A 144,179-nucleotide genomic window follows, 5' to 3' on the forward strand; every position below is an offset into this window, starting at 1 on the left:
CGTTGACATTTGCAATTACAAGCATGTCTTTCTTTTCTGGATATATTGCCATTATTTTCAGAGCTAAAAGGGACTCTGCAGATGATTGGATTCCTTCATTTTTCAGATAAAGAAACCTGAAACACAACCACAAATTCAGAACAAGGACTCACCTTGATCCCTAGATTTCTTGCCCTTCTTATCACAACACACAGCCTCTTTCTATTAATACTCTGTAGTCAAACAAAATTTTCTGAGGTAGTAAATAATTTATATTAAGTACTACCAGACATTCACTATTTATATGAGCCCAGTAATCAACTGACTTGTGAAAGGTTTTTAAAAACAGGCACACCAGACAGTGAGTGTGTGCTCAGTTGTGTCTGATTCTTTGTGGCCCCAGAGGACTGTAGCCCACCAGCCTCCACTGTCCGTGGAATTTTCCAGGCAAGAATACTGGAGGAGCATTGCCATTTCCTACTCCAGGGGATCTTTTTGACTCAGGGGTTGAACTGGAGTCTCTCATATCTCCTGCATTGGCAGGCAGATTCTTTACCACTGTGCCACCTGGGAAGCCCTGACACCAGATGGTGCTCACCACAACTTTCTAAGTGTCCCATAACTTCATCTGGGAGGAAGAACATTCTTTCTCATTGACAGAAAGTAATTCATCATGGGTCTTGATTTTCTCATGTTCTTAATGCTATATAACCATTTAATCATTTTTTAAATTGCTATAATAATTCTGTCTCCTCTGTTACTCTCTCTAAAAATAGTCATTTCCTTCATCTACTCATTTCAATAGCTTTAAAATACTGCTGTCTGCTCTCTGTTTCAGGAGTGACTTCCAGCTGCATCAGTTACACAGACCCCACCCGCAGTACCCTGCTTGACTTAACTCACTCAGATGCCTCCAGATCTGAGTAACTGGAGAGCTGAGCGTTTTCAGGGTCTGCATGTTAGCTTTGTGGTATAATGACTGATGTCAGCCCAAACTTTGCCAAACATCTCTCATCACTACCAGTGATGTCCCATTCCAAACTCTTGGGCTTGCTCTCTCTTTCTGCAGCACGCCTCCACCACCACCGCCGCTCCCACCCTCTTCACATATTTGCAGTATGGATTCAACAATATGACAATCATTTTCTTTCCTTAAAGTGCCACTGCTGCAAGGGACAAAAATAACTTGTTACTGTTGTCACTGCCTGGTGGGGGAAGTAAAGAAAGGAGAGATGAGAAGTTGCAGTAACTAGTCTGGATGTGTTTAACCCTCTATCTTTGTCCAAAACTCTTCTGTCCTCATGGTCTGACTCAAACTCCTGGTTATCTAAACTCCCTGGAACTTTAATGTTTTCTGGAGAAAAACAGACAGCAAGCAAAAGTTGACTTCTAGGCTAAGCCTATGGCTTTTAACTTGTTTTAGGCTTGGGCCCTAGAATCCATCAGCAGCCACATGCTTTTGTGAACATCGTTTCCTTGATTAAAAAAAAAAAAAAGGACTATGTTGCACAAAATAGGCCATGGCAAGCTTTCCATAAGCTGCAAGGACAGTGGAGGGGACATAAGACTCAGCCAGGAAAGAAAATACGCATTTAATAGTATGATAACATGGATCAGGAAAAAGTTATTCTAACACATAGTGTCAAGAGAGAAAGAATACACTAGCCATTTATTTAATGTTTTCCTTATGTTTCCTCAGAGCAGCTCCTTGACAAGCTTTTCCTGCCCACTGCATCTTTTCTGGGATGGCTCAGGAACCGTAGCTTCTCACTGTGTTTGTTTATTTATTGACAGGGCCATTCCTGCCCTCATCCAAATGAACGTATGTCTGCACAACACACAGTGAAAAGTAAATGTCTTTCTTCGTGTTTATTTCCCTGAACTTGTTCACCAAATTGCTTTTTTACATCCCCTTTTGCAACCTCACCCCATCCGGCTCAAGTATCTAGGATTAGAAAAGCCCTCTCTGGAGTCCTTTTCAAAGGGAGCCTCCCACAGCCTTTAAATCCCCACGTTTTATGGTGCAGATATTCAGGATCTGAGGCATTAAGGAAGAAGGAAAGCAAGGCTGGTCCAGAGGGGCACAGAAAACTAGAGTAGCTTCTTCCTTGGACAATCAGTATTGGAATTGTCCTGTTATCTGCAATTTTTCTGGTTCAAAGTAATAGACTCAGTCATTTGGAACAGGACATTATGCAACAGATTAAGGAAGGGAGTGTGTGTGTGTGATGTATAGAAAATACAGCTCCACCATAGAAAGAGAAATGTTGCAAATGACAATCTTTAAAATAAGCCCCAAAGGATAATCTTGATGGGTTGTTTTCTGCAGAATAAAGAAGCTAAAGAAAACTATTTCTACCTTCAAAATCCCCATACAGGTATGCAAAGTAATAGATGATATTTAATTAAGGAATTCACAAGGAAAGGCAAGTCTCTCAGATTCTAATTTTTAGCACTTTCACAGCAGTGTTCATTTCATGTTCCCTTCCTATTGCTTCCAGGCCATTTCATCTCCTCACTTTGGGGATGAATAACAGCTACATCTTCATAGACATATAACAATTTGAATGAAGCATTGCAAGCTTGTAAAATGTGATGGATAGAAGCACTTTTTTTTCCTCCTCTCATTCATCAACATATAAATTAAGGCAATCCAGTAAGAAGGATTACAAATGGATAAAAGAAGGGAAAAGACAGATCTTACTGTTTTTCTGCAAGGCTTTAGCTATTTTCTAAACCTAAATTTTTGAGCATAAGCATTAGCAAGCTGCTATGAATCAGGAGTTTTTCAAAGCCACCTCTAAGAAGCCTGGGGCTGTGTAAAGTTGTAAGGCCACAGAGCAGAACCCTGGAGACAGACTGAGTAATACAGCACAGAGGACAAATTTACATTAAAATCACTTTGGGGGCTTGCGACTTTCAGTTTCTTCAGTAAGTACTGGAAGCTCTTCCGACTTGTGGTACTGGAGAAAAGAGATGGGAAGCTACCACTGAGTAATAAGAGCCTGGGTGTACCCTGCTCTGAAGGGCCAGCCCTCAACTTTCCCACCTCGGACGGAGGTGGGGCGTGGGAGGGGGGCGAAGGCGCGGGAGAACAACGAACCTTATTTTCCACTGCCAAGGACCCCCTACTTGCATTGGGAACAGGAATAGCGGACCTTCTCCTCCTCCCCCAGCCCAAACCGGGAAAAATCTTTCCCAAGATCATTCCCAATCCCCCAGATGAGAAACCAAATTGCACACGAGATCTTCTCGAGAAGATTGAGAGAGAGAGAGAGAGAGAGAGAGAGAACGGCTCAGAGCGAGGGCGAGCTGACTGCGGAGGGAACTGCCCGAGGGGAGGAGGAATCTTCCAGAGCCCCGGCAGAGACTCCCTTCGGGAGAAAGTCGCAGCACAGTTGAACTTCCAAACGGTGTGTGAGAGCACACACCTCTGAGTCCGACCCGCGTCGGGCAGGTAACGGGCGGTCCGGCTGACCGCGAGTGTCCACCGAAATTCCTCCGGACCACCCGCCCTGCGCCGGACCAACTGCAGCGACTTTTATTGAAAAGAAAGAAAGGAAAGGAGAGAAGCAACAGAGGAAAGGCTCGAGAAGACGGGGAAGGAGTTCGTAGCCAGAAACCCTCCAGCGATCTGCCCCGGAGGGCGAGGAGCGAGCTGCCGTGGGGCCGGGGTTGCGCGCGGGCTTCGGGAGCCGAGGCGCGAGGGAGCCGGGACGCTCGGCCCCCGGGAGGAGCGGAGCGCGCCCGGCCTCTGGCGGCGGAGACCCGCCCAATTCGGGAGTCGGCCCCGGGGGGCGGGGGGGGGGTGGTTCGGGGAAGGGGGACGAGGGGCGGGGTGGTCTCGCGGCCGCGGGACCTTCCACCTCCACACTCGCAGCCGGAGCGCGCCCACCTCTCCCCGCGAGAGCCGCCCTTCAGAGGGGTTCCACTGCGCTCGCAGTGCCTCCTCGGCTCCCCCCGCCCCGGGCTCTCGTTCTCCCGCCTTCTTCGCCGCGTCCAGAGATGCTCCGCCGCAGACCCGAGACCCCTTAGGCGCCTCTTCCCGTGCCTCTGCCAAATCGCGACGCCTGTACTTTTCCAGCTCCCTCTTTCACTCTTGAAATTGAAAGTTATTGAGGTCGCTCGGGGTTGTTGCTCCAGCAGTTTCCTTCCCCGCCCCCAAGCTCCCCCCGCCCCCCGCAGCCGTCCCCCTCCCCCTCCCTCGCCCTGTCCCTCCCTCGCGGCCTCCCTTCTTCCCTCCCTCCACCAGTGGAGCCGCTCCTGCTTGCGAACTGCAGAAGCAGCTCGGGGTCTCTCCGCCGCCCCTTGGCCATGGCCGCGGTGCCCACGGCTCCCGCTCCCCTCCGCTCCCGGGACCCCCGCCGCTGCCTCCGCCACCTCTAAAGCCCGAGGGGCCGCCACCGTCGCCACCGCCCGCCCGGATCCCGCGCAGCCGCGGCGCACCATGCTACCTGCGGCCACCCTGGCGAGGCCGCTCGCTGCTTCTGGAACCCTCACTCGCGGCATTGACAGCCACCGCACGGGAGCCCCCGCAGCTCAGGGCTCGGACAGTTTGAAAGTACAATAGTTGGTTTCCCTGACCACCCGACCCCGCTGCGTTTGCCATCCCGGCTCGCCTGTCGGATCTGAGTGGAGAAGTTGTCCGCAGCTGGGGTTAGCGCTTGCTATCTCCATACGCCTAACACCTACGTGTATTTCTGAAACAGTCAATCTTAATTAACAATCAAAAGAAAAAAAAAAAAGGAGCAGAGGAAGGGAAACATTATTGGGTTACTATGCACTTGCGACTGATTTCTTGGTTTTTTATCATTTTGAACTTTATGGAATACATCGGCAGCCAAAACGCCTCCCGGGGAAGGCGCCAGCGAAGAAGTAAGTGCAGGCTTTTTTACGCATTTGCTCCCTCCCGCCGCGTTCACCTGTCGGGTCGCTTTTCCTTAACTTGAGTCGGCTCACAGCGGCGGCAGTCCTCCCACCCAACACCCCACGCCTGGAGAGGAGGTAACAGTTGAGGCTCCGGTGTTTCACGCCTTCTTTTCGGCCGCTCCTCTCTTGCCCCGCATCTTCCTGGGTGCCATAGTCCGGCGGACCCGGCGCTCCTGTGCCTCCCGCGCCCCCCATAACCGCAGGTTAGCGGAAAAGTTCGCTCCTTCGTTAAGACCAGCTCAGGGGATGTGTGCTTTCCCCCCAAGACTGGGACAGGAGCCTCCAGCCCCCAGGCGTCGCGGACGCCCGGCTAGCGGGATGCCCCTGACCCACTGAGTGCCCGCCAGGGGAGGCGCGGCCGCGGCGCCCGCTCACCTTGCGTCGCCACCTCGCGTGGGGAGACCTCGTGGGGTCCTCCCTCGGCGCAGGGGTCGCGAAGAGCTCTGCCGCCCCTCGGGAAACCGAGAGCCAGCGCCTGCGCGGCCGCTACTTTCAACCACGCGCGAGTGGAACGGTAGGGCGCGCCGGGCGCTCTGGGTTCGCTTGCCTACGCGCTGGCGGAGCCGCTCGGCGTACCCCTCCGGGGATCGCGAGAGATGCAGAGCCAGCCGCTGGGAGCCAAGGGTGCCAGGTTTCCAGTGACAATCTTGCCTGTCACCCGGGAGGGTTTTTACCGTCTCCGGCCCTTTCAAGTGGGTCCCCTGGGGGCAGACACATACCGAGGGTGGGGTTCCCCTAAAGACTCTGGCTCGCCTCCTCGCTTCCCCTTATCCTGACTCTAGTTACTCGGAAGGTTGGCTGGTGTAGCCTTCCTAGGACTGTGCCGTAGCTGGGATGAAACGGGTATCCCGAAGGGCACCCCCCATCGCGGCTTGGTCTGTTTCAAGGTGGAGTCTTCCATAGATGAGGAGACAAACCCGAGAAAGGCACCTCTCCTTGCTGCCGGGAAGGCTGGCGCGCTGGGCGCTCTGGCTTCTGTGCAGAAGTGGGGAGTCCCTTCTTCGCAGATAGAGCCGGAGCGACCCGGGCTCCAGTGTAGGGAGCGCTGTCGGGGACCCGGAGGGGAAAAGGTTCCCGGGGCGCAGAGAACGATGCTATTGCCTTGACCAACTCAGTCCGCCGCCGCCCGGGAGTCAATGACGCTTGGCGGCGCCTGCTCCGGCGCGCAGAGCCAGCTCCCAGCGCTGGCCCGCGAAGCCCCTCGGGGTAAGCGTGGGTAACAGCGCAGAAGACACAGCATGGGCTTGTGTGAGATGGAGATTTAGTAATCGCTTCTCCGCCGCTATTTGTGCCCTGTCCCTGGACGTGAGGGTCCCCTGAAAGCCCCCTTTGTGCCGCTTGCCTAAAGCAGACAAGGTCTGATTCACCTGAAAATTGTCTTTAAAAAACATAGCTGAGCCAAAGCGCCAGGGGCTCCTGCCCAGCCTCACTGCCTCTAGGATCGTGTAGCAAGGGGCAGGAGGGCCTAATCTAAACATGTCAGGGCATCCGATTTATTTTTCTTGGCCTCTGAATGGTTGTAGTCTTCAAAACTCTTCTACCTACCCTTCCACTCGAGCCTTGCGGCTGCCTCATGCGGCTGCCTCACAAAACAAATGGCTTGGGACTCGAGGCTTGCCCTGGTTCCTGGCAGTCCCCAGGTCCTCTTTTTGCAGAGTCCGGCTCGAGGGCACCGAGTCTCTCCCGCAGGTCGATGGCGAGAAAGAGATGCTAGGCACAAGTGCAGCCTCCTGCCTTCCCATCCCATCTTCCAGCCAGTACCCCACCCGGCGCCCATGGCTCACACCCTCTTTCACCCTACCGAGAATCCCAGGGCCAGGAGCCCCACAATTGCAGGGGAAGGACAGGGTCTTGCGTGTCAGTTAGAGTTGTCTCCGATTCCGGGGTGGGAGTTGGGGGAGGGCTGTTTGCGATGAAAGACACCGGCAAGAAAGCTGACCACCCATTGGTTCTCACTTCCCTAGTGAGGACAGCGGTGAAGGAAGCTGCCCAGTGGTGCTGCCCCAAGTCTTCTGGGAGCAGAGGGGGATGATGCACCTCTGGGCTTGGACTGGAGAGGATTTACAGAGTCTAAAGACGAGCTGCTTTTTGATCTGCCTTCATCGTCTCAAGGCCAAGTCAAAGGCGCCCTCTTGTTGTGCAGCGGGGATGAGAGACGGAGTGGGTGGAACTGTGTTGAAATTCCGATTGTAATGTGGGTGTGAGGCCGGGAGAGAATTCCCCTAGCAGGGGATGCTCCTTGCTCCTTCACGTTTGAGTCTTGCCTTTGCTACTGGGGTTTGCTGGTGCAATTATGGGAGAGGGGCGACCCCTTGCGTTCTCTGAAGAGACAGATTCTCTTGGCAGGTGTAACACGGGGCTTGTTCGTTTATTTTGAGAATGGGGAAGGGGTAAGAGGGTAAAGAGAGAGATTTGTTCAAAATTCCAGAAATTCTAGGTCAGATTGCATGTTCACATACTCATTGTTTGGGAAATCTCTGGGGGAAAAAGTTTTCTCAAATAGGGAATGCGAAAAAGTTGTTTAAATGAAAAATAAGGTAGTAGAGGTATTCTAGAAAGAAACAGTCTGTCCTCTTTATTCTTCAAGAGACAATTAAAGTATTTAAGGGTATCCATTTTGTCCTTAGAGTTAAATATCTTCACTATCCTAAACTTTAAAATCTTAACTAATGATAGACGATTGAGGTGCAAGAACTATTTTTCAAAAATTTTAAAGCCGTCTCTTGAATGTTTTGGTGGAAAAGTTTCTTGCAAAAAAAAATTCATTTGCAGTGTTAAATATTATCAAGTATAAGGAGCCATGACTAATCCTCAGATAAAGGAGATAAAGCTATATCAGTAATCCTGGTTTCCCTCAGGCAACTGGTATACCGTTTATCTCTACTTTGTTGCAAACTAGTTTCTTGTTTCCTTTTATAAAAGAAACAGCATTTTAAACAGGAGTTTGATACTTTAAAAAATACTTATTGGGTTATGGATAAGGATCTGCCTGCAATGCAGAAGGTGTGGGTTCCAGCAGGGGTCAGGAAGGTCCCCTGAAAAAGGAAATGGCAACCCCATTCCAGTATTCTTGCCTAGAAAATCCCATAGACAGAGGAGTCTGGTGGGCTACAGTCCATAACGTGACACAACTTAGCAACTGAACCACCACCACCATGGCGTTATGGATGAAAAAATACCCAATAACTGTATTATCTACTTGGATTCATATACAGCTCCTAGAGTTGACTTAAGTTGATTTTACTTAAGATAAACATGGAATGCAATCCTCATTCAACAGTCCTCAACCAGAAATGTTTTCAGAGGATGTTACATAAAGAATCCTCAATCCAGTTTTAAAATCATTTCCCACTCAGCCTTTGCTACTTGATAGAGTTAGCTTCTGAATTCTAGATTATCTGCTAATAAAAGTAAAGGTTGTGTTTGCCATAATAACCACAGTATCTTACAATTGCACCACACTTTGACTTGAGTTATTTGCTAGGGACCCTGTATAGCCACTTGAGGTATAGAGGCCAGTATTAATATACCCATTTTACAGGGAAAGAATCCAAGAAACAGAGGCTAAGTAATATATACAAAGCTGTAAAATACTGGATGGAACTTGCCTCCTGCTATTTATGCTATATGCTAATCCATGTCTGTGAGTAGATGTCAGGAGTATTAGATAATAAATCTGATTGTCTCCAAACCATCATTTATCCTGTGTTTGGAGAATAAGCTCTTATGGTTGACTGGATGTTTTTGAACTGTTCTTTCTAATGTATTATATATTAATGATTGGTGTCAAAAAGTTACATACCTGATAGTTTGCTAAGTATAATATATTATTTGGTTATTAGGAAGACATTGTAGGTTCATATTATGCCGGAATGCTATTGTGAGAAACATCAGATGCCATTACGGTATCCTTTTTATTTGATGCCATCTATTAATTCATGTTTAATTGCTTAGGTTACAGACAGATCCAGGTTTTGACAAGCCATTGTATGCATCATAATTACCAAGCTCCCATTGCACAATCTATAAAATTTTTAAAACTATTTCCTAAAGATGTTTGAAATAAAGGAGTAAGAACACAAGAGAAATTATTTTAATGGTGACAAACTGAAAAATGATGAATACAGTGGCTGTTGCTCACGATATCTTGGTTGTTGAGCCATTCTCTGAAATTATGATACACTCTTGATGATTATATAACTACCTGGGAAAATAACAGGTTAACTGTAAGACAGAAAAATCGTTCATTCTGCTATACATTTTGTAATATTAACTTTGAATGAAAGTGTGTCTGGTTTGGATACTGACTACAGTGCATTTTTTTCACGTGTCTACTTCTGTCACCAGTCTACCTTGTTTTTGAGAGAAACACTGTTTAATGGATGGAGATAGGAGTAAAATTTGCTAGAGAAAATATATTCTGCAACATATCATATGATATCTTCATGAATCAAAGCCCCAAATTCAGACTCTTAAGTAAGCAGTGATGGCAACATCTAAATATAAGCAAAGATCTATTTTTGTGAATTCTAATTTAATCATTATTACACTATCAAGATTGTTTCTTAAAATATCTCTTTGTCATACTATTTTAATCCTTTATCACTTCAATAGAATGATTTTACTAAGAGCATTAAGAATGATAGTTTTGTCTTTTTAGTCCCAAGTTATTCTATGTAAAGTCATTGACAATATAATAGGCATAAAATTGATCAATGTCATTAATTCAGCATTTTTTAAGCATGAAATATGAACGGCCTTTTAGCTTGTAAGTAAGTAAATAAGTTTCATTCAATCGTTTCTCCATTAAATATTTCCTGAAATTTAATATTTTACAAATTAGGTCCCCAGAAAGTGATGAATGGGGAATTACAACATGTAGTTAATTTTGATTTTCAAATTATGGAGAAACTCTCGCCACACTACTGCAAAACAAGTTTATTAGTCATCTGATCACTTGAGGCTATTTTGATCTGAACAGAGATCTCCAGATTGCTACTATTTCAAATATTTCTAGTTAAATGGTTAATCTTTTTTTTAAAAAATGCAATCGTTCTTTAAATTCTATATATTATTGATAGAACACTGTATGCTGTCAGATCCCTACGTAGAGTTAAGACAACATGATCCCTCTGCAATTACAAGAATAAACTATCAAAAAATAAAACTATTCCACATACAACAGTTTGCTAAATCATCTTCCCCCTGCTTTATCTCTATGCAAATGTTTCATTTTGGACATTGTCCTAACCTCTCTTCCCACTTCCTCACTATTCACTCTCCCCAGCCCCCAAAACATTTTTTTCCAAGTAGTGAATTCTTGAAATGCCATCAGAGTGGGTATTATGTTTCATGAAATGTAAGAATCAACTTTGGTTACCATTAGGAAAACATCATTCAGTTTTGAGAGCATGGTAAGGATCATGTAAGACAGTGTGTTGAAATTATATGTTTTACTTAGTTAGGACTTTTTCTTCTCTGAACAGTGCATTGTACACTGGCATTCTTTTGAGAATGATCATTTGTAAAAATGTTGCATCATAAATTATATAGATTTTTTTTTTGCCTTGCTTTTGATTTTGAGGAAAGATGTGGGTTGCTTTCTTGATTGTGAATTTTTTCATAAGGTTTAAAATGATTGGATTATCTTAAATTTACCATATGTTGGCCAACCTAGTAAGTTTGAAATGCTTTGTAACTATATCTTAGCAAACATATAGCATATAAACATATAAAGTATAAAATACATATCTGTAAAAGATGCTGTCCATTTTTTCTATTTATTTAGTTCTGTCCATCAGATCTTTCCCATTCAGGATTATTACTAGTATTCTGATTAGTTATCCAACACTGCTGAAAAGAATGGAATGTTCCATTCTCAAGGATTGTAGGGGTGCTGAAGATGCCATTGAGTATTAAGAAATCCCAGTTTTCTGCTCTGAGGGTATTTCAGCAACATGAAACTTTTAAGCAAAAGAGCTGAATTCTTTTTACCTAACTTCTCTTCCCACTTCCTCACTATTCACAATTATTCAAACCATAAAAAGTTTGAATAACTTAAAAAATTCATTTTAAAAAAGATGTTTGCAGGTGCCTCTTATCTGATAAGAATGTTTCTGCCTTATTTGTAATCTTGGCAAAGGAGCTAGTTACCATCTGCTGTCACTACAATTCTTCTGAAAGTTTTTAAAGAAAATTTAATGGTACTAAAGGATATGATTGCCCAATTAAATACATATTTAATAGGCTTTAACTATCTTTATGCTCTATGCCTTATGTAAGTATCCAACCCAGTCTTCAAATTACTACTTTATTAGGCTTCCCTCTGACCTTAATAATTTGATGGATAACAGCAAACATACATAAATCCATGGTAGTGCCTGAGACCTAAGACATCACTGAGGGAGAATTCCAAGTGTGTTTTGGGAAAAGAAGACTGAGAAGTAGAAGTCCTGGGTGCTAGGTCCAGCGCTGCTTGTAATATCTGAATAACCCAGACGAGCCCTTATACCACACAAAGCTTCAGTTCCTCATCTGTGAAGTGAGGTGGTTGGTTAAAATTTTAGAGCTAAATGATTCTTATAGTCTCTTCAACCTTTAATCTTTTGGTATAAGAGCATGAAGCATGAGCAGAAGTGGGGAGTTATTTCTTCTAAACTTAGCTATCTTATTTAACTAAGTTTAGTAGATGAATATAAATGAATATAAGAAGTATCCATTTATTGTAAGTAAAATGTAAATTCATCATATAAAGATTAATAAGTAACTTATCAACATAGAGACTGAATTAATTATGATATCCCACACACCCCCCGCCCCCATCACAATTTCTAGTGCCAGAAGACCATAACTGTAGCATCAGTCCACACACTCCATCTTCAGCCAGTTCATTTTGTCCTTAGACATAAGAGTCACAGGGAACTGGTTTGGAATCCCAACCAGAGAGATGCTTCAGAACTCCCTTACATGTCAGGCTTTTAGAAGTGGCCTGTGCTGGGGGTGGAAGTGGCAATTACAGTGGCCCAGGTTTAAGTTATAAGAGCCTGTGTTATGACAGTGACTGAGCAGGAGAGTGCATATGAAGGAAAAGAGGAAGACAGCCATATTTGTCACCACACTTTGGAGTATAAGGACTCAGGTCTGGTGAAAAGCAAGGCAGTTCATCTGGGCTTCCCTCGTGGCTCAGCTGGTAAAGAATCTGCCTGCAATGTGGGAGACCTGGGTTCGATTCATGGGTTGGGAAGATTCCCCTGGATAAGGGAACACTACCCACTTCAGTATTCTGGCCTGGAGAATTCCATGGACTATATAGTCCATGGGGTTGCAAAGAGTCAGACACGACTGAGCCACTTTCACTTCACTTCACTTCATCTGTTTTAAGGAGCCTAGTATATCATTCTCAACTGTGGTTTCTCATTTTTATAGCCCTTTTTGTGCACATAAGAGAGCAGTCACTGGTATCAGGAGCTTTAATTTTACATTGCCAAGACTTCCAACTAAAAATCATACTTGAAAGTCTCATCAACTGTGGAACTGTATTAGTTTGCCACAGATCTTAGGAGACCTAAAAAAGTTTATAGTAAGGAAAGATGTTTCCTTAAAGTATAAAAGTGATTTTTTTGTATCATTCCACTTGGATCTAGCATCTACTCATAGCATTCTACCTTCAAGCAGATTTTTCAAAGTACCCTCTCTTAAAATAAGAAATTCTCCAGTGGGCAAGAATGGAGGGAAGGATAGTTAGGGGCTTTGGGATGGTAATGTACACACTGTTATATTTAAGATGGATAACCAACAAGGACCTACTGTATAGCACATGGAATTCTGCTCAATGTTACCTGGCAGCCTAGATGGGAGGGGAGTCTGGGGGAAAATGGATACATGTATATGTAAGGCTGAATTCCTTCATTGTTCACATGAAACTATCACAGCAGTGTTAATTGATTATATCCCAATAAAGAGTTTAAAAATAAAATAAAAAAACACAAATTCTCAGAATGTATTGAAACGAAGGAATTCAGTCCATCTATATAGAACATGAACTACTTCTGCAACATGCCCACCGAGTAATTGTCTAGCCTCAGTTACAACCAGTTAGGGCTTCTTTGGTAGCTCAGAGGGTAAAGAATCTGCCTGCAATGCAGGAGACCTGGATTCGATCCTTGGATTGGGAAGATCCCCTAGAGAAGGGAATGGCAACCCACTCCAGTGTTCTTGCCTGGAGAATCCCAAGGACAGAGGAGCTTGGTTGGCTACAGTCCATGGGGTCGCAGAGTCGGACACGACTGAGTGACTAGCACGACTACTCAATAACAACCAGATCCCATGCCTTTGCTTGCTTCTCCTAGTCAAGTTGGGTCTTCTGTATCAGGAAGCAGGGTATATTTTCTAGCATGCCTGTTCTCCTTCTTCTGAGCAACTGACAGGGGCATGAGATTGAGATTTAGTTACCTTAAAACTTCTTTATAAAATGAATACACAATAATTCAGTGCACCATATTCACTCCCAAAAATTGCCCTTCGAAAACTAGCTGGTAAGCACATTTATAATTATACCCCAATACAAAGCACATTCCTGAGAGTAAGTGGTAAAGCAGCCCCCATTTTTTAACCACATAATACAAGCCACCACCACACAATATAAAATCACATAATTTGTGAAATGCTTATTTTAGAACACCATTTTCTTAACATATGCTTGATTATAAGAAAAGGAGCAGCTATTTTCCCATTGTTATGTACCCTCATACAATGGGACCTCACATATGTGAACACAGTCATCTCGTCAAAGGCTGTCCTGTAAGAAGAGGCAGAGTCAGTCACATTTAGATGATAGGAAAGAGGTGAAATGTTATGACAAAGTGTGTATAGATACCTCGTGGCAGCTGTAGTTTTATAGTTCTCAGAACCACCGTTATATTCACATGCATTCTATCTGAATGTGCATTTGTATTCATTTATTAAAGTGAGTAATGTGATGATGATGATTTAAATAGGTGCTGTGTTTTAATCACCCATGGGTGCCAGACTCTGTCCTTGATGTTTTTGCAAATATTATCTCACTGAGTGCTCACACTTAACCTGTAAGACAGGTGCCAGTAGTCTCATATCAGTTGCCTGAGGTCACTTGAGTAAGATGTGGTACCTGGGATTCCAGCCCAGGACTGACTTCAAAACTCATGGCCTTCCTTGATTTTTTTATGTCACTTCAACTGTTGGGGTTGGAGTACTTGAAGCAATCATGGCGGGGGATGGGACGGGGGCTCTCAAACCCTACCCTATTTTTCTCTTTCCCTTACTCTCATTGCTTAGCATCTCTTCCTCCTCATTTAACAAACCACAAGCCTTCTTCAGACTTTTACTCCTGAGGTTGCTTCTGGTATTCTAATACTCTTTCCCACATCTCTTTCCTTTCTTGGTTGTTTTTCCTCTCCTTTCTTAAACCTGCCCTACTGATAGTTTTTAAACATAGAAAGTTGCTTAGAAGCAATAGAATAGCACAGTTTATATGAAGTACTTGAAGATTATTCTTCCCATCTATGGTGTGTAATTCAAGAGAAGACTGACTAAGGCATGAGAATGTGGGCAAAGTCTGTAATTTTGCAGTTAAATATCAAAATCCTTCTATGTAATTTATAACCACAATAGATATTTCACTGGCTAGTGTTTGTTATCCAGAAGAGTTATCTTTATGGTGCTTCATAAAATCTCTTATTTATATTCCTTTTACCATGAGCATTAACAGTAACCTCCACCCTGAATTCTTGCTTTATGGGCCTTGGTACAGTGCTTTTGAACCCTAATTTCAAATTAGAATCACCTGGGGATCTTTAAAAAAAAGTCAGGCTCCACCCTAGACCAGATACAACCATCTCTGGGGATGGGGACCTGGACATCTGCACTTTCAAAAGCAATCCTGGTGATGCTAAGATGCAGTTAAAACTGAGAAGTTCTATTGAAACCTTCATCTGAAGATAACACTGACAACTGAACAATTTGAAAACAATGCCAGTTACATGAGAGCTAGACAAACAAAGTAGACTTGTGGGGATTATGATAAGAGATGAGATCTGTGTCACTGAACAGATAGTAGTTTTAAAATGTAAAGCATGTGTTTATCTGATAGCCCCAGATTGTTAATCAGGTGAGTCCTGTTTAAACTTGTGGCACTGACTGGTGCAGCCAAGATCATGTGATTTAGAATCGTCTTGTTCAGAGAGTCGGAGGAGAGATAGCCAAGTGCACGCACGCAGTAGGACATGTGGAGAGTGTAACAGACACTGCTGTTGGTTTCCCTGACGGGAACCTTGCTGCCAAGAGAAGTGGATTCAGGAGTCAGGGTGCTTGCTGCTGAACTACAGCAGGGCTGAGGGAGGCAGTAAATAGGATGGAAGATGAGGTATCAGCTGCACCAAAGATGTTTTTTCAGAGCTACAGAATCATAAACAACTGTTTTCATGTATTACAAGATGATTGTGCCCTAGAGTCCTCTTTGTTTTCAGGAAAAGCAAAATGGTTAGGAAATAGCCTCTAATAAGAAATAAACATCTTTTTCTTTTATGATTTCTACAATTCCTGACTAACTCTAGATTGACTACTGGTGATCAATGAAACTACTATAAACCACATAGTTTTAACTGCATCTTAATGGGTGACGTTTTGCAGTAAGTTGTTTATTCTTGAACTTGCTGTTCTTACTTCCCCCCTAATGTGCTCTTCTTCAAGTGGTTATCTTCATTAAATCTTGTTTATTATTCTCTTCTAGCCCACGAACGATGTTCAGACCTTGCCATAAACCAGGGAAAACTCCATGTAAAAGTGAAGTGGAAGTTTGGGCTTCCTGTCAAACTTAATTCTGCTTGTTAAGGGGGCTCCTTGGGAGAATTTGGGTTCCAGGGAGTCACTAGGCCAAATCCCAATAGCCACAATTGCCAAAAGCAATTAGACTGAGGAAAGCCAGGCTTTGGGGGCAGAGGGTCATCACAGCACGCTTGAGCCATTGCTCCGTGGTCAGACCTAGTTACTTGTCCCTGGGGATTGGGAGCAATCATGAGTTACAGGCAGCAGGAAACCCACCAGAAAACAATGCTTTTCCACCAATTTTTTTCCTCAATAGGTTATTCACCCTACGCATGCACGAGATGGAAACATGCCGCCAGTATACGTGCCCAGGGCAAATCACGGTCATCTTATAAACCACCTTGTCTGCCTGCACGAGGGCAAACCACACATACAGAGCTGCAGCTGCCACCACTGCGAGCTCTCCTCCTCCCTTCCTGAGTAGATAAAAAGAACTCGAGGAATGCAGCCAGAGTCTTTGTACAAGAGGTGTCCGATTAGGATGGGGAGGGAAGGGAAAGGATCTTTGTAAACATCCTAAGGTCAATTTAGATATAATATTACTGAAGTAATATTTGGAAATAAGAAAATAGAAGTACATTACACAGGATAGGAGGTCTAAAACCTCTAGAGCTAGGAAAAGACCAAGAGCAAACTTAGGGATTCTTTTACTGAAAACAATACCGTTTTGAGGTGTGTCGTCGTCAGTAGCTCAGTCAAAATTATTAAGAGCTAAGTGGTGCTCTAATTTTAAGCTCTCAACATGTTAGAAAGTAGAAGCTCTAGTGGTAGAGAACCCTCCTGCCAGTGCAGAAGATGTAAGAGAAGTTGGTTTGATCCCTGGGTCTGAAAGATCCCCTGGAGGAGGGCATGGAAACCCACTCCAGTACTCCTGCCTGGAGAATCCCATGAACAAAGGAGCCTGGAGGACTAGAGTCCACAGGGTCACAAAGAGTCAGGCGTGCCTGAAGCAACTTAGCATGGGAGAAGATTGTTAAACCTTTCTATAGGAAAACATTCAAGTAGCACATATACATCTATCCTCAATAATCTCAGTGAAAGTTCACCTTTGAAACTATTGGCATTGCCTCAAATACCCAGAAAGGTTACTCTGTCACCTCAAGTGTTGGATCTTTAGTTGAACAAAGACACAGAGTCCCCACTGATCAGTGTCCTAAATGTGGTAAGTCTGACATTCTTTTATGATTCAGAATGATGTCAGTATATTTCAGTACTCCTATGATCTTAAACCTTAGACTCCTGTGACCTGAGTCTCTCTTTGTTTAAACACGTGGATGGGTGATATTGCTTTTTTTAAACCCACAGAAAGGCAGGAAGTCAGATTCTTATTCTTGCCAGCCTTCTGTGGAAACTGGCAATCTCCAGGTAGCACTGGGCAAGTAAACTCTGACCTCATGCCCTTTGCCAGAGTTAGCATGATCTGCTATCAATATGATAGCAGTTTAGTGAAATCGTGTATTTGATTTTCTTTGGTCTTAAATTTGGCCATGAGCTGATTTAAGAATGGAAGAATCTTAACTTTTGGAAATTTAGCAGCAAAATGTGCTTACTTGTATCATACCTTTTGATGACATGTAGTTTCTGCCATGAAATACAAAAGATATATAGACTAATGTTGCCTGATTCTTGAGAGTCTTGAGAGACTCTTGAGAGTCCCTTGGACTGCAAGGAGATCCAACCAGTCCATCCTAAAGGAGATCAGTCCTGAGTGTTCATTGGAAGGACTGATGTTGAAGTTGAAACTCCAATACTTTGGCCACCTCATGCGAAAAGCTGACTCATTGGAAAAGACCCTGATGCTGGGAAAGATTGAGGATGAGATGGTAGGATGGCATCACTGACTCAATGGACATGAGTTTGAGTAAACTCTGAGAGTTAGTGATGGACAGGGAGGCCTGGTATGCTGCAGTCCGTGCAAAGAGTTGGACACAACTGAGCGACTGAACTGAACCTGAACCTGAATGTTGCCTGGCCACAAGCTAAAGGACCACACATTGAGCTGCTTCCCTGGTGGTTCAGACAGTAAAGAATCTGCCTACAATGTGGGAGACTTGGGTTCAATCCCTGGGTTGAGAAGACCCCCCGGAGAAGGGAATGGCCACCTACTCCAGTATTCTTGCCTGGAGAGCCCGGTGGACAGAGGAGCCTGGTGGGCTACAGTCCATGGAGTCGCAGAGTTGGACACAACTGAGCAACTAACAGTTTGACTTTTCATTGAGTCCCTGAAGATTTGTCTGTTACAGATTTCAGTCTTATTTCCCAATGTGTGACCAATTTGTTGATCTAAGTTTAAAAGGACCCTCATTACTATTAGGTAACAAGAAGTAAAGCCCAAAGGTAGTGTCCTTAAGCCCCTCTGGTCTCAATTCACACACTCATTTGATGTCAATATTAAGATGTTAACTTGTAGCCCCCTCCACAAAGACTAATGTAATTTAAAATAGGCAGTGTCTCCTGTAGCATATTTCTAAGACATCCATCCAGCATTCCAGTTCTGTCCAGAGCTTGATGTAAATCCAAGCTTTTAACATAGATCAGTGGGATTCCCTTGGAAGCCAGCTAGACTTGCAGGATCATGTCGATGCATTCTTGGCCCCAGTATAATCAATGGCATGTGCCATTCTACCCAGCATGGAGCCTCCAGGAGCCAGCCCTAATTCGTATGTGTTTGCAGACTTGTGAGCATTATGTGCCCATTCAACATTTAATTTCTAATAGAATAAGGGAGATTTCCAGCAAGAGTAGCTCTAGACCGTTTCAGGCTACTTCTACTGTTTTCAGTACCCACGTGGACATCTCATTGACGTTCTCGAATTCATTGTCAACTGTTTGCCTTTGAATTTAATAAACTGCCCATACTATAATGGAGTGCTTACAAACCCAGAAACCTTTATGGAATCCTTTTTTAACCAAACTACTTCATTCATAGACTTTGGGGGCAGAAATACCATCATTCATCAGATAAGAACACATTTCAAGTGAAAATTTCCGAGATTTTCCAGTGCAGGATATTTTCTCTGCCCTTTCTAGCCCAAACTTACTTCCTCAATCCACCCCTTAAATTCTAAACCATTACTAAGATGAGTCGAATAGCCTTAATTTTAGGCTCTTCCAAAGAAAAAACAAACACACAGACAGCGGAGTTAATTTATAAAACACTGTTAACATTTATCTTGGCATTTATCTTGGCAGGTTTCACTTCTCTCCTGTCTAACTCTTGCATGCTGACTCTCTCACTTAGCAATTCATGGAGGGAACAAGACATTTCTATATATTAAAGCACCTTGAGGGCCATTGCATAAAATGATTTCAATGTTTGTTCACACTTCCTGTACAAGATTCTTTCCTCATGTACAGTTTTTTTGCTGGGTCTCTGAAACCTAAACCATCCCTTTTACTTTAAACCTAAAGCCAATGGAGAGCCATTTTTACAAGAGCAATAAATGAAAGTGGCTGTTCAGATACTTCACTTGAATTGGTCTACACACTGAAGTACCTTTTTGTTAATACAAACCCCTCATGTTCCAGCAAGAAGCTTCCTGAAAATCTAGGACTTCTTAAGATTAGACAACCAAGGACCAGGAATCTCCCCTCCCCCTAACACCAGCTCCCTGCTCCTGGGAGTATGCCAGCAATTTTGCAGGATTCATTCTGACAACTGTTCTGGTGTAAATATTTAGAGAAATCCTTTCCATTAGAGATGAAGCAAAGTGTAAGTAAGTGTTCCCAAATGATAGATCTTATTAATGTTTGCAACAACAAGCCTTATGCTATCTGATGCACAGATTCTGATATGGGACACTAGAGAAAAAGGTGAAGGGGAAAAAAAATCAAGACAAGAGTTAGATTGAACTCTATGTAACCTGAGCGGCAAAATATTATTTTAAGTTATCACCAGAGAGATGACATGTTTTAATGTATACAGAATGTAAGGGAAATGAGTTCGATTAAATTGACAATAGTAAAACTTGGCTACTGGTGTTTTTAATGATTTAATAAAAAGTGAGGGGCAATTAAGATTTTTTGATCAACCCTGCCAGTCAAATACAGTTCTTAGCTATTTCTCCATATTCCCAAAAAAATGAAGTCATACATCTGAGATCCTATCTGATGTAAGTTCTCATTTCTATATTATTCAAGAACTACTAAAAAGGATAATGGCTAGTCTCTAATGCTTATATGAAATATCACTTGTTAAAACTGGGTGGTACCCTAGCCTCAGTGGGTGGAAGAGCACTAGTCCACTTCTGTGCCGTCCTATTTGCGTAGCATGTTCAAGTGTTTTATATACTAGGGGATTGCCCAGCTAAGTAATTGAAAGCATAGGAGGCTTCACTGGCTGAATTTTAAGTTAATTCCACTATACTGATGATTACTGTGATACTTGATTAGAAAAGGTATTCAGCCTTTATACCAATTATTGTTTCCACTTTCCCTTGATGATTTAAGGCCTACATTAAAATATAAAAAGCCAAGAATTTTAATTCAGTTTCTATATTGATAAGTCACAATCTAAGATTTCTTATTAGTATATGTAATTTTTTCTTCTTTTATAGGAGTAGGATTTTTCTTCACTTTCCATAGGATTTTTTTTTCTGCTGAAACTCATTTTAGAAAAACAATGCTCTAAAAAGAATATTATTAAAATATCTACAATGAGATTTTACTCCTCCTTGTTTTGAGTCTAACTTATTATGACAACCATTTGATGCTGAGTCTCCAGTTGGATCCCACTTGAATCCTGTATTTGTTGATGATTTAGCAAAGAAAATAAAAAGAGATTTAAGGAAGATGAAATGGAAACTTGATAAACTTCATTGAAGGAAAATATCTTTTTCCTTGGCTTTTTAGAATCTTGATCATTGTGAGTTTGGACTATGGTTAGAGAAATGCCACACTAGAGGGTGGGTGAATTGATTTCTGATTAACACTATGCTGTATACTTTAGACAAATCATTTAGTCTGTGATTCAGTTGCAGCCATTATAAAATCTAATTTTTAATCTTTCTTTTATTTGAAAGCAGGACACTGATCTTGAAGTCCCTGCGACAGTAAGATCAAAGAACTTTCCCTTTCCTCCTTGTAGCATTCTCTAAACTTGACAACTATTCATCAAAACTTCAAGAATATGAAGTTAGGGCTTGAATGCAGCATAAGTTTCTCTTTGTACTTTCATGGGGTTTTTTAGATCATATTTTTAAAAACTAACAAATGGAAAAGAAGTTCTATTGGGGGAAAAGTTGAAATTAAACTTAGCCCTTATTAAAACAGCATAAATTTATTCATTTGTTCATTCAACAGTTATCTATTGAACATTTAGTATGTGCTGAGGTTACAAAAGTGAGCAAACCACACGTGAAACCTGCCTTCGTAGCACATCACGGTGGTTACGGAAAAAAGAAACATGAAACCAGAATTAAACAATATTTGGTTTACAGTAAATGAGAACTGTTAAGCACTCTAAGCTGTATAACTTTTCTTTTGTAAGGCTTGCATAAATACAACTGGAAATCAAAGTGTTTACAAATAAGCCTAATGAACATCCAGGTTTTTCTCTGGAAAATAAGGATAGTAGACATACTGTAAGGAAAACACAGGAAAGTCGAAGACAGATCAACAGAAAACACTGGAATTTATTGAGTCTCCTGGTATTTTCTTGTTTGAAAATTTATGACCGATGAATAGGAGTCATCATTTAGCATGACCTTTGTGACAATCATAGGAAGTTTGCCATGCAAACCATAAAAGTGGTTGGCATTGTTAGGTAAAGCTTGTAATGGAGCAGCATGGTTTAGCTGAGTGAATTTCTTTTTTTGGCACTGAACAATTTCTATAGTTGAACTTTCACATTAGTTCATTAACTGGAATTACTTTTATCAAACAAACATTAAAATATTGTATGTTTAAACATAGTGCATTTTTGCTCATATCTCAGAGGCATTTTCCAAACCATTTATGGTAACCTTTGACCACTACATGGAACATACAAACAGATCTATTAATACTTAAAGCACCGGTGTGGCAAGTGCATGTCAACAAGTTATTTGGATTTCTATGTAAGTCTGTTAGTGATCTTTCCTAACATCAACTGATAGCTTTAAGTCTGTCAGTTGCCAGAATTCAGATTCCCGAAAATCACATGACCCACTTCTTTTCTGTGTGTTATTACTAACTTGTGAAGGATTTTGAGTAAAGAGAGGTGACCCTCAGGCATTTTATATGTGTTATCTCATGTAACCTTCACCTCAGTCTTGTACAATATCAATATATAGTTAACTGTTTTAGAAATGAAGAAACTGAGGCTTAAACTAATTAGGAAACAGGTCAAAATGACATAGTCAGCAAGGGTAGAACTGAGTGTGTACCCAGATCTTCTAACCTGAAGCACCATTTTCTCCATTACACTCTGCTTTTCATTAAGTCCATTAACCAAGAAGGCCAAAAGAGGTTTAAGTGAGGGAAATTCTCTTTCTGCTACTGAGACAGAACTACTAACGCCTTCTTAGACAAGTGAGGTTGAAAGAGTAAACTGGGCTAACTGGCAGAAATGGTTACTTGGGAAGTAGAATAGAAGCCTTTAAACTGCTGTTGCAGCAGAGGCCTGATAAGATCACAGCTACTCCTCTGAAAAGTCCACTGTCACTGCTCAACAGGAGTAAAAGTGGTGGCAGGAAATGGGAAGATGTGAGCTCTGTTCATAGCAAAGGGATTGGAAATGAGAATGGGGAGGGCGCTTGGCTCTCTGGCTCTAGCCAATGGGTGGTACCATTTACTGAAATTGAGAATACTAGAGAAAGAGCCATGTGGATTAGGTGTACAACATGTTTTAATAGCTAGGAAGATTGGGGGAAATTATGTCTGTGGTATAATTCCCTTATGTAACTTAAGAGGAAAAAGAAAGGCCAGAGAAGTGAATTATTTGACCAAACTCACTTTGCAGTGGAGCCAAGAGTAGAAACAACTCCTGTGGCCATTCTGTAACACCAAACACCGCACAGCAGATGGTTCCAAGGACTGATATTCCAGAGAAATACTCTGTGGATCTTCCAGCAATCTGATTTCCTATTTGTTTAATTAATGGTCATTTCAAAGAAAATTATCTGTTCACTGGCTATTTATTTCACAATCTCTTCATTTTCTTACTCCAAGATCTAAACCTTAAAAAGTCCCTAGTGTAACAAGACTCACAAGAGGACACAATTAAAAAAAAAACAAACTCAATTATACATATTCCCATAAAATAAACTTGTCAGTTTTCTCGTCAAATGTATTCTTATTCTATTCCTGGGAATGGTAAGTTCAAATCTGGCCCTGAGATGGTAGAGTACCATCATGCCCATTTTTAACAACAACATATCAATATATTAGCTTGGCCAAAAATTTCATTCAAGTTTTTCCATAAGGTTATGGAACATCTTGCATCTTATGGAAAAACCGAGATGAACTTTTGGCCAACCTAATAATTTTGTATAACTTATAAACACTTTTTCATATTTGTCTTGATTTTTTTCAATACCCTATGAAATGAGCAGAGCAGGTTTTACCATCCTTACTTTACAGATAATTCTCAAAGATGTTAAGTGATTTGTATAAACATCATAAAGGTGGTAAGTGGCAAACCTCAGCCTCAGGTTTCTTACAGGGGAATATGTCTTTTGTTTTACTACAAGTTTATAGCCTTTCCTGCATTGGCAGAATCCTCTTTTATCTTCCTGTGAAATTACTACTATTAATAAAATTTTCTTTGAGTCTGACAACAAAGGCATATAAATTAGGGGAAATCTTTGTTATGGATGAGATTGTTCTTACTGGTTGATAAGGTGGATTGGTGGTTCTTTAAGGTCCCTTCCCATTGTAATACCCAAGTATGAGCTCATCCTGGAAGGTGGGATGTGGGGAAATTCTGAGGGAAAAGGGTACCCCAAAAGGGGGACCATTTTAAAGAATGAACAAAAATGCTTTTAAATCTAAGAATAAAATTCTAAACCCATGACTCCCTCAATAGTCCTTATAAGCTAAAAGAAACTAAAAATAAAGATTCATAGTAATATATTAATTTATAAAATTATTAAAGATAAAATGCTTTCCCATTTTGTTATTTCATTGTCTATAATCATTTACTTTTGTTATATATAAGGTCATGAATTAGGACCTTGAAATTAGCTTCCTGATTAAAATTGACTGAGAGCTTTCTGATGATACAGTATCCAAAGTAACATGCTTACTGGGGGCATGATGGAAAATGAATCAATTTGGATCTCTTTTTGTTACTAAAGATTTTGGCTCTACAGTCTCAATGGAGAGTGACCACTTGTCACGGACCACAGGAACATTTCCTTCATCCAGTGAGGAAGATAGAATATCAGAGGTATAACAGCCAAGTGTCTGTGCTCCTACTCTGGGCAATATTAATGACTAACTTTCCAAGACCTGTCTCCACAATGACTAATCACAGGGAAATGAACATCAGGGAATGATCTCAAACCCTGGAAAATGTAATGGGATATTGATCCTGTAAGAAATTACACTTAGTGTCAGCATTTTAGCTCTCTTTGGTTTTGGAGAACTCTTAGATTCCATTCCTAAGTTCTCACATGCTCAGGTGTAGTGATTAAACTGCTGGATCACAAGCACCATGATTCCCAGCTTTGTGTTCTGAACTCATATAGTGCAAGAACAACTTTTCCTAAAGTCCCATCACCTTTCAAAACCATGACGTATCCTTGTTATCATCATGGTCAACTCCTTGGCCTGCTTCCTATGTTTAGTCTTAACTTTCTCTCCCCTCTATTTCTCTCCACAAATTTTACATTCCAGTCAAACCAAAAAAGAAAAAAAACAAACCCTGAAGAGTGCCACTAACGCTAGGAGATCCTTGTCAAGGCATCAAACTCCATAAACCTCAGCTTTTGCTTTTTGGGGTTTGAATTTTCTTTTTAATAAAATGAAGGGGGTTAGGGTATTATTCCTTATGGTATCTTGTGAACCTGTTAATATGCCTTGTCCTGTGCTATGGCTTTGGGATACACAAAGAGAAATAAAACAAGTCCAAGCCCCAGGACCTCAAAAACAATTATTTTAACTTACTTTTCTCCCTCCCTCACTACCTGTCCTTCTGACTTGATATCTGAATGCCCTTATCTCAGTTACCACGTTGTTTTATGCCTGGTCTCCCACGTTAGAAACCCCCAACTCAACATGTGTTACTCCTTCATTTGCCCATTGTAAACTGATTGTCAAATCCTGTCAGTCCTGCCCGTCTTCATTGGAAATAACTTTAAGATCTGTGCTTTCTTTGTAACATCTTATTAATGCTGTAGTAATTGAGCAGAAAGCAGTGCCAGGTACGGAACAGAACATCCTACTAACGCCCTCAACTTTAGTCTGCCTTCTCCAGTGCGTCTCTTCTTCACCATCAGAGAGGATTCCCTTAAAACCAAATTAGAGCATGGTCTTAGATTTGTCCATAAACAGTTCATCCAGATTACATTTATGATTAAATTCAACCCCCACCCTCCCCCAGTTTCTCCTTATTTCTCAAAATCCAGCTCAAATGTAAGGTCTGCCAACTAGGTGTCTGCTTTCTGCCTGGTTTGTACACAGAGTTCACCACGCTGGCTTAACCTAGTTTGTAATCTCTAGCCATACTGGAAACTCCTAGGTCTTAACTATCTTTCCATCCTAGGCACCAGGTATTGTCTGACAAACTGTCTTAAGGAAAACAGAAAGCATATTGAGTGTGGTCTATGATATTAGGTTGGTGCAAAAGTAATTTTGGTTTTGTATTGTTGAACTTTGCCATTTGATATTGGAATACATTCTTAAAATGTGGTTATGTTCTGCATCATTTTAATGTTCATTTCTTGCTTTATGTTTTTTGCTAATGAATTATTACTTGCTGTTTGTTTTATAAGTATTTTAGACTATGGAAATGATGTTAGACAAAGCAAATTCAAGCAGTTTTCTTATTTGAGTTCAAAATGGATTCATAAAGCAGCAGAGACAACTTGCAACATCAGCAATTCATTTGGCCCAAAAGCTGCTACTGAACATACAGTATAGAGGTGCGTCAAGAAGTTTTGCAAAGGAGATTAGAGCCTTGAAGATGAGGAGTGCAGTGGCCGGCCATTGAAAGTTGATAAAGACCAATTGAGAGGATCATCGAAGCTGATCCTCTTAAAACTACAGCAGAAATTGCCAAAGAACTCAACATCGACGATTCTTTAGCATTTGAAGCAAACTGGAAAGGTGAAAAAGCTCAATAAGTGGCTGCTCATGCTGCTGCTGCTGCTGCTGCTAAGTCGCTTCAGTTGTGTCCAACTCTGTGTGACCCCATAGACGGCAGCCCACCAGGCTCCCCCGTCCCTGGGATTCTCCAGGCAAGAACACTGGAGTGGGTTGCCATTTCCTTCTCCAATGCATGAAAGTGAAAAGTGAAAGTGAAGTCACTCAGTCGTGTCCAACCCTCAGCAACCCCATGGACTGCAGCCTTCCAGGCTCCTCCATCCATGGAATTTTCCAGGCAAGAGTACTTGAGTGGGGTGCCATTGCCTTCTCTGGGGTGCCTCATGAGCTGGCCACAAATCAAAACAATAGTTGTTTTGAGGTGTCATCTTCTCTTATTCTACACAACAATGAACCATTTCTCAATTGGATTGTGACATGTGACAAAAAGTGAATTTTATATGACAACTGTTGATGACCAGTTCAGTGGTTGGACTGAGAAGAAGGTCTAAAGCACTTCTTAAAGCCAAACTTGCACCAAAAAAGTTCATGGTCACTGTTAGGTAGTCTACTGCTTCTCTGATCCACTACAGCTTTCTGAATCCCAGTGAAACCATTACATCTGAGAAGTATGCTCAGCAAATCAGTGAGATGCACTGAAAACTGCAATACCTGAGTTTGCCATTGGTTAACAGAAAGGGCCCAATTCTTCTCTACAACGGCTGACTGCATGTCACACAAACAATGCTTCAAAAGTTGAATGAATTGGGCTACAAAGTTTTACCTCCTCCACCATATTCACCTGACCTCTTGCCAACTGACTACCACTTCAAGCATCTGGACAACTTTTTGCAGGGAAAATGCTTCTACAACCAACCGGACTCAGAAAATGCTTTCCAAGAGTTCATTGAATCCCAAAGCATGGATCTTTATGCTATAGGAATAGACAAACTTATTTCTCATTGGCAAAAATCTGTTGATTGTAATGGTTACTATTTTGATTAATAAAAATGTGTTTGAGCCTAGTTATAATGATTTAAAATTCAGGGTCCAAAACCATAATTACTTTTGCTCCAATCTAATAGTATGCTTCAAAGGGCCCCTAAAACACCCCAAAGAAAGATATTTAACTAATTAAGTTCATTTGGTATGTTGGATTACTTGAGAAGTATTGTCAAATGAGGGCTTCCCTGGTGGCTCAGATGGTAAAGAATCTGCCTGCAATGCAGGAGACCCAGCTTCAATCCCTGATTCAGGAAGACCCCCCTGGAGAAGAGAATGACAACCCACTCCAGTATTCTTGCTGGGAAAATCCTATGGACAGAGGAGCCTGGTGGGCTATAGTCCATGGAGTCACAAAGAGCTGGGCACTACTGAGCAACTAAGCACATGAACTTTGTGAAAGACAGATTTACGTTCACTGTGGGGAGACGTTTTAATATGTTCAATATGATGGGATGCTGTAAAATAATTATATTGTTTGCCCCAAGATATCATAAGATTTGTTTTACTAAACATGATTAAATAGACTTTTCTGGGAGAGCTGTTTGAACTAAATCCCTCTAAAGTTCCAAAGGCTTATGATTCTATCAGCTGGAAGCTGGTTAACTTTATGGATGTCAGTGTTCTCATTTGAAATTTAAGAGAGAAGGAAGAGCTCTAAGATCCCTTAAAATTCCACAGCTTTATATTCACCATTGTCCCAAATATTCTTTTTATATTCCTGTTATGAACATTCCTGTTCATAACATTCCTTCCCTTTCCATTTGTCTAAGTTCTTCTCTTCCCTCAAGTCCCATAACTATTCCTAATTGCTCTCTGCGATCTTGAAATACCTCAACCATCAGTAATTGCGCCTACCTTTTAATGTCTGCTGTACTTCATTTCTAAACTATATATTTATAGCCCTCAGAATATAAACAGACTATTTTACTGTGGTATTATAGAATTCTTGAGCCAGGGACCATGCTTTGTCTCTCAGTGCCTAGTAGAGAATTTCCAGTAATCACTGAATAAGTAAGTACCTAGTTGGGAGGATGGCCATGATATGATACTGAGAGTATGATATGAGTATCATCTGCATCACATTCACCTAGAGTGCTTGTTATAAATGGAGCTACCTAAGCCCACCTCTTCATTCCCCAAATCAAAGAGTTTTAGAGTGAAACCTATGCACCTGCCTTATTAACAAGTACTCCAGGTCATTTTCACACATAGCAAAGTTTAGTCTAGACATTAGTCTGGACATACTCTAGAACCTTCAGGTTCTCTGTTATCATTCTGGTACCACTTCCATGGCATGCCTGACCTCTTTCCAGGTTTAAGCAGGTTCTTGTCTTGTCTTGTTGTTGTTCTTGTCTTCAGTGGCTCGCTAGAGTCCCAGAGGACTTCTTGCTCAGAATGTTGTGTAAGACCATCTTGGATATTCATTAAAAGCTGTGTCTGCAGTCCTGAAAAAGTAGCCCCTCTCTATGACTGTTAGTGAATCCTTGGCTCTTAAAGGTTCCCCAAATCTCCTGTCTCCTTGCTTGGAGGCTTTTGAAGAGTTATTATTGACCAAAGCTCCCAGCTGCCTTGAATAAGAGTGGACATAATACAAGAATGTGTTTGGTACTTCTCAGGTAGAACAAAATGTCTTAACACTTACTGATCTGTAACAAGTACCTATAAGAGTGGGCTTCCCAGGCGGTACTTGTGGTAAAGAAACTGTCTGCCAATGTAGGAGACATAAGGGACGTGGATTCCACCACTGGGTTGGGAAGATACCCCGGAGGAGGGAATGGCAAGTCACTCCAGTTTTCTTGCCTGGAGAAACCCATGGACAGAGGAGCCTGGTGGCTCCCATAGGGTTGCACAGGGTCGGACATGACTGAAGCAACTTAGTACGTATGCACACACACCTGTAACAGTGCTAGGTGCTTCCAAATGCTCTCACTTAATTCCCTCCTCCCACCCCCACCATGTCTATCAGGTAGATATTCTCAGGTTGCAAGTAAGGAAGCTGAGGTTCAGAGAGGTTACACATCTGTTGTCTATCTAAATAAATAATCAGACTGTGAACTCTTAGACACAGATTATTGGTTTTATTCATCTTTGAATGTTCACCAACTCGCCCCATGTCTGGATGTTTAGAAAACTCAATCGTTTAAATGAACAGCTAGATGAAGAGGTATATTCTGGTTTTCCAGCTAGTAAATGTCAGAACTCTGTTAAAGTCCAAAACCAGCTCTCCTCCTCCCAGTCCCTGTGCTCCTCTAGGAAGTGCAGAAGCCACATTTCTGACTGAGGCAGTGCCGCGGTGAGTGGTGCACATAAGTACAAACACACATCCTACTCACAAAGGTGCGTGTCTGCACCTTCTGTTGTGTCAGCAATTTTGTGAACCTAGAGAAAAAAAATCCACTTTTTTTTTTTTTTTCCTGCTCAGGATTTCAGATGTCACACATAAAGCTGAATTTATTTAATGGTATACCCACTATTTGCACATCTTCTTGTGCCTGTTAAAATACCACAAGTCCCTCGCCTGCTGTTTGCTTATGCTAAGACTTCAGCATGAGATATGCTACTTGAGCATGCTATGTGGTGAGAAGATCCAAGTTTATTCCTAATATAACAAAGTGGAGTTTGTTTTTAGCACAAACTGAAGTTTGTTTCATTCAAGAATGCAAACTTAGTAGTTATGGAATCACACCCATGCAGATTCATTACCATTAAACTATCACATTTTCTGTTTATGTTGATTTCTAATTAATTCTCTCCTAAAAAAAAAAAAAAAGGAATGGCTCAGCCAGACCAGAGCACATAATGATTCCCACTGTTGGATGAACACTGTTGGATCTGTCTCATGAAAAACGCTGCTATTACCACCCACTAACTCATCAACAGGTCCTGGCTCTCTACAGAATCTGGGTCTCCGTTACCCCCATCCAGGCCTTCTTGTCCTCTATTCACCTCCACTTGGGAACATAGCCACTTGGAGAAGGGGAAGCTCTCCCGCTCTACCAACAGCTGGAGATGTTGATTCAGTACCTTATGTATTACACCCATAGCAGAGTGCATTAACTTTATGATAGATTTTCTACTTGTAGTTAAGGGGAAAAAATTCCACTATTTTGATTCTACAAATGCTTTTTGTTGCAGTTTCAGCATCAACTACAGCTATTGGTAGGTCACATGAAAACTAATACGGTTTTCACTGCATTTGAAGAATCAACTTTGGAATTAGCCCTTAGGTTATTTAATTCATTTAATGGGAGAAAAAAGAACATAATAGTGGGATTCTAAAAGGAAGGTTAGATCATAAGTGAAAACGATAGTGTTGTTGTTCTAAATTAGACTGTGTCAGTATGTGTCACTAATGGCAAGAATTCAGAAAAATACAAAAAAAAAGATTATATGAAAGATTGCAGAATGCTTTACTTTTTTAGTTTGTCCTTATGACATCTTATATATTTCATAACATTTTTGTTTCTCCTCACCACTACCAAGGCCCCCTCCTCTCCCCCCGACACACACTCCAGTACAGTAGAATGAAAATTTAAAACCCCAAAGAAAACTAAAGTTACTGCTAGAGAGAGATGGGAGAAACAAAAATGAAATAACATCTTCCCAAAGCAAAGTACAGGTAGAACAATGTACAGGAGATTGGAATCTGAATGTAAATTCCTAAGTTATGTCTAGTTAGAACATTATCCTTTAATATAAAACTTAATAAGAAAACCTGTGTTTGTGGAATCCAAGATGTTGGTTCTGTTCTATAACCTATAAAATTAGCAAAAAATTAAAGTGGATGACTAAATCAGGCAAAAATGTGTTCTTTCCTTTCCTTCTGATGTCTACTTAGCAATGCAGGGTCTAAAGCGTCTTGGTAGACAATCCCAGCTATTTACTTTGGTCATTAAGGGTCTGTAGGATCTGGCTTTAACTTTCACCTCTTTTCCTAACCTTGTCTCATACCAGTCACAGCACTGCAGCCTCATTGGTTCCCCTTGGCTATTCCTTGTGCCCTGTTCTATCCTACAGCCTTTGTACTGACTGAGGCTCCACCTGGAGTGCTGGCCCTCAGGTTTTCATGGCTGAGTCCTTCTCATCCTCCCAGTCTCAACTAAAGGGTAAACTTCTTAAAGGGGCCTTTCCTGACCACCGTATTTAAAGTAGATTCCCAGAGTTATTTTCTGCTTTATCCACCTGTTTACTTCCTTCACAACACTCATCACAATCTTTGCCCATTTAATTTCTTTGTTGACTTGCTTATTAACTGATTAACATCATGAGATTGGGAACCAGCTGTTTTATTTGCTCTTATGTTTTCTGCACCATGTGTAGTGTTGGGCACATACAAGTTATCTGAAAATTTTGTTAAAACCCTTAACACTGATCTCCACTATATACATGTGTATATAATAGCATATATATGTATATATTATGTATAATAACACATACATATGATATATAATGTATATATAACATGTAATATTATATGTAATATTTTATGTAATACATATATATTACATGTAATACTATATATACATATATACACACGATGCAACCCACTTTCATCTTTCACTTCTAGTTCTGATTCTATAGCCTGTGGATAGACAAAGCTCAGTCATTGGCCACCAACTTGGCATCTAGTTCCAAATATTCATCATATCTTAGATTTCGGGAAATCTATGTCTGCCATCACTTGCTAGCCATGTTCTTAATATTTTGAGCTGGCTTGATTTTAGTGGAAAGTCTAGCTAATTGCTACTTAATGTTAGGTCTGTTTTATTGCTGTGGTTTTATTTTAAAGTATTTATAGAATATAAATATTAGACTCCCTTCAGGAAATTATTATTCAGTAAGAGAAAGAGAAAGATCTTCCAAGTTTTCAAAGAAATAGTTTCCATTAAAAACAGTATGTTTCCCACATAATAATGGTGGAGTCCTAACTGGGCTATATTCAGCAGCTGGTGAATACATTCCACTCTGAGATTGCTAGGAATTTTGTGAACCCATTGGTCTGGGCACAGACTTTCAGAGTATCAGAAGTTGATTCACTGGGATAAAAGATGTGGCAGACTCGATTATTTTAACTGCTTCATGTCAGTTAATGTCTGTAATATTGATTTAATAACAGACCAAATAGGATGTGTGAGTGTCATGTGTCTAACACAAAAACGTGTACATTTGTATATTTACATAGCATAGGCAAATTTTAATTCATTTAATGATTAAAACATTGGTATACAAAAACATTAAAATCATCAGATGATACACAGTATTTCAACAATAGAATATATGTGTGTATATATAAACATGTCACTCTTTCAACAAATTATTAGTCAAAAATAATAATGGATGACTATGCTAGACCTCTTCATCCAGATATCATTATTTAAGAATGTATACAAGTATGTATGCAAATATTATATGTATACAATTGTATACATTGTATATATACAAATGTTTATGTATACCAGTATTGTTACTATATGGACAATAAGTAATCATATTTATTCAAGCAACTTTTGATATTTTGATGTTATACCTAATAGTCCCAAGTTACCCAAATGGTTCTAGAGATCTTAACTATAGTCACTTCTGCCCTAAAAGATTTAACTTAGGAATAAATAAGAAACATTGACTCTCAATATTTTCTGGGGTTGAATCAATAAAATTTGAAAGAGACTGCCAAGTTATTCAAATTTTTAGTATTAGATTTTTCTTAAAGTGAATACTGCCAAACATTCCAGAGGAACCACAGAACATCTTTTTCTGTGACCAAAACATTGCATTAAACTTAAAAATGATTATATAACAATCAAGTCTCAAGATATGATAGAAATGTGCTGTTCTTACTTAGGCAGGAAAAAAGTCTACATTTCCTCTAAGTGAATTGATAACTCAAGTAAATGGCACCTAGAGAACTTTGTGTGTGTGTGTGTGTGTGTGTGTGTGTGTGTGTGTGTGTGTGCGCGAGAGAGACTGAGCCTGTAGCATGCCAGATCCTAGTTTCCCAACTGGGGATCAAACCCATGCCCACTGCATTGGGAATGCCAAGTCTGAAGCAGCAGACCACCAGAGAAGTCCCCTAGGGAAGCTTTTATTATATTATTTTGAATGATTTATTTCATAATTAATGAAGCATCCTCAAAATGTATGTGATATAAAATCTGATTTCTTTACTAAATGTTCATAGCTGCAGTTCATTTAAAATCAATTATTGGGCTTCCTTAGTGGCTCAGATGGTAAAGAATCTGCCTGCAATGCAGGACACCTGGGTTCAATCCCTGGGTTGGGAAGATCCCCTGGAGAAGGGCAAGGCAACCCTCTCCAAGCTTCAGCAGCATGTGAACTGAGAACTTCCAGATGTACAAGCTGGATTTAGAAATGGCAGAGAAACCAGAGATCAAATTGCCAACATCTGTTGGATCATAAAAAAGCAAGAGAATTCCAGAAAAATATTGGCTTTATTGACTATGCCAAAGTATTTCACTATGTGGATCACAACAAACTACAGAAAATTCTTAAAGAGATGTAAATACCACACCAACTTACCTACCATGTGAGAAACCTGTATGCAGATCAAGAAAAAACAAAACCAAACATGGAAAACAGACTGGTTCAAAATTGGGAAAGGTGTGTGTCAAGGCTGTATATTGTCACTCTGCTTATTTAACTTAAATGCAGAGTACATCATATGAAATGCCGGGCTGGATGACTCACAAGCTGGAATCAAGATTGCTGGGAGAAATATCAATAACCTCAGATATGCAGATGACACTACCCTTATGGCAGAAAGTTAAGAGGAACTAGAGAGCCTCTTGATGAAGTTAAAAAAGGAGAGGGAAAAGGCTGGCTTAAAACTCAGCATTCAAAATATGAAGATCATGGCCTCTGGTTCCATTATTTCATGGCATATCAGTTTAGTTCAGTTCAGTAGCTCAGTCGTGTCTGACTCTTTGCGACCCCATGGACTGCAGCACACCAGGCCTCCCTGTCCATCACCAACTCCCAGAGTTTACGCAAACTCATGTCCATTGAGTCAGTGATGTGATCCAACCATTTCATCCTCTGTTGTCCCCTTCTCTTCCCACCTTCAATCATTCCCAGCATCAGGGTCTTTTCAAATGAGTCAGCTCTTCTCATCAGGTGGCCAAAGTTTTGGAGTTTCAACTTCAACATCAGTCCTTCCAATGAATATTCAGGACTGATTTCCTTTAGGATGGACTGGTTGGATCTCCTTGCAGTCCAAGGGACTCTCAAGAGTCTTCTCCAACACCACAGTTCAAAAACATCAATTGTTCGGTGCTCAGCTTTCTTTATCGTCCAACTCTCACATCCACATATGACTACTGGCAAAACCATAGCCTTGACTAGATGGACCTTTGTTGACAAAGTAATGTCTCTGCTTTTCAATATGCTGTCTAGGTTGGTCATAACTTTTCTTCCAAGGAGTAAACATCTTTTAATTTCATGGCTGTAGTCATCATCTGCAGTGATTTTAGAGCCTTCATGGCATATAGAGGACAAAAAAATGGAAACAGTGAAAGACTGTTTTCTTGGGCTCCAAAATCACTATGGATGGTGACTGCAACCATGAAATTCAGATGCTTGCTCCTTGGAGGAAAAGCTATGACAAACCTTGACAGCATATTAAAAAACAGAGACATTACTTTACCAACAATGGTCTGTCTAGTCAAAGGTATGGTTTTTCCAGTAATGTATGGATGTGAGAGTTGGACCATAAAGAAGGCTGAGCACTGAAGAATTGATGCTTTTGAACTGTGGTGTTGGAGAAGACTCTTAAGAGACCCTTGGACTTAAGGGGGATCCACCAAGTCCATCCTAAAGGAAATCAACTCTGAATATTCATTGGAAGGACTGATGCTGAAGCTCTAATACTTTGGCCACCTTATACGAAAAGCCTACTCATTGGAAAAGACCCTCATGCTACAAAAGATAGAAGGCAGGAGGAGAAGGTGATGACAGAGGACCAGATGATTGGATGACATCACCAACTCAATGAACATGAGTTTGAGCAAGCTCTGGGAGATGGTGAAGGACAGGAAAACCTGGCATGCTGCAGTCCATGGGGTTGCAAAGTCAGACAGGACTGAGTAACTGAACATGAGCAACAACAATAATGGATTCCTTCTGCATAACAATTACAGATTAGTATTTGCATTTGGGCTTTAGAAGGGAATAAAGTAAGGCAAGGGCTTCCATGGTGGCTCAGCAGTAAATAATCCACCTGCAATGCAGGAGTTGCAGGAGACACAGGTTCAGATCCCTGGGTTGGGAAGATCCCCTGGAGGAAGGCATGGCAACTCATTCCAGTACTGTTGCCTGGAGAAGCCCATGGACAGAAGAGGCTGGTAGGCTACAGTCCATAGGGTCACAAAAAGTTGGGCACAACTAACGCTACTTAGCATGAACACACAAAGTTGGGAAAATCGTTGACTTACACTTAAATGGTTAAAGAAACAAACTTAGATTCCAATGCTGCAGTTGGTTTTGTATATCATAAACACTAATATAAAGATTGTGTATTTTTCAAATGCACAGTACCATTTAAAACTCCAAGTTCTAGATATTTTATTTAAAAAGTTGAATTGGCTCTCATGACAAGAGCCTTTAGGAATGGTTGCATCAGTTATGCATCGTAAGTTTATCAAACAGAGAAACAGTAGGAAGGTTTGTTTAATAGCTAGAGAAATTGAAGTCACTTACACAGATAGTGTAACAGTTCAGACACTGAAAATTGGTCTGTTATACATTAAGATATATTCTTCATACTTAACTTTCATATACAAGTTAAGAAAAGATACTTTCCTCTTTCCCAGTTTTAGGAAAAGTCATACAAATTTCACCATGTATTTGGTGCATCATAACCAGAAGGTCCCAATTTAGAGTTTCCATGAATTCTGCCCATTTTTCACTTTATATTTATCCACGTTACACATCTAAAGTTTACTTATATGTAAATAGGTTGGTTTGCTGTTGTTTAGTCTCTTAAGTCATGTCCAGCTCTTTTGCAACCACATGGATTGTAGCCCACAGGCTCCTCTGTGCATGGGATTTCCCAGGCAAAAATACTAGAGTGGGTTACCATTTCACGTCTCCAGGGGATCTTCCCAACCTAGGGATCGAACCCACATCTCTTGTGTCTCCTGCATTAGCAAGTGGATTCTTCAGCACTGTGCCCCCTGGGAAGTCCTAAATAGATTGGTTTCAAGTATCAAAGGTCTAAGTTCTACTCTTGGATCTAAACTCACTATTTGTCAAGTAGCTTACAGCATTTCATTGAGTCCTAGTCTGGGGTTCCAAAATAAGTAATTGTGATAACTTCTGTCCTTACTGACAGTAATGTCCATGCTTATATTATTTGTTTATTTACTGATTGCACTGAGGCTTTGTTGCAGTGTCCAGGCTTCTCTAATTGTGGTGTGTGGGCTCAGTAGTTGCAGTGTGGGATCTTAGTTCCTCTACAGTGATCAAACTCAAGTCCCTTGCTTTGGAAGGCAGATTCTTAACCACTGGACCAGCTAGGGAGTCCCTCCGTGGCTAATTTAGCCTTCTGAGATGCATGCTTTGAAAGCAAAAGTGATATAGAAATACAAAGTATTACTGAAATTGTTGTTTAGTAGCTAAGTTGTGTCCAACTCTTTGCAGTCCCATGGACTGTAGCCCACCAGGCTCATCTGTCCATGGGATTTCCCAGGCAAGAATAATGGAGTGGGTTTCCATTTCTTCCTCCAGGGGATCTTCCTGACCCAGGGATTGAACCCACATCTCCTGTATTGACAGGCAGATTCTTTTCCACTGAGCCACCAGGGAATCCCTATTACTAAAATTAACTGATTATACATCTTTTTCTCTTCCTTATTTGGACTACTATTCCTTCTTTTGGCCTCTTTGGCAATCTCCCCCTTTCAAGATGTCTTCTCTAATTAAATGACTCCCACATTCATCTCTAGGAACCATCGCAACATTAAGCTCCATCTACTAAGCATCGCTTTTTGGATATTTCACAAAATCTGCAAAATCAAGGACCCCAACCATGTTTATATTTGTAGACCTTCTTATTCTATGTACCTTGCCCTTCCCTCCAACTGCAGGCTTTTATTTAGCAGTCCCTTTCCATTCTGTTTACTGGCCAAAATGCAAAACACAAGTTATTTTACGTACTCAGTCCACATTCTGTTGGTCAACATATTTGATTGATGCCGCCTCCCAAGTATCCTTGGAATATGAATCCCTCCCTCACCACATTACACTACTTCTGCTGTATTTGAAGCTTTCATCTGTCTTTTTACCTTGATCATTGCTTTAGTCTTCTAGTGTCCGTGCCTGCATGCTGCCAAGGAAATTTCCCCTCTATAATAATACAGATGTGGTTATATCACTCACCAGGTTTAAGTCCTCCAAGTGTACAGAATAATTTCCTTGGGAGAGCCCACAAGGGGTTTTGTAATCTAGATCTATCCTGTGCTTCAAAATTGTCTTGATATGCCTTCTACTTCCATTCACTACTAGTTCAGCATCAGTTGCGTGGAACTTGTGCCAGTCTCCTTGATGGGAATTAACATGGTGTTCCCACCTCCGGCCCCCCCATGGCCTCTTACATACTGCTAACTTTGATACATTTTCTAAGATTAAGTTCAAACGTGAGATGTTCTATGAAACGTCACCACCACCAATCCCTCCGGTGCTTGTATAAAATAATAATACAAAACATTGTTTGAAAAGGAATGATTCAGAAATAGAAAATGAAGGTATTACTAGAGTGGGGGGAAAATGAACAGCATGACAAGTAGAGTTCTATTTTCTTTCTTAGTATTGTAAGACTTTAAGGCTGGAAGGGTTGTTACAGTCAATCCAGACCAAAGTTTTCTGTGGTTTCCATATAAAAAGTAAAAACTCTTCCCTTAAGATGAAGTTTGGGAAATTTGTATCTAGTTGTGTAATACCAGCTGCATAACTTGAGTGATCCTTATACAAGGTTCAAGAAAGCAAAATGTCATGATTCTTAACTATAAAAGAATCTAGAATCATAGAATCTGAATTTTGTAGTCTCAATTTTTTTCTTACTTCCCACAGCATAATACTTAACCCCTCCTGAATAAATAAAGTTTGCCATTATTTGTAGCTGCCCATGTTCAAAATTCTCTAATTAAAAACAAACAGGTATTTTCTTTGCCAGTTAGAACAATTACATGAACCTTGAAAAAACAGATCAAAGTTGTAGGTATTAAACCTCATAATTAGAAAATATCCTAAATGGTACACCAAAGTAATTAACACAGTGTGATAGTGGAATGAAGAAAATTGGGGAAAAGAATGCTATTTTGTCAAAAGCTTTTGTCTCAAAAAGCAAAATACGGGGGAAAAAAGAGTAATTGTAGTACCATGTGTGAGTTGAGTGTGCTACATTTCATCAGTAAAGGTTTTAAAGAGGAGGTTGAGAGAGATCACTTTAGCACATTTCATAATTTGGGGCAAAATTGTTAATCCTGGGATGCATACAGAGGTCTCTCTTGCGGAAGTTTCCAGACATTCAAAACCCAAAGTTTTAAATAAAATTTATTTCAAGGTATATCCATTTTTGAGGCTCAGAACATGTAAATCATGTTTATTTTTTTAACTAATATATTTAACCTTATAATTGACAAACGTTTCAAGGGGCTTAAACTTACACTTCTGTTCCTTCGAGCAACTGTATCTCAGAGACAGAGACACATTGATGTGGACCAATCCAGTCCATCTTCATTTAAATTCAGTCACTTGCTTCCCTGAACTTGGAATGACTTTCTTTCAAACTGAGGTCTATTTTCCCATGGATGATTTTTATGAAAAGTTTTACAGGTTTTGACCTACAACTATCACTTTTTGAAATGGATCAGTTTGATTCCAAACACATGGGGTTTTCACCCCCTTTCTTTTTTAGGGTCTTTCCCTGATTAAAATATGTACACATTTTCTGTAAGTCTCCAATACTGGAGTTACTGGCATGAAAAATGACTCTGTTCCTTGGAAGGCAGTATTCGCTTACAAGTCCCCCAGGTCCTGTAATGTCTAAACCTCCTGTGCCACTTTATATGTCCGCCCCACCCCATGGAGGAGCATGTACAGGAAAAGCGGACTTCCCTTCCCCCACACATTTCCTCAGTTTATTTACAAAATGTCTTGGAATGAGAATGAGCTGCTTGTGGTTCCTGTGGCTGATTCAGGGATGGTTTCCTCCAGGCAGAGGATGCTGGTCAACTGAATGACCTCTCAGCAGCTAACCCATGCGCCCCCGTGGTAAGGCTGATTGGGTTTATGTGTACCCCTTCTAACTAAGCCTGATGGGACTTGTTTTTGCAGTAAAGGACTTTGCAATAATCAAATATCACTGTGAAGACAGACTTAATAATTGAAGGTCCCTCCCACCACCAACAGAAGTGAGAGAGACACAGGATGCCTTTGCACTCTTGTGCATCAGCCCTACTTCTCTTAGGGTCAGGATGATTCCCTTCTGCACTCCTAAAGGGACAATAAAGATGTTACTATTGTATTTGAATAGAAAATACATTAGAAGAAAAAATCATCCCAAACACTAGCTACATGAAAGAGGCCCCTCAGTCAGCAAATTCCATCTGCTCACAGACAGTGCCTATAACTAGTTAATAGTCATTAAAAAAATGTTTAAAGTTATGAAGATCTCAAGTAAACATGAATCTTCCAAATGTTTGCTTATATTTGTTCAGACTTGCTAATGAATAGTCGCACCACATATGTTGGTGATTCTCAGAAATCTTGGGATTCTCAGGAACATGTGTAGTAGCAGCCCTTAGGATGGACTGGTCATGTCCTCACCAAATGTAGATTTCACTTAAGTAAATGAAAGATGAGGGCACAAAAACTATGACTTCTCTCCTAACAGATCAAATATTGAACACAACCTATAATAAATATTATTTAATATTATAAATACTTAGTATGATCCACATGGAACTACTGGTAAGGTAAATCACATTTTCACCATCATATAAATTTCAACTGGTAAATATCATGTGAGCAGAAATAATTCAGGAAAGCATTGGCAAGGAGTGAGGTGCTAAATAGCTACAGAGCTTCAGAGTCAATTTGGTTTGAATCAAAGAGTAAAACTGTGTTTTCTAATACACCAGAGTTTGAAAAGTAATGGAAAGTAATGTTCCTTTTCCAATTAAGTCCCAGTCTATGTTGTCATTCTTATTTGAGGACATTAGATACATCCACCACATACATGAAAAGCAAAACTAATATGTACTGATTTCAATGAAAGAGTACAAAATTCTCATCTCTAATCTACTGGGACATTAGTTCAGTAAGGGTACTTCCATTCAATTTATATTATCTATAAATATTTTGAGGCAGTATATTCTTATTTTTCAAATGCTCACATTTTTAAAGCTTTGAAAGTAAAAAATAATGTATCTATTCAAGGGAAACACCAGATCACAGAAAAGAGAGGGAAAAATTCTGAACTCATTCACCCATTACCACCAAATTGCAAGCTAATAAAAGAACATGTGTATCCTGCCCAGAGAACGTCACTGAACTTCTATATTTATGATTTAACTGTTATTTTTGTCTTTCTCCATTTGTCCCCCCAGTGCATCCTAACGTCAGTCAAGGCTGCCAAGGAGGCTGTGCAACATGTTCAGATTACAATGGATGTTTGTCATGTAAGCCCAAACTATTTTTTGTTCTGGAAAGAATTGGCATGAAGCAGATTGGAGTGTGTCTCTCTTCATGTCCAAGTGGATATTATGGAACCCGATATCCAGATATAAATAAGTGTACAAGTAAGTGCCTAAACAAAATTATGTTTTTATCTCATCCTTGGGGGATGGCATCAGTGACTCGATGGACATGAGTTTGAGCAACCTCTGGGAGGTGGTGATGGACAGGGAAGCCTGGTGTGCTGCAGTCCACAGGGTTGCAAAGAGTCAGACAGGACTGAGCGACTGAACTGAACTGACTGGGGGTACGTTCCAGATATGAAATGGCCTCTAGAATTTTTTAAATATTCAGTGTTAAGTCAATAATAGTCTTTACCTGACAATTAGACTAAACCATACTTGAACTTAGCCCTCAGGGCAGGAAAATTCTCACCACTCTAAAAAATATTCCAGTTTTGAGAGGTGTTTTTTTTTTTTCATTGTAAAAAACAAAACTGAGAATGTGGTGATTATTCATTGAACCTGTATAGAATATGGCAAGCACCAAAGCCATTTGGGTTCCCACTGCTATCACGGAATCCAAGTATTTAATGACTGAAAGAAGTAATTCAGCTATTCTTGCTTCAAGGATTCCATTACAACAACTGAAATATTGACTTATCAGTTGGAATTAAATGTTGGAAACTCTCAGATCACCTCTCATGTAGGCCCTGAAAGTCTTCTCTCCACACTGTAGACTGAGGAACTTTTCAAAACATGAATTAGCACACAGCACTTCTCCAGCACACACCACATGTGGCCCTGCTTTTCTCTCCAAATTCCCTCCTGTGACTGCCCCTCGATCACTTTGCACAAACTCCACCGGCCTGCTTGCAGGATCCTCTCACCTCAAGGCTTTTGAAATCATTGTTTTACACTCCCTGTCCGGTAGTTTGGAAAGTTCTTTTCCCACACCTTCACTTGTTGGCTGGCTCTCCCCCTTCATTTAAGATGCTGCTCAGATGTCATCTTCTGAGAGAGGCATTCCATGACTATCTTATCCAAAATAATCAACCTCTTCCCCTTACCTGGTGGCTCAGATGGTAAAGCGTCTATCTACAATGTGAGAGACCTGGGTTCGATCCCTGGGTGGGGAAGATTCCCTGGAGAAGGAAATGGCAACCCACTCCAGTCTTGCCTTGAAAATCCCATGGACGGAGGAGCTTGGTGCAGGCTACTATCCATGGGGTCACAGAGTTGGGCACGACTGAGCGACTTCACTTCACTTCACTTTCGCCTTACCTGTCATTTTTCGTATCTTTTTCCTACCTTTTCTTTTTGTCTTAATTTTTTTTTCTAGAGCACTTGTCACTCTGGAACAAGTCTGAAACAGACTGCCTAGTTTCAAAGACCACTGTGTTCCGTGGTCTTCAGTTAATGACACAATCTTTTTGAGCCATAGTTCCCTTATCTGTAAAATGAGAAATAATAGGGGCTACCTCACTGGGTTGTTGTAAGGTTTAAATGACTTAATATTGTAAAATACTTGTAGCAGTGTGTGACCCACGGTAATCACCATGTAAGGGTCAACTATCATTGTTGGTCACATCTCCCGTCTTAGAATATAAGCATCATGAAGAATAGACTTTACCTCTCTTTTGTTTGCTGCTGTCAACCTGTATCTAGAATGGTGCTTGGCACACAGTGGGCAATCAAATATTTGGTGAATGAACGAAGAAATCTCAAGAGCAGCATGAAGGCGATATCGTAGTACATTTCATGAAAGTTCTAATAAAACATTTTTACTATCATTTAGTAGAAGTAGACATGCAGTCTTATAAACATTCTTGTCAAAAATTTTTTCACAAGGCAAGAAGAACAACAATTTTGAAATCAATGACTGATGTACATCAACTAAATGATTATGGAGGAATTTTGAATTCTGTTTGGCAAAATAGTTTTGAGGCTGTGTGTTTAACACACAAGTTACAGGTACCAGTGTTGTGAGCATACAGAACTGGACCCACAAAAAATAGCTAACTCACAATAATGGAAGTCTATTTCTCTTTTCTTTTTTTGTTTTCAGAATGCAAAGCTGACTGTGATACCTGTTTCAACAAAAATTTCTGCACAAAGTGTAAAAGTGGATTTTACTTACACCTTGGAAAGTGCCTTGACAATTGCCCAGAAGGGTTGGAAGCCAATAACCACACCATGGAGTGCGTCAGTATTGGTGAGGACTTAGGAGATTTGAGAAACATCAGAGCTGATAACATCAGTCTCCGTGGAAGTGCTGCTCAGAGTCCTGCCTCGCAAGAACCTGAGGGGTTCCTCTTAGAGGCTCACTCCCTCCTTTACAAAGATAACATCTTAATGGGCCTTATTCAGCATGTATTACAGTAAATTTAACACCTTGCGGGCGCCCCATTATTTCTTAGGAACTGTCGATAACTCTTTCAACTATTGTGATATAGACTTATTTTATATCATTATTTAATGAAGTTTTACTTATAGCAATTTATAGGTATACACACACATACTTCCATATATATGTGTGTGTGTGTGTTACAAATTTAATCTTGAACTACATTTCCACCTTAGCTTAAGAGTTTCCATCTAGGTCTGATGTCAACCAGTGACCAAAGTTATTTTCCAAAAGGAGGAAACATATTCTCTGGATCCAGCCCATTAATACTCAGTAAATGGATTAAAGATTTAAAGAACTGGATATGATAAATCATATTTTTGAAAATCACACTTTTTTCTCTCACACTACTTTGCTGAAATTCTCTGCTTGCACAGGTGTTCAGAGACAAGAAGAGGATTTTGGGCTTACTCAAACTGACAGACGGACACAGTCCCAGGGTCTGATTAATTGCAGGCTGAGTTTCCTGGAGGGGAGGTTCCTCAGACAAGTTGTTTGTCTAAATAACGGATCACTGTCAGGCTATATTTTCCCTCTTTTAAATGGTGGGCAGCTACTACAGCTACGAGTTTGATGAACAGTTGGGGAGCAGATGCTCAACCAAATGGGGAAACAGCATACTAAATCTCAAAATCCCCTGGGCAAGGGCTGCAAGAACCTTTGATGCTGCGGTGATGTTGGCATATGCACACAAATGTCCCCTTGATTCAGTACAAGATAGTCTCCAGGACACCCCTGGGGTCCCCACAGACAGATCCATTAGAATCTAAAGTACTGGAGTAATAACTCTAAAATGGCGCTTTAGCCACTTCAGATCCATATGAGACTTTTATTTCTAAACAAAGTTTGTATAAGAATGAAACAAATAGATGATATTTTAAAGATAATTTCAGAAGCATCTGGGAAACAACTTTCCTGAAACAGCTCATGGCTCAGTTTGGTTGAGTCTTTATTTTTTTTTTCCCTCTAGTCAATAAAAACAGAAAAATAACTTAGAAATAAAGTAAAAGGTACATGAGAAAGCACTTCACATTCATCTCTCTGTAGGTCCTGAGGGCTGACGATTAGAGGTAATAACTTCCAAGCTGTGGAGAAAATAGAAAACAGTTCTGTGGAATATTCAAGGACAGAAATTCAGAATGAGTTGTAGAAAGTTAGTGGTGTTGCTCTACCTAGGAAAGGGGTGAATGTTTAGACTTTATCAGTTGTAGAAGGTATAGCATCAGTTCTTCAAAGACCATTCATCTTAAATGTGTTAATGCTTTCCTATCAGAGAGAGCATTTAACATCTGAAACTGTGGGATTAGCTGTTAAAGCTTCCTGGTAATTTATGCAAAGTAATTTACATAAAGATTGGTAACACAATTAAATTTAAGAAATGTATATATTTTAGAATAGGGATTAGCAATCTAAAAGCCATTTAGTGAATCTGGCTCCTTGAATAGATCCGTGTAAATCAGGGGTCCCCAATTTCTGGGATCTAATGCCTGATGATCTGAGGTGGTGCTGATGGAATAGGAATAGGAATAAAGTGCAAAAAAAAAAAAAAGTAATGCACTTGAATCATCCCAAAACCATCCCTTAACCCCTGGTCCATGGGAAAATTGTCTTTCGTGAAATAGATCCCTGGTGCCAAAAAGATTGGGGACTGCTGGAATTGACCTCTGACATAGGAATAGACAAATCAACTGCTTTAGTTCTCAGCTGGCTTTTGTTGCTTGCTCGTTAAGGGATGCCTCCCATTGCGTGGTATCTGGCCTACAAGCAGTGTGTTGGCCGTGCCCGTGAGTTTACCTCAGAATTTCATGAAAAATGGTAACCTGCTTGATGATCACAAAGAACTGTTAGAGCTGTTCCTTTAACAAATCTGAAAACTAGAACCCAGTGAGCTGAAACAGTGATCCCAAGGACACAATGTGAGTTACTGTCAGTGCTATAATTAGTACCTCGACTCTAGCTCTCTAGGACAGAGGTTGAAGGATGTGTCTCTCCCTTTGCTAAAATCTATACCGTATGACTTGTATCTTACCCAGATTTTAAATTGAGAGAGCCTGTCATAAACCGAGAAAACACTACCCTCATACAGAGCTAGGGTGCAAGACTTATGTCATAACATATCCACTTCTCATGGTTTGCAGGTCAAATTAAGCAAAAATGTCAAATGAACCCAATCTTTTAGTAGACCTATTACTTACACTTTGTGCTCCAAATATTTGCCTCTTTTCTGCACTGTCATTCTGCCATTGTCATTGCTCTTCTTAGAGAGCTGGTGTTCAAGTAGTCATAGAAGGAAAGTACCTAGCTCCAAACAGTGAGTAGTGAAGTAAATGGCCTTGCTACATTCCCTCTGGAGCTATGCAGTCAGACAACAAGAATGAGAAGTGAATAATGTTGTAAGACCATTACTAGTGAAACATTCAATTGAACTTTTCTCCATTTCAAGAATCCCTTTTACAGCATTCCAGGCTGATGATCAACCACACCATGACCACTTCCGGGGACAAGGAGCTCATTACATTTTTGAGACACTTGTTTCATTAGTGAACAGTTAAATGTTTCCAATGTTAAGATTATTCTTAATGCAGAATATAGAAGAAAGGCAGAGTTGAGCAGTCCTGTTTTTTTCCTTAATTACCTCTTAACCAAATAGTGCCCCAGACCTACACTGTTCATTTAATGACCTGAATATTACTTAAATCACCCTTTTTGTTGTCTTTACATATTCAACAAAGTTGCCATTTTTTCCTAAAATCTTTTTGCACGCAAACATTAAAGGCTCATTTCTTATTCTCTCAATATTTTTTAACTATCTTATTGTATTAGAGCCCTTTATTGTCTGAACTCATTAGTTTTGAATATTTTTCCTCCTCCTTATTCAATGGAATAATATAAGGCTGTCAGTAAAATTTCACTTTTAGAACCATTCATCATCTGACTGAAGCTACCTATGTTGTAATTTTTAAAATCTGTTTCTCTAAAGTCTAGATATGCTTTTTCCTAGAGCATCTTTGCTCTTATAGCAAAGCACTAAAGTTTGGGTCATTTCCACATCATATAATTTTTTTTTCTAATTTAGTACTCATAGTTCTGGCATTAAATGAATACTGGACAAAGTTACAGCTCACAAACTGGATTTATTTTTTCCATTTACTTTCTTGAAGGTATTTTTATTGGTGTGTACTAAAGCTCCCCTATGTTTTAATGACTAATATTAGTATCAGAGATATGACCTTAACTGGCAAGAGATTATGATGTCATTAAGTGATTTGGTTGCTCCATTCTTTAGCCAATATTATAACAGTATAGCTGAGCATGAAGACTCTTTTGAAAGTGGCTCAATAAAGTTCATTTAAGTTCACAGAAACTTAAACTCACATCCATTTCCACTCAACTCTGTGTTGCACTCAGATATCTGAAAGTAACTGAAAAAAGCATGTGAAAAAAAATGTATTATGAATGGTTTTAAATTTCTAAAACCTTTAAGTTATATTTCTTGAGATTGTATGAAAAATAGTATTCTGCTCTGAAATAAGGATTCTTTACATCAGAAGCCAGCAAAAAAGGTTACTGGGAATTTGTTTTTGTAGAAAGAGAGTCTTCTATCATCTGAAAGGGTTACTGTTGCAAGTCATTTCAGTTGTTGTAAGTCAGGAAGTTTTATGAACATAAATATAAGAATATCACCTTGCAGGTACATATTTTTATAAGTGCAAAAATCTGTTATAGGAAAGACCTTGGAAAGCCAAGATTGAAAAGATTGATACATACAGAAAAAGGGAAAAATTCTACCAAAGAAGCTTTAGAAAAAGGATATCAATTCATCCTAGAAACAAGCCAGTCAAGTGAATTCTAGAAGCAGTTTATCAGCTGAAATTTACCTGGGATTCACTTAAAATAGACACTGCTATGCCTGATCTATACTAATTAATAATTGGCAATATTACAATATTGTAGCACTGTAGCAAAGGCAGTGAGTTGTAGGCCAAAGACCTGGATTCATCTTTTGCTTAACCATTGTCTCGTATAGAAGTTCTCAAAGTGTGTTCTCAGTACCTGCAAATCTGTATCACCTGTATCATAAAAATGCAAATTCTCAGGCCCCACCCAAGACAACTGAATCAGAAACTCAGGGTTGGGACAGGTCCAACATTGTTTGTTTTAGCAAGCCCTCACTGAAGGTGATCCTGTTGCACAATGAACTTTGAGAATCAATTCTTGAGAATGACTAACCTAGCAAGCTATGGTCAGTCAGTTCAGTTCAGTTGCTCAGTCGTGTCTGACTCTGCGACCCTATGGACTGCAGCACACCAGGCTTCCCTGTCCATCACCAACTCCCGGAGCTTGCTCTAACTCATGTCCATCAAGTCGGTGATGCCATCCAACCATCTAATCCTCTGTCATCCCCTTCTCCTCCTGCCTACAATCTTTCCCAGCATCAGGGTCTTTTCCAAAAGGTCAGTTCTTCTCATCAGGTAGCCAAAGTATTGGAGTTTCAGCTTCAGCATCAGTCCTTCCAATGAATATTCAGGGTTGATTTCCTTTAGGATTGACTGGTTTGATCTCCTTGCAGTCCAAGGGACTCTCAAGAGTTTTCTCCAACGCCACAGTTCAAAAGCATCTTTGGTGCTCAGCTTTCTTTATAGTCCAACTCTCACATCCATACATGACTACTGAAAAAAACCGTAGCTTTGACTAGACAGACCTTTGTTGGCAAAGTAATGTCCCTGCTTTTTAATATGCTTTCTAGGTTGATCATGGCTTTTCTTTCAAGGAGCAAGCATCTTTTAATTTCTTGGCTGCAGTCATCATCTGGTCAGGATCAATCAATAGTTGTAGCAGGGCTTCCCTGGTTGCTCAGTGGTAAAGAATCTTCCTGCCAATGCAGGAGACGCAAGTTTGATCCCTGATCCAGGAAGATCCCACGTACCATAGAGCAACTAAACCCATGTGTCACAACTATTGAGCCTGTATCCTAGAGCCGGGAGCTGCAATTACTGAGTCCTCACACCACAACTACTGAAGCCCGTGTGCCCTTAGAGCCCATGCTCCACAACTACAATAGCTCCAGCTTGCCTAAACAAAAGAGAAAGCCCCCAAGCATCAACGAAGACCCAGCATCAGTTCAGTTCAGTTCAGTCGCTCAGTCGTGTCCGACTCTTTGCGACCCCATGAATCGCAGCACGCCAGGCCTCCCTGTCCATCACCAATTCCCGGAGTTTACTCAGACTCACGTCCATCGAGTCGGTGATACCATCCAGCCATCTCATCCTCTGTCGTCCCCTTCTCCTCCTGTCCCCAATCCCTCCCAGCATCAGAGTCTTTTCTAATGAGTCAACTCTTAGCATGAGGTGGCCAAAGTACTGGAGTTTCAACTTTAGCATCATTCCTTCCAAAGAAATCCCAGGGCTGATCTTCTTCAGAATGGACTGGTTGGATCTCCTTGCAGTCCAAGGGATTCTCAAGAGTCTTCTCCAACACCACAGTTCAAAAGCATCAATTCTTCCCAGCATAGCCATAAACAAATACATAAATTGTAGCAGTGCTCTAGAAATTATAAAGCATTGGTTACTCGTGAGTAATTACATTAATGCCTGAGTTAAAATCTACAGTGAAAAGTAAACCCAATGCAAGAGTGAGTTTACCTGATAATATCAGGATTAAAAGGGGGAAAACATTCTATTCCTGCCTTTCCCTTTTTCCTTAAGTCATCTTGCCCAGTTTCGTCCTGCAGGATTTCTGCTCAGAATTTGGGCAAGTACTGATGGAAGCAAGCCTTTTTGTTTATTTAACAATTGTGAAACTGTGTGTGAGTGAACTGAGGCTGTTTCTGGTGTTCTGTTTCAGTGCACTGTGAGGCCAGTGAATGGAGCCCTTGGAGTCCATGCACAAAGAAAGGAAAAACATGCGGCTTCAAAAGAGGAACTGAAACACGGGTCCGAGAAATAATACAGCATCCATCAGCAAAGGGTAACCTGTGTCCCCCTACCAGTGAGGCAAGGAAGTGTACAGTACAAAGGAAGAAGTGTCCAAAGGGAGAAAGAGGTACAGTCATACTAACAATATGTGCTCAGTTGGATCCACATGATTTGATGCAAATTTCACTATTTCTTAGGAAACATTTAGTATGATCACTCATGTCTAAAAAAGTCTAAAATGTGTACCAAAGAATATGTTGGCTGTAAAGTACAGAATCTTGAGATGGTGATTCTTAAAAATGGAGCTTGGTATCAGAACTTTACACACAAGTGTGCTAAATGAATCCTGGAGAAGGAGCTGCATTATAATGCATCTATGTCTATATCTTCCTTTGGGGCTATTATCTATCCTATCACGCATCTTCCTAGTACCTGGCAAACTCATGGGAAGCCTCAGAAATGCAAAGTCAAACAGCATTTGGTACACACATGAGAATGGTGAATACCAGCCACCAACTTACTCCTTTTTTCATTTCCTACAAATCAAAGTAGTGCAATTAGGTGTTAAGCTTTTATAGCAAAACATGTTTTAAAAGTTATATATTTTATTAGCATAATACAAGCATTAATGACAATTTATCCCCAGATTTTTTCATATTACACTAACTTAATATATCAGATTATAGAGCCTACCAAATCAATATTAAATAACTCTGTGTAAGGGCTTGTTCTGAAGTCTTGTTAGGGCTAAAGAAAACTCATGTATCATTTAATATGATGCTTTCTGGTGATTAAACATCTATCTAGAAGATTTGCAGCTGTTGACTTTTAAAATATAATTTTTCCATCTTTCTTGCTTATCCCCAGTACCACTGCCTACAAATATGCTATGTACCTATTAGTAGTAATCTGCTGACTCTATAAATGATCCTTTCAATTAATTAATTGAAAAAATTAATGCAGCCAAGCTATAGCTTGGCTGACTCTATAGTTGAACTTCCTTTGCTTATTTCATTCATTCATCATTTTATTGAATTTTTACTTTATAGCCACACATAGTGCTAAGCACTTGGGATTCTCAACTATAAGGGTACCATCTCTATTCTGAAGTTACACTCAGAGTCCAGTGGAGGGTTGAGATAAGTTTAAGCAGATAATCATAGTATCACATATGAAGGGAGACTTGGTGTGTGAAAACACTCAATGGAAACACAGAAGAGAGTGCTGTGAAACTTGAACTTTGCTCATACAAGAAAGAACTTGGGTCACCCATCCTTTGCAATGTCTTCCCTGTACCAGAAGACCAAGCTGACCACCGTCAGGATGGGTACAGCCTGCCGTTGCCATTAGTAATCAAGTAGTTAATGTGACAAACTTCTTGAGTACGTGGATTATTTTAAAGGAAATTTCAAACTTTTGTAAATTTATAGGAGGTTTTGATTAAAATTAGGTTTAAGGAATGAAAGTTGGCTAGTGAAAAAGGTCTTTCTGACATTTGTTACCAATTAATTTAAAACATCTTAGATTTTAAAAGTTGGATTTGGAAATCAAATATTTCATCACTCTTACTTGTTGGTAAGCTCCCATAGCCGTACATTTACTTATGTTTACTAAATTTTCTTGAAATTTAATGATTCACAGGTGGTCTTTGTTCATATTATTTTTTCCACAAAGATTCTACATTACTAATCAGTAGTGTACTTTGCTTTTAAAATATAAGTGAAGAAAATCTCATCCAATAGATAAATTATGATACTAATTACATTTTATTTCTTTTATTTGAGAAAGTAGTTTTCTAATATATTTTGCTAGCACTGACTTAAACATTGAAAAATGTTAGGTTTTAGACTAGCAGCAAGTAAAATAAATGCCATAAGAAGTTTAAAATAATAACCTGTAACATAAGATTGACTTAAGTTTCTTTCTGGTCTTTTTCTTCCCTTCTAAGTAGGATACAATGACATTTTATGTTTACAATGAGAACTTTATACAACTAGAAAATTTTAGGTGCTTTATTCTTTTCCAAATTTGATAATCAATAGACTACCGAGTAGGAAGTGTGGATTACATGTATAATTAAATTCAAGATTCAGTTCCATTTTTATTTAGTTTTCAGTCATCTTTTTATATGTCTGTCAAAAGTATTTTCTCAAGTAGCCTATCTAGAAAGTTAAGATAGGAAGGAAACCACTTTTTTCTTCTTTCCTTAACTTCTCTAATCTATTGATTTTCATAACTTCTCTTAATAATAACTCAAATGTAAAATAAATATCTATTTGAATATGAAAGAAACCAAATAGAAAAGTAATTATGACTTCTGAACTTGCCACTCTAGCAAAAATCACATCAAAATCATACTACTACCCAGAGCCTTCTCATTTATATTGTATATCTCAGAGCTATACAATAAAATGATGAATATAAACACAATAAAGTGATGAAGATACAATTTATCCTACCACTAGAATAGCTGTTACTTGAGCTGCACCTAAATCCTTGTAGATTCACAAAATAACATCTTCTAGGTTCATGGCTGAGCATTTCCATATGAGTAAGCTAAAAGATAAGGCTTTATAAAACAAAATTTAGCCTTAAAATCTTGAATTTAAATTTACATCTATCATCCCTGCCTAAGAGGTTAACAATAGACAGAGGTAGATAATTCTTACTTGGAAAAGGTATGGAGCATGTGTTCAGGATTTTTTCTGCTGTGTTGTAATTGCCAAAGGCAAGGTCTCCAGGGAAGAATGATAAGATCCAGAAATGACTTTTCAAAATGTACACAAAGAAGAAGCTGAATAAGAAGAACTAGATTTTAGTAACAGAGTGGATTACTCTCGTTGTAAGATGGATATTTATACACACGAAATTTTCACATATATATATATGAAAAGTTGGTTGCAAAATCTTACACATTTACACATTTTTCTTACTGATATTCTTCTCATGCTTAGAATAATTATCATAAATTAATCCAAGACGATAAATGTGTTTTCTGTAGCCCCAAATCTAAACTTTTCTCTGATACACTACTTGCTTGCACATTTAGGATTATTTCCTTTTACTTGACATGCAGAATTTTAATCACTCTTAACTTCTCCATCAATTATAAACTTTTATAAGAAGTTATTACTATTGCAGTAGTTTCTAGTTGAGTATATCTCAATTGAATTATATATATCTGAAATGTCACAGATAAGTAACATGTATTTTAAGAGATTATGAGGGCTAACATAACATATACTAGTATCACATATGCCTTAAAACAATATATTTGAAATAGAAATAAGCAAGGAGAAAATGCACTTTTAATGGTTTCCAAATTATACTTTTTAACTCTTTTGATATATTGGGTGTAACCATCTTAGATAAGGGGAAGTGAAACAGAGCAGGGAAGTATATACATGTTTGCATTTGATGCAAAAGAGTGATATTTTTGTTTGTTTGGAGTGGAAGGTAGATGCAAAGAAGGGCAGATCACCAAAATGTTTCCCATTCATATGTGAACATGAACATGAAGTCGCTCAGTCATGTCTGACTCTTTGCGACCCCATGGACTGTAGCCTACCAGGCTCCTCTGTCCATGGGATTTTCCAGGAAATAGTACTGGAGTGGATTGCCATTTCCTTCTCCAAGGGATCTTCCCAACCCAGGGATCGAACCTGGGTCTCCGGCATCGTAGACAGATGCTTTACCGTCTGAGCCACCAGGGAAGTCCTCACAAAACCATTCATATGTAGATTGCTTTAATTAACTGAAGAGAATTTCGGATAGATACTGGGTTTTGAACAAATTTACAAAGAATGAAAGAAATTTTGTCCTTTGGTGAATTGCATGAACAAGATCCTAATTAATTACATGTAGTACACGATCTTGGGATAGAAAGGAGAGAGAAGAACAGAGTCATGGAAAAAAATGGGGACAGGGTCTACTTTCTTGCTGTAAAGAAAGAAATAGCATCCTTCTTGGCAGAGGAGGAAAAAAGGAATCCATTAAAATATAAACAAATGAAAATATCCAGACATTTCCAGGGAAGAAACAAGCATGGGAATTATTGCATTATTTAAACGTACTGTAGGTCACCTTATGTGCCTTCTGAAAATTAAGTCCAGTTGTAAAATTCTACTAGGTTTTACATAGAAGAAAAGTGTTGTAAGTTAACTTACAAATTGTTATTAATCATGTTTTTAAATACCAGTATTATACATATGCATTATACTTATCATGAGCACTATATTTAAAATTACAGCAAATTTAGTTTTTTAAAAAGGAAGCAAATAAAAAGTGAATCTACTTTGTTCCCAGGTTTGCGCCCCTGTCCTCTGGTTTACTTCTTAAAATATTTGTAACAGCCACTCCAGTGATGAAGAGCTGAGTTTTCTACAGGAAGGATTCATATTAAAAATTCATTCAAATTCAAAACAAGACATTTAGCCAAAATTTTTGGAACCATTTTCAAAATCCAAATAGAAGGCTTCATTAGCTCAAAATTGTAGGATGCCAACTGGCTTAGAGAATTTCGGTGATGTCCTCTCACCACCTTCACCTCATGGAGGAAGACCAGCTGGCCTGCAAACACTCATCCTGTTTAAGCATTGGTGGGGGGGGGGGGGAGGGGGCGGGGTGCTCTCTGCTCTTTCCCTGCACACAGTCAGTACACTGGCCCTCTGACATGTCAGAGAAAATTCCACAAAATAAAGAGCTGAGATAAGGATGGCATTAAAGACTGGTTTACAGCCAGTCGTGAGTCTGCTCCCCAGCGTATACATCTTCTTGTCACAGTTAGAGGCATCTAGTGGGGCAAGGCTGCTAAATAGCTTACAATGCACAAGTCAGCCCCCCACATCAAAAATTATCTGCCAGTTTAGTCCATCCTAAAGGACATCAGTCCTGGGTATTCATTGGAAGGACTGATGTTGAAGCTGAAACTCTAATACTTTGGCCACCTGATGCAAACAGCTGACTCATGTGAAAAGAGCCTGATGCTGGGAAAGATTGAGGGCAGGAGGAGAAGGGGATGACAGAGGATAAGATGGTTGGATGGCATCACCGACTCAATGGACATGGGTTTGGGTGGACTCCGGGAGTTGATGATGGGCAGGGAGGCCTGGTGTGCTGTGGTTCATGAGGTCACAAGTTGGACACGACTAAGCAACTGAACTGAACTGAACTGAACTATGCCAAAGAGGAGAAACCCTGGTGTAAACTCAACAGTTTCTCTTTGTGATCCTTCTTTAGGGTCTAGTCAGCCCCTTACCTAAATGGTTTTTTGTTGAGATTCTGTGAAGAACCAATGTAAGTTTTCATTCAACCAAGGCAAGGTTTCATTGCCACCAATGGAAACCTCTGCATGGTGCAAACCTTTGGTGACAAGAACAATTTGGTGGAACAGAGGGGAAGTTTTTGCCACCCAATTTCCCTGGTGGCTCAGACAATAAAGAATCTGCCTGCAATGCAGAAGAGCCAGGTTCAATCCCTGGATTTCGAAGAGCCTCTGGAAAAGGGAATGGCAACCCACTCCAGTATTCTTGCCTGGAGAATTCCATGGACAGAGGAGCCTGGTGGGCTACAATTCCAAAGAGTCCAACACAACTGAGCGACTTTCACTTTGAATTTAAAATATTCCAGTACCATACAAAAATATTTAGCTATGTTTAAAGCCTTTAGGAAAAGTAATCTATTGCAAATATATAATGCCTTTCACTCTGAGATATGGTCCTTCATATAAATGTGTGGCCTTTCTCTTAAAGGCTAAACCCAGCTTTTCATCTAATGTCCCCAGTGGAGAGGCCTGTCATTTGTTTAGTAAATGTTTAGCTCATTTTTTGGCTGCACTGGGTCTTTGTTGCTACACACGGCTTTCTCTAGTTGCGGCGAGCGGGGGCTGCTGTCTAGTCACAGTGCACCGGCTTCCTGTTATCATGGCTTCCCTTCTTGCGGAGAACAGGCTCTAGGAGCACAGGCTTCAGTGGTTGCAGCACGTGGGCTCTAGAGCTCCAGCTCAGTCGTTGTGGTGCACGAGCTCAGGTGCCCCACGGCATGTGGGATCCTCCCAACCCAGGGATCAAACTCATGTCCTCTGCACTGGCAGAAGGATTCCCAACCACTGGACCACCAGTAAAGCCCCATAGCTCTCTCTTCACCAAGACTAATTATGTGACTATAGTCATCTCTGTTTTTTAATGCTTTCCTGTCTATTCGGTTAAACCACATGAAACTGCCATTTTCTTGCACATAAATGTGTGTGTGTTAGTCATGTCCGACTCTTTGCAACCCCATGGACTATGGCCTACCAGGCTTCTCTGTCCGTGGGCTTCTCCAGGCAAGAATAGTGGAGTGGGTTGTCATTCCCTTTTCCAGGGGATCGTCCAGACCCACGGCTCAAACCTGGGTCTCCTGCATTCTTTACCATCTAAGCCACCAGGGACTAGCTCTTACTTTGCTTGTCAATAGTCAAATATTAACAATTTCATGGGCTTCCCTAGTGGCTCAGTTGGTAAAGAATCTGCCTGCAATGCAGGAGACCTGGGTTCAATTCCCAGTCGGGAAAAGCCCCTGGAGAAGGAAATGGCAACCCACTCCAGTACTCTTGCCTGGAGAATTCCATGGACAGAGGAGCCAGACAGGCTGCAGTCCATGGGATTGCAAAGAATCGGACATGACTGTGTGACTTTCACTTTCACTAGAGTTTAACCTAATACTTCAAAATTTTATCTCTAAATTCTATAAATACTCAAACTAGACTTAGAGTACCATTGTTACTGACCAAAAGATTACCGTTTGTATATGCTATCACCAAATACAAATTTGGGGCTTTTAATATTAATACAGGTATGCTACTGTTACTGATCTCTAAAGACCCCATAACAACATGGCTCATCTTCCAGTCCATCTCAGTCATGTTCACACATGGCCTATGCACTGATTTATTTGATTATGTATTTTTTCCTTCACTATGTTCACAACTGTTACTCCACTTTGTTTCTTTCCTGCCAATTCCAACCTAATCTTTGAAGCATCAAATCAACTTGCCAATTCCACAGCCATGTGTCCAAATTTATTATCCATATGGTTAAAAGAGTTTGCCTCTGTGATAGGCCCCAGTTTCTCTCATTGATTCCTCTGACGTTGACATTACAATGGCAGGATCTTTGCAGGCATTATCTGTTGCCCAGGTTTGTGGGGTGAAGACCATGCTAAGCTCGTTTATATATGTACAGTTTACTCCCCTCTGTAATAATGGAACTGAAGGGTCACATCCAGCACCTAGACAGATTTCGAAAAAAAGTGAAATGACAGTTATTAGGTTTCTTGCTTTGAACACAATTCCATTGTATATTCTTAATCTCTGTTAATGAAAAACTTGAATACAATTCCACTGTATATTCTTAAACTTCTGTTAATGCAAAAGTTCTGCAGAAGGTAAGATGCCTTTCATTTCATGTTTTGCAATCCCAGGTACTATACTAGTTTTTATAATTTAGCCAAGTTATTACCTCATTAAAATTAATACCAAGTTTGTACCATTCCATTTTTGGAGGTTCTCTGAGATTTGAGAGCTATTCATAGTGGTCAAAATTCACAATGGACACGATTCACAGTGTGAAATACTTAAGTATCACTATCATCTGTGCAGTCTCTGCTGGTAGAAGAATCATTTTTAGGCTTTACCAGTGTGTTGGAACATACACTGCAGCATCTCTATTCTAAAATAGTTTTTATACTAACTCTTTATAACAAATTATTTTTGCAAATGCCTATATTTTCTGAGATTTCTGTTTTGTGATTTTTATAAATATCTGATGCTTTCAACCCATTGGTATGTGTGACAGAGCACATTGATCAGGAAGTTGAATCAAGTAGTAGCTGTAGTATACAAAGCATTCTTCAGCCTCTAACCAGGCAATGGTCTTGCCATTGTTCACGTCCTGTGTGTTGGGATGAAACTGTTTCAGTTCATTTATGCTCCATAAGAAATAACCCCCAAACATACAGGCTTAAAACAATAAATGTGGATGGGCAGTGTGGGCTGGGATCCACTGTGCAATTCTGGCTGGTTCCCTAATGTGGTAGACTGGTTGAGCACAGAGGAAACTGCTATTTCTATCATCCTCAAGGTGGCCAGGAATTCTATAATGTTCTAAGAGGAAGAGAAGCAGTCCTGTTGAGTATGTGCTGAGAACTGGCACAATTTTATTTCCACCATGTTTTGTTAGTCTATGCAAGTTACAAGGCCAGTCCTGATTCAAGAGTTAAAGAAATAGATATCCCCTCTTGCAGGGAGAAGTCCCCAGAGTTACTTTGCGATTTGGTATGCATATACAGGGATGAGTAGAGACCTGTAACCGTTTTTTTCCATCTACCACAGAGGTCGTTCTCTTGTTTGTAGTTAGATGAGTGTGACTGCTCTTTTATTCAGCATTGTCTTCCTGTCTAAGGTAATGGCTCTTCCTTTGTAAAAACACATTCAACAGTTGATACAGGAGATAGTGTATAGATTATTTCTATTATACTTTCTAGTTTGTAAAGGGAAGAGTAGGAATATTAATAATCATTTTTTAAAAGGCCAGTCAAGAAACCCTCATACACTCAACACATATCTATTAAAGCACCAGCTTATGCTTGGCACTTTCAGCACTTTTGGGGTTGGCCAAAAAGTTCATTCAGGTTTTTCCACACACTCTTACAGAAAAACCTGAATGAACGTTTTGGCCAACCCAATAGCAGTGGACAGGAAAGACAGAAGTCCCGGCTATCGTGAATCTCTTATTCTATTAAGTGTGTTTAAGTGTGTGTGCTAAATCACTTCAGTCGTGTCCTACTCTTTGCGACCCCATGGACTGTAGCCCGCTAGGCTCCTCTGCCCATGGGATTCCCCAGGCAAGAATACTGGAGTAGGTTGCCATTTCCTCCTCCTGGAGGTCTTCCCACCCAGGGATCGAACCCATGTCTCTTAACGTTTCATCCACAGGAAGGTAGGGGCTTCTTTACCACTGAACCACTGGGGAGCCCGTCATGGTTTATATTGGGCCACAGAGCAAAGACCATCAACGATCAGCTCGCATGTAGCATCCACTTGTGTGGACAGTTTTCATCGTGATTTGTTCTGTCAGTAGCTGCAGTTTCATTCGTTTGCATTTATAAAAACATTTGTTTATGCTGGCAAGAACGAACAATCTCTGCCTGCTTTTCTTTTTGGTCTGCAGGCAAATCTTTTTCTCTGTGACCACCATGTCAATGTGCTAATGTGTGCTTGTGAGATGACTGAGTAGGGTTAAAGGTACAGCTTGTAGTTGTGGAACAGAGCTGCGTTAACGGGCTCTTTGGAGAAATGACCCTGAGACCTTGGCTTCGTGTGTAGCCTGTTCCAGCCAGCTGAGATCCCTGCCAATGAGGAGGGTTCCCTAGAGAGAGCCTCAGGGAGCATCAGCATAAATTTAAATTCTGGACCCCCAAGTATAGTTTCCAAAAGGGCCTTCTTGTCCTTTGCTAATTACAAAGTAAACATTTCTCCGGCAAAAAAGACACTTCCTCCTTTCATGCTCCTGTCCTCCTTCCCACCTCCCAAACACAGTCACTCCTTGAAACTGCTGGTGTTGCTGAAACCTCTTTGGCAAAGAAATTACCTCACATTTGAAGGCACAAAAGAATTATTCTTTCCATAGATTATTATCTTGTTCTCTTTTTTTATCTACTCTGGTAACTTCACAGAAGTGTTACAGACTAACTTTGTAGATTGTTAACAGCCTGACAGAAAAGACTAGTTACCTCCATCCACCCGCCTCCCAAGAGGCCAATACAACCAAGGTTACAACACCAAGTCAATACAACCAGGTTGCAATGAAATTCCCTGACTTCACTGAAACAGAAACATTCTCAAACTTGTTTACATTAAAACCCTATCATTTTTAGCATCATGAAAGGGAAAGATCACTTGAATGGTTTCATTCTCGTACATTGCTATCAAAGCAGACCCCAAATAGATTATGGTGTACTTTTGTACTAATGGACAAACCCCAGCATAAAATTCCAGCGCAGTGGCTGGCACCTGTGGTCTATTATCGGTAACATGTGCAAAATGAGTATAAATTCTTCAGAACCCATTATTCTACTAAGTTTCTGCTCTCCTTCACATGTACTTCACTTTCCATTTTATTTTCTATTCGATTCGTTTTTCCTTTTGCTTAAAGCACCTCATTCTTCATGTCCTAAATCGGAAATGTTTTCTATCACTTCTCTTACTGTTTTTAAGTTTCTTTAAAAAATTATTTGCAAATGTTGTCATTATTAAGAGTAAAACAGTTTATGTCAGAGTATTTATCCTTCAGTGATAGTCCTTTTTCACCAAGCTCACTGTTACCCTCTGTGTACTTACTAGGATATTTAAAAATGACAGATTTCAAATTAACTTAAGCAAAAAGGAACCTATTGGCTGAAAACACAGCTTGCTCTAAGTGCTCAAACAGTATCATTGGATACATCTTCTTTTCTCCTTCTTGGCATTTCAATTCATCCTGCCTCTGTTTGTGTTTGTTTATTGGCATTGTTCTCCCCTGCTACAGGGAGTCTGTCTCTACTCACAGGGAAAGCTTGGCTGGGGAAGCCCTAAGTCTACATCCAGGTTGCTCTCAGTCCAAAAGGATAGTAAGCTCTCTCTTTCAGCATCCATTCATCCAATCACATGGGAGATGCAAATTGACCCTGCTTGACTCATGTGTCTACCCTTGAACCCATCACTGTGACAGAGGAAATGGAGTGCTGTGATTGGTCTGCCTCAGTCACATGCCCACTGTTGAAGCCAAGGGACACATGGGCCATTTTGAGTGGCAGTTCCATGTAGAAATAAGAGTGCTAGGCTGAAGAAACAAAAATATTAGTTGCTCAGTGTGTCTGACTCTTTGCAACCCAATGGACTGTAGCCCTCCAGGCTCCTCTGCCCATGGAATTCTGCAGGCAAGAATACTGGAGTGGGTAGCCATTCCCTTCTCCAAGGGATCTTCCTGACCCAGGGATCGAACCCAGATCTCTTACACTGCAAGCAAATTCTTAACCATCTGAGCAACCAGGGAAGCCCAAAATTAAAAAGTTTGTACTCTTCTATAGGGTAATCCCTATCCAATATTATTTATGGAAAAGAAAATGTTTAAGTAAAAAAGTTTAATCAAAGTTTTACTTCATCTGTTTTAGACTAGACAAGCGTGTCCAGCATAATGCAAATATTTTAACTGATTTTTTTTTTCTGATTTTTCTGGTTTGCTATAAACCTTTCTTTATGAGTATATGGTCTCTCAAATGAATAGAAATAGAATCCACTATTCATATGAATGGTTTCTGGGATTGATTTGTGCAGGCTAAAGTAAAGACATGTCCATTTCCATTTCTAGCAGCTGAGTGTTCTGTGTGAAATTTACCACCAGTATGGGTAATGACCTCTTGCTTGATTATGCACCAGGCCACTGGAACTTTAAGATTAACTCAAACCTAATTACTGAACTCTTGTGTTTATACTGTGTATACACCACCCGGTCATAACTCTATCCTTTGTGAGCCCAAGCTGCCATAATTGAAAAATATGTTTTGTAAAAGCTTGTTTTGTTTATTTGTTGTTTCTGCTGGAAAAGCCAACTTTTGTAATTTTTGCAAGAGATCAAAATTAGGAAATGGTTTGTGAACAGAGTCCAATTATGTTTTCTATCTCAATGCAAAATGTACGTTTTTAAATAAAATATCCCTTTTACTCTTGTCTTATGTGACAACTAATGTCCGGAAACATGGTGGCACTCATTTTTCATTGCTTTTTTAAAAGTAATTAATTTTTTATTTATTTTTGGCTACCCTGGCTCTTCATTGCTACAGGCGGGCCTTCTCTAGTTTCAGAGGCTAGGGATTACTCTCTAGTTGTGATACATGGGCTTTTCATTGCAGTGGCTTCTCTTGTTAAAGAACACAGGCTCTCGGTGCACGGGCTTCAGTAGCTGCAGTTCGTGGGCTCTAAAGTTCAGGCTCAGTAATTGTTTTCCTCTTTTTTCTCTTAGTACTACAACAAAAATCTCTATAGTGTTAATGAACTGATGCACTCATTTTCTACCAGAGGTTAAAGAGGTGATTGGTGCAGTCGCTCAGTCATGTCCAACTCTTTGCAACCCCATGGCCTGCAGCACGTCAGGGCTCCCTGTCCATCACCAACTCCTGGAGCTTACTCAAACACATGTCCATCAAGTCAATGATGCCATCCAACCATCTCATCCTCTGTCACCCCCTTCTCCTCCCACCTTCAATCTTTCCCAGCATCAGGGTCTTTTCAAATGAGTCAGTTCTTCCCATCAGGTGGCCAAAGTATTGGAGCTTCAGCTTCAGCCTCAGTCTTTCTAATGAATATTCAGGACTGATTGCCTTTAGGATGGACTGGTTGGATCTCCTTGCAGTCAAGGGACTCTTAAGAGTCTTCTCCAACACCACAGTGCAAAAGCATCAATTCTTCAGCACTCAGCTTTCTTTATAGTCCAACTCTCAGATCCATACATGACTACTGGAAAAATCATAGCTTTGACTAGACAGACCTTTGTTGACAAAGTAATGTCTCTGGTTTTTAATAGGCTGTCTAGGTTGGTCATAGCTTTTCTTCTAAGGAGCAAGTTTCTTTTAATTTCATGGCTGCAGCCACCGTCTGCAGTGATTTTGGAGCCCAAAAAGAAAGTCTCTCACTGTTTCTACTGTTTTCCTATCTATTTGCCATCAAATGATGGGACCAGATGCCATGATCTTAGTTTTCTGAATGTAGAGTTTTAAGCCAACTTTTTCACTCTCCTCTTTCACTTTCATCAAGAAGCTCTTTAGTGCTTGTTCACTTTCTGCCATAAGGATGGTGTCATCTGCATATCTGAGGTTATTGATATTTCTCCGGGTAATCTTGATTCCAGCTTGTGCTTCTTCCAGCCCAGCATTCCGCATGATGTACTCTGCATAGAAGTTAAATAAGCAGGGTGACAATATACAGCCTTGACGTACTCCTTTCCCGATTCGGAACCAGTCTGTTGTTCCATGTCCAGTTCTAACTGTTGCTTCTTGACATGCATTCTCAGGAGGCAGGTCAGCTGATCTTGTATTCCCATCTCTTGAAGAATTTTCCTGTTTGTTGTGATCCACAGAGTCAAAGGCTTTGGCATAGTCAATAAAGCAGAAGTAGATGTTTTTCTGGAACTCTCTTGCTTTTTCAATGATCCAGCAGATGTTGGCAATTTGATCTCTGGTTCCTATGCTTTTTCTAAATCCAGCTTGAACATCTGGAAATTCACAGTTCACGTACTGTTGAAGTTTGGCTTAGAGAATTTTGAGCATTGCTTTGCTAGCATGTGAGATGAGTGCAATTGCGCAGCAGTTTGAACACTCTTTGGCATTGCCTTTCTTTGGGATTGGAATGAAAACTGACCTTTTCAAGTCCTGTGGCCACTGCTGAGTTTTCCAGATTTCCTGGCATATTGAGTGCAAGACTTTCACAGCATCATCTTTTAGGATTTGAAATAGCTCAACTGGAATTCCATCACCTCCACTAGCTTTGTTCGTAGTGATGCTTCCTAAGGCCCACTTGACCACATTTCAGGATGTCTGGCTCTAGGTGAGTGATCACACCGTCGTGGTTATCTGGGTCATGAAGACCTTTTTTGTACAGTTCTTCTGTGTATTCTTGCCATCTCTTCTTAATATCTTCTGCTTCTGTTAGGTCCATACCATTTCTGTCCTTTATTGTGCCCATCTTTGCATGAAATGTTCCCTTGGTATCTCTAATTTTCTTGAAGAGATCTCTAGTCTTTCCCATTATATTGTTTTCCTCTATTTCTTTGCATTGATCACTGAAGAAGGCTTTCTTATCTCTCCTAGCTATTCTTTGGAACTCTGCATTCAAATGGGTATATCTTTCCTTTTCTCCTCTGCTTTTCACTTCTCTTGTTTTCACAGCTATTTGTAAGGCCTCCTCAGACAACCATTTTGCCTTTTTACATTTCTTTTTCTCGGGGATGGTCATTATCCCTGCCTTCTGTACAATGTCACAAACCTCTGTCCATAGTTCTTCAGGCACTCTGTCTATCAGATCTAATCCCTTGAATCTATTTGCCAGTTCCCCTGAGCAATCATAAGGGATTGATTTAGGTCACACCTGGATGGTCTAGTTGTTTTGCCTACTTTCTTCAATTTAAGTCTGAATTTGGCAATAAGGAGTTCATGGTCTGAGCCACAGTCAGCTCCTGGTCTTGTTTTTGCTGACTGTATAGAGCTTCTCCGTCTTTGGCTGCAAAGAATATAATCAGTCTGATTTTGGTATTGACCATCTGATGATGTCCATGTGTAGAGTCTTCTCTTGTGTTGTTGGAAGAGGGTGTTTTCTATGACCAGTTATTTGTCCCTTGTTATATGTCCCGGGACATATTCTTGTTATTTGTTCCACCTAATCCCCTAGCACAATGCTTTTTTTCAGGATTTTTGTCATTTATTCTCCTTTTTTTAATTGCTAGATGCAGAATTGAAAACACTAGGTTATAAACCAGCTTTAAATTGGCTAGGAGCTTAGGAGAACTACTCTGAACACTTTTTATATAAACTCTAAGGAGGTCAGATGTAGAAAAATCTCAGCTGCTGTACTTGGATCCCATGAGCCACTGACCATTTATAATTAATATTAATAAATGGCAGATGACAGATGTTTATTGCTTAACTAAAAATGTGTGTGCAATACTAAATTAAAAAAAATAAGTTAGTTTAAGACCCAAAGGACTTGAATATATGTATTTGGAATATTGAAAAGAGTAAAACTACCAACACATGATCCAGAATCTTCTAACTGCAAAAACCCAAAGTTCCATAGGAAACATAAAACTGTCTTTAATTCATGATATTAGATATTGGATTTGCCATGAAACTCTGTTCCTTTAAACTAAAAGGCCTTTTCACAAACCTACATTTCTCTGGAAAGGAGGCTTATGAATCATTAGTAAATCCTTAATTATTGATATTACAGTCTAAAACCAGATTGTTTAACATATTTAGCTTTTATAGTCGATTTTTTATTTAAAAAATTCAAATTCTGAGTTGGTTTAAATCTTAATATTCCATGGAGCCCCACTAAATTGCACAACAACTGGAAGAATTTTCTCACTGCTGGACACTAAAGGGGTAAGGTGGGGTAGTTCAGTTTCCTAGTTTCATTATGCCTCGGAACTTGATAAAATGATTAAAATGGAGATGAGACTTCTAGTTATTAATGAAGAAGTAATAATGGTTTTCCAGAGTAAGGCATCAGAGAAGGCAATGGCACCCCACTCCAGTACTCTTGCTTGGAAAATCCCATGGATGGAGGAGCCTGTTAGACTGCAGTCCATGGGGTCACTAAGAGTCGGACACGACTGAGTGACTTCACTTTCACTTTTCACTTTCATGCATTGGAGAAGGCAATGGCAACCCACTCCAGTGTTCTTGCCTGGAGAATCCAAGGGACAGAGGAGCCCGGTGGGCTGCCGTCTATGGGGTCACACAGAGTTGGACATGACTGAAGTACTTAGCGGCAGGGTAATTATAGTGGGCCACAAATTACCATTTTCAAAAAGCCAAAGAAAATAATTTGCTTGGGTTGTATCCTTGCCTGCATGCATGCTAAGTCACTTCAGTCGTGTCCAACTCTTTGAGATCCTAAGGACTATGACCCATCAGGCTCCTCTGTCCATGGATTCTCCAGGCAAGAAAGCTAGAAAATAATTTGGTTAGGTTGTATATCCTTGCTGTATATCCTTTACTCAAACCCAATAACCATATCCATTGACATATATTCTTTCTGATGGGGTTGTGATTTAACAATATGATTTGTCTAGATCTTGGCAGTTTTGCATAATTATCTCATGTAGTTCTTTTAACTATTTCAGGTATCTCTGCATTTCTACTATCAACTCCATTTTTAAAATGAGGAAATTGAGACTTTGCATTTGAGTGCTTAGTTGCTCAGTCGTGTCTGACTCTTTTTTACCCTTTGAACTGTAGCCCACCAGGCTCCTCTGTCCGTGGGATGTTTCAGGCAAGATTACTGGAGTGGGTTGCATTTCCTTCTCCAGGGGATCTTCCCAATCCAGGGACTGAAACTGAGTCTCCTGAACCTCCTGCATTGCAGGCAGATTCTTTACCCACTGAGCCACGTGGGTGCAAGTGAGTCAGTTCAGTTCAGTCGCTCAGTCGTGTCCAACTCTTTGCGACCCCATGAATTGCAGCACACCAGGCCCCCCTGTCCATCACCAACTCCCGGAGTTCACTCAAACTCACATCCATCGAGTCGGTGATGCCATCCAGCCATCTCATCCTCTCTCATCCCCTTCTCCTCCTGCCCCCAATCCCTCCTAGCATCAGAGTCTTTTCCAATGAGTCAACTCTTCGCATGAGGTAGCCAAAGTATTGGAGTTTCAGCTTTAGCATCAGTCCTGCCAAAGAACACCCAGGACTGATCTCCTTTAGAATGGACTGGTTGAATCTCCTTGCAGTCCAAGGGACTCTCAAGAGTCTTCTCCAACACCACAGTTCAAAAGCATCAATTCTTCAGCACTCAGCTTTCTTCACAGTCCAACTCTCATACCCATACATGACTACTGGAAAAACCATAGCCTTGACTAAACGGATCTTTGTTGGCAAAATAATGTCTCTGCTTTTGAATATGCTATCTAGGTTGGTCATAACTTTCCTTCCAAGGAGTGAGCGTCTTTTAATGTCATGGCTGCAGTCACCATCTGCAGTGATTTTGGAGCCCAAAAAAATAAAGTCTGACACTGTTTCCACTGTTTCCCCATCTATTTCCCGTGAAGCGATGGGACCAGATGCATCTGAGTAGGTGACTATAAATCACACATAGTAAGCTATAGACATAGAACTCAAACTCAGACCTGACTCCAAGATCAGTGAAATTTCAAGTAACTGAGGCTGAAAAAAGTTTATAACAACCTTAAGAGTGTTAGCTAGTAAATAGATGATTCAGGACTAGAACGTGGATATTTTGTCTGTTAATCCAATCTTCTTTCTATGCTATGTCTTTCAACATTTTTGCCACATGTTCAAGATGACCATTTATTTATATTTTTCTGACCTTTGAAAATTATACACACCAGACATGTGGTTGGCATTAGCTATTATTTCTTATTGTCATTTTATTGCTGGTAAAATTGAGAACCTTCTATTTCTACCACAAAATCTGCTAAATCTTTCCTGTTTTACAATCATTCTGTTGTTCAAAGAACAAACTTGAATTTAATGAGCAAATTGGCCTTTTGCCTCAAATCACACTGCTGTTTTAAAGTCAAATGTTTTTCACAAATTGCTAACATCGTATTCAAATGGAATAAATGGTTATGTTCGCAGCATCATACTGTCTAAACAAAGATACTGTCTGTCAATAGTCTGTGACCTTCAGGCTCTAAGTGCCTTACATGCAGTTTTCATGGGGTTATATTTAAATATGGAACCTAATAAAGATCCTCATTGGGGTTTTTAAAAGGTTATTAAAAATAATACCTCATCCAAGTACTATAAAATAACAAGACAAAATGAAATTCACAAAAACAAAAATGTATTTCAGAGGTTCAGATTTGCAACTCGGTTTACAAAATATATATGTCTCCTAAGTGTCGTGTGAATCAGTGAATATGCCAGACGTGGAGCAAAGTTCCCAGCCCAGGAGGCTTCCAAGCCTGAAGCAAGCTGTAAGAGGATAGAGTTCCAAGAGAGAACACAATGTGCATGTAGGAATAAAGCAGATGCGGCATGACTTTTGGTTTGTTCTTGGGAACTCACGACTGTATGGAAAAATCACATGCTGCTCTCAATTGCTCTAGACATCTGCTGAAGGCACGTGAGATTGAGGGTAGGGTGATGGTGTAAAATTCCTCCTAGAATATAGTAGCTTAACTTTGAAACTGACTGTCACAGAAGAAGAGTTTATTTCTAACATTATAAATATATATATAGCATGTTCCTCCAGGTAGGGAAAGAGAGGGCAGGAAGCTGTTTGTTTGCAAAAAGATGGGAGCATATATTTCCTCTAGTAGTTTTATTAGGTATCTATTTACAGACTTTAGTTTGGGCTGTCAAAGACCAGCCCACTTCTAATGGTGTGCATGTTTGTGATACCTTGCTCTTGGCAAAAGCTTAACAATTTAAAGAGGCTTTTAAATATTTTTTAGATGTGAAATTGAGCTCACAAAATAAGCTTAATGGCAAGTTAGTCAGAAACACATGGATATGTTTCCTTTCAATTATATACAGATTTTCAGAATTAAGATGTGGTAAAAACCTACTAGTGATCTATTAAGCCTTCTAGAGCACATGAAACATAATTAGACATCTTCAAATTCAAGGATGGCCTCATGGAAATAAGAATAAATTGGTGCTTGCCATTTTGGCCTTGCCCATGTGTTTTTAAAAACACTTCATTGAATCTCATTTTTGAAAGGTGTATATGCTCCTATCAGGAAAAGAACAATGTGAAGAGAGCAAAAGAAACATGGGATGTTAAAAAAGCAGGGTAATAGATACATTATGAAACTGCTTCTTTGCTGGATTTTGTTTTGTTGCTGCTGTCCTGTGGAAACATGAAGACCATGGCTTTACAAGTTGACCTCACTCCCACCATAGGGCTTCCCAGGTAATGCTAGTGGTAAAGAGCCTGCCCGTCAATGCAGGAGATGCAAGTTTGATCCCTGGGTGGGGAAGATGCCCTGAAGAAGGAAATGGCAACCCACTCCAGTATTATTGCCTGGAGAATCCCATGGACCGAGGAGTCTGGCAGGCTACAGTCCTGCTGCTGCTGCAGCTGCTGCTAAGTCACTTCAGTTGTGTCCGACTCTGTGCAACCCCATAGACGGCAGCCCTCCAGGCTTCCCCGTCCCTGGGATTCTCCAGGCAAGAACACTGGAGTGGGTTGCCATTTCCTTCTCCAATGCATGAAAGTGAAAAGTGAAAGTGAAGTCGCTCAGTCGTGTCCGACTCTTAGCGACCCCATGGACTGCAGCTTACCAGGCTCCTCCGTCCATGGGATTTTCCAGGCAAGAGTACTGGAGTGGGGTGCCATTGCCTTCTTCTAGGCTACAGTCCATAGGGTCACAAAGAGTTGGACACAACTTAGCACACACGCACACACACACACACACACCCCACCATATTCTCTGGCACCATTAGAATGTAACTAGTCTTACTTCGTTCTCCTCAAAAGTTAAGTACACATGTGCTAAAAAGTAATTAAAATAATACATGTGGAGTCAAGAGAACTGGAAACGTAGTCACCAACTACATTTTTTTTTAACAAAGTCCATTGTATGATCTATTTGTATTTATTATCAGCCATACAATAAAGTTCCATTTGAAGTACTCAGTAAAATTTTCTTAGACCAATTTGGAAGAATGTCTGATAAAAATAGTGTTTAGATTTACAAAGAAGCTTGCTCAGGGCAACTTTATCTTAACACGTTAAACTAGCCGGGGAATCATTATGAGTAACTCCTTTGTATCCCTGACTTCAGGTACAATTGCATGAAACTTTATTCAGTTTTAAAACTCTTTAGTGAATAGATTTTGTAGCACATTTAAATACAAAAAGTAGTAATTTTCCCAGCTTACTGAAATGGCCTCACTCTCATTATGTTATATAATTCATTTTTCCTCTAGCATTTATTTTCCTAGTATGAGTTATTTGTTGATTCATGGTTTTATCCTTATAATTGACAGTGTCTCTTATCTTTGGGTATGCCCATTTGTTTTGGTTTGTTCATCTGTCTGACTTAGAAAATTGAGTCCTTTTACTGAAGAGAAAGTCCCAAAGCACGGTATTTAGTTTTGTTGAGGTTAGTGGAGGGTGGGGCAGGGGTTGCATCTGCTAAATATTGAAAACTCAGCAAATCCAAAGAAATAGCTTTCCTGGTGTGAATTACAGAACATGTTTGAACGATATGTAGTTGTGATACTTTCCTCAAAAGCATATGATTGACCTATTGTAGTCAGGTGTAAAATTGGTTAGGAGAGCTGCTTCAGTTATCAAATAATACTTTCTGGTAAGATGAATTTTTTTTTTTTTTTTTTTTGTAAATGATATAAAAGACTGGAAAAGTTTATATTTTTTGATAATTTAAACACTTCTAAAACAACCATTTGTTTCAGTATTAATTTGCATAACAAATCCTCTTTCTCCCTGATGATATTGCAAAGGTCAATTTCAGCATATTTATCATAGTTTGTTCTGAACGTAGATTCCAAATTCACATAAGCTGAATTTTTTTTTTATTACTTAATTTCTTTTATCTCCATACTGGTCTCAATCTGAAAACTAATAGGAACAGATGTAGTATTAAACCCCGAATATTCGTAAATACGGTATTATTAAGACTGGCTTACCAAATTTTCTAATACTGGTGAGTGAAGACACTTCATTTTGAATGAGGGTATTATTAGCCGTATTCCCTCCAAGATTCATCTTAAATTTTTTGTTTCAAGCAGTATGTATTTGTAATAAAAAAGATCACTATTATTTTAAAACACAAAGTGCCCATTTGAAAATGATATGCTGTTGGATGCTTCGTAATGTTAAACAGATGCAGACATAAAGACAAAAGCAAACTCCAGAGTATTTTTGCAGCCATGAAACCACCATAAAAAGAGTGTTTGTGACCCCAATGTTACCTTAACATTGTCTTCAGCATTTCATATTTAATTATAATAGATTACTCACCAATATAATAAATATAGATTTATGAGATACTTTAATGTTCTTAAAACAAATGAAAAAACCACCCAAGAGGAGCCTCACCAACCCTGAGGTTGTCCAGATTGCATTGGCTAAGATTAAGTAGAAGACCATTCATCTCCAAGGGTCATGCAATTAATCTCAGAGTGGGAGTTAAAGCAATGACTAAGCAGAAAAAGAAGCTGAAGTACAAGCCTGTAACAAAAGAAATTGACGCTCCAATGTCAGGGAACTTGTTATTTCCTTTTTCTGTGTGTGAATAGACCTAAATGCTCACTCTTAACTATCAGCTTCTTTGAGTCCTAAAGTCCCACTTGTTTTATTTTAGGTCAGCCATTTTTCATGACTATTCTTAATATGGCCAAACACATGGAGGGAATTAGCCTTTAAAAGAACATAATGTATTTTAATATCTAGGAAGCGGGGGGGAGGGGGGGGGTCGGGGGGGAAGCACTTTATCTTAGGAATCACCAGAAAGTAGTTTAGGATGAATTTATAATAATCCGGGGTTTGGACAGTGAAAAACCTCAAGATATGTTATAAAAGAAGAAATATTCTACTCTAGGGTTTATATATTTATTTAATTTCAAATAAAAGTCAAAGTTTCAGTTCAGTTCTGTAGCTCAGTAGTGTCCGACTCTTTGCGACCCCATGGAATGCAGCACGAAAAAAAGTGTTCAAGTTTATCTTCATTTAACTCAGGTGACACTCGTTACAAGATGTGAATTCCTTGTTGCTGAATTACAATACTCTTGATAATCCCTATGATTCTCCATGGCAGCAAATTTTTACTTCTAATAAACACTACCTGTTTCCACCCCCCTCCACCCTACAAAGATTATCAAACCTTACATTTTAAACCAAGACTTGTTTTGAACTTGTTCTTTTCTTAATGGTAGAGCCTTCCTCTAACTGGAGAGAGTTCTGACCCAAAAATTGGCCTGCCTTGGGGGTTTTTATTGTGATATGCCACGGCTGATGGCTCACAAAAGTGACTGTTAAGTCTGCTGCTCACGTCAGTGTTCCCACTGGATATTTTGCTCATTCTTTGGGAATTTAGAAGAATAACAAATAACCAACAAATCATCAAAAGCTATAACATGTTACCCAATTCTTGGGAATAAGCCAGTGAGACTAAAATCTGCTTAAATTATCACGAATGTGAATTCCCAGCCTTTCAAGCTACCAGATTGTACCAAATGGTCACCAACAACAATTTCATATCTCAGCTGTACAGAAGAGGCACATTCATCTGGTATCTATCAACCATGAGGTCCTGCCTCCTTCTTAAACCCAGCTGGCCATCCAGCAGGCAGGACCTGTATATTTGCTCCGAGCAGAAGAGAGTGCCCTGCCAAAAAGAGGATGTGGATACAAACATAATCTGAAATTAGTTTATGGTTGGCACCAAATATTCCATGCCAGTAATAAGTTCTGATCACAAGAACTGAACTCTGTATTCTATTAGAATTTCTGATAAGGTGTGACGAGTAAGTCAGGAACTATAAAGATGAATAATCAGAGTTGGGTGAACAACTAAATTGGTTAAACAGGAACTGAAAAGCAGTTTTTAAAATGTAAATTAAGAAGATTTGCATCTACTTTCTCTCTTTTTTCTAATAACTTGAGTAAGACAGATGAAAGACAAAGGGAGAAAGGACTCACAGGAAGCCAAACTTTTTACAAATGTGTTTGTTTTTCCTCAAAAGTCAATTATTTAATGGCTGTCCAGGGAAAGGAGGGAGAGACAGCCAAATAGTGGTCTTAAAGTTTTGTTTTTGTTTCTTGGGGTTTTGCTGAGTTTTTTCAATGACTGAATAGAATAATAAGTTTTGTTTCACTAGTATTAGTCTCATACTGTGGGTTACAGTCCTTTGACTCGTTTCTGAAACAGAATGAAATGTTTAATGAATCTGGCATTCATAGAATATTAATAGGTATTTACCTGTTTCTCTAGGACTTTACATTCTGTGAAAGAGTCTATAGTTATCTTTAATTCAAATATTGAAATGTTAACTAATTTTATTTCACTGTATATATTTTTAAATGGTAGATTATACATTAAGTCGACAAGTAGTGACATTTTGTAGAATTTGGGTTGAACAACAACTTTAAATGTTACAAAAACTCCTTGAGATTCTCTAAGATATATACACATGCTTAGTTACTAAACTCAGAATATATGTCTTAAGGCAGCTTAAATTTGAGCCCTGTTTTCTCACATAATAATAAAAATGAAAGACAAGTAACATGATTAAATTTTGGGCAACTTAGTTTTTAGGTACCTCTTCAAAGATTTTCCTAAAATGATTGGAAGTCTAATAAATTAAAAATATTCTCCATGCTATAAATATGCTCAACTGTAAGTCAGAATAGGCTTCCCTGGTGGCTCAAACAGTAAAGAATCTGCCTACAATACAGGAGACCCAGGTTCAATCCCTGGATCAGGAAGATCCCCTGGAGAAGAGAATGACTACCCACTCCAGTATTCTTGCCGAGAAAACTTCATGGACAGAAGAGCCTGGTGGGCTAGAGTCCATGGGGTCACAAAGAGTCGGACATGACTGAGTGACTAACACTTCACATAAGTCAGAATAAATAGTAGAATATCTATTTCCTATGAATTTTCAAAGAAAGACATGCTGGGTTAAGGGTCAACATCAACATGAAACAACATTTATTGCCTTGTATTACATATTATATATGATAGAATCATATTATTATATAATCTTAGACATTTCCAAAAGATATTTATCTTTAGTTAACTTATATAAATCAATAAAATATGTGGATATACAAAATAGATATTGTTCTAGATTGTAACTAGATTTTTTCATAGTATGCTTCAAAAGTATGAAAATATTGCTGGGAAAGGAACATCTGTGACTTTTCACATCTAACTTTTCTTGATTATTTCTAAGAAAGCAGACTAAACATGCAGTTCTGACATAATGCAGCATCCCATTTTGATTTCTGGTTAGCTCAGAAGCCTTCATTTGGCTGAAAAAAGTCTCTGAAAAGGGCAAAACTTTCTGACCTCAGGAGGTTCTGATAGGAAGAAGTAAAGCAACGAACACTGTGAGTTCAGAAAACATTGGAATAAATTCCCTGAAGCTCTATAACCACACTGGTGAGGGTGCTTGGAGGAAGGCATAATTTCATTCTTAAAGAATCTCCCTGTTTTTACATTCTTTCGTTTCTCTTAAAGCTGATCTTGCAGATGATATACTCCAGATGAATTTCTGCTTAATAGGAATCCTTGTTCACAAATTGATGCAGAAAATGTATTCACCATACATGTAAAAATAAGATGGAAAGGACCCATCTTGTTTCACAACTTTGTCTTAAAATAATCAGGTAATTTTCAGGAGAAGCAAATTTTTGGTTCTCACAGAACTGGATAAATATTAGAGGTTATGAACTTTTTAAGAAATTAGTATTTCTGACATTTGGCTGCTTTTGATCTACTATTTTTCACTTGATCATCAGTAAATTCAGTTTCTCCAAATGTCCAGGAAGAAAGTTGCCAGAAAGAAATGTATGGTGCTCATGTTCTAAAAGTCTGTGTAGACAAGCGAGATGTTATTCAGAACCAAGACGATCCATTCAAGTTTCCTAGAGCATTTAAATAGCAAATGGCCTTCAAAACCATTTTGGCGTATATTTATGAGCTTAAATATAAGAAAACCATTACAAAGTTTGGGCTCATATTAGTTTTCTATCACTGCCAAAATTTAGTGTCTTAAACAACACAAAGTTATCATCTTACAATTCTCTTATGTCAGAAGACCAATACATGCCTAATCAGTTTAAAATCAGGGTGTCCAAGGGGCAGTATCTCTTTCTAGAAGTGCTAAGGGAGAATTCATTTTCTTGCCTTTCCCAGCTTGTATAGATTGCCCACATTTCTTGACTCATGGCCTCTTCCTCCATCTACAAAGCCACAAATGGCAGGTTGAGTCTTTAACCATACCATATCTCTGACTCTTTCTTCTGCCTCTGCCTTTTAAGTTCTTTTAAGGACTCATGAGGCCTTCCCCAGTGGCTCAGCAGTAAAGGATCCACCTGCAAATCAGGAGATCCAGGTTCAATCCCTGGGTTGGGAAGATCCCCTGGAGAAGGGCATGGTAACCCACTCTAGTATTCTTGCCTGGAGAATCCCATGGACAGTGAAGACTGGCAGGCTACAATCCTCGGGGTCATGAAGAGTAGGACATGACTGAAGTGACCCAAAATGCATACACAAGGACTCGTGAAATTAGACTACGCTTACCTAGATAATCCCAGATATTCTATCCATCTCAAAGTCACCTGAATAGCAACCTTAATTCCATCTACCTTGTAAAGCAGCATATTCATAGGCTCCAGCATTAGGACATGGACAGCTTTGGGAGGCTCTTATTCTGCCTGCCACTGAGCTGTTCCAGCAAAACAAGCCACACTACTTATAAATTTGAAGCCCCCCCCCTGCCCAATTTACATAATGTTCTCTGAAGGGGCCCTGGATAAATGATTACCAAGCCAAGGACCAAACATTAACTGGCATTGCTCCTTTTTATGAAGTGAAGACTCACAGTGATGATTTCCTCCATAAGAAATTGTTGACAGATTCAGCTGTCTGCCTGGTTCTTTCATTACTCTATATATCCCCTCTGACTATCCTCACTGATTTAAAAAAGAAGTTAATCCTTCTCATAAACAGACTGTAGAAAATATGACTAAATCCATCATCTCTAACTCATCAGGCATGTGTTGTGCATATTAATTAGAGGACAAACTGAAGCCTAGAAAATTGAAAGCTGGATGTAACGGTACCATGAGTAAGCCTTGCTTCCAGCTGGAGTGACGTGATGATGCCATTCCTCATATAGAACAGTTTTATTTACAGGATCACACCATCACCAAAAACAAAGATTCCTTTACTAAAAAGAATGTAAAGAAACTGACAAAGCAATATCATTGTGACAAAGGCAAAGTAAGTCTAAAAAAATAAACTTGATGTCCTATAAGAAAATCTGTTTTCATGAATAGAATTGTCAAACTCTTCCATTGATTAAGTTTTGTGGTATTACTGTTTGCTCAGCTTTGCATGATTCTGGCATTGAACACTCTGTCTATTCATCCTTTCATTTGACTTTATGAGTTGAGTAACTGCTGTATTCCAGAAACCATCCTAGATGCAAGAAGCGAAAATGGCAAGGAGGATACATAAATCTGTATGAGACTCACTCGAGAGTTTACAATTTCATGTGAGAGTTGGTTGTAAACAAATAGTGGTAAAATAGACAGATGGGTTGGGTGTTCTGGAAACAGAGGAGATAAAGTATAATTGGTTCTTGAAGAACAAGTAGAATTTTTCTAGCTAAAGAAGCTTTCTATTAAGGACCAGCATCTAAGGCACAAAAGCAAGAAAGAATATGATGTGATCAGATAATCATGACACATGTGGTTTTAGCTAAATCAAAGGCAAATTGGGGAAAGAAATGACACTATAAAACAGACTGGAGTCAGATTCTGAAGGACCTTCTAAGCCACACACTCCCAACTTTGGAAGTACAGGAACCAGGGAGATTAAAAAAACAAGAGATCAACAGGAAGAGCAGAGCAGCCCTCTGTGCAATAAGAAGGTAACCTGACAGCAAGGTAGGAAACATCTGGAAGCAAAAAAAAAAAAAAAAAAATGCAATGTCCCTAGTTGTACAAAATTATACCCTAGAGATGGTAATAGGCTTGAACTAAATGAGAATGAAGAGACTGTAACAAGTTTGAGAGACATATAAGAAGTAAGATTTTATTTTAAATTTTACTAAAGCACATGGACTTGAGTCATAGTCCTAGACAGCATATTAAAAAGCAGAGACATCACTTTGCTGACAAGGTTGATATAGTCAAAGCTATGGTTTTTCCAGTAGTCATGTACAGATATGAGAATTGGACCATAAAGATGAGTACCAAAGAACTGACGCTTTTGAACTGTGATGATGGATAAGACTCTTGAGAGTTCCCTGGACAGCAAGGAGATCCAACCAGTCAATCCTAAAGGCAATCAGTCCTGAATATTCATTGGAAGGACTGATGCTGAAGCTGAAACTCCAATACTGTGGCTATCTGATGCAAAGAGCTGACTCATTGGAAAAGACCCTGATGCTCAGAAAGATTGAAGGCAGAAGAAGGGGGTGACAGAAGATGAAATGGTTGGATGGCATCACCAACCCAATGGACATGAATTTGAGCAAACTCCAGGAGATAGTGAAGGACAGGGAAGCCTGATGTACTGCCGTGCGTGGGGTCACAAAGAGTCAGACACAACCGAACAACTGAACAACATGGACTTGAGTGGGTTAAGGACTTCCACCAAAAGTCTTAAAAAATTAAGTGCCCCTGAAGTTTTATTTTAGGCATATTAGAGCTTTTCTATTTTCAAAGGTGACTTGGTTTACTCCACTCTTTTGTATTTTCATAGACAGCACCACCACCAACATCATCATCATGTTTTAGGAGTTATAACTTTATAACTATAAACAACATATATAATTATAATTTTTTCAATTTTCTAAGTACTTGTTCCTCACACCTATCCCGACTAGTGAGAAGAAGAGGAATTATCTGTTCATGTTTATAAATGAGGCAACTAAATTGCAGAAAGTGCTTCACTTAAGGTCACATAGCTGCTAAGGAACATAGCCAAATATAAAATGCACATTTTCTGATACCCATTTCACATGTTTGACATTTAATTTAATACCACACATATTTTTAAGCTCATACATATTTTTAAATGAGGTCTTGAGAGTTTAAGTAACATCCCCCAAGGATAGACTATGACTAAATGGTTTGGCAGGGAATCAGACTAGGATCTGTCTAACTTCAAAGTCCAAGGTCATACAAGCTAGACTTTACTGCATCCCTACTCACCTTCTGGAGAATAACTAGAGAAGACTTCATGGGCAAAGCAGCCTTTAAATGTATCTTGAAGGATGTCTATAGGCAAGGAGTGATTTTCAAAACATTTAACTAGTACAGTAAAATATGTGATTAATCCATGTGTGAACCAAAAATGTTAAATATATTAGCATACCTAAAGAACACAAGTAGTTGTTACGTGTTGTAAGCAATAGGGAAAATCATCTATTAGAGCATTTGGTGAGCTCTGAAATATTTGCTGATTTTTAGAAATCACTGGTATTGTTTTCTGTTAGGACAGAATCATCACCCACACCCAGACCTGTTCATACTCAGGGAAGGCTGCCCACAAGACAGCCTTTTGTGCTTCACTCCTCAAGGCTTCTGGAGCTAAAAGGGCCAATGAAGTCTGCAGGATCCCAAAATGTACTTGATTAAAAACGCCTAGGGCTTCCCTGGTGGCTCAGCGGTAAAGCATCTGCCTGCCAATGCAGAAGACACGGATTCAGTCCCTGGACTGGGAAGATCCCCTGGAGAAGGAAATGGCAACTGACTTAGTATTCTTGCCTGGAGAATCCCATGGACTAAGGAACCTGGTGGGCTGCAGTCCAATGGGGTCACAAAAGAGTCAGACACACCTTAGTGACTAAACAACAGCAAAAGGATGGCCAGGGTGTGATGGAAAAGGAAGGATTCTCCTTCCTGTCCCTCCAGGCCCTAGCCCAGCAGAGACAAATCTGCCAGTCTTACTCCTGCCTTCCTTAAATATTTGTACTCCTCAGCATTTTTAAAATTTGTTTTAATATTTTATTAACATTATTAATACTTATTAATATTATTATTACTATTTAGTGTTAATAATAATATTTTGGCTGCGCTGGGTCTTTGCTGTATGCAGGCTTTCTCTAGCTGCGGTGAGCAGGGGCTACTCCCTAGTTGCAGGGCTCAGATTTCTCACTGCAGCGGCTTCTCTTGTTGCGGCACACAGGCTTTAGGCACTCAGGCTTCAGCTGTTGCGATGCATGGGCTTAGTTGCCCCGCAGCACATGGAAACTTCCCAGAGCAAGGATTGAACCCGTGTCCCCTGAATCAGCAGGCAAACTCCTTATCACTGGACCACCAGGGAAGTCCATATTCCTCAGCATTTTCAATCACCTCCTGACTACTACCCTTTTTCCTAAAAATCCCCTGGAGATAAGGCAAAGTTTTATATCAATCATTAGTCACATATTCCCCTTTCTACTTTCAAGCAGTCTTCAGGGATACAAGAAGATTCTGTATTTTTCTCAGAAAATAAAAACCCAAAACATGAGATATTAAAAACTGTTTATTCCTTTAAAATATTTTTTGCTATTTCATTCAGCATTTTTATTCCAGGACCTTCTTATTTGATTCTTAAATACTCAATTAAACAATAAATATTCATTTTCATGGAGATTGAGTAAGAGGGCGTTCGTTCCTTCAGAAACAGTCACAGTTTCTTTCATTTTCAGGTCATTTGGCTTAAGTCTTTCCAGGACTTTCTCTGGTTAATTGCATTGCACGTCCCATTTGCTGCCCTTGCTACACCCTCTTCAACTGACAGTATCATCATATTATCAAATGGCCCCTCATTATAGTGGAATTCTACTGAATGCAGAATTTGGTGGATTACAACAAGAGCCACAGTCATTCAAAACTCAAGAGGAAATCAAGCTTCTGAGACTGTGTAGTACCAGTTCAAAAGATTGGGCCCAAGACTGGGCCAAGATAAGCCAGGGTCATTTTTCATTATTTTAGAAGAAGACTACATTCCCAGCTCCACCAAATAGCACATCATTTATGCCTGCTATAGAAGATAATTTGAAGAAAAACTTATTTTGCCATCTTTCAACTTTTCACAGTCAGTTCCCTTCCCTTCCTCCTGTTTCCCCTCTCTGTCTCTCTCCCTAACCCCTCTTATTCTCCAGCCTCAAAAAAAATTTTTGTTAGGCCCTGTTTCCCAGTTTGGGGCTGAGAGTTGGTCCACATTCCAAGTTTCAATGAAACCTTAGAGCTTTCAAATCCCTTAAACTGTTCTGGAATTCAAGTTCTTCCTCACAGTAGAAGACAGTCAGATCCTCTGTAATCTCTCTGTGCATCCTGGACTTCTAAGGTCTCTTCTGAAGCTGCCTTGTGGAAACTGCAGTTATTAATCATTGGTTTGGTCCCAAAGATGATCTTCTAGAGCCTGACAAATCAAAATTAGTTCCTTGCAACCATGATGTAGCTCTCTGGAGTGGGTTGTACTCACTTGAAACCAATACTCAAATGGAAGTGGCTAGCTGGCAGAAAAGTGACAGCGTTAGTCACTCAGTCATGCCTGACTCTTTGGGACCTCATGAACCGCAGCCTGCCAGGCTCCTCTGTCCGTGGAATTTTCCAGGCAAGGATTCTAGACTGATTTGCCATTTGCTTTTCCAGGGGATCTTCCCGACCCAGGGATCAAACCCAAGTCTCCTGTACTGTAAGCAGATTCTTTACTGACCAAGCTACCAGGGAAGCCCCTAACTGGCAGAGGACTCCAAAATGTCATTCATTAAGACAAGTTGTTCAAAATATTGGGTAATCACAGCATGCTTTGGAGAAGGAAATGGCAACCCACTCCAGTATTCTTGCCTGGAAAATCCCATGGACGGAGGAGCCTGGCAGGCTTACAGTCCATGGGGTCACAGAGTCGGACACGACTGAGTGACTTCACTCACTCACTCACAGCATGCTTGCGTGTGTGAGAATAACACCAAAAGTATCTCTGTGCATGCCTGCCCTTCCCCATCTCTCCCTCAATAGAATGACAGGCATTAAATCAAGAAAAAAAGAGCGTCATTCATATTTTCTCTTAGTTTTTCAACAAATATGTATTGAGTCACTACTGTGCACAGGAGGCTTGTGACAAAGAGCAAGGCAAAACTAGCACATTCTTCGGAGCAGTGGTAGCAGCGCTTACCTGTGTACCCAGGCACGGAGGCCTCCCTATGCCTCCAGGTTCTCTGTGCATAGAATTATGCAAATGAATCAGAAACCCACTACTGGAAACCCCAACATTACCCACCCCACCCCACCCGAAATAACCCATTCTGTGACTTGCATTTCCTTTCCAAATATTTTTATAGGGAAGCAGAATTAAGGTTGCGTTTCTACAAGGTAAGTCCATCATATTTTCAATTATTACTACTACAAAAAATAGAAATATAATTTTATATATATACACAAAATATAACTACTTTTACAAAAAATAGAAATATAATTCAATATCATCATGTTGTATTACAAAAGGGCCTAGAAATATATAGGTCAGAATTCATTAGATTATATATATATATATAATACATATAATGTACACTTAGAAACCCGATCAAAACAATGGAAGGAAATGAACTAGTTAGTCATGAAGAAAGAAGAGAGAAATTGGGCTTCCCATGATAATGCTAATGTTAGGAGAGAAAGTCCTCGTGTAAAAGAGTATTTGAAGAATAAATATAATTCTTTAAATTTTCCTGCATTAATCAGATGCATATTAGGGCACCATATTCTATTTTTCCTAAAACATTTTGAAAGTTTGAAAAGAAAGAAAGGGTGCAAGTTAATTTAAGTTTAATTTAACATATGGAAAATGTTTGATAAGAAAAAAAGTCACGTATAATCTAGCAGAGTCTCTTAATTTTAAAGGTTTGAGTTTCTGAAGGACTCTTTTAATTGGCTAAATCCCCTTTTAGGCTTACTGAAAATTAAATTGGAAAACAGGCTTTCTGTCTTGAATTGGTATTTTTAAATCCACCAGAAAAATAGAACTTTTCCATCTGTGGTGGGAAAGGACCTATAAATAAATATGTGCATATATATTTATATATATACACAAATACACACACACATTTGTTGCACATGTGTCTACCCTCCTGACTCTTTCCCCACCCTAACATGTACAGTGAAAAAGGAAGCACAACGAAAAACTGTAAAGTGAGATATGGTAAAATATTACTGTGAGTGAGTGCGTGTTAGTCGTCCAGTCATGTCCAACTCTTTGCAACCCCCCAGACTGTAGCCCGTCAGTCTCCCCTGTCCATGAGATTCCCTAGGCAAGAATACTGGAGTGGGTTGCCATTTCCTTCTCCAGGGGATCTTACCAATGCAGTGATCAAACTCAGGTCTCAAATTTTGCTTAATTATCGGACTGATATTTCTAGATGAGTGAACACTCAACTGCTAAAAACTTAAAGAAACTAAATTGTTTGTATTCCATTCAAGTATATGTAACCACTGTTGATGAAATAATTACAAGGTGCTATCTTGTTGGTTATGAGAATGAATGTGAAAAGTATCTCTAATGAAAAACAGATCTTTGCACCAACAGTGAGAGGAAAAGAACTAAAACAGCTTACGTTATCTACTAAAGGTGAAATATGCCCCATCTGATCTTATTTGCATGAATGAAGAAAATTTATTTCTTACACATTTTAATATAGTAAAGGCTACATGGGATTTTCTATGTTTTCCAAGCTAGTTAAGAAGTCGAGAGTTTAGCATCAAGTCTATAACAGAAAAGAAAAGTGAAAATATTTGAGGATGTACTGAAGGTGCATTAAAAAATGAGCTTTACGTAAGTAATCAATAAATTTCTGAAAACAGTAAATTATGACTACAAAAGAGTGTGACATCTTTACTAAAAATGTGGAGTAGCACATGCTAAATGAGACACTTGGTAGTTGTTTTTCCCCCTGTGATGTAATTCCAGATTAGAGTTACATTTTTTCCCCCATAGAGCAGTAAAAAGCTTCAAAGGAAGGAAAGAGTGGGATGTGGTAGAATGAGAATTAGACAGCACAGTCAGCTGGTACATAAAATGATGAAAGAGACTAGAATAATATCAACATCTTGTATAATCAATCACTGCAAATGTGTCACCAAGTATGAGGCCATCTCCAACTGTCAATACAACCGTGAAGACAATCCGGGTAAGGGAGGAAGTACAGCACAGTCAAACATGCCTATCAACACTTCTTTTTTTGTCTCCGAAGAACAAAATTCTGAGACGAGACAAGTTCTTGGAGCAAATGGAAATTTATCCAAATGAAAATCAAATGATAAATGCCAAGAGAATATTCTTTCTTTGGATTTATTTCAGTCCTTTAATTTAACCAGCTGGAATGAATTTTCAAGTAGCATTCTGTTCAGCCTTTTGAAATGGAGGACTTTCCTGTTAATTGGAAAGTTATATTTCATCAAAGATGAAGACAGTGCTCTTGGCTTAGAGATTCTCTTAAAAAAAAAAAAAAAAGCATTTGGTGGATATTTACCATAAAAAGATTTCAGAACCTGTATTTCAAGTAGGAAAAACTGAACTCTGAGCCTACACACCTAGCTGGAGGAAAAGAGGAAAATTCAAATACCAGTGTTATCCTAAGCTCTACACAAAAATGCACTATCGCTGTGTTTTCTCTCGAGAGGAATATGCAAGGATGTAAAACAGTTTAAAATATCAAGTGTTAATTTTCAGAATCAAATGTTGATATAACTGAGGTTTCTGATCTTCTAAGGTAAATGAATTGGGTAAGTCAACATATTGAAGCATTTTTAATTGTTACTTTAACATGTTTTATGGGGACTGGGGTAACATGATTGTCAACTCAGAAAGATTTAAAGCAAGAAAATGAATATTCACTAGGAAAAAACATTTTTAAGGCTCAGATTTTCAAAGTGCTCTACACTTTGAGCATATTTCCAACTTATTGTTGACTAGTAACATTTTAAAATTGTTACATTTAAAATTTTAATGGACACAAATTAGGAAAACTAATTTATCACAAAAGTGAAAAAAAATTAAGTATAATGAAGTATTAAAGAATTAATTGTTCATATTTCTTAAAGGAATAACTCAAAATATGGTCTGAATGATAATTGTGTGTTCTGCTCTAAAATAATTTTGCAAGAAATCCTACCTGTAATACTATCTTACATACTTTAAGTTTGGCAATATGCATATGGTAGGAGTTTTCTAAGAGGCTATTCTACTGGGCATTTTTTTCATATTTAAATGGCTGCAATCGATTTTTTTAAGGATGATATGAAAAAAAATTGATGAAAACATTCCATAGATTCACATATATTCTCTACCTTGCTATATGAGGTGGTAGCCTGTTTAGCAGCCACCATGAGTTGAGGGTGGACCCTGAGGAAGAAAGCAAGGTAAAGAATGAACACTGCAACCAAGAGAAACACATCACTTCATCCCTGAGATAGTCATTAATACTTTGAGAAGGCGGATCTCAACTGAAAATTTCAGAGAGGATGCTTCACAATGCTACAAGGCAAGCTTCAACAGTTTTTGAAATAGCGGTACTAGCCACATCACTATCTAAATTTCTGAAGATAAGCAATATACACATATCCTCATAAATTCATAAACAGTATGTTAAACACTCCAAGACTCATATCCAGAATCAACGTTTTCTAAGGAGAGCCATAATAGTAATTTTACAAATTAGTCGTGAATTTCATGGTAGAAGTAATGAACCAAATTTAATTGATTTAAAGCTGAAATTTACCAACACATTCTTTGACAGCAAAGAAAATCAGAATGTTTATGTGCTTATCCAATAGATAAAATTGTATAAGACCCAAGATCTAGTTCTAAACACACTATGCAAACATGCTTAGATCAAGAAACTTTCGACACATAAATTGTACATGATTTAGTTTCCAAGAATTTTGTAATCTAACACAATGTGCTGGGTAGAATTTCAAAGTCAAGTTAAGAAATTTTGCACTAAAAAAAAAATAAAGTACACTGAAATTACTAATTTCAAATGAACTTCCAAACAAAAGTAGTTGATTCAAAAGAAATCAGCCCACATAAAAGAATATTAAATTTAAAATAGCTATATAATATAAATTGTAATGCCCTGTTATATTTTTTAAATATTGTAAAATAAAATACGGGATACACTTTACTTTTATAATGGGTAAATTGTGCATATTGCAAATAGTAACACATTTGAGGGTTCTTTTTTCTCCTTGTACTTTTTAATTATTTTTATCTTTTTAATTTAAATTTATTTATTTTAATTAGAGGCTAATTACTTTACAATAATGTATTGGTTTTGCCATACATCAACATGAATCCGCCACGGGGGTACACGTGTTCCCAATCCTGAACCCCCCTCTCACCTCCCTCCCCATACCATCCCTCTGGGTCATCCCAGTGCACCAGCCCCAAGCATCCTGTATCCTGCATCGAACCTGGACTGGCGATTCGCTTCTTATATGATATTATACATGTTTCAATGCCATTCTCCCAAATCATCCCACCCTCTCCCTCTCCCACAGAGTCCAAAAGACTGTTCTATACATCTGTGTCTCTTTTGCTGTCTCGCATACAGGGTTATCATTACCATCTTTCTAAATTCCATATATATGCATTAGTATACTGTATTGGTGTTTTTCTTTCTGCCTTACTTCACTCTGTATAATCGGCTCCAGTTTCATCCACCTCATTAAAACCAATTCAAGTGTATTTTTTTAATGGCTAAGTAATACTCCATTGTGTATATGTACCATAGCTTTCTTATCCATTCATCTGCTGATGGACATCTAGGTTGCTTCCATGTCCTGGCTATTATAAACAGTGCTGCGATAAACATTGGGGTTTAATACTGATGACTTACAAGAAGGCATCGTAGTATGCATTATTCGGTATCTTTAACAGTCCCTTTTGGACTCTAAGTTAATGCCCCTTTTGAGTGCAAAAAGTCTACAGGGTAGTGTTCTGGGCAACAGAAGCACTGTGATAGACTGGAGTTACCTTGGGAGAAAGGCTTATGAAAAGTTCAGTTGGGACATGGAGCCAGAATTCAAAATTTCAGATCCTATATCTTCAGTGAGTAATGAAACTGCTTAAACAACTTAAGGAGAGAAAAAAATCCATAAAGACCTGTTGACAACAATCAGTAAGAAACATATTTGCTTTGGCAAAAGCAAGTTCATTATGCTAAGATATTATGAAAACATAGATTCTAAAAAGTTGTTAATATTACTATTTATGATGTCTGCCATAAAATGAAGTTATTGATAATAGAACTGCCTTCAAACCTCAGTGGGATTTTGAAATTTGAATTCATACAGTTTTTCTTCCTCTTTATCTGATATTAAATGTTAGCTAAATATAAAAATCTCTGATAAATTCTATTAGAATGTTAAAAGTATAATAGTAGTAGTTTTAAAGGTCAAATGAAGTTTATAAGTTACCTATGAATGATGAAATATATAAATGATTTCCAAATTACATGTATACAATACGTCACCTCTATATGATTGTGCTGCTGCTGCTGCTGCTAAGTCGCTTCAGTCATGTACAACTCTGTGCCACCCCATAGACAGCAGCCCACCAGGCTCCCCCGTCCCTGGGATTCTCCAGGCAAGAACACTGGAGTGGGTTGCCATTTCCTTCTCCAATGCATGAAAGTGAAAAGTGAAAGTGAAGTCGCTCAGTTGTGTCTGACTCTTAGCGACCCCATGGACTGCAGCCCACCAGTCTCCTCCGTCCATGGGATTTTCCAGGCAAGAGTACTGGAGTGGGGTGCCATTGCAGAGGGGTGGAAATAATGAAAATTACTTGTAGCAATGAAACAGAAGCCTGTAACGCATGGTGTAAATGAACGGTGCTGACACGAAACATCTACTGCAAAGTACTCTTAGGTTCTGAAGAGCAGCTGGGTGCTCAGGAAACTGGAATTTCAAGAGGTCAAGGAGGTATGTTCTCATCTTTACAAAACCTCTATGTCTTCTTGTGTTAGTTCACACCTGGACACTGTATTTTCTTTTTCATTTTTTTGTCCTCATCAGTTTCAGTGTAAATAAAACAAGAACACAAGGATGTCATGTCACATGGTGCTCTGTCAAAATAGAATGTGAAGGCAGAGAAGCGCAGTGGTTTTCCTCATCTGAAAAGATGTTTTCCTCATCTCTCCATGGAGGTGATAACAGAACTTATAGACACAGTACTTACTCTTAGAAGTATGGCTGGCACTTGGACGTGTTCATTAAATTTTAGTCATCTATCCTTACTCTTACTATTTCTAAAAATTGTTATTGTTTTTGTTTAGTCGTTAAGTGGTGTTCAACTCTTTGAGACACTATGGACTGCAGAATGCCAGGCTTCCCTGTCCTTCACTATCTCCCAGAGTTTGCAGTTTTCATGTCCATTGAGTCACTGATGCCATCCAACCATCTCATCCTCTGTTGCCCCCTTCTCCTCCTGCCCTCAGTCTTTCCCAGGATCAGGGTCCTTTAGAAAAAGCAAGGGATTTGCAGAAAAACATCTGTTTCATTGACTACGCTAAAGTCTTTGGGTTGATCACAACAAACAGTGGAAAATTCTTCAAGAGATGGGAATACCAAACCACCTTACCTCCTGTGAAACCTATATGCAGGTCAAGAAGCAACAGTTAAAACCAGGGATGGAACAACAGACTGGTTCAAAATTGGGAAAGGAGTACAACAAGGCTGTATATTGTCACTCTGCTTATTTAACTTATATGCAGAGTGTATTATGTGAAATGCTGACTGGATGAATCACAGGCTGGAACCAAGATTGCCAGGAGAAATATCAACAACCTCGGACATGTAGATGATACCACTCTAACGGCAGGAAGTGAAGAGGAACTAAAGAGCCCCTTGATGAAGGTGAAAAAGGAGAGTGAAAAAGGTGGCTTAAAACTCAACATTCAAAACACTAAGATCATGGCATCCAGTCCCATCACTTCATGGCAAATAGATAGGCAAAAAGTAGAAAGAGTGGCAGATTGTATTTCTAAAAATAGACAGCGTTAAGTCATCTTCATCTTGATTATTACAACAGGATTACTAATTGGAAGTTTAAGGAGCAAAGAGAGGAGAGACATAATTAATCCAGCAGAGGGAAAGATTACAAGAATGGGGAAGATTTTTCTGAAGGTGTGACACATAAGCACGTAAGTCTGAGTTAGATCCAGGGATACTAGAGAATGCATTCTAGGGAAAGGCATCAGTGGGATTTGTAACCATTGTGGGTTATGGTGAGTGATGTGCAGGGGTGACTAGAAAGAGCAGAATGAGGACTTCAAAGTTGATGACTACTTAAGCAGGGGTCAGGTCACCGAGGATAAGCACCCTGGGTGCCATGGTAGGAAGCTTGGGTTTATCTTCTTTAACCTCTGAAAATTTATACTGAGTACATTATAGTCAGGACAATCTTATTTCAGAATCCCCAAAAGAATGGGGCATAAAAAGATTTGTTGTTGTTGTTTAGTCAGTAAGTCATGTCTAACTCTTTCTGAACCCATGAACTGCAGCACACCAGGCTCTTCTGCCCTCCTCTATCTCCCGGAGTTTACTCAAATTCATGTCCATTGAGTTACTGATGCTATCTATCCCATCCTCTGCCACCCCCTTCTCCTTTTGCCTTCAATCTTTCCCAGCATCAGGGTCTTTTCCAGTGAGTCAGCTCTTCACATCAGGTAGCCAAAGGATTGGAACTTCAGCTTCATCATCAGTCCTTCCAATGAATTTTCAGGACTGATTTCCTTTAGGATTGACTGGTTTGCTCTCCTTGCAGTCCAAGAGACTCTCAAATCTTCTTTAACACCACAGTTCAAAAGCATCAGTTTTTGGCACTCAGCTTTATGGTCCAACTCTCACATCTGTACATGACTACTGCAAAAACCATAGCTTTGGCAGACAGACCTTTGTTGGCAAAGTGATGTCTCTGCTTTTTAAGATGCTATCTAGGTTCGTCTTAGATTCCCTTCCAAGGAGCAAATGTCTTTCAATTTCATGACTGAAGTCACTGTCTGCAGTGACTTTTGGAGCCCAGGAAAAAAAGTATGTCACTGCTTCCACTTTTCCCTTCTATTTACCACAAAATGATGGATGCCATCATCTTAGTTTTTTAATGTTGAGTTCCAAGCCATTTTTTTCACTCTCCTCTTTCACGCTCATCAAGAGGCTCTTTAGTTTCTCTTCATTTTCTTCCATTAACAATGGATGAACACCTCTTATATTAACCGTTTTCAATTGGTAGCCAAAATGCTGTTTTAGTCTTAATATCTTTGCAAAAATGGGCTCAAGATAATTTCCAAAATTACAGCATTTAGCAGAGCATGTAATGATACATCAAATTATTTTCCTGCAAATAATTACTCAGAAGCATCTTGGAAGTTAAACGGAAATACAGTTGAACTAATTCATGTATTAAACAATGGTTGACCCTTATACAACTTCAGAGGGTTAATCCATGTATAATTTACAGTCACCCTCCATATCTGTGGTTCCCCTGCATCTGGGGATTTAACCAACCAGAAGCTGTAGTACTGTAGTATTGTTGAAAAATATCCATGTATAAGTCGATCTGTGCAGTTCAAACCTGTGTTGTTCAAGGATCAACTATACAGAGTAGATAAAACAGGTAGCTTAAATTTCCATTTGGAGAAATTGTCTGCCTATTTTAAGTATCCATTATACCATATTTGCACTGTATTTGAAATAAATTCCTAGGTTAAAATAATAGAAAGGAAATAAGTATTTCTGTTCTGTTAAACAACAAAAACCCAAAAGGTTTTAATGCATTTCTCAAGTCAATTCTACTTGGTAAAAATATAGCTGAGAAGGAATTTAGCCTTGCTGACTTTCAGCTCTGTTCTACACCACTAGGTCAAGCTGTCCTGTGTTTATATAGCCCACAATTCAAAGACCTTTAAATATGTATTTACACAATAGATCATATTTGCTGAAGTCATACTGTAGCAATTTGCCCTCCTTTGCGTAATTTCTTCAGTGATGTCTTCACAAAAAAGGAAAAAAATTGGAATTTTCATCCTCTAAACATAAAATTCAGGTCCAATTCTAGATCCAAAAATCATCAAATTAACTTCTTTTTCACGTCATTTGTGCTCTTTTGAAAGTATTAAGTCTTGGCTTCTCAAATGAATTTCCTGCCGTACCCAATAAAGAGAACTACCTAGCAATGAATTTCGTACTTTTGATGTGATACTCATTTAACTGGCTTGATCGTAGATTCTGTGATATTTAGTCCTCAGTTCATAGAGTGTGGGATGCACTTTTAGCGTTCTGAGAAAACTTAGTCTTGGAAGTTGAGCTACTTAAAGCTCAATAGCTCCCCTTAGTGGTACCTTGCAAGAAATTCACCAAGAAGCAGCTTTTATAAAGATCTATACACAGATATATCTAAATACCCTGAAAATTGTGAACTAATATTCCTAATTTGAGTAATTCTCAATAAACAAATTCTATTTGTGATTCTAACGAGAACGATTCTTTTATTCATAACCCTATTACATTTAAAAAGATAATTGAGCATTTTCTGTGGTTTTTATTTTTACTTGGAACTTAAAATATGTAATACACAATTTAGGAAATATTATTCAAGAGCACTTATTTTGTTCTTTTTTAATATATTTGTTTTTCAGTTCATACTTCTGTTTGAACATATTTTAAAAAGACAATCTGCAAGTAATTTTTTATTCTGTATATAGGTTCCTGTTCCAAATGTACCTAATTAGAAAACTTGACTTAAAAATTAATAGTACAGTAAGTAAAAAAAAAAATACTGGATATTCATGGGAAACTATAAGAAATTAAATGATCAATGCTATGATATGACATAAACTTTTTGAAAGCACATGTTTGAGAAAATTGGATTTCTATTGATCTCTAGTTATGGTTCTTAAATGTAGCTGCACAGAAGAATAAACTGGGAATGAACATGTTGTTAACTCCTGGGCACATCATAAAACTGCTGACTCATAATCTCCAGGAGTGGCACTAGGAATCTATTTTTCAAAGTCATCTGTGCTTGGAAACCCAGTTTGCAGATGGCCCTAGGAGATCTTTACGTAAGTGACAATATGGTATTTTATTCATGGGCTTACCTGGTGTCTCAGATGGTAAAGAATCCGCCTTCATGTCCCTCAGCAGATGAATGGATAAGAAAGCTGTGGTACATATACACAATGGAGTATTACTCGGCCATTAAAAAGAATACATTGAAGCAGTTCTAATGAAGTGGATGAAACTGGAGCCGATTATACAGAGTGAAGTAAGGCAGAAAGAAAAACACCAATACAGTATACTAACGCATATATATGGAATTTAGAAAGATGGTAACTATAACCCTGTATGCGAGACAGCAAAAGAGACACAGATGTATAGAACAGTCTTTTGGACTCTATGGGAGAGGGAGAGGGTGGGATGATTTGGGAGAATGGCATTGAAACATGTATAATATATAAGAAGCGAATCACCAGTCCAGGTTCGATGCAGGATACAGGATGCTTGGGGCTGGTGCACTGGGATGACCCAGAGGGATGGTATGGGGAGGGAGGTGGGAGGGGGGTTCAGGATTGGGAACACATGTACACCCGTGGTGGATTCGTGTTGATGTATGGCAAAACCAATAGAATATTGTAAAGTAAAAAACAAAAAAAATTTTTTTAATAAAATAAAAATTACATGCAATTATTGGGTTGGCCAAAAAGTTCATTTGGGTTTTTCTATGACATCATACAGAAAAAGCCGAATGAACTTGGTGGCCAACCTGATAATTAAACTAAACACACCAATAATAAATACTTAAAAAAAAAAAAAAAAAGAATCCGCCTGCAATGAGGGAGACTTGGGGTTCAATCCCTGGGTTGGGTAGATCTCCTGGAGGAGGGCTTGGAAACCCACTCCAGTATTGTATTCATAGAAAATAACTTCAGAATCTCAAAAATGTCAATCACCTACTCAATTATGATTTGCAACAAATATTGAATAATATGTGGCTATATGATCTTCACAGAGATTTAGGCTAAATTTTAGCTACTCTTTTAAAAGTCAAGGCTCAAAAATAAATACCAGTCATCACCATACTCACTTTATGGGTTCTTATTACTTTTAGAAGTGTTTCTGAAATAGAAAATAGCCTTTTCTAAACTAGTCACAGAAACACCCAAATTCTGCTTTGCTCTCAGATTCTGACACTTGCCCTTTTCCAGTTTTCAGTACCACTGGTCCTAGAACAAATTCCCAAAATGGCAATCAAGTCCTGTCTGTCATTCCAGCTTCTCTGGGTAATATACTATATATAGACTCTGATCAAACCACGGAAGTCTACTTCAGTTCCCCAGATTCACCATGTCCTTGCATGCCTTCATGCCATTGACATATTGTTCACTGCCTGCTGTGCCCTTTTTCCCTCATCAGCCTGGCAGACTCTCATTAATTCTTTAAAGCTCAGCTTAAACATCACCCCATCCAGGGAGTCTTTTTCAATCTCCATTGGCAGAGTTCAATGCTTTCCTTGCTCTGCAACCAATAGATCTTGTGCATGCTACAATTTTTGCATTAGTGTGCGACTTTATTTATTGTATCTATCTCCATATCTCACTTGTATCTCCAGGTTTTAACACACTCCTTGGCAGGGATAGAGGCTTAATTCCTGTTTGTGTAATGAGTTAATAACATTAGCCTTCCTTTCTCCCATGATTAATATGTACCATGGACTATGCTAAGTGCTTTACAAGCATCCTTAAAAAGTTTAGCAAGTGGTAATGATTATCCCCATTTTAAATATCAGACAATTAATCCCAAGAGATACCAACTTGTCAAAAGTCACACAACTAGCTGGTTGCATCTAGAATTTGAACACCATGTTTTTCTGACTAATGTAATGTTTAATGTTCTTAAACGTTACACTTCTATGCAAGGACTAATTTCTTTTTGATGGTTTCTATCCAAACACCGCCATCATAGCTGGGACATAGAAGCATGATGAACATTCTTTTCATCATTGGAGCACTCTACAACCCAATTCTGGTGCACGTGTGTGCATGCACACACATAATCAGTGAATGACAAAGCACAAATGTATATGTAAGACTGTGATAACTGGAGTGCATAGTTTGCAAAATCACCAAAAAATGTATAAAATAACTCCTGCCCACATCAATGAAAAGTCAGCAGAATAGAAAAAGAAACCCCCTTTAATGAAAACCTGACAGAGGTTCCCAAATTGCATGTGATTTTTAATGGACTAGAGACACTCTTCTGCATTTTTATTTCTTGGACAAGAGGAAAATATATTACTTATGCAAAAGGATAGTTAGCATTTCCAACCACTAACACATGGCCTGTAAAAAATAATAATCTCATTTTTCTATTGCGCAATAGCCCTCTGTTAGGCAACAACAACGTACAACGTGCTAGTTTCCTGTTCCTTTAGTAGAGCCTCCCCTTTCACTCACCGCCCAGACTAAATAGTTATTCCTTGGGTAATAAAACTCTAATACTGAGTTTCAAGCTACTTCCAAGAATGTTTCTGCCTGTATTAAGAAATAATCATATCAGTTTGCTAATAAGCAGAAATGCACTGTAAGTTGAATACGTTGTCACATGTAGCTAGCAGACATATAAATCAATCCATGACCAAGAAAGAAACAATATATTTTGTATGGTTGGGATCACAGCTGTAAAATGTTGGACCATCATCAAGAGAACAATGTCAAACACTGAACTTTGGGATGATTTCCATAAAAATAACATTTTGTTTAGGGTCAGTAGTTTTTATGGAACTTTGGAATGATTTTCACTGACGATATTTTTAGAGATGAACTTAAACACCTTCAAAACGCTCTTCAAATGGAAATATTATGTAATCTAACCTTTTCAGCCATGTTCTTTGGAAAATCAACCACATACCACAAAAACCAGCCTCTCCCTCTTTCAGTTTGTACAGATTTATGAAAATTAAATTATAGTACACATGCAAGACAATAAATTAGCTTTTCAGTTTTCTCTTAGTTACTAAGTTCATATCAGCACTGAAAATGTGTAAAGCAGCATGAAAAAAAAGAAAAAACACCCTGAATTTCTTCTATAGAAATCTTATCAATCCAGCAATAGTCTTTTAAGTGAAAAGAGTAGTGGAATTCATGAATCCGTATACAACTAGTCAGCCCTAGATGTAATACTCAACTCTAATATTTTTTGTTCTCTGCATATCCCAAATAATTTGCCTGATATTTGATTTACGTGGTCTGAATTCTTATTTTTGTTTACTCTTCTTTTAAAGTCCAAAATTTGGGGATTTTTATGTTGAGCCCAACAAGGCAAGTTTTCACAACGTAACTGGAAGACTTTATAAATATAGTCTCAGACAAAGCTAGTCGTGGCATAAAATCGAAGGAGACGGTGTTGGCTGAGCATACATATGCAGTATTAATAATGTTGGTTCCTAGAATTCCATAACCAGAGCTCAAGAAAAGGAAAGCCAAACCACTGAATTCAATATTTGCAGCCTATTTCAGGACGTGAAAATATTTTGGTTCTCCCAAGCAAATAATTTCTCGAAAATACTTTTGTTCAAAATGACTTTTTGTAGACTGAAACTAATTTCAGATTCTACATGACTCAGTGTGTAGGGATACACCCAATCAGAATTTCTTCCACACCCAGGTATACTTGGTTCTTAGTTTTCACTTACTGTATTGATTTGAATCAGTAATTTCTCACTGGGATATGTGTGTTAATGGAGATTGCTAAACCATGCCCTCAAAATTACTTTACAATGTAGGTTGTATGTGTAAAATGTTAACATAATAATAAAATATAGCTAATATACTAATTTGAAATTTTAAAACAATTCATCTAATTTCGTGCCAGACTCATGCACTTTGATCAAATTGTGTGCTAAGTCATTTCAGTCGTGTCTGACTCTTTGTGACCCTGTGGACCGTAGCCTGACAGGCTTCTCTGTCCATGGGATTCTCTAGGCAAGAATACTGGAGTGGGTTGCCAGGCCATCCTCAGGGGATCTTTCTGACCCAGGGATCAAACCTGCTTCTCTTATGTCTCCTGCATTGGCAGGTGGGTTCTTTACCACTAGCACCACCTGGGAAGCCCATTGATCAAATTACTCTCTCCTAAAACTGCCAACGGTTACCCAAGGCCAATAGAATGAAATTCATTTCTTCGTCCTGGTCCCAGTCTTTCTCTCATTATGCTTCCTACATCAAGACCTTTAAAGTTGTATTGATTCCACTTTTTAAAATGTTTCACACTGTGTATCTGAATAAATCTGTGCTTCAAACCCTGTTCAAGGTCAAGATTCTCATGGAATCCAGTATATTCAATAAACAACTACTCATTTGGTTGAGAGAGATAAAGTTCCTGCCCTCGTGGCTAATACCATAGGGTTATTGATAAGTCATAGTCACAGGTACCCCTGCATGTAGAGAATTTTCAATAAAAATTATTTTCAACATATAAATATTTGTATTAAAATATAATTATCCTCAACCTTATTTACATATTTGTTATGAAAATTAATTCTCTTCTAGTAGATGACATGCAGATGTATCAGTTCAGTTCAGTTCAGTCACTCAGTCGTGTCTGACTCTTTGCCACCCTATGCACTGCAGCACACCAGGCTTCCCTGTTCTTCACCAACTCACAGAGCTTGCTCAAACTCATGTCCATCGAGTCGGTGATGCCATCCAACCATCTAACCCTCTGTTGTCCCCTTCTCCTCCCGCCTTCAATCTCTCCCAGTGTCAGGGTCTTTTCCAATGAGTCAGTTCTTCCCATCAGGTGGCCAAAGTATTGGAGCTTCAGCTTCAGCATCAGTCCTTCCAGTGAATATTCAGGACTGATTTCCTTTTAATGGACTGGTTGGCTCTCCTTGCATTCCAAGGAACTCTCAAGAGTCTTGTCCAACACCACAGTTTAAAAGCATCAATTCTTCGGTGCTCAGCTTTCTTTATAGTCCAACTCTCACATCCATACATGACTACTGGAAAAACCATAGCTTTGACTAGATGGACCTTTGTCAGCAAAGTAATGTCTCTGCTTTTTAATATGCTGTCTAGGTTGGTCATAACTTTTCTTCCAAGGGGCAAGTGTCTTTTAATTTTGTGGCTGCATTCATCATCTGCAGTGATTTTGGAGCCCAAAAAAATAAAGTCTCTCTCTGTTTCCATTGTTTCCCCATCTATCTGCCATGAAGTGATGGGACTAGATGTCATCATCTTAGTTTTTTGAATGTTGAGTTTTAAGCCATCTTTTTCACTCTCCTCTTTCACTTTCACCAAGAGGCTCTTTAGTTCTTCACTTTCTGCCCAAAAGGGTGGTATCATCTGCATATCTGAGGTTATTGATATTTCTCCTGGCAATCTTGACTCCAGCTTGTGCTTCATCCAGCCCAGCATTTCTCATGATATACTCTACATATAAGTTAAATAAACAGAGTGACAATATACAGCTTTGATGCACTCCTTTCCCGATTTGGAACCAGTCTGTTGTTCCATGTCTGGCTTTAACTGTTGCTTCTTGACCTGCATACAGATTTCTCAGGAGGCAGATCAGGTGGTCTAGTATTCCCATCTCTTGAAGAATTTTCCATGGTTTGTTGTGATCCACACAGTCAAAGGCTTTGGCGTAGTCAATAAAGCAAAAGTAGATGTTTTTCCTGGAACTTTCTTGCTTTTTCAGTGATCCAACGGATGCTGGCAATTTGATCTCTGCCCTTTCTAAATCCAGCTTAAACATCTGGAAGTTCATGGTTCACGTACTGTTGAAGCATGGCTTGGAGAATTTTGAGCATTACTTTGCTAGCGTGTGAGATGAGTGCAACTGTGCAGTAGTTTTAACCTTCTTTGAAATTGCCTTTCTTTGGGACAGAATGCAATTAGGTAACTGCTACTTGGAAACTTTTGAAAACAAAATAGAACCTTTTGTAGGAGCCAGATAACATATACACATTAGTAAGTTTCTTGAAAGAAAGTATTAATTTCTCAGTCTTGTCTGACTCTTTGCAACCCCATGGAGTGTAGCCCGCCACGCTCTTCTATGCATGGAATTCTCCAGGCAAGAATACTGGAGTGGGTTGCCATTCCCTTCTCCAGGGGATCTTCCTTACCTAGGGATCGAACCTGGGTCTTCTGCATTGTGTGCAGATTCTTTCCCATCTGAGCCACCAGAAATCTATTCGAAAATTTATATTAATTATCCATCAATAGCTATCATGTAAAATTATACTCATACCAAACTTACAGCAATAGAACCTTCTGGAATTCAGAACTATCAAATATTAATTACTTCATCATATGTTGCATGTCTTTCATGTTTGCATTGCTTAAAGTATAGCACAACAGCCTTCATAAAACTAATTGAATGAATGATTTGAATAGTAGATAATTTCATATCTATGGGTATGGTATGCAACCTAAGAGAAATTCAACTTGCCTTTAAAAACTTTGAAAAATGAAATTTAACAGGACTGAATGCTTTTTAAAAGGTATCTTCTTTCATTTCAGGAAGAAAAGGAAGGGAGAGAAAAAGAAAAAAACCTAATAAAGAAGAAAGTAAAGATACAACACCTGATAACAAAGGTCTGGAGCCCAGCAGGGAAACTCCAGAGCAACGAGAAAACAAACAGCAGCAGAAGAAACGAAAGGTCCAAGATAAACAACAGAAATCAGTATCCGTCAGCACTGTGCACTAGAGGGTCCCATGAGATTGTCGTAAACTCGTGATGCTGCTATCTCCACCAGATGCCCAGGACAGGTGCTCTAGCCATTAGGACCACAAATGGACAACGTGTCAGTTACTGCTCAGTCTAAACAACATTCCAGATAGTTGCTATATTCTTCATACAAGCATAGTTAACAACAAAGAGCCAGAAGTCCAAAGAAGGGATGCTTTTGAATGGTTATCTTACGTGCTTCTGTGCATTTTTAAGAGACAAGAAATTTTGTACATAATCATCAATAGGCTAGAAGCTGTAACAACCTAATGATGACAGCTGGAGAAGCAACATCTTCTCCCTATAAAATCATGTTTTCAAGCTATTGTTTAAAGAAGCAAATGATAGTTCTGCGAACTCAAAGATGCTGTGTCCCTTCAGAAGAAACCAGAGATCAGAGGAGAGAAACACCTTTCAAAGGACAGTGTTGTTTTGTCCAGGAAATCTAGGGAGTGCTCAGATATTAGGGCCTGGCATTTGGAATCATAGGAATTATCACCACGGAAACAATTGTTTGAAGCTTAGTTCTCTTGCCCTCATTTGTCCTTCTGCAAGAAGCATGAGAGTGCACATATTTTCAGAATTAATATACTTATGGGATTGGAGGAAGGCAAAATGTGGAAGAAACCATAGAGCTGGAGATGATTTTTGTGCTTTACAAAACTGGGAAGGGTTGCGATTACCTGGAACAGGTCTCCAGTCCATGTCCGCACCGTGTGGTTCAGCCTCTGCTACCCCTTGGGTTATATGTCTGTAAACATGTACCTGTAACTTACTTCCAAAAACAAAATCATACTTATTAGAAGAAAATTCTGATTTCATAGAAAACAAAAACTAGAGCAAGGAAAATATAACATGTTTGCAAAGTTGTGTGTTTTCTTTCTCTCTCAACTGGGAGGGGGAAAACCAATCTTATTACCTGCTTAATTGTCCACATGGAACTAAAAGGGATACTACTTTCTAACAAAGTGTATCTAATAGGGGGGAAAGCCACCACAATAAATATATTTGTTGATAGTTTTTAAAGTTTTGTTCATTTTATTGTTTGTTTTATTAAAAAGTTGTTACTCTTAGAGATTCCTGAAATAGGAAAGAGGATTGTGGATGGAATTCAGAACATATTACATTTCTCAGTGTTTGCTTTTGGAGTCCAGCCTTATCTGAGCTGATGGAAATTTACTTATAAAGTATTAGAAGATATTTATCCCATTTTTCTTATTGTGATTAAAAAATTCTAGTTATAGCTACAGGGGCCTCCCTAAATGATTTCATTACCCCCCCCTTCTCTGCTTCGAAATTTGTATCTTTTCTTGCACGTCGGTTCCTCCGGCATCTTGAACATTTGGCCTTTTCTTCTGCATGTTTTTTCAGTCTCTGGATCTCTTCAGGGGACTGAATCACCCTATCTGGAGGCTTCACCAGTATTTCAGAGAGGCCACAGCCAGCCTGGGGCAAGAGGAGACAGGGGCCACAGAACCTCATGACCCACTATAACCTTCCTGTTGCAATGGAAGGACACACAGCTACCCGTTCACCCGTCTTCCCAGCCCTCTAAAGAGCACAGCTTTCTGAAGAGCTGGCAATGAGTCTGGTTTCTAGCTGCCAATTTCTGGTCATTCTTTCTCCACAAACTGTACTCTTCATGTGGACTGTTTGCTTAATTCTCTTTTCCTCTTCCAAGATATAACATTTCTGAGTGATGTGTTCCTGCTTCTTACTCTGTATTTTCTTTTCTTGTCCATGTGAAATGTGTTATGTATAAAAATAATCCAATATTCAACTACAAAATTTATGTCACCAAGGAGAAACAAACATTTTCCTTACAGAGTTGTGTTAGGTGGAAGCATAATCCCATCTTCTAGACCTTAGAGGTGGTTTCTATCACCGTCTTTGTCCTCAATCTTACCTAGTCAAGCTTATGTGGCCAAATAATTTTTGTGTACTTTCTATGTTTATCATTGTCTTCATCCTTCCAACAAGCAGTGACTGAGAAGGTCTACACCTGCATATACAATGCTGAAAAAAGGTTAAATAAACCAGGACACAACAACAGAGGTCAATGATTATCATGTCTTCCCAGGTGTTTTGACTCCAGACTTTTATACCCTGTGGTCCCCCAGACAATGGCAGATAATCTAAATCCCTGATGCAGTGCATAATTACAAGTAGAATTATGACAAAGGAAAAAGAAACGAAAACCAGCATTATAGTCACATATTGGGTGAAATATAAGTGAAGACAAAGAAAACATCAACTTTAACTGCAGTTCTTAATCCACCTGTAATTAGATCTTTAAGCATGTGAAATCATTATCATCTTCAAATTAGCAGCCTACTCAACTTTGGGAAAATCTCCTGTTTGACTTCTGATAAAATTCCTGTCTTAGTCACTGAAGGCATTAACTTTCTGCTATGATTCTGTCTCTAAGATCTGGTAAACTATTAATGGTGGCAGATGGCTGGTAAAGTCTAGATACAAAGAAAATCAAGGGAATGGAGCAATGTAAATCTGTGTTTGATCCACACACCTGTTCTGGTCTCCAAATTCTACTTTATAAGAGAAAGAAGGTCTTTTTTCTATCCAGTCATAGAGAGCTGGCACTACTCAACTGGCAAACTACTTAACTGCCCTGAGTCCCCATTTCTTATGTGTAGCATGAAAGAAGTGATCTGGAGATGCCTATTGGCAGGGAAGCCTGTGTCCTTTGTGTTAGTTCAAGGTGATGTCCCAAATAGCCCCTCATTAGTGACAGTCTCCTTCTGGGTTCCCCAACTTTGCTTTTCCGAAAACTGGAAATGTACAGGCTCTTAGATGAGAATTAGAAGTTTCACCACTCAATATAATAATTATTCTGTACATAATAAATCGGAGAAGGCAATGGCACCCCACTCCAGTACTCTTGCCTGGAAAATCCTATGGACGGAGGAGCCTGGTAGGCTGCAGTCCATGGGGTCGCTACGAGTCGGACACGACTGAGAGACTTCACTTTCACTTTTCACTTTCCTGCATTGGAGAAGGAAATGGCAACCCACTCCAGTGTTCTTGCCTGGAGAATCCCAGGGACTGGGGAGCCTGGTGGGCTGCCATCTGTGGGATCGCACAGAGTCAAACACGACTGAAGTGACTTAGCACATAATAAATATCAAGAAAAATAACTAATCCCACAAGCCACACATATAAATCAATTTTGTCTTGACTAATATGTGATATTATCCATATAAGTGTGCTTAGTCCTTGAAATTATTACATTAACTTCTTATTCCTTGAAATTATTACATTAATTTCAAGGAATAAGTAATTCCTTGAAATTGTTACATTAACTTCCAGGAATAAGTAATTCCTTGAAATTATTACATTAATTTCAAAGAATAAGTAATTCCTTGATGTAATAATTTCAAGGAATAAGTATATCTGTGCGATTCAGTGGAAATGAAATGACTATTAGTAACCAAAATGTAAACACAGGTTTTGTCTTGGATCTTGTTAAAATTAAAAAATCACATATTCTTAAAAGTATGCATTTTTTTAAAATAAATGAGCATAAAGACACTGAGGAACTGACTAGACTCTATCTCAGTCCAACTGCAACTATTTCTGGGCAAATTAGTGGGAGACAAGTCCTCTTTCTAAAGCTGATATGTTACTTCTTGTAACACAGAGTTAGTCTGGAAGCCAATATAAATTCATCCTCCACTAAAGAATCAGATCAGATCAGTTGCTCAGTCGTGTCCGACTCTTTGCGACTCCATGAATCGCAGCACGCCAGGCCTCCCTGTCCATCACCAACTCCCGGAGTTCACCCAGACTCATGTCCATTGAGTCAGTGATGCCATCCAGCCATCTCATCCTCTGTTGTCCCCTTCTCCTCCTGCCCCCAATCCCTCCCAGCATCAGAGTCTTTTCCAGTGAGTCAACTCTTCGCATGAGGTGGCCAAAGTACTGGAGTTTCAACTTCAGCATCATTCCTTCCAAAGAAATTCCAGGGCTGATCTCCTTCAGAATGGACTGGTTGGATCTCCTTGCAGTCCAAGGGACTCTCAAGAGTCTTCTCCAACACCACAGTTCAAAAGCATCAATTCTTCGGCACTCAGCGTTCTTCACAGTCCAACTCTCACATCCATACATGACCACAGGAAAAACCACAGCCTTGACTAGACAGACCTTTGTTGGCAAAGTAATGTCTCTGCTTTTGAATATGCTATCTAGGTTGGTCATAAGTTTCCTTCCAAGGAGTAAGCGTCTTTTAATTTCATGGCTGCAGTCACCATCTGTAGTGATTTTGGAGCCCAGAAAAATAAAGTCTGACACTGTTTCCACTGTTTCCCCATCTATTTCCCATGAAGTGGTGGGACCGGATGCCATGATCTTTGTTTTCTGAATGTTGAGCTTTAAGCCAACTTTTTCACTCTCCACTTTCACTTTCATCAAGAGGCTTTTTAGTTCCTCTTCACTTTCTGCCAGAAGGGTGGTGTCATCTGCATATCTGAGGTTATTGATATTTCTCCCGGCAATCTTGATTCCAGCTTGTGTTTCTTCCAGTCCAGCGTTTCTCATGATATACTCTGCATATAAGTTAAATAAACAGGGTGACAATATACAGCCTTGATGAACTCCTTGTCCTATTTGGAACCAGTCTGTTGTTCCATGTCCAGTTCTAACTGTTGCTTCCTGAGCTGCATACAAATTTCTCAAGAGGCAGATCAGGTGGTCTGGTATTCCCATCTCTTTCAGAATTTTCCACAGTTTATTGTGATCCACACAGTCAAAGGCTTTGGCATAGTCAATAAAGCAGAAATAGATGTTTTTTCTGGAACTCTCTTGCTTTTTCCATGATCCAGCAGATGTTGGCAATTTATTTTTCTAAAACCACTAAAGAATAAGATTACCTAAAGATGGTGGTTGGATCAACTGAGACTTTTTCTGTTGTAAACAATAACATTTCACCTGCTTTTTAAACCTATTTATTTTTAATTGAAGCGTAATTGCTTAACAGTATTGTGTTGGTTTCTATCAAACATCAACATGAATCAGCCATAGGTTTCCCCATGTCCCGTCCCACTTGAACATCCCTCTCACCTCCCTCCCCAACTGAGTTGTTACCAAGCTAGTTCCCAACCACTCCAGGTTGTTCCCAAGCCTCTAACTTAGTAGATGTGTTATCATTTTTATTATATTCTTACTTCTGGATTTATTAGAAAAAAGAAAACCCCAAAATTGTCTGTACTTCCTTCATTCTAACCAGTTATCCTTTGACTAAATTATAATATGTAATTATCTCCAAAGCACAGTGAGCAGGTTATTGATATATTTTTTGTTAAAATGAGGAAACTAAAGCACAGAGAAGCACCCAAAGTCACAGAAGCAGTAATCAATAAGCCTGGAAGTCACTTCAGCTCTGCCCTTGCTCCTTCCCCTACCTCATAACTCTTTGGAATTCCCTGGTTGACAGTGGTTAAGACTCCATGCTTCCACCGCTGAGGGCATGTGTTCGATCCCTAATCAGGGAGGTTGCACATGCTGTATAATGTGACCAAAAAAAAAAATAAAAATCATGTCTATTCTTTGTTCCAAAGAAGTTCATAAACGTATTATAGGAATATTTTCTTGTGATCTGAACTAGTAGCTCATAAAGAAGAAGCAGAGAAGTCAAATCACAGAAGCCTTAGCCCAGGATAAGACTCAACTCTGAATCTGAACTCAAATGTGACTATTTGTATGAATGTGTGTTGGGGGCAGAGGTAGGATGGGGGCCCCAAAGAGTCTATGGGCTGGCTAGTAGGAGATTTGATGGGAGGATTCAAGCGTGCTCAGAGGGAAATGGAAAAATGAGAATTATGTGCCCTCAGAAAAAGACCAGCATTCATATACAAAAGGAATGGCAAGTATGGCTCCTTGGGAAAGTCCTGGATTGCTATAGCTGTTCTTTATTACTGTGTGCTGCTACTGCTGCTAAGTTGCCTCAGTCGTGTCCGACTCTGTGCGACCCCACAGACGGCAGCCCACCAGGCTCCCCAGTCCCTGGGATTCTCCAGGCAAGAACACTGGAGGGGTTACCATTTCCTTCTCCAATGCATGAAAGTGAAAAGTGAAAGTGAAGTCGCTCAGTCGTGTCCAACTCTTCGCGACCCCATGGACTGCAGCCTACCAGACTCCTCTGCCCATGGGATTTTCCAGGCAAGAGTACTGGAGTGGGGTGCCATCCATCGCCTTCTCCTTATTACTGTGTAATGACTCTCAATTCGGTTCTCTTTCAGTGTAAGCAGGATATTGGCCAATTCTATTATCTTTTCCTTGAGTCCTTGTCAAGGGTTAAAATGACACGGGAAGAAGCATCAGCAGATCTTTTTCACTATTGGAACTGCCAAAACAACTTCCTTCAGATAATTCCTCACTTTCTCTTAGCTACTTCTGACATTCAATATCAGTGTTTCAGTTGTCACACGTCTTTTCTTGCCCATCCTGTCTCTCCAGTAATTCAAAGAGCAGCATATCCATCACATAAGCAGGTTTTAAGAAATGAAGAAAAGAAAGAAGAAAGAAATGGAGGAAAGTAAAGACAGAGGTAAAAAGAGTAACCATAGCTTTATTCATAGTCCTTATTTATTTATTTGGCTGCACCAAGTCTGCTGCATGTGGGGTCTAGTCACCTGCCCAGGGATCAAACCCAGGTCCTCTGCACTGACAGCACAGAGTCTTAGACACTGGATCACCAGGGAATTCCCCATAGTCATGAAAATACACTTGTAAGAGAAACTCAACCAGTAAGAATATTTTATTAGCTGGGAAACTGGCAGCATGATAATCTCAGAAGACTGAATTTCATGACCATAAATAGTTTGAAAAATACCTTACACTTCTATATCTACAGTCTGTGCAATGAAAAAAATTGTTCAAAATGATGTTGAGACAATCAAAAATCTTGAATAACCTACTAAAGACTAAGTTTTACTTTTAAAATAGAAAATTAGCAAATCCTTATTGGAAAAGTTTTTGTACCATTAACATCAATTACTATTTTAGTTATCCCTATCAAATTTCCATATCACAAGTAGATTTTAAGCAAGAGATAGAGTTTTTCAACCCACTTAACAACCCATTAAAATGTTCGCAGAGACGCCTACTTTTATAATAAAATAAGTGCTTTGAAATTACAAAGCACAGTAAATATACAAGCTACTATTGTTGCTAGCCAGTCACTAGCTAAAGCAACAGATTGCCTTTTTCCATTCCTCACACTGTTGAGACACTGGAGACTATTTTTAGAGGAAATTATCCATATCCCTCCCAAGGAGGGATTAATAAAAGCACTCATTCCTGAGTTGACAGACCCCATATTTGAGAATGCAGTACGCAGTCTTTCCTTCTGGCTTATTTTTCTGTTGGGACTTCCCTGGTAGCTCAGTCGGTAAAAAATGCCTGCCGTGCAGGAGACCCCGGTTGGATCCCTGGGTCAGGAAGATCCCCTGAAGAAGGAAATGGCAAACCACTCCAGTATCTTTGCCCAGAAATATCCAATGGAAAGAGAAGCCTGGTGGGCTGCGGTCCATGGGGCCGCAGAGTCAGACACTACTGAGCAACTTTCACTCTATTTTTTTTTATAGCTGCTGTCATTGGAGCTACATCAAAAATGGGGAAGGGGACACCACTCCATCTTGTAAAATTTGTGGTGTCTAAACACAGTAACATAGTTCAGTTCAGTTCAGTTCAGTCGCTCAGTCGTGTCCGACTCTTTGCGACCCCATGAATCACAGCACGCCAGGCCTCCCTGTCCATCACCAACTCCCGGAGTTCACTCAAACTCACCTCCATCGAACAGTAACGTAAGTCCCCACTGAATCTTAATTTTATACGGGAGACGTCTTTGAGTGCATTGATGCTACCCCGTGTGCTCTCTGTCCCTGGATCATCCACACTCTTGCCGAGTTCCAACCTCCCAAGAGGCAGAAAATTCTTTAACAGCTCAGTCAACCATGACAGTCTCAAGGTTTGAAAAAAAGAAAACAGAAGAAAACTTACAATTCCAGAAGAATGGGGGACCTTAGCTTTACTCACGGACAGCTATGTACTATTTCATTGCTTCTCCCCAAGTGAAAGTGAAAGTTGCTCAGTCGTGTCTGACTCTTTGTGACCCCATGGACTATACAGTCCATGGAATTCTCCAGGCCAGAATATCCCTTCCCCAGCGGATCTTCCCGACCCAGGAGTCAAACCGGGGTCTCTTGCATTGCAGGTAGATTCTTTACCAACTGAGCTATCAGGGAAGCCCTGCTTCTCCCCAAGAATGATATCCAAAAAAAAAAGCCACATTCCTAGCCTTAGGGCATGGGGCACTGGGCTCTTCCTGATGGCAATGTCAGTCATCCTGGACTGTGGCCTCTCCCCTTGCTTTGTCCTATACTTTGCTTGATTGTTTTTTTTTTTTTTTTTTTTTTTGGTTGGCTAGTTTGAGAAGAAAAAAAAAATGACCTAATGATTTAAAAATTAATCTTGGAATAAGCTGGAGAAGAAATAGTTTAATAAGTTCCTCTACTCAATGTAAAACTAAGGAAAGACATTATTTTGTACTGCTTAAAGCAGTAGTTTAATAAAATCGAAACAAAAGGAAACTCGGACTTCCCTGGCAGCCCAGGGGGGTTATGACTTCGTGCATCCACTTGCAAGGGGCTCGGATTGGATCCCCAGTTAGGGAAGATCCTGCTTGCCATGAGTCCAAAAGACACAGTACAAAAATAAAAATAAAAACTAGAAAAAAACAAAAATAAAAACACTTGGTATTTAACATCCTAGGGATTGTCTTTATGTGATAACTGCTTAGAAGCAGATCCTATTTATCATGAAGTTTGCCCCTACTCATCTTTTTCCCATAGAAAAAAAATGGTTATGACTCATAACAAGAACACACCATACACTACAGGAACATAGATTATAGTTTTATCCAAACCAGCAGTGAGAATAATTTATGATTCCAGAAAAGACATAGACAAGCAGAGTCAGTTTAGAAAAGTGAATCATTTTCATACAAATGAATCCTAACTTTCTTGATTGCCATCCTAGTCTCCTTTAAATGTTGACGTTTTTAGGGTGGGAGGGGGGAAATAAATTATTGTGGTAAACCAATATTTCCACTTGTTGACTGTGGAATATTTAAAGCATAGCTTAATATGCAACATGTGAAAGAAAGGGTCAAGAGAATACAGCTTAATTGGAATCCATATGATCCAATCAAATCCAAAATGCTACTATTAATAGAAAGGAAGAGATCATTAGAATGTGCTATTCCATGTCTCCAGATTTTTCAAATTTATTATGAAAATTATCCTTTCCACATCATCAAAATAGATTGTTTGGTCATAGCCATTGTTCCAGGCTGAAGCAATATGAAATTCAGGGCCAATATCAATTTTATTGCCTCAACCCTTTCCACCCCTCAAAACAACCAGCCAATTAGATAATTTATAAGCAATTAAATTAACAAAGAATAATTAAAAAACTAATTTTAACTAAGTTTAAAAAATTTAAGTTTAAAGAGAAATGACTGTAGAAAAGCATCAGTTGTTTCAGGTTTGATATAGTCACCTGTGGGATAGTTCTATAAAACTAATCAGTAAATGTATTTCCTATCTGTCTTAGTCCACTTGGACTGCCATAACAAAATAACTAAGTCTCAGTTCAGTTCAGTTCAGTCACTCAGTCGTGTCCGACTCTTTGCGACCCCATGAATCACAGCACCCCAGGCCTCCCTGTCCATCACCAACTCCCAGAGTTCACTAAGTCTGGTAGCTTATAAATAACAGTTCTGGAGTTTAGAAACTCAAGATGAAGGCACCAGAAGATTTGGTATCTAGTTAGGGCCCACTTAGGGCTTCCCTGGTAGCTCAGCTGGTAAAGAATCTGCCTGCAATATAGGAAACCCCAATTCGATTCCTGGGTCAGAAAGATCCACTGGAGAAGGGTTAGGCTACCCACTCCAGTATTCTTGGGCTTCCCTGGTGGCTCAGCTAGTAAAGAATCTATCACAGTGCAGAAAACCTGTGTTCGACCCCTGGTTTGGGAAGATCCCTCGGAGAAGGGAATGGCTACCCATTCCAGTATTCTGGCCTGGAGAATTCCAGGGACTGTATGTATAGTCCATGGGGTTGCAAAGAGCTGGACATGACTGAGCGACTTTCACCTCAACCTTTGAGCAACCACTCTCTAGTTAATAGATGGCACCTTCTTGTTGGGACCTCTTGTGGTAAAACAGGCTACGGATCTCTCTGGAGCCTCTTTTGCTGCTGCTGCTGCTGCTGCTAAGTCGCTTCAGTCGTGTCCGACTCTGTGTGACCCCATAGACGGCAGCCCACCAGGCTCCCCTGTCCCTAGGATTCTCCAGGCAAGAACACTGGAGTGGGTTGCCATTTCCTTCTCTAATGCAGGAAAGTGAAAAGTGAAAATGAAGTCACTCAGTCGTGTCCGACTCCTAGCGACCCCATGGACTTCAGCCTACCAGGCTCCTCCATCCATGGGATTTTCTAGGCAAGAGTACTGGAGTGGCTTGCCATTGCCTTCTCCGGGAGCCTCTTTTACAAGGGCACTAATTCCAATCATGAGGGCTATATCCACATGATGTAATAACCCTATCTCCTAATACCATTACAACAGGCATTAGGGTTTCAAGATATGAATTTGGAAGGGGACACACTCAGGCATAGCACCATCCACTTATGAGTCACTGAAATGAATAAATAATCAAAAGATAGATTCTTCCATCCTTATTATAAAGCTAACAGCAACAGTGCTTTGAGGGACCAATAGGGCTACCCAATTAGATTTAGTATTTCCATGTGTATAAGTTATATATTCTCTTAAAATTTATCATCTCCAGATAGAAAGAAGTTAAAGCTTTATATTATTTTGCAATAATTGCTCTACCATCCCTGGCGTCTGTTGTAAATATTAATGTTTTCCAGCCTGTAAAAATCATAAGAAAACATTATTGCCTTTGTAATTATATGCCTTTATAAGTTTTGATACCAAAAAAACAAGAAAATTTGAAAATACAGAAGTCTAACTTTGCAAAGAATCAGAGTGATTTAAGTTCTGAAGGAAAATTCTTTATAAAAATCACTACTGAACTAAATAACGTAACTAAATACTATTTAGGCAGTGCTTCAAAGGGTTGAAAAAAATAAAATATACCTTTGAGTAGCATTTCAATTGGAGAGGTAACCCTGTGTAAGATTATTTTAGACCCTCAAAGAAAAGTAGCATATTGTCTTGCTTTTCCCTGTGTCACTTGAAACACTTACAACACGCACATATTAAGTTATAAGTGAATTGAGATAACAAATCCATTGCTAAGTTGTTTCTTAAAGCTTGGAAAGACACATATTGCTAAAGTAGAGGAAAATAATTAAAAGTGAAATTCCCTATACATTCTAATTTGCAAGACAAAGCTTCCGTCTTACTACAAAGTGCTGCATTATGGTTCTAAAGACACCACACCAGCCCTAATCCATAACTGTCCTCAGCGCTTCCCCAGACTTCACTGGGTGCCACGCTCCCAGCTTCCACTTGGCACTGCCCTCAGCTTGCACTCCCACAAACTCAGTCAGTAGATGTATTTCCTATCTAGACTTCCCAGTGGAAAGTCTAAGGAACTCAGGAAAGCAAAGGTAAGGAAAAGCAATCTTTGGGGAAAAAATTGCTATTTTACACTACAAAAAAAAAATTTTTAATGTCATTCGATATTGTCAAAGTGTCAGTGAAGTAATCACAATGAGAAAAATGAGAACTTAGTTGAACTTTCTCACCCTGGTTTTGCAATTTAATATCGTTTTATTTTGCAACACATAAAGGGAAAGGATTACAGCATAGTTCAGCACAGGAAACCTCCACAACCTTGATCCAGCCCTGCTGCATACTGATAACCACCTACTGCCCATCCCCCAGACCTGAGCCTGGTTCCAGAATGAACTGCACTCCAACCTGGGTGCCTTGGGAAAATCTCCAGCTCTTCCAGTTTCACCCTGGACTGGAGCCAGATTGTAAGCAAATGTATGAAGGCCCAGTCACCCCTTCTGCCTTGTGTTTCTCTCATTTCCTGTGCAGGATAACAGCTCCAGGAACTCAGCTTTTCCTCCCAGGGTAAATCACGTAAAACCTATGGGACTGAAAAAGAAAAGAAAACTCCAGAACCCCCATAATGAAAGAAATGACAGAGAACATACTGGAGGAAACCAGCCATCTCCATTCTTTCCAGCACTGGGTAGCTTTAACCCACACCCACGTCGATTGTCTTGACTTCAAGAAGCTGTCTCTCTATAAATAAACTGACCAATGTATCTTTAAAACATAAACGGCTTGAACTGTCATAATAAACACTGCAAAATAAATACCAAATAACATCTGGAGGAAAAGCTTTGGAGGGAATGGGGTGAGAGAGAGTGCTAACTTTCCTTAGTTCTATTACTAAAGTATGGACCTCATTTTTTAAATTCAGGACACGTTTTCCATTATTAACCAAATACAAACCAAAGATGTACTGATTTTACTTGAAAATCTCAGATAAGGGAATACTGTCTGTAATTGTGTCTTTGAGCTAATCTTACTGACATTTTAACTCTCTTGTTTTCTACTATTTGAAACAGTGTTCACTTATTAAGCCACTTCATTTAGATATGAAAATGGTTGGTATTTAGCTCTAATTATTATTGGTACTGTTAGACAAGAGAAGTATCCCCTTTTGCCTTAGGAAACTAAAATCTGCAATGTACTATACTAGGAAATGCAACATTTTCATCCTAACGTGTTATTACATTAAATTATTTCTCCTTGCAATGACAAGCAAAAAGACCATGTTCCATCTGCTTCTCATCTGCATCCAACTTGTGGGTAGTGATTCAATTCGGTTAATATTTATAGAGACAGCAACTGGTCAGACACTCTTCCTATGCAAAATCATTACAAAGAATGCTTGAGTCTCTCCTAGTGAATTTAAGGATTGCTGTGTGCATGCTTGCCCCAGAGTCACCCTGCTTATTTTGTGTAATGCTCTCATAAAATTTTTGTAGGTGACATAGTAAGCATGGTACATCCAATGCCAAAGAAAGAAAAGCACTAGAAATATGTAATTTGTAAGTAAAATTTTATATCAAAAAATTATCATGCCTATTTTATAGTAAATAACAATAATCAGTTCAATTATTCCAAGCTTATATACCCTCAATTATTTTTTCTTCCTAGTTCACAAATCTTGATTTTTCTTTTAAATAATGAAACAAACCTGTTCATACTAATAGGATGATAAATATTTCTCAAATAAGGATGTTTAATCTCATGTAAGTGTTTTTCAAAAGTACATTTGCTTCTCTTTCCTTAGGGAGTAGAGTTTGGCAAAGGATGTTGCTGAGATACGGTTTGAGGCATCATCTCATCTGCTAACAGTCTGCTCCTGATGACACATATTTATTCCATTTTTCACATGTGGCTGAAACTATACCAGCAAAATGGGGAACTCAGTTTTCCTATTTTAAAAAAAGATACCATTTGGCTGCATCATGAAACAATCCAAATGTACTTCAGAAGAAACAGCCAAGATGGATAGTTACATGGAATCACTGGAGAACACTGGGAAATAAGTCATCAGACATTTCATTGCTTTTTTTTCCTTTCTTTCTTTTTCTGATTAACCAAAATGCCAGTTTTAGCCAGGCTGCGTGAAGGATATTTTACATTCCAGTCTCTTCTATCAGAAACTATTAAATGTGGGCAGTAGGTCAAATGTACCAAGGCTACAAGTTGTAATACATTTAAGAGACTCTTACTCAGTTTTGATGATTAACCATTCCCTCTCTTTCAACAAACAAAAATACAGTAAACAAAATAAAGATGCATTCATACTGCAAGTTCCAAAAAGAGCATTTGCTTTCCATTCTACAAGATTTTGAATGTCACAAAGGCAAGCATATTTAAGCAAAAACAAATATCCCGTAGCTCAACAGAAAGGAAGAGGACACACAAACATGGCTGCAGGGGTGGGGCGGTGCGCCACAGTGTTCGCCATTTTTCCACCTCTCTTCCTCCAGTTCCCTTGACTGACCAGCTCAGTGACTCCAGATTCCTGTTTCTCTCCCAGTCAGTAGACCCCCATTTGGCAGCATCATGAAGCACAAAATCCAAATGTGCTGCAGAAGAAAAAGCAAAGATGACTAGTTAGATGGAATCATTGGAGGACACTGGGAAATAAGCCTGAGGTTACCTGATGGAGTGAAATTTTGTGGCAAGGGCACAGTCTTTGGAGACTCAAAAAGCTTCAATTAAATCCCTTTTTGGCAGACTGTACAATCTTGGAAAAATAATTGAAGTTCTTTGATTCTCAGTATCTTCTTGTATAAAATGAGTATATTATTCCAGACTATGCAGAATTGTTGTCAGGATTAAAGGAAACATAGTATATGGATTGCAGGATAAATTGATTAAAATAAAATTTTAAAAAAGTATATGACTTGCCAGGCACATGGTGGGTACTCTGTAAGTTGTTCCTGTCATCATCAGATCTTTTATATGCTTTGTTTGAAACACTTAGAATTTCCAAATCACTCTGAAATGTAAGTTCTTATATACAAGCATATTTTCTTGCACTTTACTTCATGGCATTTCACAGATAATGTGGTTTTGACAGGCAAGATTTGTGACCACCTTGCTTTGTCAGGTGATGGTTAGCATTTTTTAGCAATAAGATTTTTTGTTTTGCTTTGTAGAGTTCAGCAATGTGTTTCTAAATATTCTTTTTTAACTTTAATTTTTTATTGAAGGATAGTTGATTTACAATGTTGTATTTTCAGATGTACAAGAAAGTGACTCAGTTATACATATATATATATATTCTTTTTTAGATTCTTTTCCCTTATGGATTATTACTAAATACTGGATATGTTTCGCTCTGCTATACAGTAGAACTTGTTGGTCATCTGTTTCATATATAGTGGTATGTATATATTCATCCCAAACAATTAATCCCTCTCCCACTTTCCTCTTTGGCAACCATGTTTGTTTTCTGTGTCTGAGGTCTATTTCTGTTTTGTATGTAAGTTCATTTGTCTCATTTTCTTTTTTAAGATTCCACACGTAAGTGATATCATATGATATTTGTGCTTGTATTCAAGTCACCCTCATTTTACTTAATAACAGCCCCACAACACAAGAGTAGTGATGCTGGCCATTCAGATAGCCAAAGAGAAGCTGAAAGATGCTTCCTTTAAGTGAAAAAGTGAAAGTTCTCAATAAGGAAAGAAAAAAAAAATTGTGTGCTGAGGTTGCTAAATTCTATAGTAAGAACAAGTTTTCCATCCGTGAAATTGTGAAGAAGGAAAAAGAAATTCATGCTACTTTTGCTGTCACACCTCAAACTGCAAACGTTACAGGCACAGTGAGTGATTAGTACTTAGATAAGATTTTAAAAGGCATTAAGTTTGTACAATAAGACATTCAGAGAGAGAAACAAAGATCATATGCATTTAATTGTTATTACAGTATATTGTTATAATTATTTGATTTTATTATAAGTTATGGTTAATCTCTTATTGTGCCTAATGTATAAATTAAACTTTATCATAGATATGTATGTGTAGGAAAAAAAAAAAACATAGTATATATAGGATTTGATACTATCTATGGTTACAGGCGTACTCTTGCCTGGAAAATCCCATGGATGGAGGAACCTGGTAGACTGCAATCCTTGGGGCCTCGAAGAGTCGGACAGGACTGAGCGACTTCACTTTCACTTTTCACTTTCATGCATTGGAGAAGGAAATGGCAACCCACTCCAGTGTTCTTACCTGGAGAATCCCAGGGATGGGGGAGCCTGGCGGGCTACCATCTATGGGGTAGCACAGAGTCGGACACGAATGAAATGACTTGGCAGCAGCAGCAGCAGTGGTTTCAGGCATCCACTGGAGGTCCTGAGATGCACCCTCTATGAATAAGGGGAGACTCAGGTTCGATCCCTGGGTTGGGAACATCCCTTGGAGAAGGAAATGGCAATCCACTCCAGTACTATTGCCTGAAAAATCCCATGGACAGAGGAGCCTGGTAGGCTACAGTCCACGGGGTCGCAAAGAGTCTGACATGACTAAGCAACTTGACGTTCACGTTTCACTGTAGTTATTTGACAGTGAAACAAGATAGGAAGGAAGTGATAGAGTCATAGGCCATGAGAAGACTCTGGCATAAAAGAGCATACATATGCTGTTTGCAAACTCCAAGTAGCTGTTGTGTTCTCTGGCAATAGATTTGGTGGGTGTGTGGGCAGGGAACAGATGACAAATGGCCTTATATGCTATGTGAAAGACTTGGAACTTTATCTTGAAAAGTGATGAGCCTGGGAAAGGTTGTGAGAAAGGCAACAGAATCATTCTATATGGCTTACAAAGATGAGTTTGGTGATAAAGAAAGGACAGAATTTTTAAAAAGAACGAACAAAAGAAACCTCAGATGAGCAGTTCAATCTCTGAGTCAGGAAGATCCCCTGGAGTAGAAATGGCAAGCCACTCCAGTATTCTTGCCTAGAAAATTCCATGGACAGAGGAGCCTGGTGGACTATGGTCCTTGAAGTCACATAGTCACATATTACTGAGTGACTGATAACTTGCAATAAAATTGTATTACTGAACTAAAAAATACCCAGAGCCTGAATGAATTCACAGAGAAGGTGAAGGAGAGGAGAGAATAGATATGAGACATAATTTGAAAGTAGGAGCCACAAGAGGAAGCTGGCAAGTGAAGTGAATCCACGTGTCTCTTGGTGTGTCTGAGGTTAGTGGTATCACTACACAGAGAACTGACCATAGGCACAAGTAGATTGCCTGCTTGCCTTGTTGATGTTGAAATGTGTAAAGCATTCAATGGGAATGAACTCAAGGGAGTCTGAGATAGAAGTCAGTCCCTTTCAGAGTGTGTAAAATGAAACATCAAATTAGAAGTAATCATCTAATAAATAAACCAGAGGGCATAGGTGACTGGATCTGAGCAGAATACACTAAAAGTAAAGGAACAAGATTGAACACACTTAGCAATATTTAAGAGAGCCCCTAGAGGAGGAAATGGCAACCCACTCCAGTATTCTTGCCTGGAGAATCCCATGGACAGAGGAGCCTAACAGGCTGTGGTCCATAGAGTCACAAAGAGTTGGACAAGACTGAAGGGACTTAGCATGCATGCACAGAGAAAAACAAAGTCAGACTGAGAGGTAAATAAAGAACAAAGAAAGTGACAGCACAGAAAAGTTACAGGTGGGAATCAAAAGGTGTGATGATATCAAAAACTACAACAAAACCAATTAATCTAAAGACCCTGTGTTGCCATGACTTGCCAGAACTTGTTTCCTCAAAATTATACAAACAGAAGTCAAACCTCAGTGTGTTTTTTTAATTTTAATTTTTTTTTTTTTTTTTGCCACAGGGCGTGGTATGGGGGAGCTTAGCTCCTCAACCAAGGATAGAACCCTTGCCCCTATAGTAGAAGCCAGGAGTCTTAACCACAGGACCACCAGGGAAGCCCCAGATCTCAGTGTGTTGAGAACAGAATGGGAGGTAGGGAATTGCAGATGGAAAAGGGACAGAGGCAAAGCAGTGGAAAAGCTCTCCTCTAGTAGATGAGAAAGGTAACTCAGACCAGGACCCACACAAAGTCAAGTCATCCTTTCCTTGGACCTGCTTTCCAAGAAAGAAATTAGACTAGAGCATGTTCTGGAGAAGGCAATGGCAACCCACTCCAGTACTCTCACCTGGAAAATCCCTTGGGCGGAGGAGCCTGGTAGGCTGCAGTCCATGGGGTCGCGAAGAGTCAGACACGACTGAGTGACTTCACTTTCACTTTTCAATTTCATGCATTGGAGAAGGAAATGGCAACCCACTCCAGTGGAGAATCCCAGGGATGGGGGAGCCTGGTGGGCTGTCGTCTATGGAGTCACGCAGAGTTGGACATGACTGAAGCGATTTAGCAGCAGCAGCAGCAGCAGCAGCAGCAGAGCATGTTCACCTGCTAAAGCAAAGGAGAAAAAGGCATTTCCTGGCTTAACAGACAAAAAGTAGAATTATTAACTAACCCGTAATAAAAGTAAAAGTGCAATTTTAAATATTGTAATAAACACGGTAGACAAATGGGAATGTAAACAGCATTTCCAATTTAACATTCTTCTCCCAACACTTCTTCCAACTCTCTCTCAAATTCCCATATCACTTCATAATTATAAGCAAGGTTTTTTTTTTTTTTTTTTTTTTTTTTCGTCTTCTCCTTTGTCTCTTTTCCCTTAAAAGAATGCATTTGGTAATACTATTTCATCTTAACTGATTTTGCTATCCAAAAATCAATCTGTATTACTGCCCTCCTTAACACTTAGGTCAAGCTTCTCAACTTTTAGGCAATATTGTCTACTCAACATTTTACCCCAAACTTGCATATACTATATTAACTTCTACTTTTTTGTATGTTATTTTATAAATGAATTATAAGCAAAATCAAAACTGGATGTGAGTCCTTATAAAGATATTAAAGACTGCAAAATATGAAGTTTAATAGTAAAGTATAAAAATATAAAGTATGTTATTAACATCACTTTAAGGTTGACTTATCTCCTCTTTAATCATAAGTCAGTGTTTGAATCATGAATACAAGTGGTTGGCAAGAAAAAATAAACCGTTCAAGTCAACTTATCAGTACCTAGGAGGAATTTAGTAAGTATACTTTCTATGAAGCATAAATTTTTGGTTTCATAACTGTTTTCCTATTTTCAGATATAGTCAGCAGCAGTACAATGTATACAGTCCTGTTTAATGAAACCAGTTTTATTTTGTTGCAGTTGGTAACTCACATATTGGCACAGTTTCATCTATACAATTAAAAATTAGATGTTTTATTAATGTGTTTATTTGCTGATAGGAAGCATCTTGTGTTCAGTATATTCAGCAAAAAATCAGGCTAAATTGTCCCCATTAACTTATTTGATGTCTAAAAACAGAAACATAATGTAATGTTTATTGTATAGATCCAATGATAAATATAGAATTCTAGTTTTCTGCCAGACAGAAACTCAGATAGCCAGTAAAAATCACATATCCTCACAGTTCCTCCTAAATAAAAAAAAGAGAAAAACTTGCTTTCAAGTCTGATTTAAATTTTTTTCTTAAATGTTGTATATTCTTTTGAAAAACAACATCAATTATGTTTTATCACATCTTCAAAACCACTCATTTTTAAACATGTTATTTTCAAAACATATTTTCTGCCACGAGGAACAAATGTAGACTCTGAAGACTACACTGAAGTCATGCATTTATAGCTAAATGAATTCTAAAAGTAATATTAAGCTACTGACACGGAAGCAAGAAGACCAGACATCACACTCAGGGGAGACTGTACAGGCCACCATGGAGTCACCACAGCTCTCAGACCTCAGGCTCTGCCTTACAAAACACTCTTTCCCTTTCCTGTGCTGTTTCATGATTTAGGAGATTTTTTGCTTTTTGCTTGTTTGCTGTTTGCTTTGCCTTTTAGAGTCTTTAATTGGGGAAATTTCATACACTATATCTTGAATTTCAACAGAGTTTCTCTGAATATTTTCATGAATAAATTTACAGCTGTGCTGTGTGCTGTGCTCAGTCACGTCCAACCTTTTGTGACCCCTTGGACTGTGGCCCTCCAGGCCCCTCTGTCCATGGAATTTTCCAAGCAAGAATACTGGGGTGGGTAGCCATTTTCTACTTCAGGGGATCTCCCCAACCCAGGGACCAAACCTGGATGTCTTCGGTCTCTGGCATTGGTAGGTGAATTCTCTACCACTGTGCCACCTGGGAAGCCCATACATTTACAGAAGTGGCTACAATGAGATGGATCTCTATCTAGCTGAGCAGCTTCATGGAAGGAATATTGATAAAATTTTGTGTCAGCCTGCAGGTTCTACGACAGAGCACTGAAGTCTATGTCCTTCACCCTTTACTGTTATTTCATCTCAGTAGCTTGGATGAAGCTAAAGAAAGCATGCTTCTCTAAATCTAAAAGAGAGAGAGAATGCTGAGAGATATAAATGATGATTTGGATGAGAAAATGAACACTGTAAAACAGTCAAACTGGAATGACAGGCTGGGACCAAAAAGATAAAATCGAGAAGAAAAGAAAGCCTAGACCTACATTAAAGTAAAGCAAACTACAAAGAGGCAAGGGAATTAATAGCCACTGGCATGGAAAAAAGTCAACCCATAGAGGTTTTAGTTGACCACAAGCTTCAAAGGGATTAAGAATCTGATATGGTACAGAAGGGATCTAATGAAGGAGGGTGCTATGGACCAGCCACCCTCGGGGCTGCTGCTATTTTTACCTAAAGGGCAGGTCCAGGGAATTAGCTAACCTTAGTGTCTGCATACCTGGGCTAGGATGTCTTCAGAGACCTGTGGTTAAGTCCCATTATCAGTTAGTTAGGAATCTTGAAAAGTGACAGATCACTTGTGCTCTCAAGCCACTGCCTGCTCAAGTTCACCCCTAACCTCAATGGGGAAATGGGAAGCCAGTGAACCCCAGAACACAGGTGGGATTTTCTCAGAAGGGATCAAATCTGTACCCTCTCCATTGGGAGGCAAAGTCTTAACCACTGGACTGCCTGGGAAGTCCCTTCTGTTCCTGTTTTTAAGTTTTAACTGTTATCAGTCCAAGCTCACCCTGCTCACTGCATGACAGGCCAATGAATCTGAGAGACAACGTGTAAGGGCAAGGAAAAGGACTTTATTCAGAAAGCAGCTGACCGAGAGGGTGGTAGGCTAGCACCTCAAAATAACCATCTTATAGGGGGTCTGGATGCCAGGTTCTTTTATAGATTCAGAGGAAGAGCAATGAGGAACTAAATTCAAAAGGCAGAAAAGAGAGGGAGAGGCAGTGGGGAGGTAAAGTACTAAAAGGTCTTCAGTCTTGCAAAACATCTCCAAGGGAATGGCCAGCCTCTGAAAGGGGTGTATTAATCTCTTCTATTCACAGGTGGGTAGGGACAAATTATGCTTCTGTGAGTTGAACAAAGACACTTTACAGTCAAGCAGATGGCCTGGGTCCCCTGAGGCAGGCTATTATGTACGATTATACAAAAGCATAATCATAGTAAATATGACTATACAAAAGTCGGTGATAGCATCATCAACTCGATGGACATGAGTTTGAGCAAGCTCCGGGAGTTGGTGATAGACAGGGAAACCTAGCGTACTGCAGTCCATGGGGTCCCAAAGAAACAGACACGACTGAGTGACTGAACTGATACAAAAGCAAGGAAAAGTAAGTCAAAGAAACAGTTTCCAACATGGAGTCAGAACTGGCTTCCTCCCTGCAACATAACTTCTTAAAACTCGGGACCTTGAGCATAATTATGCTTCACACAAGCAATTGCCATTTTCTGATTCCAACTTACTCTCCACATGCTTACCAAAGGCTTGAGTATATCAATCACAATGTTAGATTTTTGCCCCCATTTCTACTGCATCTTGGATGACTGCCAATTCTGTATAGACAGTATACCTAACACTTCAAACCCACTGTCTATATAGCTTTGTATGGACATCCTGGACCATATGCCATCTAGAATTCTTTACACTCTATGGTGATCTATAGTTTCTGCTCCCTCAACTTGTTGGTCCACAAAAACTATTCTTAGATCTCAATAAGAACTCTAATCCTTGGTCCATCAAGTTATCTTAATCTTTAATCCTCCTGGCTTCATTAAATTATTCAACTGAGCTTTATTTTCCTCATTTGTAAATGAGAGTAGTAATACCTATATCACGTATTTGATGGGAAGATTAGCAATAAATTATGTAAAATGCATAACATTACTCCTTGCTAAGTGTAGGCATTAAATAATCATTATCAACTTCAATCTATCTGTCAGGGGGAGTTTGTAATTTCCTTGGTTCTGTCTCACTGCAGGAAAAATTTGAAGCAACAGATGAATCGATGTTACAGCCTAGTTTTATTAGGAAAAAGGATAGTACACCCTTGAGGAATGAGAGTGGGCCGACCCAAAAGACGGAGAAAAGAGAGGCCCCTGGCTCACTTTTGGCTCCTCTTTTTATATGTTTTTTCTCCCCTCCCTGATCCTGCCCTATGTAAGTTGGGCTAGCCAGCAGGGCTGTTTGTTTTACCTGAGGTTCTCACTCTACTCTTCGAACCTTCCTTTGTTCTATTTTCACGGGCTTTCCCCTTCTTTGTCTTCTAGCCACCATCATTCTGAACTCCTTTTTCCTATTTTAACTACCTAACATATCTAAACTTCATAATTTATTACTTAAAAGCTCTCTTGCCAAAACGATCAGTGCCTTTGCCCCTTATCCTTCTTCTGCACCTAATTAGCAAAACTCTAGCCCAGGATCAACCAGTCACTCTTTTCTTGTCTCTGGCTGCTGAGCATTGCTAAAAACAAATGCCACAACCACATGGATTGATGCCATTACAAATTCATGGTCTCTCACATCAGTCTAGCTATTAACACTACACAGTAAAATCTCTACCTCTTCCTCTCCCCACTTCCTCTCTCATTCTCCACAGCAGTATTTTCAAACCTTCACCACTCTGATCTTTCCCATCACTCTAAGTAAATGAACCCTCCTTTAGAGAGAAAAATAGAGACCACCACATAAGACCATTCTCCACTCCCTGTGTCTACCCACAACACAACCAAATGTAAATATAGGTAAATATAGTTAACACAACCCTTACCTTTTTCTTTATATTTTAGCTAAGTGGTTGCCCTTCTGCCTTTCAAATCCTTCCATCTGTTCTTTGAATCACATCTTTCCATTTCTTTGGGAACCTTACTTAAATCAAGTGTTCTTCCTTTCTTCTGTACTTTTGACTTCTCTTTTTCTTCCAACATGTCCTATCTCTTTATCTCCTTCTAGTGATCATGACTGAAGCAACTTAGCAGCAGCAGCAATGATCACTTTACTTTTTGTGGCTCAACTGGTTAAAGAATCCGCCTGCAATGCAGGAGACCTGGGTTCAATCCCTGGGTTGGGAAGATCCCCTGGAGAAAAGAAAGGCTACCCACTCCAATATTCTGGCCTGGAGAATTCCACAGACTGTATAGTCCATGGGGTCTCAAAGAGTTGGACATGACTGAGTGACTTTCACTTTTTCTCTTAGAACCAAGTTTCTCCAAAGAGTGATATATATTTACCACCACTTTCCCACTTCCTGCTGCTGCTACGTCACTTCAGTCGTGTCCAACTCTGTGTGACCGCATAGACGGCAGCTCACCAGGCTCCCCCATCCCTGGGATTCTCCAGGCAAGAACACTGGAGTGGGTTGCCATTTCCTTCTCCAAGGCATGAAAGGGAAAAGTGAAAGGGAAGTCGCTCAGTCGTGTCCGACTCTTCCCAACCCCGTGGACTGCAGCCCACCAGGCTCCTCCATCCATGGGATTTTCCAGGCAAGAGTACTGGAGTGGGGTGCCATCGCCTTCTCCGTTCCCACTTCCTAGGACTGTCTAAATCACTATATAGATGCTTATTCATTTTCACTAAATGAAGTCTTACAAATATCTTGCTAAAAACAAAAGACGTTTCAATCCTTAATTTACAGGACATCTATACTACTCTTGATGCTATTTATCATCTTTCTCCTCCAAATTCTTTCCTCATATGATTGTTACAACATCACTGACTCTTGATTTTCCTCCTTTATCTCCTGTTGACTAAAAAAATGCACAACTTGAGAGTTGTGAGTTAAGTTTTATTTGAGGCAAAATGAGGATTGAAGCCCAGGAGGCAACACCTCAGATAGCTCTGAGAGATTGCTCCAAAGCCTCAGTGGGAGTAGGTCAACATATAAGGTTTCGGTGAAGGAGGAATTCAATACCAATAAGCGCTCATTTTACAAAAGGTTTTTTGCTAGTCATGAGGAGCTGATGTTATCATAAAGGGATTTACTGCTTCTCTAGATATGAGGAGGTGCAAGGATTGAGATCATAAAATCTGTTCCTAAAAACATCCAACTAACTAAAGACCTGTCCCACCAGATTCCCTGGAGCACAGAGTGCATCACTCCACCCTGAACTCCCTCAGGGGTTGTTGAAAGTCAACAGCTATATCAGCTCTGGGTTCAATCTCAGTAGAAAAGAAAAGAAAGAAAGTCGTTCAGTCGTGTCCAACTTTTTGCGACCCCAAGGACTGTAGCCTACCAGGCTCTTCCATCCATGGGATTTTCCAGGCAAGAATACTGGAGTGGGTTGCCATTTCCTTCTCAAGGGGATCTTCCCGACCCAGGGATTGAACCCAGGTCTCCCACATTGTAGGCAGACACTTTACCATCTGAGACACCAGGGAAGTCCACCAGGAATCTCAGTAGAGGCAGATGGCAAATGCCTTTGTTGTTCAGTAGTTGACAATGCTATTGGCAAGTGCCAATTTGTACTTGACACTCCCTTAGAGAAAATCTCATTTATTTACAGGATTTTTACTACCATTTAATGCTGATATTCCAACATCTAAATCTCTAACCCTGATTCCCTCCAGATCCATGTAGCTAATGTGTTTTTTAAGAAAAACAAACAAGCAAGCAAGCAAACCAAATGTCTTGACTTGGATGTCCTATAGCACCTCAAATTTATTATGTCCCAAATTGAACTCACTTTCTTGCTCCCTCCTTTAAATTTCCTCATATTTCTATTTTTCTTATTTTGGCAAGCCGCCCATCCATTTTCTTAAGTCAGAAACTGCATTCAACCTTCACATTTATCTGATGATTAAATCCTCTCAATTTTTTTCCTTAATATTCCTTAAATCTATAACTTTGTTATTATTATTATTCCATGATCACTATCAAACACTTGGCCTTCTATGTGGTTTTCTGCAAAATGTTCCTCATTGTGTCTGCCAAAAGTCACTGGAGCCATATTCAAATAAATATTGCTGTCATCTAAAAATAGATACACAATGTGAGAGTGCAAGTTAAGTTGTATTTGGGGCACAGTGAGGACTGCAGCCTGGGAGACAGCACCTCAGAGAGCTCGGAGAAACTGCACCAAAAAGACAGTGGCGGGAGGTCAATATATATGACTTTTGGTGAAGAGGGAATTCAATGCAATCAAGCACTTATCTTACAAAAGATTTTCTGCTAGTCATGAGGAGCTGATGTCACCAGGAAGGGATTAAGTGCTTTTCTAGATACAGGAGTTGCAAGGATTGGGATCATGAAATCAGTTCCTGAGAATATCCAACTGTCTAAAGACCTGTCCCACCGGTTTCTTTGGAGCACAAAGTGCCCCACTCTCCACACTGAACTCCCTTCAGAGCGTGTCAAAGGTCAGCACAGGATTCAGTCTTCACAAGGCAGATGGCAAATGCCCTTGGCAAGAGCCAGTATGTAGTTGATGTTGCTATTCATTCTTTCTTACTTTCATATGTAAGTACTTACTGGCCCCTTTGCCTCTGTACAGTCTAGAGAGACTTCCTGTTATGCAACTCTGTCCACGCACGGCCCAGTGAAGCTTGTTCTGTGTCACTGTCTCTCCTGGGCATATTTTTTCCTTGATGAGCCCCAGATCATCTAACCTGGGCAGTGCCTATACTATACTTTTTCTAGGATAAAACCCAATCTTTTTATCAGAGCATGAGAGAATTCATCATCTGGTTTGTTTCTCCAGCCTCACTTCTTGTAGATTCTTTTCTTAGTACCTGCTACAATCCAATGGCAATTTACTAACTGCATTTCTTCAATTGGCCATATTCTGTCTCATGTTGGTCCTATGATAGCTTCTTTATTGGGGTAATAAAATAATACTCAAATATGAGTAGAAAAACTTAAACCAACCAAGGTTAATAACAGGTTAGTTAACTGTTAATACACTTGATCTTAGCTAAAAGGCAGGAAATGGCAACCCACCCCAGTATTCTTGCCTGGAGAATCCCATGGACAGAGAAGCCTGGTGGACTATAGTCTATGGGGTCGCAAGGAGTCAGATCCGACTGAGCTACTAACAGTACCTATTTATGCCGTATTCCTCAGAGGTTCAAGTCAACAAGCATTCATTTATTTCTTCAACAAATGGTTAGCACATACATACAGTGTGTTTGGCATTATTCTAGGTACTCTGGGTAGATCAGTGAATAAAGTGGACATGCACACCTGTACCTGTGAAACTTCATTCCAGAGGGGTTATGATGGCAGTTGGTGATTTTAAATAGGTTTCAGAGAAGATTTCAGGGAAGTGATCCTTGGTGAGTTTGAGATTTTACTCTGGGATGAATGGGGAGCCACTGGAGGGATTGAGCAGAGAAGTGCCTTGATCTGACCAATATTTCAATGGAATCACTCTAACTTCTAGGTTGAGAATAGATTTGGGCAAAAAGCAAGGGAAGCAGCTGATAAACAGCAGTGTCTTAGAATAGGGTGATAGCTGTGGAGCTGGTGATAGTGCTTTGAAAACTGAGCTAGGAGATTTGGTCATAGGTTATAAGCGGGATGTGAAAGAAACAGAGCAGTTCGAATGACCCCAATATGTTTTGGTCTCAGTATGTAGAAAAATGGAGTGGTTGCTAACTGTGATAGGAAATACTGCAGGTAGGGTCTTAGCATTTATTCTTTCTTTTCAAGTTTAACCTTTCTCCTCAATGAACAGTAATTGTTACTGTATACAAAAGCTTTGAAAACATACCTTGTTCCCCGAACAAAAAAATAATCCTAACAAAGCAATCCCATCTCAAATTGTACAGTGAGCTAATGACAAGTTGCGTGGATCAGTGTGTTCTAGATAATCTCATATTCCATATGGTCTAAAGCACACTACAATCCAAACTGCATCCATAATAAATGAGTCACAAACAGGAACCTGTTAAATTTTCAAGACATCGGTTTTACCGTTAAGTTAAAATGTGATTTTGAAGCGTGTGTGGATGAAACTCATCCAAATTCATCACGTCTTATTTTCATTAGCCTGTTTCTATTAGTGATACAAAAGACCCAAATCTACTACAAAATCTAACTGGTAACAGAGACGCACTGATAATTCTTTTCATTGAGAGTAGGTGAAATAGGTATTTGCCTTATTTGCTCAAGCAAAGTACACACACTCTTTTAAAAATAGAAAGTCCCAGGATAAGGATAATCAAATATTTATGTCAGCCTGAAAAAAAAAAGAAAGAAAGCAAGCAAGCATAAATTTTAAAGCCAGAAGACTTGGGAACTACACATTATAGCTTGTAAACTGAATTTGGGCAAGTCATTTAATCTGAGTCATATGAGTTATAAGGCATCATTCTGTAGTTTTTGCCTTTCTTTTCTTAGTTTTCTCCTCCCTTTCATCTTTACTTTCTTCCACTTCCTCTTTCTACCTCTTCTTCTCTATCTCTTTCCCTTCCTTCTTACCTTCTTTCTTCCTTTCCTTCTTCTTCCTATTATACTTCATGCCATATAGAATTTAAGGCAGATTTCAAAACAAACATACTGAGTAAAAAATAGAAAAATTAAAATAGGAGTAAGAAGGCAGGAGTACAAATAAGTAACCTAAAAAGCACTGACAGAGCTGTAATAGTTTGTGACCCCACGGACTGCAGCACACCAGGCTTCCCTGTCCTTCATTAGCTCTTGGAGTTTGCTCAAACTCATATCCACTGAATCAGTGATGCCATCCAACCATCTCATCCTCTGTCATCCCCTTCACCTCCTGCCCTCAATCTTTCCCAGCATCAGGGTCTTTTTCAATGAGTTGGCTCTTTGCATCAGGTAACCAAAGTATTAAGAGTTTAAGCATCAGTCTTCCCAATAAAAGTTGAAAAGATTTGGCTTAGTTTACTATGCTATAATTAGAATAAAGATATTCAATCAACACTGTCATCTGCATAGAAGCAATTATACCACTTTATGGAGGTGTTTGCAGCCTCAGTTCTCAGTCTACTCCATCATTTGCATATATGCATACATGATGGGGGTATTTCCACCTCTAATATGATCTTTCTATTAAACTCTCCCCATCCTTCCATACACTTACTAGGTTGGCAAACACTGACCAGTTGTTTAACCTCTCTGAAGTCAGTTTCATTATCTGTAAACACTAAAGTAAAAACATAAATCTGTTCATCTCCCTGAGAATGAAGTAATATATGTAAAAGTGTTTGTTGTAGTTCTCTATTACTATATACAATATTGTCATATACCTAGAGGCTTAAAACAACACAAATGTATTATTTCAAATTCCCCAGGATGAATTGTCTGGGCATAGCTTAACTGGATCCACTGCTCAGGGTCTCATAAAACTGCAATCAGGGTGCTGGTCTTGATGCTATTCTCCTTTGGAGCTCAGGCTTCTCTTCCACACTTAGTCATTTATGGGAGAACTCAGTTCCTTGCAGTTGTAGGACTGAGGTACCCATTTTCTTTCTACCTATTGACTGGTGATCAAAAGCCATTCAAAGTTCCTTGTCACATGTCTCCCATAATGAGTCCACAATACCAAAGTTTGCTTTCTTCTAGTATATCTTCTGATGTTTCTTATATCTTTTAAGAGCTCACTCGATTAGGTCAAGCTCACTGAGGATGTCAACTAAAAAATATAGTCACAACCTGGAAGTAGAGAGTTATTTTATTTGGTGGGAATGTTAGGGGCCCTGAGGCAAGGAGATAACATCTCAGTAGCCCTGAGAAAACTGCTCCAAGGCGGCAGGAGGGGGAATCAGTCTATATACAAGTTTGCAACAAAGGGAGCAGAGTCTGAACATCAAAAATTATTTTGAGGTAAGAAAACTCAGATATCAAGTTAAACAATTTAGCATTCTACGTATGAGAAGTTGCAAGCCTCTGGGTTTACTGAATTCCTTCCTTCCATATGTATCTCAGCTGTGTGCTGTGCTGTACTAAGTTGCTTCAGTTGTGTCCAACTCTGTGGGACCTTATGGATTGTAGCCTGCCAGGCTCCTCTATCCATGGGTTTTCCAAGCAAGAATACTGAAAGGGTTGCCATTTCTTCCTCAAGAGGATCTTCTGGACCCAGGAAAGGAACCCGCTTCTCTTATGTCTCTTGCATTGGCAGGCAGGTTCTTTACCACTAGCACCACCTGGGAAGCCCCATGCACCTCAGCTCTCTGGGGCCAAATCCTGGTTCCTTTTTCACCTTGAGGAGTGGCAGGTGGCTGCTTCTTGCATTTCCCCAGCTCCTCAGCAATCACCGTGGGGGTGGCAGCATCTGCTGGATCACAGTTTGGGGAGCCCTCACTTACATTTGGAGGCCAGAAATCACTGATGGCTGTGATAATTCTTATTTATTGATATGGTAGGGGATATTTTCATTTGACAAAGATAATCTCCATCTTGAGATTGGTCAGTCAACTAGTTAGTAACCTAGTCATAAGAGAGATACCCCACCATATTCACAGTTTTACCCACACTCAAAGGGTAGGGGCCATACAAGGTCATGGATCCTTGGGTATTAGTCTAGAATCCTGCCTATTTATGCAGCATATCATTACACCCACTCCTCACATATAAACAATTAGAGCAAAGTTTTACAAAAAGTACAACTTGGTTTAATCTTTTGGCACACCAGATCTTGACTGGTTCACTCTACATAATGATAGAATAATGTTACCTAAAGGATTTCTCATATTCATGAATTTTTGCTTTCTTCATTCATCTGTCATTCATTTAGCAAATATTTGTTGACTATTTACTATATACTAGGCACAATGCTAGGCATTGGTGACATAATAACATAGGCATAGATCCGCCTTCACTGAGCTTATACTTAGTCCTGAGAGAATAAAACAAACAAAAACCCCAAACAAATAGGTACAATCTTTGCTAATTATGTTAAGAGATTTCAGTCATTAAAGGGCTTTTAGTAGAATGGTGATATTACTCAGATGGCATTTCTGAAAATAACACTGAACATTATGAAGAGATTATTGTTTGTTGAGATTGATTTGGCTTATTCATGAAATGTGAATTTGGGACTTTTGGCCACATATAAACATAAATACATTGCCTTTGGGAAGACTCAAGTGTCTCTAATAAGCCTACCTTAAACTCTACTCACAATGCAAAATAACTGAGGTCTAGTCTAATTCAAGCCTCAGAGCCCTGAGCTTGTGCCACAGCCCTAGGTGTCTGCTCCAGTCTAGTCACTCAAGTCTCTTCTTTAATTTCTGGATATTTTTACATGTGATCTTAATTAGAATTTTCTCCAACTGGAATGGCTCATCATTTAGGACTAGCTTGGCTGCATATAACAAAATAATATTGACTTAAAAAATAAGTTTATTTCTCTCTCATGTTTAAAAAAATGCCTGAAGATATGTATGCTAGGGGTGATACGGAGCTTCATGATATCATAGACCCAGGTTTCATCAACTTCAGCTCATGCCTTCCACCTCATGGTGCAAGGGAACCTGTCTGTGCAAGGGAACCAGTCAAGTTCCCCGGGAACTGGTAAGAGAGAAAAGCCAGTTGAAAAGAGGGGGGCTTGAAGAAGAAAGGGGGCAAAGAACACATACCAGCTGATCAGTAAAGAAGGTATTTGAGAAACTGTAAAAACAAAAGTAAAAAAAAAAATCTTCTGCTTACATATCATTCATTTCAATCGCATGCCATAACTACCTGCCGGGAAGATTAGAAAGTAGAGCTTTTTTCTTCCTCAGGCAATCATGTTTCCATCTAAAATCCACAGTTTTCATCACAAGGGAGAAACGGGGAATGAAAAGTGGAGTGGGCAACTAGCAGTCTCTGCCATGAGGTCTAAGCCAAGGCATGAGTTTGGGTGGAATAGTCCAAAGGACTATTGGACTTTGGGAGGCAAAGTCCTCCCCTTTTGGCCAGTTTTGTTTTGGGTCACTCAGGCTAACTTGGTCTAGACAATAGGGGTGCTCTACCTGGGCCAGCACCTTCAACTAGCATTCTCAGTACAGAATCTAAAGGTTGAAGCCAATGAGGACTCATAGAGCAATTTGAGGGGAACTGCAGTGGGTCAGTTACTGCATGCAGGCTTCCTCTAGCTGCGGTGCATGCATGGGCTTTTCATTCGGACTTTAGGGCATGCCAGCTTCAGTGCTTATGGTGCATGGGCTTAGCAGCCCTGAAGCATGTGGAATTTTCCCGGACCAGGGATCAAACCCATGTCCTCTGCATTGGCAGGTGGATTCTTAACCACTGGACCACCAAGGAAATTCAGCCACTTTTATGTTAGAAAAAATAGAACAATCAAAAGTCTTGATGTATTAGTCAAGATTCTATCACATATAAGTGACAGAAACCCACCTTGAACTAGCTTAAGTGAAAGGGGAAACTTTATTGGAAGGATATTTGTCTAATGTTCAGAACTTAGAAAACAATCAAGACTTTGGAAGAATGGGTGTTGAACTAGCCTCAGGAATAAATCAATACTGAAGGACTCTTCTGTATATGGTAATATTCTCAAGATTTTCTCTCTACTTCTCATCTCTATTTTGAGGGGTGGGAATTAGCTTTATTTTCCTGGATTTCTCGTTCTGGTCGATATGTAGAATGCTTCCTGACTATTTACTTACATCCTATGGTTTCTGACCAGACAGAAGATAGAAAGAGATTAAATTCCTACAAAGAGACTGATTTGCCCATTCTGGGAAATATTACCATCAATGGACCAATCACTGTCAGCCCCCAAGTGAACCAAACAGATGAAAACAGGAGTAAATGGGAGCTGTACATGAAGAAGCAAGAAAACAGCTGAGCAAATAAACTCAACAAAAGTTGCTAGACTTGGAGCTGATATGCTACAGTTTTGGAAGTCCTATGCATTGGTTTTAACAGCAGAGTGAGAGGCTGAAAGAGTATAGATTGTTCTGTATATATTTTAGAATTTTAATATTTCTTCAGGAATAATTTGAAGAGTAAGACCCCTTTGGGCTTCCCTTGTGGCTCAGCTGGAAAAGAATCTGCCTGCAATGTGGGAGACCTGGGTTCAATCCCTGGGTTGGGAAGATCTCCTGGAGAAGGGAAATGCTACCCACTCCAGTATTCTGGCCTGGAGAATTCCTTGGACTGTATAGTTCCTGGGGTCACAAAGAGTCATTCTCTTGTGATAACAAAGAGTATTCTTGATTAAGAGAACAGGTTCATTTTGCTTAGTTTTATAGAAAGCAAACTATTTTCAGACACTTCATATTTCTGGCCTCATATAACTGAACGGGGCTTTCGTCTGGTCTATGTTGCATAGCCCTGGATAGTTCTTCCACCCAGCTGCATAAGAAAAGCCAAAGGATCTTCACTGAGTTCATCTTCCAGACAACCCAAAAAAATGGAGAAGGAGGGAATCCAACCAGCTTTGCCCTATGCCTTGAACCAAATACTTTCTTGATTTTTGTGCTTTCTTCCTGTTTGTTGCTAGATGATGTGCTTTCCTTGAGTGCTGATATTCAGAATTCAGATTTAAACCTTGGACTAGAAGCAAAGAAAACAAGAAAGTCTTCCTCTGGACTTGGTCCTAGCCCACTTAGGACCAATCAGCCAAGTCAAAAGAATTAGTGTATGGTCTAGGCTAGCCCAGCCACTGAAGATCCCCATGGGACTTTGGAACCAACACCAGATAACAAAAGTGTTCCTCTTTTTGTTTTTTCTGTGCATGGCTTGGGTGTTTTGTTTTTGTTTTATGGGTAGGGTGCTCAGCTTGTAAAGAATCCACCTGCAATGCAGGAGACTCTGGTTTGATTCCTGGGTAGGGAAGATCCACTGGAGAAAAGATAAGCTACCCACTCTAGTATTCTTGGGCTTCCCTGGTGATTCAGATAGTAAAGAATCCACCTGCAATGTGGGAGACCTGGGTTGGGAAGATCCCCTGAAGAAGGGAATGGCTACCCATGCCAGTATTCTGGCTGGAGAATTTCATAGACAGAGGAGCCTGGCAGGCTACAGTCCATGGGGTCACAAAGAGTTGTACACGACTGAGTCACTTTCACTTTCACCTGTTAAGAGTAGAACTAAAGTGTTCTATCTGGGCTAACCGTGTCTCTTTCTATAAAGGTCAGTTGCAGTTCACACATGTGTATATATGCACACTCACACACTCATATACTTTTCTACAGCTGTGCTTGGTGGCTCAGCAGTAAAGCATCTGCCTGCAATGTAGGAGATCATTTACAACGTAGGAGACATAAGAGATGCAGGTTCCATCCCTGGGTCAGGATGAGACCCTGGAGAAAGAAACGGCTACCCACTGCAGTATCCTTGCCTGGGAAATCCCCTGAACAGTGGAGCCTGGTGGGCTACAGCACACGGGGTCACAAGAGTCAGACATGACTGATATACTTCTAAACTAGATGTTTAGTTCTTTTTTACTGAGGAGCTTATGACAGCATTTTAGTCAGTGTAGATGAGAATACATAGTGCATATACTGCTTCAATCTGTAATTCTCTTATATTCTCTTCTATGGCTGTGATAGTTTTATCAGGCCACCCACATTGGGATTTGTGTATTTCTTATTTGAAAGCCCTCGTTACTATTTTCAGAGTATCTTCATTTTTTCTATCTACATGCTTAGATTCCACTACCAGTTGATTCCTATGGAGAGTTGACTTCTCTAATTTGTTCTATAAAATGCTTTCAGCCTGCTTTACTTCTTAACCTTGAAATGCACCTTCTCTCTCTCCTTTCCCCTCTCCTTCCCTCCCTCCCTCTCTCTCTCTCTCCTATCTGTTTCTTCCCTGGATGGATAGATGGATGGATGGATGGATGGATAGTGGATGGATAAGAAAGAAGGGAGAGAAGGAGTGAGGGAAGAAAACAGAAAGAAAGAAAGGAAGAAAAAAAGAAAGTTCTCAGAGAGAAATGTTCTATAGACATTGGTAAGACGGGTTATCTCCAGATGGGTCGATAAAAACTTAGATATTGATTAAAGCATGAGTATCATGTATGACATGTCCTATGTCAACACAGACCATAGTAGTTGAAGATGTGTCTATTTAACAGCTTCGCACACAACACCAAAGAGGTTAAACATAGTTAAAACTCAGTTTACTTCTCTATTGGTTGAGGATAAATTCTCAGGAGCCCCAGCTAAGGAAAACAACAACAACAACAAAAAAAAAACAAAAAGGCTCAGAAAAGAGAGACTGAGGCTGCCAAGTATAAACTTTACTGCCTCATTGCTTGGCCTTTTCTGGGCCTTTGGAATGAGGTGGGGAAAGGCTTTGCAGGGCCTAGGAGTGAACTGAATGATCCATTTGGTACATTTGAAATCAAAGAATCAGTAAGAGATGGCATCTCCCTTAACTTCCATTGTTTTGTAGTGGCCTGGCTCCTGTCAGAGAGCCCAGCACAGTCATTAGAGGTTACCTCTTGCCCCCTCATTTGGGCTTCCCTTGTAGCTCAGTGGGTAAACAATCTTCCTGCAATGTGGGAGACCTGGGTTTGATCCCTGGGTCAGGATGATCCCCTGGAGAAGGAAATGACAACCCACTCCAGTATTCTTACCTGGAGAATTCCATGGACAGAGGAGCCTGGCAGGCTACAGTCCATGGGGTCACAAGAGTCAGACACAACTTAGTGAATAAACCACCACCACACCCTCATTTAGAAAACTTCTTCACCTGAAAATGTTAATGAGCCTGTGATATGTGTTAACCTTGGAAAATCTCTTCTCTTTCCTACATCATTATCACTTGTGCCAACTTGTAAGTATAATTATAAGAAAAGTGAGTCTGAATTAAGTTTCAGACAGACTATAGTTACTATTCTTAAAAAAATGGAACTAGTGTCTAATCTAACTAGGTAAGTGTTGTCACGACTCAAGAAGAAGAACACCAGATGTGGAAAATACCACCTGTGTGGTTTTATCAGGCCACCCATGTTATCTTTAACACCTGTGTTAAAGCACCAACACTTACGAAGGACTAAAATTTTAAAGTAAATTTGAACCTATTCAAATTTTATTCCTAAAATGTTGTCAATTTTGATTGACATTTTGATTGCATTTTGATATGTGTAGGGCTGGGGACGTTCTCAGTGTTCTGCCTAGAGCTCCTTGGGGCCCCATTACCTTCCCTGAATGGCCCTCTGCCCATTTCTAGCCTGTCCCTGAGTCTCCTCAGAAAACTGCCTAAGGCCACCTGAAGCTGTTTGCCTGTAGACTTGGAGCAAAGAAGCGAAGGCACCTGAGAGCTTATGTACCTGCCATGGTCCCAGCCCTTATAACTACTGACATAGAAATATGAAAGCCCAGTTCTTTCCCCCTCCAGTCAGGACAAATGTTGAGGTGAAATTCACATTCTGGAGAATGTGACATTCCCTCAAATCAGGCTGAGGCTCCTCCCTGGTTTCTTTCGCTTCCCTGTCCTGCTAACATGGCTCCCTTCCTGTGGTCTCTGAGCACTTCCTTTACAAATCATGAACCTGGGGGCTCCCGTGCTTCTCAGAAACTTGGCCTAAGACTATATGTTATCTTGAATAGAAGAGAAACTGATAAACTTTTTTCTCTCTTCCAAGGCAGAAAGACTGAATATGTTAAAAAGATTCTCCATCTAGGCTTAATTGCGGAGGGATTACAAGCTTTCTTTTGGAGTGACACCTCTCACAGATGGCATTCCAGGAGGGACGGTTCTGTGGGTGAACTTGGAGTCCTAAACAGTTTTTGACAGACCATCTCAAAGTTTGTCTGTGTCTATAATTGGGCTCTATTATCATCAGCATACTTCAAATGGGAAAACTCCAGCTCTGAGATGTGAAGATATTTGTCCAAGGTCATCTCACAGTATGTGGCAGAGCTGAGGTCTGGTCCCAGGCAATCTGACTTCAGTGCATGTCCTCCAACCCACTCTGCTATACTACCCGCCCTGGGAGAGAGTGAGAGAAGTTAAGTAGAAAGTGGCAGAGACAGAAAAGGAAAAAAAGAGAAAGTGAATTTAACATGTAAAAACTGACCCATACATAAAGATAAAGGAATGGGCAGGAAGGTATGAACAGAGAGAAGCACAAATACATCCCAGAGAGGCAACGGGAAATTGATATTAAAAAATTCATATGGTAACACAATCACAAAGAGAGATCCACACATATGAAAGAGGCATGTACTTTATAAAGTACATTTTATAAAGACAGATCAATATACAAACCAAGACAGGAAAGAGCATACATACACATAAACAAGCAGAACTCAGGAAGAATGGGATGATGGGCCACTAAAGGAGACTGGGAACTGGAATTCAGGCAAAGAAACCTTTATCTAGTGCAGGACTGGCTTTGTTGCTGTGATTTGAAAGGAACCATTGGGGCTTCCCTGGTAGCTCAGACAGTAAAGAATTTGCCTGCAATGCAGGAGACCCAGGTTCCGTCCCTGAGTCAGGAAGATCCCCTGGAGAAGGGCATGGCTACCCACCCCAGTATTCTTGCTTGGAGAGCCCCATGGACAGAGGAGCCTGGCTGGCTATAGTCCATAGCGTCGCAAAGAGTCAGACACGACTGAAGAGACTTAGCATGCATGCACGCACCCACATATAGCACCATCAGGATAACTCTTCTGCTTGATTTGGTCCTGATGTATCCAAGGAAAGAGATGTACTCCACATCCACCGATTCCTCTACCCTCTTATTCCCCCTGTCCCTGTTTGATTTGTTAATCGGAAGACACAGACAAGGACTTCTTGGTGGTTGGTCCGGTGGTTGGGGGCTGAGACTCCTTGCCCCCAGTGCAGGGGCTGGAGTTCAGGCCCTGGCTTGGGGACTAGATCCTGCATGCCTCAACTAAGACCTGGTGCAGCCAAACAAATAAAGACAATTTTTTTTTTTTTTAAGTCACACACAAAGTGGATACATGCCTGCTAACAGTACTGTTGCTCAGTCATGTCCAACTTTTTGCAACCCCATGAACTGTAGTTGTAGGCTCCTCTGTCGATGGAATTTTCCAGGCAATAATTCTGGAGTAGGTTGTCATTTCTTGCTCAGGGGATCTTCATGACTCAGGGATCAAACCTGCATCTCTTGTGTCTCCTGCATTGGCAGGTGGAGTCTTTACCACTGAGCCACCAGGGAAGCTGATAGTACTGGCCAATTAGTAATTAAATCAGCAGGGTTTTCTTCTTCCAAGGTGAAAATAGAATAATTTGAAACAAAGTAAGTGGTATGGGCAAAGTACTCACTCTGGAGTCAAGTATAAATCTACCATGCCATTTGAAAGGTAACTTTTTAATCTTGTATTTAATGTGAAGTTAGTAATATTTATTTTCTAAGATTGTTGGGATTATTCAAGAATGCATGTTATGTGGATAGCACATAATAGTCATTCAACATATTGTACCAATCATTATGAATACCATAACAGCTCAATATTACAATGCAAGTAGGGAACTAGAATAAAAGAATAAAACCTACAGGTGTAGCCCTTTGATCCAGTTAAACCTCTTCGCCTCTGGAACTTTAATTTCTAATATTTTACTTATTTTATAGTTCAACTCATATAATTACATGAATATTATGCAGATAGTTTATATGTATAACTCATATGATTATGTACTCTCCTTAAATCAGAAAACACACATTACATTGAAGTTTTCACCAAAATTTATTTTTAGAAATATTGTTCATTCTATTGCAAATTTGATTTGACTAGTGTATGATTTCACTGATTATCTATTTGATTATCCATTCTTTATTAACATGAAAATGTAGAAGATATTACTGTTAATGAGAAGCAATAGATTTAAAAATGACTTTTTAAAATCATAATGTCTGCTTGATGGATTATTTCTGGATAATCCGCAGTATATTTAAAAGGAATACTCTTGAAAAATGTGTGTAGCACTACAAAAGAAAGACCCCAAAAAGTGAGTCTTCTAATATGGAAGAGAATTTAAAATAGGTCCATATAGGGACTTCTTTGGTGGGCTAGTGGTTAAAAATCTGCCTTGCAATGCAGGAGATGAAGGTTCAATCCCTGGTTGGGGAACGTGCGACAGAGCAACTACTGAGCCCCTGCTCTGCAATGAAAGATCCTGTGTGACCTAACACAGATCCCATGTGCCACAACTAAGACCCGATAAAGTCAAGCAAATATTAAAAAATAAAACAGGCCTCCCCATATCTATTTTATAGGTTCCCTTACACTAGAATTTTCTACTTCCTCTATGACCGGGATCTGGTCACCAGGTTGTAACATATTATTTGTTAGCTCTTCTCTGTACACTTCAGTTAGAATTAATCTCTCCTTCATCCTCCTCTGTTTTTAAAGGGGATATGTTGTGTTTTTTAAAGAACTTATTTTAACATTTTTATTTGATGCTTTATATAAAGTTGTTTGTTTTCTGCCTGCCTCCCTCACTTACTAATGAGTTCATGAAAGGTTAAAGACATTAACCTATGCTCAAAATACAGCCCAAAATACAAGTCAAGAATCTTTGTACATAAAAGTTATTCAATAAAAGGGATTAAATTTGCTAAAGCATACACATAAGCTAGGCATGTACTTCATTAACCAACCAAAACCAGATGATAATATAAAACAATAAATACTGGCTTTCTATAGCAACAGAAATATTTTTATGATGAACTCTTCAAAACACTGTCCTTACTGAAGTATTTCTGACTAGTTTTAATCCAAAAATTTATCATCTAGTATCTTGAAACAGAATTGCAACTTTAATTTCTAAAGTTTAGACCAGTGTTACTCCAAGTATAGTCTGAAGACCACAATAGCATCTTGACCTCAGAATTTGTCAAAAATGCAAAGTATCTGGCTTTACCACAGATCCACTGAATCAGAAACTCTCAATGCAGAAATCAGGAATCTATGTTTTAACAAATTCACTGGGTGATTTTGTTGCTTGTTTAAGTATGAAAGATACTGCTAAATACTTCTTTTTTTAAGAAAAATAAAAACTCTATGCTGGAAGAGAGTTAGAGAATCTTTTGAGTCTAGCCTTTTACTTATTTATTGGATGAGAAATTGAGGCTAAGAAGGGATAAGGTAATTGCCTAAATGGCAAACCAAGATCACAATCAGAACTTCTGTTTCCAAACCAGTGTTTTGTTTTGTTTTGTTTTTTTCCAGTGTAACCTCCCTAAAAAAAAAAAATCTCCTCTTAAGCAAACCAAAAAAAACTTTGGGCTAATACTATGTAGAATTTGGATTGAATTGAATTCAAATTGAATCAATGTGAGGTAGAATTTGGGACTGAAAATAAAATCATCATTTGTTAAAAATTGTCAGGTTAACCAAAAATTCTTACAAAGCATGGAAAGGTTGTATTCTTTTGGCTTCTGGGAAGGAATCCTCCTATATGTGACCTCCCTATTCGTGACCTGCCTTTTCGTGACCTCCCTATTCGTGACATCCCTATTTGTGACCTCCCTATTCATTCTATCACTGGGAAATAAACAGTTAGGCACTTGCATGTATTCTTACAGATATAAACAAGGGAAATTTCACTTCAGATATGCAACTCTGTCATGATGTAGCCCTTCCTCCCAATGACGAATTTAGGAAGAGCCAACATTTATGTCTTGTTCCTGCCCTTAGAGGAAAAACATTTGTTCTTTCTTTTACCATTAAGTATTACATCAGCTGTAGGTTTTTGTTTTTGTTTTTACAGATTTCCTTTTTCAGGTTGTGGGAGTATGCTTCTGTTATTTCTTTGCTAGTATTTTTACGAGGAATAGATGTAATTTTGTCAAGCATTCTTTCCATTTGTTGAGATGTTTTCGATATGATTTTTCTTTTTTAACTTGTAATTTAGTGAATGCATTGTTTTATTTTCTGTAAAACCAGCTTTCTATTCCTAGGCTAAAACCCATTTCATTATGATATATTATCCATTTAATATATTTAGGGGCTCAATTTGCTAAACTTTTGTTCGGAGTTTTTTATAGATGCTTATGAGGCATGTTGATACATAGTTTTCTTATTTGTTTTCTTTTGTTTCTTTACACAACTTTGCTTGGTTTTGGTATCACTTCAGTGGTAGCTTTACTATCTTTGTGGGAAGTTATATAATTGTTATATAATTATATAAGTTATGTAATTGTTATCTCTTTAACAGATGTAGGAGCATTCAAATTATCTGTTCCTGCTTGACTGAGCTTTGGTGATTGACGTCTTTCAATTTAACAATTTCCTCCCTCTCCACAGCCTGGAAACTGCTTCCCCTGGCCCTTTGGGATTACTTTGCCCCCGCATGCACCCCCCTTCCATGTATTCCTATATGGTACACAGAGACTTGGGTTCAGTCCCTGGGTTGGGAAGATCCCCTGGAGGAGGGGAACTCATTCCAGTATTCTTGTCTAGAGAAACCCATGGACAGAGGAGCCTGGTGGGCTACACATCCATAGCATTGCAAAGAGTCAGACACAATTGAAGGAACTTAGCATGCACACGTGTCCACTCCCAAGCTGTGAGTGTATGTGGACAGTAAACTTCTGCCAGTCTCCTCTGTCCATTGTTGAGTGTCATGTATTTGGCCACTTCATACTATTTAAGGTGAAGTCACCTTCCTTCATCAACAGGCTAAATAGGAGGTCATCAGAACAATGTCCAAAGTACCCTTCAGTCTAGAGCTAAAGTAGTCCCACTAACGTGATGCTCTTCGGAAAATGTCATCTGATGAGCTTTGTATTGTATGGTATTTACACATTTGTTGGTAAGAACATGAACAATTCCCAACTGTGAGTGATCTCTAGGAATTATTCTGCTTACTTCTTCATGACAGTTCTTTCTATGATCCTCTGATAGTTTTTCTTATTTATGTGTAGGTTGCTTTTCAGCTAAAAACTCAAGAGATCCCTCTGAAAAATCTCTGGAACTCTTTTTGTGCAGCTTTTGATCTCTTCAGAAATTTTAGCAGCAAATTCTAGTCAATTCAGGCTCCCAAACTCTTACTTTTTTTCTCTTCAATTTAGTAAGGCCTTGGTAATTCAGTTTCCTTGCAGCATGAAAACTATCTGTGAGAATAAACTGGTAAAAATGTAAGTCTTGCACTGTTTATTTCCCTTCTCTCAGGAGTCATAGTCCTGTGCTATTTGCTGTCCAGTGTCCAAAACCAGGTATTTCTCATGTGTCTCTTTTTCTAGTTGTTTAAAGCAAAGGGGGTGGGTTTCTGGTCTTGAAGGCAATATGTTCTCTATTAGTTCATTGTGACTGGAAGAGAAAGTTCTGGTTAAAAATTTTAAATTGTATTTTAAAAAAATTATGTGCTCACAAAATTTTTAAAATATAAATAAAAGCTAATTTTCCCTTTTAAAGTCTGAGAATTTATAGATGTATGAAGCACAAATTTTAAAGATTTACTTTGAAACTCTGGAAACTTGATTTTCATCAAGATTTACATGATATTTCATTTATAAATGAGGCAACTGACAAGGGATTAAGCTCCAAAACATGCAAACAGCTCATGCAGCTCAATATTCAAAAAAAAAAAAAAAATCAATCAAAAAATTGGAGGAAGAGCTAAATAAACATTTCTCCAAAGAAGACATACAGATGGCCAAAAAACACATGAAAAGATGCTCAACATCACTAATCATTGGAGAAATGCAAATCAAAACTACAGTGACGTATCACCTCACACAGGTCAGAATGGCCATCATCAAAAAAATCTACAAACAATAGTGCTGGAGAGGGTTTGAAGAAAAGGGAACCCTCCTACACTGTTGGTAGGAATGTAAACTGGTACAATCACTAGGGAGAAAAGAATGGCGGTTCCTTTAAAAACTAAAGATAGAGCTACCATATGATCCACCAATCCCACTCCTTGGCATATATCCAAAGAAACCCATAATTTGAAAAGATACATGCATCCCAATTTGCAACATTATTTACAATAACCAAGACATAGAAGCAACCTAAATGTCCATCAACATTTATCCACTCCTCTATGTCCATCAACATGGAGGAATAGATACAGAAGATGTGGTATGTATATACAATAGAAAATTTCCTCAGCCATAAGAAAGAACAAAATAATAGCTTGTCTTACTGAGTGAAGTAAGTCAGACAGAGAAAGACAAATATCATATGATATCACTTACACGTGGTATCTTTAAGAAAAAAAGGCTACAAATACAAAACAGACACAGAATTACAGATATAGAAAATAAACTTATGGTTACCAGGAGTAACAGGAAGTAAGGATAATTTAGAATACTGGGATTGATATATACACACTACTATATGTAAGATAGGTAACTAATAATGGCCTGCTGAATAGCACAAGGAACTCTTCTCAACACTGTGCAATAGCCTACATGGAAAAAGAAGCTAAAAAAGAGTGGATATATGTATATGTACAACAGGTTAAATCTGCTGTACATCTGAAATTAACAACATTGTAAATCAACTATACTCCCCAAAAAGGTTTGGTTTTTTTTTTTAAATAGATGTATGTGATATTTCTTGGCAGTGTTTCCTATTTTTTCTCAATTTTGCCTTGCAGCATTCTTGTCATCATATATCTCTAGATTAAAATAAACTCAGATCTCTTGTTCAACAGTGTCAAATAGATTGCTCTCTACCACTATCTTTACCATAGTATCCTGTTCAAAACTGAAAGATAGGTTTATAATGCAGAGGAACAAAAACCAATGCTACAAATGAAAACTAAGAAAATGATATTCAAGGCATATACCTCTCCTTAAAAAATTCTTCATGGAGAAATCAAAATTCTTGAGTGCTTTTACAAAATTAGTACAAAATAATGACAAGAAAACAAGAAGTCCAATCCAAGAAATTAGAAAAAAGAATGCAGTAAGTGAAAATAAGGGAGACACAGTGAGAGGAATTAATAAACACAAATGTTGGAATATTCATCTTAGTTGAAATTCAAGGCAGAATTGGAAAGTAGACGAAAAGCAGGAACAAACACAGCAAACCTAGCTAGTATAGATGGTTTCCCTCTGACAATAAAGAAAATTCTGAATGAAATATTTTTTCAATGGCTTAGCACAACTTTCAGCTTGAAAAGAAGACAGGAAAACTCCACGAGCCATAAACATAGAAATAAAGCAATAGTAGAGAACAAAGGTGAAGCTAGGTCTCAGCTCATGGTGTATTCAATCAGATATATCCGTAGGGCCTGGAATTCACAGGCAGAAAGGAAAATTGAAGTGTGACAAGGTATCTGCACAATGGAGACAAGTATTTTCACACCTGTCTCCAAGAAACTGACAGTTATGCATAGTTACTGATGGTTAGGGCTTCACTGGTAGCTCGGACAATAAAGAATCTGCCTTCAATGCAGGAGTCCTGGATTCAATTCCTGAGTCGGGACGATTCCCTGGAGAAGGGCATGGCAACCCACTCCAGTATTCTTGCTGGAGAATTGCATGGACAGAGGAGCCTGGCAGGCTACAGTCCAAGAGATCACAAAGAGTCAGACAATACTGAGTGACTTAACACTACTACTACTGACAGTTAATTTTAAAACATTTTTTAAAAGATGTGAGCAACAAAATTAATACCTTAATGAAGGTACTAAATTAGTGTACTGGTGGATGCACATTCTTTTCAAGCTCAAATGAGACATTTTCAAATGCTGACTAGGTTCCAGACAACAAAGTAGTCTCAACAAATGCCCCAAAATGAATAACATACACTGTGTTCCATAACTACTCTGCTACAAAATGAAAAACCAATATGTATAGCCTAAGAAATAAACAAATAAAAATCACAGTAACAAATATCTGGGCATTTAAATGAGCAGGAGTCTAGATAAGTCATGAGTCAAGGAAGAAATCATAATGGACAGTATTTATTATCAAATATTAGGTCATGAATTACAACTAGACTCCCATAAAGCAAAACCTGTGGAGTTCAATCTAAATAGTTTTCAGAGGAAAAATATGTTACAAAACAAGAGAAACTAAAAATGAATGAGTCAATCATCCATCTAAAAACTTAGAAAAATAATAAGATAAACCCTAAAAATAGATAAGGAGAATTATAACTAAGATCAAATATCTATTACTCTAAGAAACAAAGATACAAACCAGAGAATTAAATAATCAAAAATTATTTTTTGACAAAACTAGCCTTTTAGCCTTTGACTGTGTGGATCACAATAAACTGTGGAAAATTCTGAATGAGATAGGAATACCAGACCACCTTACCTGCCCCTTGAGAAACCTATATGCAGGTCAGGAAGCAACAGTTAGAACTGGACATGGAACAACAGACTGGTTCCAAATAGGAAAAGGAGTACGTCAAGGCTGTATATTGTCACCCTGCTTATTTAACTTCTATGCAGAGTACATCATGAGAAACACTGGGCTGGAAGAAGCACAAGCTGGAATCAAGATTGCGGGGAGAAATATCAATAACCTCAGATATGCAGATGACACCACCTTTATGGCAGAAAGTGAAGAGAAACTAAAAAGCCTCTTGATGAAAGTGAAAGAGGAGAGTGAAAAAGTTGGCTTAAAGCTCAACATTCAGAAAACAAAGATCATGGCATCTGGTCCCATCACTTCATGGGAAATAGATGGGGAAACAGTGGAAACAGTGTCAGACTTTACTTTTTTGGGCTCCAAAATCACTGCAGATGGTGACTGCACATGAAATTAAAAGACACTTACTCCTTGGAAGGAAACTTATGACCAACCTAGATAGCATATTGAAAAGCAGAGATATTACTTTGCCAACAAAGGTCTGTCTAGTCAAGGCTATAGTTTTTCCTGTGGTCATGTATGGATTTGAGAGTTGGACTGTGGAGAAAGCTGAGCGCCGAAGAATTGATGCTTTTGAACTGTGGTGTTGGAGAAGACTCTTGAGAGTCCCTTGGACTGCAAGGAGATCCAACCAGACCATTCTGAAGGAGATCAGTCCTGGGTGTTCTTTGGAAGGACTGATGCTAAAGCTGAAACTCCAATACTTTGGCCACTTCATGCAAAGTGTTGACTCATTGGAAAAGACTCTGATGCTGGGAAGGATTAGGGGCAGGAGGAGAAGGGGACGACAGAGGATGAGATGGCTGGATGGCATCACTGACTCAATGGACATGAGTCTGAGTGAACTCCGGGAGTTGGTGATGGACAGGGAGGCCTTGCGTGCTTCGATTCATGGGGTTGCAAAGAGTCGGACATGACTGAGCAACTGAACTGAATTGAACTGAATAAAACAGAAAAATATATAATAAGTTTGATGGAAAAGAGAGAAGACGAGAGGGAAAAGGGGAGAAAAAGAGTAGGCAAAGAAAGAGAGAGGGAGTTATGCTGGTTAATCAGCTCTCTCTGGGGTGGAGGTAGACTCTAAGTTGTAAGATTTCTGATCCCTATAGTGTAAATATTTGCACTTTTGCTGATTTTAATCTACTGACATGATGTCACTGTACACATTAGGAAGAGACCATAGAAATGGTTCTGGGCAGGTGGCACAAACCAGCTCCAGCACACCACTGGAGAAAAGTCATAAACACATATTATTAGAATTGAAAACTAGAGCACAATGCTCCAAGACTTAAAACATTATAAGAGAATATCCTGAATAATTCTATCGACATAAGTGAAATTGTGGACAATTCCTTAGAGAGCTATACCTTTCCAAATAGACTCAAAAGAAAACTAGACTAGAATTAGATCTATAATGAATTAATAGTTTCAAATGCACTCATTACTTAAGAAAATAAAACTGAACAACTTGGCCCATCAGATTTTATGAATAAATTTTACCAAATACTTATAGCAGTAGTTTCTGAAGCTGAGCCCTTAGAACATGAGCATGAGCATCACCTGAGAACTTGTTAGATCCACAAATTCTCAAGTTCCACTTCACACCCACTAAATGAGCAATCCCACGTGAGAGCTGATGAGTCTGTACACAAGGCAGGCTGAAGTTTGAGAATTTTGTTTCAAGGAAAAGATTGATCTAAAATTATACACACTATTTTAAAGGACAGTAAAAACAGAAACCCCTCTCTAATGACTTCATCTTAGAAAGCCAAGAAAGCCTTCACTCCAAAATCAGATACAAATACTACAAGAAAGAAAAATTATAAGCTGACGTCACGTGGGATAAAAACCCTCTAAACAAACTATTAACGAATGGAATCCACCAGTGTTTATGTGTGTTTGTTTCTGTGTATGCCTTGACTCAGCCCTGGGATTTCTTTGGAAGGAATGATGCTAAAGCTGAAACTCCAATACTTTGGCCACCTCATGTGAAGAGTTGACTCATTGGAAAAGACTGATGCTGGGAGGGATTGGGGGCAGGAGGAGAAGGGGACGACAGAGAATGAGATGGCTGGATGGCATCACCAACTCGATGGACATGAGTCTGAGTGAACTCTGGGAGTTGGTGATGGACAGGGAGGCCTGGCGTGCTGCAATTCATAGGATCGCAAAGAGTTGGACACGACTGAGTGACTGAACTGAAATGATGCCTTGACTAAGTTGAGAATATCTGGAAATCTGTTACTATATTTACCACATTGAGAAATTAAAGGGGAAAACTACCATATGATGATCTCTATCAATACAGAAAATATTTTTGATGTTTAAATACCCGTTCACTGTAATAATGATTAACTTTAGCAAACTAGAAATAGAAAAATTTTAGCCTGATAGAAATTATCTATTAAAGACCTTCAATAAACATAAAAGTTTGATAAAATTATAGACATGATTTTTTTTAATTGAAACAAGACAAAGATTACCACTTCTTCCCAGCGTTGTACTGGAGATCCTTTCTGTGCAGTTAAAAAAAAAAACAAACAAACAGTATGGATTAGGGACTAATATAATGGTCCAGTGGCTAAAACTTAGAGCTTCCAATGCAGGGGGCCTGAGTTCAATACCTGGTCAGGGAACTAGATCACACATGCTGAAACTTAGAGTTTGGAAACTGCAACTAAGAGTTCACATGCTGCAACGAAAGATCCTGTGTGCCACAATTAAGACCCAGTATAGCCAAATTTTAAAATATATATATATATTTTTAAACACGATAAAAAAATATGGATTTGAAAGAAGTAAATAAAGCTCATTCTTTTTAAGTGATGTTATTGTAAATACATAACATGTAAATACATGGATAAGGCAATGGCACCCCACTCCAGTACTCTTGCCTGGAAAATCCCATGGATGGAGGAGCCTGGTGGGCTGCAAGTCTATGGGGTCTCGAAGAGTCAGACACAAAGGAGCGACTTCACTTTCACTTTTCACTTTCATGCATTGGAAAAAGAAATGGCAGTTCACTCCAGTGTTGTTGCCTGGAGAATCCCAGAGATGGGGGAGACTGGTGGGCTGCCGTCTATGGGGTCGCACAGAGTCGGACACGACTGAAGCGACTTAGCAGCAGCAGCACTGTAAATACAAAAATTCAGGATAGTTTATAAGCAAATGCATTAATAAAGTTCAATAAGACTGCTAAATATGAGATCACTAAACAAAAATTAATAGAATTTCTGGACAGTAACAAATTTTCTCGTTTAAAATAACTTGAAAAATTTTAAGTCATCTAGGAATAAATCTAACAAAATGAGACAGATATACAACCACAATGATTTAGTGATACAAACACTAAATAGATGAAAAGGATATAGTATTTGTGAAAATGATGACAGTATTTTAAAGATGTCATTTCTTCCCAGATTACATTGTCAGAGTTATCAAATTAGAATAGAAAATAGTTAAATTTCAATTTCAAATGAATAATAAAAAGGCTCATTTCTATAAATATGTCCCAAGTATTATACTCTTTGTGATCCCATGGACTGTAGCCTGCCAGGCTCCTCTGTCCATGGAATTCTCCAGCCAAGAATACTGGAGTGGGTAGCCATTCCCTTCTCCAAGGGATTTTCCTGACCCAGGGATTGAACCTGGGTCTCCTGCATTGTAGGTAGATTCTTTACCACCTGAGTCAACATGGAAGCCCTATATGGGCTGTACTTATACTACAAAATTATATACATACAACAATTATACAAATATATACATATATTTTGATTATCTGAACTTCAAATTTAACTGAACATCTTGGATTTTACTAGGTAACTC

The 144,179-nt window shown here is 39.3% G+C and overlaps 1 protein-coding gene and 1 long non-coding RNA gene across 2 annotated transcripts; one reads left to right on the forward strand and one right to left on the reverse strand.

Moving 5' to 3' along the window:
* The first annotated feature begins 4,565 nt into the window (after nucleotides 1–4,565).
* Nucleotides 4,566–97,264, forward strand: RSPO3 (R-spondin 3). Its single transcript, XM_025294804.3, has 5 exons — nucleotides 4,566–4,854; nucleotides 40,620–40,811; nucleotides 42,754–42,900; nucleotides 48,937–49,134; nucleotides 96,030–97,264. The coding sequence occupies exons 1-5, from the start codon at nucleotides 4,758–4,760 to the stop codon at nucleotides 96,215–96,217; spliced, it is 822 nt and encodes a 273-aa protein (XP_025150589.1). The 5' UTR covers nucleotides 4,566–4,757; the 3' UTR covers nucleotides 96,218–97,264.
* Nucleotides 97,265–108,035: 10,771 nt separating this feature from the next.
* On the reverse strand, nucleotides 108,036–114,065 carry LOC123327878. Its single transcript, XR_006542554.2, has 3 exons — nucleotides 114,003–114,065; nucleotides 110,238–110,403; nucleotides 108,036–108,388 (listed from the first exon to the last, which is right to left on the reverse strand). It is a non-coding gene; the product is annotated as an uncharacterized LOC123327878 (long non-coding RNA).
* Between the last annotated feature and the right edge of the window lie 30,114 nt (nucleotides 114,066–144,179).

The sequence above is a fragment of the Bubalus bubalis genome, chromosome 10, assembly GCF_019923935.1.
Source record: "Bubalus bubalis isolate 160015118507 breed Murrah chromosome 10, NDDB_SH_1, whole genome shotgun sequence".
Taxonomy (NCBI): Eukaryota; Metazoa; Chordata; class Mammalia; order Artiodactyla; family Bovidae; genus Bubalus; species Bubalus bubalis.

What these genes read in the sequence shown, in the direction of transcription:
- RSPO3 (XM_025294804.3), top strand. Translation starts at nt 4,758, where the DNA reads ATGCACTTGCGACTGATTTCTTGGTTTTTTATCATTTTGAACTTTATG. An exon ending in GGGAAGGCGCCAGCGAAGAA is followed by an intron (nt 4,855 to 40,619) that starts GTAAGTGCAGGC and finishes TTGTCCCCCCAG; the next exon opens with TGCATCCTAACGTCAGTCAA. An exon ending in GTGTCCAAAGGGAGAAAGAG is followed by an intron (nt 49,135 to 96,029) that starts GTACAGTCATAC and finishes CTTTCATTTCAG; the next exon opens with GAAGAAAAGGAAGGGAGAGA.